The 144179-nt window shown below is 45.9% G+C and overlaps 2 protein-coding genes, 1 long non-coding RNA gene and 3 other non-coding genes across 6 annotated transcripts; 4 read left to right on the forward strand and 2 right to left on the reverse strand.

The window, feature by feature from the left end:
- Positions 1-1215: 1215 nt before the first annotated feature.
- LOC144164106 (uncharacterized) lies at positions 1216-4825 on the reverse strand. The gene is made up of 4 exons (XR_013321056.1): positions 4758-4825; positions 4547-4674; positions 4425-4474; positions 1216-1376 (listed from the first exon to the last, which is right to left on the reverse strand). It is a non-coding gene; the product is annotated as an uncharacterized LOC144164106 (long non-coding RNA).
- Positions 4670-99627, reverse strand: LOC144163898 (uncharacterized). The gene is made up of 6 exons (XM_077694566.1): positions 99563-99627; positions 97904-98722; positions 33256-33525; positions 32818-32952; positions 32452-32721; positions 4670-4674 (listed from the first exon to the last, which is right to left on the reverse strand). The coding sequence occupies exons 1-6, from the start codon at positions 99624-99626 to the stop codon at positions 4670-4672; spliced, it is 1563 nt and encodes a 520-aa protein (XP_077550692.1). The 5' UTR covers position 99627.
- Positions 11171-11243, forward strand: Trnas-gcu (transfer RNA serine (anticodon GCU)). The gene has a single exon. It is a non-coding gene; the product is annotated as a tRNA-Ser (tRNA).
- Positions 13904-13976, forward strand: Trnai-gau (transfer RNA isoleucine (anticodon GAU)). Its single transcript has one exon. It is a non-coding gene; the product is annotated as a tRNA-Ile (tRNA).
- On the forward strand, positions 26703-26774 carry Trnar-ucu (transfer RNA arginine (anticodon UCU)). The gene has a single exon. It is a non-coding gene; the product is annotated as a tRNA-Arg (tRNA).
- Positions 99628-104993: 5366 nt separating the features above from the next.
- On the forward strand, positions 104994-118080 carry LOC144164108 (uncharacterized). The gene is made up of 9 exons (XM_077694660.1): positions 104994-105694; positions 106872-106988; positions 109246-109338; positions 109655-109873; positions 112911-112997; positions 114406-114456; positions 115611-115669; positions 116588-116810; positions 117817-118080. Exons 1-9 carry the CDS (start codon positions 105418-105420, stop codon positions 117927-117929), a joined length of 1239 nt encoding a protein of 412 aa, XP_077550786.1. The 5' UTR covers positions 104994-105417; the 3' UTR covers positions 117930-118080.
- Positions 118081-144179: the final 26099 nt, after the last annotated feature.

Here is a 144179-nt window from a genome sequence, read left to right on the forward strand (position 1 = left end):
CACAGCCGATACTGAGGATGAACTTCAGAATAAAATGAACATAGGGCTAGCTAAAATATCAAACTAATTTTCAACAAACAAATTGACAATCAACACCAAGAAGACTAAATGAATGATTTTTCACTCTCCGAGAAAATTTTTAAATTGCAGTATAATTAAACCGATTATTAACGATAATGCACTTCAACAAATTACTCCCTCAAATATCTAGGTACTATCTTTGACAGCAAGTTAAATTGGAAGAACCAAATTACTCCCGTTTCTTCTAAGATAGCATCCGGATGCTATGCCCTTTTACAAGCACGCGATTGTTTTGACGCAAACATCTTGCTTATACTTTAGCATGCCTTTATCACCAGTCACCTGACATATTTTTTAGAGTCCTGGGGCTGGACCTTCACTACGTACCTTAACCCCATCAGGCGATTGCGAAAACGTGTGATTAAAATTATGAATTTCGCCAAATACAATGAACAGAGTAAGCCTTTGTTTACTCTGCTTCGACTATTACGTTTTGATCACATGCGTGAGGATAAAACAGCTCGAATCACATACATGATACAAAGGAACAATCATCCATTTCCTGTCTCCTTATTTAATAGTCCTTTACGACACAAAAGAAATTTCAGCCTTAACAATTGCATTCTTCCCCTCACTGATAATGTTTATGGTGAGCGACCTATACTATAAGTTTGTGCGAAAGTGTGGAATAAAATTTCTGTTGACCTGAGGAATGATCACAACTTCTGTAAAAACTGAAAAACTATTTTTTGTGGTTATATGACCATGAGTGTCCCCTACAGTAGAAACGTACTTGTTTTTTTTTCCTTTTCGATCGCAACACGATCACTTGCGTACAGTCGCAAAGTTCGCGGCCTTTCTTCTTTTTTTTTCAAATAGTCATCAAGTATTATGTATCACGTTGTATTGGTAGTTACTGTAATCTAACAGCATGTTTATACACTGATTGATTACAATGAGACTGCTTATAACTAAGCATTTCCGAATTTGAACCCACAACAAGCCTTTGGCTAAGGGTCCAAGCACTGTTTGCAAATGTTATGTACCTATGCTTGAAATAAACCAATGACTGATTGATTCATTGATTATTTAGTGCATGACTTTTCCTTCGACACACTGTGTAATTTCTTATGATGCGTTTTGGTGGTATCTAAAGCATAGTTTCTAGTAGTGACTATAAATTATTATTTTTCTTTTATTTCAACATATTTTCTTTTATTTCGACACAGAGTATTTCAGGACTTACATGTGGCCTAATTCATGGCTGACCGAATGAGTCCCACTGAAGCTTCCGGCAATATCCTCGACTATCCCAGCACCACCACTTGTGCGCACCGAGCTTCCTCTAGAAACCCCTAGGAAAGAAAGGAGAATAGTTCAGTACTGAGATAATGCCATTCACACCTACATCAGCCAACACTTTCACAGAAGGCTAGTCGTTGGGCTGAAAATACGAAAAAAGTGTTTTAAACCTCCGAAGACGTCGTCAGGCATTTTGAGTAAATTAAGCATCAGTTACTCGTCGAATTGTAGAAACTCATTGAAGGATTTTAAGGTCGTCTCTCTTATTACATTCAAATTCCTCAAAATATATACCTACAGAGAAGATCGAGGAGCGAAACTATATGCTGCTTTGCTACACAACATTCGCCATTCCGTGAGACAACCACTCGTTTTTCAACTCTGGTGAACAGCTTTCCAAAGATTCCGGAAATTATTTCCCACATACGGGGAAAATGCCCGGTCATTTTGTTAATTGTGTTAAGAAAATCAAGGAAACTCGTAAAAGTTATGCGATTCAAAGGATATCTCACTAGTGATGGAGGGGCAGGACAAAAAACTCTAAGAAAAGTTAAACTCTACAAACGAAAAGACGGGATAATGAAGAAATTCGTGTAGGAATTGCGCTTAGAGTGTCATTGAGGCCGCTACAAAATCCCATTGCTGTGAGAGGTGCCCGATAGCAGACACAGAATATAAATTTTGAAACGTTAACTGTTATGTCTACGCAGAAACACTCTAGATTACTGATGCAACCCCTCTGCTACCGTATTCAAAACGCCACCACTAAGCCTTGAATAGCGGTCATGCCGGAATATGGGGCAGTTCTCTTAAGCGAATATATAGTATTTGCCTAAATATGCAGATAACCAATTCTGGTGTCGACTTTTTTTTTAGGTATGAAGATACAGCAGGAAAACAAATAAAATTCTTGGTTGGCTGGTTTCAGGAAGATCGGTACTTCAGCTTTCTCTTTGATAATTAGGCGATTGACTTCACTGGGTCGTTTGTGTGACTCCATACGTTAGGGCCCTTAATTCTATTATGGCAGCAAGTACCATTCCATTACTCACATTTCAACTCAAGAGTATGCTACTTCATTTTTGTATAGGGAGTAGAAACCAGTAAAAGCTATGGCAGCTTGATAAAACTCCCAATTATGGGATTTCAGATATTTGGTGATATACACTAAGTTGAAAATATTTCCCAAGTAGAGTTCTACTCTAGTAGAGTACCAAGTAGAGTAGAGTTCTACTCTAGGGAAAATTATCATTGCTAAGATCAATACCATTGATTGTTTCAGACGTCGCAATATGTATACATGTGTATACAAGATTCAACTAAACATCCCCGAAACAAGAACTGAATCATCCTCATATATGCTGCACCGGCAATAAGTGAAGCTACGAAGATCAGAACAAATTACTGAAGACAACTTACGGATCGCCAAATTCTCTTTCTTTTCAATGGTATTATGGATCCTATTTTAAGAGAACATATCGAATGATACACTTGAAGATAAAATATCAGAATGCAATGCTCAATATACCAAATTTGTTTCATCCCCTATAATTCGCCTATTACGGACGAACTATAGTTGTTTTCCTGCGCAAGTACAACTAGTGCTTTTCTTGCCGTTGTTTGCGTGTGCTTCGACTATATCCCTCGATATTTAGGATGACGTTGCTAAGTGTGCGCTTATTTTTTTATACAGCGGCCATTTTAGTTTCGCTTTTGTTATATGTGAGCCTTTAAGTAAATCAATTCATACGTATAACAATCTTCGCCACATGTTCTGCTTTTGGAAAGCAATTTTCATGTTTCATTCAGATTGCGGACAGATGTATCTGCATACCAACTGTGCTGGGAGGAATCGCTTCTGTCATGCTATTCTCGTCTTCCCTTCTACCCGCTTTCTGTAAATAAAAATATATAAAACAATTTCAATTAAAATTATATTTATAAAATAGTGGCTGATGGAGGTAAGAAAAGCAGGAGAAGGCTTCATAGAGTTAAGCAGCGGGCTCAACTTCTGCTCTCCATTACCCGAGCAAATGAACGAGTATGGGCTGCGATGATCCATTCTCAGCGAAGCAGCAGGAAATGTGGAGTAATATTTCAGTATTAAAGAAATGGTCGGAGTTGTGATGAAGCTAAATGTGAGGACGAGTGTTAAGCGGGCGGTCGTGTGACCCTTTGTGGGGTATCAAAAAGTGAGGTCATGGCTTCTTAACAATTCTCAACAATGACCTATTATAATGCGAAAACACACACTCATTAGAAAACCTACGAAAACAGGTAAAACAAACAAATGCATAACTGGAAGAGTCTGAGTGATAGTATAAAAAATAAACAGGTGACGTCTATAGGTTCTCCAAATTTTAGCCTTTTCCTCAAGGTTGAGCGTCTCTAGGCCCAGAAGACGTGTCGCGACACAACAAGACTTTATGCGTGGGGACGACCAAGCTGCAGCTGTAGCAGCTCGGAACGGTCGCGGTGGGCGCTCGTGTCTAGTACCGGCCGTATGAACGTCTTGTAGACGACCCGGTTGAGTTCTTTAGTCGCGTTTGGTAGCTTCCGCCCAAGAAAGCAGTGCTTTTGATTTGCTTTGGAGCGGAGATGGTATTTTAAACATGAATACACTACTCAAGAGTATGCGTCACTGTCACCCATAAGTACAGGAAGCGCTGTACCTCATTCAAAGCATATTTCTTATATACAGGGCGCTCAAAGTTAAATCGAAGGTTTTTTTTTAAATTAGGCACCTAAATGTACGTAAAACCCGAACCTACAGTGAGGTTATGCGCTCATGGGGACACAAAATGATGGGCTAATTATAGAGGTCGTTAGAATAATTAAGTGAACTTGAATAAATATTGTTTTACTGGGTGGAGTAGGCAGGCATGTTGGTATTAAAAGTTGGTCGCAATCGTGTTTCTCCGCTGTTTCATTTAGCAAAATTATACTAGTGCAACCGTACTCCGTGATATCGAACTGCTCAGTTTAATTGCCGTTCGCATGATTACGCAATCAAGGCCGTGCTACATTTGCTACATTTTACCTAAGGGCTATTCCCACATTTTAACTGCCGCATATTGATCCTACAGTACAGTTTTACTTACCAAGGGCGCCGTTCTTGTTTCGGCCATGCTCTCTGCTATACATGTCCCGTCTGGAACGAAAATGTAACTAGTAGTAACCAAATATTGCCAGAAAGTGACCAAACTGTAAAGAAAAAGATTACTCTGTAAAGAGAAACACAAAATCCGGCCGGTTCAGCTCTTCATGGCGCTTGCTTACATACGCCCTAAACTTTTTCATGGTTTGTCCGGCGTACATTGACCTTGCGTCACCAACAAGAAATGGTTCATTCTGAAACGGTAAAAGGCCGGGTATAACAAAGTAGGTGTTGCTCTGGGTTTAGTTTTTGTATGTGTGGAAGTAGATAAACTTACTGTTAGGAACTCGACGCCTGCAAGAAGCACTCTAATATTCGGCTCCGTGATCTCCCTCAAACGCAGATTGATCTAAAATTGAAAGTTGCCATTTGTACGATTGCGGCAAGCGCACACAAAATCGAGCAGAATTACGTACGCCAAGTAATTTGTGCCCCGTGACTTTCGAATGGTCTACTAGGAACCTCCCGCATGCCTAGAGGGGTATAACGGACACGCTGGCAGGCGCACGAACAACTGGGCATTCGGACATTATTGCTCCTTATTTAAAAAGACGCGTGCGCAGTTCCTTTCGCACTGGATAAGTGGTGAATATGTGCCTTTGTTTGAGCAGATGAAAATTCTAGGAGGAAGAAGTACAGTGCGGCCAAGCTACCATTGGGAAGCGCGAACAATGCTTCTGTGAAACCCTTGTGCTTACGCGCGGCGTCGGGATAGCCTTTTGTAAGCTTCCAAATGACCAAGTCAATTCTTATGTGTTTGTGTTGAACTGAGCTTTTACTCTTAGAGAAACATTGTTATTTGTATGTGGTCATGTTTTCAAGAAAGTTTGTCCAGAGAGGGCTTGTCTTGTGCTTATTTCGTGTTGGTTTGTTTCTCCCTTTCTTGTTTCTCGTTCATTGTTTTAAAGTACGCGCCAGATTGTAAATTGCGACCCTGAACTGTCCTTCTATTGTCCTATCTGATCTGGAGAATGAAACAAAAACGAGGGTTGAATTAACCTTTTGAAAACACCCACTAAAGACTCTTGGCGAGGTTTTTGTACAGCTTAAAATGAGCCGTTGATACGCCCACAGCCAAATAATCCAACTTACATACTAGAAAGATACCGGTGATAAATATTGTCGGGAATGAAAAGGTTAGTGTTAATTTATTACAACAGCAAGTAGGGAGATCAGATAGAGAATTTGCTGGGCTAGTTGGTTCAAAATGTACCGAAAGTGTGAAATTACCGAAAATATCGTCAAGCAAGATAGCAGAGGTGCGCTCTCACACAATTCCAGTGGAAAATCAGGTAAAATAATGGTTACGGTGACGTTCATAGAATTAATAACAAATTGCTGGAGCTATTGAGCGCTGCGCTGTACTGACCTTTGTGTTTGGAGCATAGGACTCTGCACAGTGCTCCAAATGCATTCAAAATCAAGTTAGTAAACATTTAGAGTGCATGTATAAGCATATATAAAACAACATAGTATGCACCACAGCCCCATGAGGTAGATTCAGAGTTCGAATGACGCCGGTTTGATGATCAGCGAAAAATGTGTTAATTTATCACGCGAAACTCTGTGGACAAAACCGAACCAACAAGACAGAAACGAGCTGTCAGCTTATACAGCATTGCAAAGGACTATACGTGGGCAAAGGCACGTTCGCCATGCACATCAAAATAGCTACCTAGAATACCCTCCGCGTGTGAAAATATGCGTGGTTTTTGTGCCCGATGTGCTGCTAAAACCCCTTGGTTTTGCGGGGCTGTTATCATACTTTCGCAGTTCTCCGCGTATTTAATAGCTTTACCTTGTTGCTGCGTTCTTTAGTAGTGCAAAACACCCACCAACAGGCAGTTAATACACTCAGAAATTTTAATATTGGAATTGGACAGCCTGATTAATACACGAGTTTTAACGGGATGCGTTTTGAAATTTTGGGAAACTGATCAGAATGGAATTGTGAAGGGTTTTAATTGCTCTCGATGGAAAGGAAAACAAAGAACTCCTCAGTTCTTTCATTACATCGCCGTATCAGCTCAATATCCCGTCGGCAATGGCACAGCATTCACATTCATATTTTCTCCTTCACAGCGTTTACTTTCCTATTGCCTGTCGGTGTAATATGATGGTTAGTGTATCTCCGCCAAATTGTGAATGAAAGTGTTTTTCTCTTGTTATGATCCCACACTGAAAAATATTTTGTGAAGTGATTTTGTGCTGTCATAGCCTTTGCTAGGGCTGCCGCTGTGAAGGAAATTCAATGCTTCAACCCTGACATGTGAGCCTAAATGCACGAATTGTGACTGCAAGAGTGACCAAAATTAGTGTCGTTTCTTAAACAGTCGACGAAGTCAAAGTATCATTGGTCGGAATAAAACTCTCACATTCCAGCTAAAGATACCCCTAGGAGAGTTGGCCGCACTACAGCAAGAATATATAGACTGTAAACAATACTTCGAACGCTTCTAAATCTGGGGATTCTTCTATGAGCAATGTAGCTAGCTAAAGGGCCTAGAAATTATAGGGCTGCCACAGAGTTTTCAAGACAGACCGAATAAAATGGTAATTGAAATCGTGCGGGCTTCACTCATACAGCCCGAATAGTAAGACATCGGAATTGCACGAAGAAGAGAAATCAGCAATGCGAAACTGATTTAGGATCTTAATCTAATTGTCCGATTTTGAACAAGGACTACGTGCAACTCTTAAGAAATGTCATCTAAAACACAAGCCTTGCCACTTCATAAATCAGATTTTTTGTACCGGATTGACCCATCTTCCTAAACATACACCAGACGAGAGAAAGGAAAACAGTGCCGGTTCGATGTCGTTGCAACAAAGGAAATTTTAATGAAGGAACGTTGGGCCAGGAAAGTTGTAAGTCCCACTACAATGAACAGCGGAAGTCCTTTTCTTTTTCTATATTCTAGATTGATAGCTCCTTCTGCAGATGTTGTTTAATTTCGGTAGGTCGTTCCTTCATCCTAGGCGCTACTCCTCAATTCCTTCAATTTGTGGCATCTTCATGCTACCTAAGTTTGCCTTCCAGCTGCTAATAGGTCGCCCCGTTTTCAAGCCATCGCTCATTGCCGGCGGTACGCATTGGTTGAACACTATACTTCTAAGGAATGGGGCTAGTTTGGTTTCATAATTTAGTAGTGCTTTCTTAGTACCACCAAGACCGTATGAATAATGCGCTGCAATATTTTCTCGCAGTTCAGATGAGCAATGGCATTTTTTCCCTTTTTCCAGCGTTTTTTTGGCTACGTTGTTTATGCCGAATGGGTCGCTTTCAGTGTATTTATCTTTACCTTAAGTTTCTTCACAGTTATTGTTCTGCGCACGACCAAGCCGTCTCATTTTAGTGCCGCGAACATTTTATCGGGTGTTCTTTACGCTCACTGAGAATGCTATGTTATCTCAAAGCCTTAAAAAACCCAACTACATTCCGTTGATCCGCATGCCTTGGGTTTTCAAGTCAAGCTTCCTGAATACCCTATTTGGACATCTTGTGACTGATTTTGGCTTGATGTCATCTCCCTTTCGTGCTCGATTTCTCATTGGGAACTTTTCGATTTCCTTGTGTTGTAGTGACCGAAAGTCCCTTACATAACTTGTATAACAGTCTAGTGGAGCTGTTTTGTACTATTTGGTATTTTATTGCTTGCAGACCTCCGGTGGTTTCAATTTATTCGAGCAGTTTTTTAAGGTATATGAATTGCATAAAAGCGAGTACTTATTAGTCTGTAGAGGTTTCTAATACATTACTGAAGACCTGAATGTGATACGCCTTTAAGCATCGTTTTCTAAACCCAGTCGGTCCCTAAGTTGTTGAAAGAACAGGCTTTGGCTTAGCAGTTGCATGTCCTACCATAATAAAAGGTGTTTTAAAGTTCTATGGGAATTAACAAATCACTTCATGAAGTCGTCGCGACGCTATTTTCAGGCTGCAGTGCGAATCTTAATCGGTATCTTTTTTATGTATTGTGTACAGGTCTGGTATTAACCTCCGCTAACCTTTGCTGATAAAAACAACAATCTGTATCCCTCGTTAAAACGAAAGCACTGTGGCTCTCCAACGTTTTAAAGCTCTGTTCAGCCGTGAAAGCACGGTAATTGCGTCATCCAAAGCTGCCACCAGAGTCGTCTTCTTATAAAGACCCTTTCAAAAAATTTCAAAGAAAAATGATTGTGCCTATACAAAGTTTTTTAGAATACCCAACTTGTAGAAGGTATTAAACGATTATATGTAACTAGAAATAAACACACCATACGCGCTCTCGCTCTCTATCGATCTCTATCTCTCTATCTTAGTTAACAATATAATATCCAATTCGAAACCCTTTATCATTATTGACACAGTAAATAAGACTGGCTAAAGCAAGGATGTAAAAGATCGACCGAATTAGTTTTTACTGACTGACCATGCATCCGTTTTCATTTATCTTACGTACAAGGAAGGCAAATAGTCTTGACCTGAGGGGAATTCAAAGTTTTCCAGTATACTACGAACTGTAATTCATAAAGGCTTCTTGAAGTATTTAAAAAATACTTTAGAGATTGCAGGCTGCTTTCCTGCAGATAGCTACCTCGCAATTGTAGCCTCAATCAATTAGAGGAGTGGTGGCAAACAACTTGATGTTGTTTGACAAATATCAGTTCGTGCATTGGTTTCCACACCATAGATTCATCAGGGTCTCCAAAAGCTATCTGTCAAACCATCCGCAACAACCTAAGGGCAATAAGGGCTAGCAAAACCTAACAAATGCCTAGTAGTGAACCTACCTATCTTGATCATACCCGCCGCGGTGGCTCAGTGGCTAAGGCGTTGCGCTGCTGAGAACGAGGTCGCGGGTTCGATTCCCGGCCGCGGCGGCCGCTTTTCTGATGGAGGCGAAAAGCAAAAACGCCCGTGTGTACCAGATTTCGGCGCACGATAAAGATCCCCAGGTGGTCAAAATTAATCCGGAGCCCTCCACTACGGCGAGCCTCATCGCCTACGTTGCGTCGGCGCGTTAACCCCACAATCAATCAATCAACCTATCTTGATCATATATATATTTAAATATATACATATATATATATATATATATATATATATATATAAATCTAGAGAAAGATAAACTCACAAAGCGCGCAGACTTATATATATATATATATATATATATATATATATATATATATATATATATATATATATATATATATATTGATATATAGTAAGGGTTGGCAGTTAAGAAAACCTCGGAAAGCAAAGGGGAGATTGTGGTGGGTCATAGAAAGAGATCAAGAATTTTTTGAGTCGAAAAGAAAGTGGTGAAAAAATGCCCGCCAGGTGGGATCTGAACCCACGACCTCCAGAATACCGGTCTGGTGCGATAACCACTACGCTACCGGCGGGGCTGTTTCCCCAGCACTTTCTCGGATATTTATGTTAGGTATTTTTGTTTCCTGCACATGCGAGTGGTAGCCAACGCCACTCGGACTACTCTGGGTGAAGGGGACCTTCTTTTTAACCCCCGGGCCATCACTCGAGTGTCTACGACGTGTCGAGAGTGGTCGACAAGCGTTGAACCCTCTTAAGCTCCCTTTGGCACCAAGACTGCCATAACAGAGGCCCTCGATAAGCATGTAGCGAATCAGAAAATGGGAAATGAGGCGCTCCGTGAAATAAACACAAAGTAAGGGTTGGCAGTCAAGAAAACCTCGGAAAGCAAAGGGGAGGTTCTGGTGGGTCACAGAAAGAGATGAAGAATTTTTTGAGTCGAAAAGAAAGTGGTGAAAAAATGCCCGCCGGGTGGGATCCGAACCAACGACCTCCAGGATACCGGTCTGGTGCGATACCACTACGCTACCGGCGGGGCTGTTTCCCCAGCGCTTTCTCGGGTATTTATGTTAAGGTATTTTAGGTATTTTTGTTTCCTGCACTTGGGGGTGGTAGCCAGCGCCACTCGGACTACTCGGGGTGAAGGGGACCTTCTTTTTAACCCCCGGGCCGTGACTGGAGTGTCTACGACATTTCGAGAGTGGTGGACCAGCGTTGAACCCTCTTAAGCCCCCTTTGGCACCAAGACTGCCATAACAGAGGCCCTCGCTAAGCATGTAGCGAATCAGAAAATGGGAAATAAGGGGCTCCGTGAAATAAACACAAAGTAAGGGTTGGCAGTCAAGAAAACCTCGGAAAGAAAAGGGGAGGTTGTGGTGGGTCATAGAAAGAGATGAAGAACCCGAACCCACGACCTCCAGAATACTGGTCTGGTGCGCAGACCAGTATTCTGAAGGTCGTGGGTTCGGATCCCACCTGGCGGGCATTTTTTCACCACTTTCTTTTCGACTAACAAAATTCTTCATCTCTTTCTATGACCCAAAACAACCTCCCCTTTGCTTTCCGAGGTTTTCTTGACTGTCAACCCTTACTTTGTATTTATTTCACGGAGCCCCTCATTTCCCATTTTTTGATTCGCTACATGCTTAGCGAGGGCCTCTGTTATGGCGGTCTTGGTGCCAAAGGGAGCTTAAGAGGGTTCAACGCTGGTCGACCACTCTCGACATGTCGTAGACACTCGAGTCACGGCCCGGGGGTTAAAAAGAAGGTCCCCTTCAACCCGAGTAGTCCGAGTGGCGCTGGCTACCACCCCCAAGTGCAGGAAACAAAAATACCTTAACATAAATACCCGAGAAAGTGCTGGGAAAACAGCCCCGCCGGTAGCGTAGTGGTTATCGCACCAGACCGCTATTCTGGAGGTCGTGGGTTCGGATCCCACCAGGCGGGCATTTTTTCACCATTTTCTTTTCGACTCAAAAAACTCTTCATCTCTTTCTGTGACCCACCACAACCTTCCATTTGCTTTCCGAGGTTTTCTTGACTGCCAACCCTTACTTTGTGTTTATTTCACGGAGCCCCTCATTTCCCATTTTCTGATTCGCTACATGCTTAGCGAGGGCCTCTGTTATGGCAGTCTTGGTGCCAAAGGGAGCTTAAGAGGGTTCAACGCTGGTCGACTATCTCGACATGTCGTAGACACTCGAGTCACGGCCCGGGGGTTAAAAAGACGGTCCCCTTCACCCCGAGTAGTCCGAGTGGCGCTGGCTACCACCCCCAAGTGCAGGAAACAAAAATACCTTAACATAAATACCCGAGAAAGTGCTGGGGAAACAGCCCCGCCGGTAGTGTAGTCGTTATCGCACCAGACTGGTATTCTGGAGGTCGTGGGTTCGGATCCCACCCGGCGGGCATTTTTTAACTACTTTCTTTTAGACTCAAAAAAAAAATTCTTCATCTCTTTCTATGACCCACCACAACCTCCCCTTTGCTTTCCGAGGTTTTCTTGACTGCCAACCCTTACTTTGTGTTTATTTCACGGAGCCCCTCCTATCCCATTTTCTGATTCGCTACATGCTTAGCGAGAGCCTCTGTTATGGCAGTCTTGGTGCCAAAGGGAGCTTAAGAGGGTTCAACGCTGGTCGACCACTCTCGACATGTCGTAGACACTCGAGTCACGGCCCGGGGGTTAAAAAGATGGTCCCCTTCACCCCGAGTAGTCCGAGTGGCGCTGGCTACCACCCCCAAGAGCAGGAAACAAAAATACCTTAACATAAATACCCGAGAAAGTGCTGGGGAAAAAGCCCCGCCGGTTGCGTAGTCGTTATCGCACCAGACCGGTATTCTGGAGGTCGTGGGTTCGGATCCCACCCGGCGGGCATTTTTTCACAACTTTCTTTTCGACTCAAAGAATTCTTCATCTCTTTCTATGACCCACCACAACCTCCCCTTTGCTTTTCGAGGTTTTCTTGACTGCCAACCCATACTTTGTGTTTATTTCACAGAGCCCCTTATTTCCCATTTTCTGATTCGCTAAATATATATATATATATATATATATATATATATATATATATATATATATATATATATATATATATATATATATATATATATATATATATATATATATAGACTGAAAAGATAAAAACTCACACAGAGCGCGAAAAAAAATAAGGTTAGTAGAGACAGAGACAAACGAGAAAGACTTAGAAAATAAAAATAAGTTTACTGACGTTTCAGGGAGAGGACTCCCTTTCTTCAGAGGGAGTCCTCTCCCTGAAACGTCAGTAAACTTATTTTTATTTTCTAAGTCTTTCTCGTTTGTCTCTGTCTCTACTAACCTTATATATATATATATATATATATGTATATGAATGGCTTCCAACCAGGTAGGGACCACGATTATTGCCAACGTTTCAGCAAAGAAACGTTTGCAACAATTTCGGTCACTACCTGGCGGGAAGTATTCTTTTCCTGTCTTATTGAAAGTTATAATGCTCCCTATATACCTAAATATATATATATATATATATATATATATATATATATATATATATATATATATATATATATATATTCAGAACAAAATGCTGGCAGTCTACAACGCCACAGAAGTCATTGGGGAATAGTTAGGCTATTTTTTTACCTTTATTGACGTTACCTTATGATTTTTATTGTTACGTGAGAAAGAAAGAAAAACACGCGCCCAGAGTGGGGACCGCACCCACGCCTTTCGATTAGATCTCGAATGCCTTACCAATTCGGCTATCTGGGAGACTGTGTGCTCCTTCACTTTCTGTGGTATTTATATTTACTACAACTCTATCTGCCGCTTGAGGGTTGTAGCCAGTGCCACGAGACTACACGGGGAGAAGGGGACTTTCTTTATAACCCCCGAGGGGTGACTCGAGTGTCTACAGAATGTCATAATCGGGTAACTGGCGGGAAACGCTCTCATGCTACCTTGAACTCAAGGCTGCCAGAACCGAGGCCCTCGCGAAGCTTTCGCAAGATAATATGGTTTGGAAATGAGGGGCTCCTTAGGAAATACAGAAAGAAATGCGGGCAGTCTACAACGCCAAAGAAGGCTTAGGAAAATGGTTGGGGTATTTTTTTACCGTTAGTGACATTACCTTATTATATTTTAAAATGACGTGAGAAAGAAAGAAAGAAAAACACACGCCCAAAGTAGGGAAGGAACGCACGCCTTTCGGTGAGATCTCGAATGCCTTACCAATTCGGTTATCTGGGCGACTCTGTTCTCCTTCACTTTCTGGGGTATTTATATTTACTACAACTGTATCTGACGCTTGAGGGCAGTAGCCAGCGTCACTCAGACTACACGGAGAGAAGGATACTTTCTTTTCAACCCCCGGGGCGTGACTCAAATGTCTACAGCTTGTCATAAGCGGGTAACTGGCGGGAAACCCTCTCATGCTACCTTGGCATCAAGGCCGCCAGAACGGGGCCTTCGCTAAGCTTTCGCAAAATAATATGGTTTGGAAATTAGGGGCTCGTTAAGAAAAACAGAAAGAAACGCAGGCAGTCTACAACGCCAATTTGTGTTATTAACATATATACCCCAGAAAGTGGAGAGGAAAATGGCCCCGTCGGTAGCGTAGTGGTTATCGCACCAGACCGATATTCTGGAGGTCGTGGGTTCGGATCCCACCTGGCGGGCTTTTTTTCTCCACTTTCTTTCTTTCTTTCGAAATTCTATATCTGTTTCAATGACCTACTATATCCTCCCCTTTAATTCCAAAGTTTTCTTTACTGCCAATTTATTTCTGTTTTACTTTCGACGAGCCCCTCTTTTCCCATTCTGATTTGCTACACACACACACACACACACACACACATATATATATATATATATATATATATATATATATATATATATTTATATATATATATATAAACCCCCGCTTGAAAGTCGAGAGAGGAGCCGCTGCGGGATAGCATAATTTGTCAGTGCACCGCACGCTGTATGCGGCGATGTTACTTGGACTCCCGCTCCCAGAAAAAACGGTGGATTTTTTTTTCGACTTACATTTTCGCTTATTTATGACTGTATCAAAGAAACATGACAAACACAAGTCATTCGGCACTACTAAAATCTTTCGGAAACAGCCGAATAGCTCTGGCAACGACTACAGCAACCTTGATATGTGACCTTACCGAGTCCCTCGTTTCATATCTGCCTTTTATGTTATATATATATATATATATATATATATATATATATATATATATATATATATATATATATGTATATATATATAAATATATATTTATATATATATATATATATATATATATATATATATATATATATATATATATATATATATATATATATATTGCAGGGCTGATGGTAAGCCAAGGCAGAGCAGTACAGCGCAAACCACTTTATTCGCAGGCCGAGCTAGAAGGCAGCAAGATAGCGGCAGACCAATGTTACCGATGATCATAGTTCGAGAAGGCGAAAGAATCGGCGATGATGAGTATATACAGAGATGAAGAACCCGTGGCCGCAACCGAGAGCCAGTGATGCTTGCAGTTCACTTGGACATTGCATTCAGCGGTCCGAACTTCCACAAACGAAGCTACTACTGGTCTCACACTAATTTTCTCCTGGGGCGGCCGCCTGGCCGCATTTTACTGTGGATTACACCGGTGGAAAGCCTTGAGGCGGGAAACGTGGACTTCCACAAACGGGGGTGGCGCGATCATTCACTGGAGAGGTAGCCTCAAGAACCTTGTAAGGACCAAGGAATCGGTGTAGAAATTTTTTGCAGAGGCCTGGAGAGCGAACCGGTGTCCAGACCAAGACTTTGTCAGCAGGTTGGAAAGACACAGACCGGCGAGCAGCGTCGTAGCGGTCTTGTTGGCTTGCTTTTGTGCATATGCGAGCCAGTCGCCGACAGTGTTCAATCCGAGACACGAATTGTTCCGGGAACGATGCAGAAGCGGACATAGGAGCGGTAAAGAAACAGGTATCAAGCACGTGCCATGGATGACGGCCGTATGCAAGGTAGAAACGTGCGTACCCTGTAGGGCTTTGAACTGCCGTGTTATAAGCAAATGTGACTGAAGGTAATATAGTATCCCACTTTTTGTAATCAGGCCGTATGTTCATTGAAATTATGTCAGAGAGCATGCGGTGAAAACGTTCGGTGAGCCCGTTCGTTTGTTGATGGTAGCTTGATGTCATTTTGTGCGAGCCATTAGAGGCACGAAGCACTTCGACAAGGATCTCAGATAGAAACACCTTGCCGCGGTCACTTAACAGTGCGCGAGGGGCTCCATGTCGTAGCAGGATTTGTCGCAAAAAGAAGGCGGCGACGTCGCCAGCGCTAGCCGTGGGAAGTGGCGCTGCTTCCGCGTAGCGAATCAAGTGATCAACAGCCGTGACGACCCAGCGGTGACCAGTGGATGTCGTCGGTAAGGACACATACAAAAATAATACCGACCGCTTCAAACGGCGTAGTTTGACACGGAGCAGGGTCGAGGAGACCGACGGGGGGTGCTATAGAGCGCTTTCGGTGCGGACGGGGTGAACAAGTTGCGACGTATTTCATGACACTGGTTGAGAGTCCTGGTCAAAAGAAGCGAGCATGAATGTAGTCGTAGGTCTTTTGAAAGCCAAGGTGGACTGCGGTGGCGTCGTCATGAAAATCTTGCAAGACGCGACTCTGGAGAGATTGAGGCACAACAGGGACCTATGTGGCGCCATTTGGGCGGTGGTTTCTGCGATACAGTGCACCGACTATGAGCTGGAACTACCGCAGTTTCCAACGTAGGTAGCTATTCGGTGGACGTGTCGAGCCAGCGAGCCGATCCATCATTTTCCGGCAGTAACTGTCTGCCCGTTTATGATCGACCAAGTCGCGGCACTCGTCAGCCGGTGCTTAGTCGACAGGTGCAACTGATGATGGTGGTGCATGAGAAAGTGACTCCATTTTGTTTGAAGACGGCATCAGCGGGCACCACGAGAGGGCGTCTGCGTCTACATGCTTCAGTACAGACGAGTAGGTAACCGTAAAGTCGTACTCTTGCAATCGCAGAATCCAGCGTCCCAGGCTTCCCGAAAAGTTTTTAATGAAGACAGCTAGCACAGAGCGTGATGGTCTGTGACGACGGTGAAATATCGGCCCTAGAGGTATGCCCGAAACTGTTGCACAGACCACACAACGGCCAGACGCACCTGTACCTTTATGGTATAGTTCTTCTCCGCTCGTCTTAGAGGTCAGCTCGCATAAGCAACAACACTCTCGCTGTGGTGACCATCGCTCTGCAATAGAACGGCGCCAATGCTATGCCCACTAGCGTAGCTGTGGAGGATCGCCGGTCTCGAGTCATCAAAGTCGCATAATGCTGGTTCGGAAGTAAGTGCTTGTTTCAGGTCTTGGAAGGCCTTTTCGCAGCCATCACTCCAGTCGAAGGGGGTATCAGAATTTAATAGCTGATTAGGAGGTGCAGCGAGAGAAGCGAAATTGCGGACTAAACGGCGAAAATAGGACACCAGGCCGAGAAAACTACGTAAGGCTTTTTGTTTCTGAGGTCGAGAAAAATTGGCTACAGCAAAAATTTTGTCTGTGTCCGGGCGTATGCCATCTTTACTGACGACGTGACCTAAAACTTTTATCGATTTGCTAACAAAAGGACATTTCTCGGTGTTCAGAGTTAGACAAGCCGTTGCCAGGCACGTCAACATCTCGTCCAGACGCATCAGATTTTCCGCAAAACTTGACGAAAAGATGACGATGCCGCCAAGGTAACACCGACAAGTTTGTTTTATTTAAGGCCGCGAAGGACTGTATCTATCATGGGCTCAAATGTGGCTGGGGCGTTGCATAAGCCAAAAGGCATTACGTTAAATTCGTACAAGACATCTGGAGTCGCAAACGCCGTTTTCTCTTTGTCATACTCGCGCATGGGGATTTGCCAGTAGCCAGATCGCTGGTCTGGACTACAGAAATATCCAGCCCCTTGAAGACGGTCCAGCGCGTCATCTATGTGCAGCGTCCGATATACATCCTTCCGTGTAATTTTATTCAAAGCCCGATAGTCTACACAAACGCGTACAGAACCGTCTTTTTCCTTACCAGAACAACAGGAGAAGACCACGGGCTCGATGACGGTCGAATAACGTTTCGTTGAAGCATGTCCTCGACGTTTTCGTCTATGACTTTCAGTTCCGACGATCGCACATGGTACGGGCGAGGGCGAACAATGTGGATCTCATCTGTCTCAATACAATGCTCTGCCACAGACGTCTGTCCGAGGTTGGTGGAAATGCAGTCCAATGAGTTTTTTTTGTTTTTGAGCAGCTCAAGTAGGAGTTTCGTTTGCCGTTTTTCCGGGAGCGGGACTCGAACCCACATCTCTTCATAACCGGTGCGGTGCGTTCGCCATTACGCTATCCCCACAGCGGCTTCTCTCTCGACTTTAAAGCGGGGGGTTTATATTTACAAGAGCTCTGAGGCCGGTCAACTAGCGCCGCCCCTCGACTACCGCGGGAGACGTAGAACGTCTTCTTTCCCAGCGGCCGCCACGTAGAACGTGGTCGGAGGTCGGGGTTAGCAATTGGCATATCCGAACTGCTGGAGCCAGTGCCTCGTAATGCATGTAGCAGAACAGAGAGATACGGTTGAATGCGCTGGATGTGGGTTGAATGTGGGTTCAAGTCCCGCTCCCGGAAAAACGGCGGATTTTTTCTCGACTTATATTTTCGCTTATTTATCAATGAATCAAAGAAACGTGACAAGCACACGTCATTCGGCCCTATTAAATATTTCGAAAAAAGCCGAATAGCACTGGCAATGACGACTGCAACGTTGATATGTACCTTTACCGAGTCCCGAGTCCCGTATCTCTCTGTTCTGCTACATGCATTACGAGGCACTGGCTCCAGCAGTTCGGATATGCCAATTGCTAGCCCGACCTCCGACCACGTTCTACGTGGCGGCCGCTGGGAAAGAAGACGTTCTACGTCTCCCGCGGTAGTCGAGGGGCGGCGCTAGTTGACCGGCCTCAGAGCTGTCGTAAATATAAACCCCCCGCTTTAAAGTCGAGAGAGAAGCCGCTGTGGGGATAGCGTAATGGCGAACGCACCGCACCGGTTATGCGGAGATGTGGGTTCGGGTCCCGCTCCCGGAAAAACGGCGGATTTTTTCTCGACCTATATTTTCGCTTATTTATCAATGAATCAAAGAAACGTGAGAAGCACACGTCATTCGGCCCTATTAAATATTTCGAAAAAAGCCGAATAGCACTGGCAATGACGAGTGCAACCTTCATATGTATCTTTACCGAGTCCCTCGACCCGTATCTCTCTGTTCTGCTACATGCATTACAAGGCACTGGCTCCAGCAGTTCGGATATGCCAATTGCTAACCCCGACCTCCGACCACTTTCTACGTGGCGGCCGCTGGGAAAGAAGACGTTCTACGTCTCCCGGGGTAGTCGAGGGGCGGCGCTAGTTGACCGGCCTCAGAGCTCTTGTAAATATAAACCCCCCGCTTTAAAGTCGAGAGAGAAGCCGCTGTGGGGATAGCGCAATGGCGAACGCACCGCACCGGTTATGCGGAGATGTGGGTTCGAGTCCCGCTCCCGAAAAAACGGCGGATTTTTTCTCGACTTATATTTTCGCTTATTTATCAATGAATCAAAGAAACGTGACAAGCACACGTCATTCGGCCCTATTAAATATTTCGAAAAAAGCCGAATAGCACTGGCAATGGCGACTGCAACCTTGATATGTATCTTTACCGAGTCCCTCGTCCCGTATCTCTCTGTCTGTTCTGCAACATGCATTACGAGGCACTGGCTCCAGCAGTTCGGATATGCCAATTGCTAACCCCGACCTCCGACCACGTTCTACGTGGCGGCCGCTGGGAAAGAAGACGTTCTACGTCTCCCGCGGTAGTCGAGGGGCGGCGCTAGTTGACCGGCCTTAGAGCTCTTGTAAATATAAACCCCCCGCTTTAAAGTCGAGGGAGAAGCCGCTGTGGGGATAGCGTAATGGCGAACGCACCGCACCGGTTATGCGGAGATGTGGGTTCAAGTCCCGCTCCCGGAAAAACGTCGGATTTTTTCTCGACCTATATTTTCGCTTATTTATCAATTAATCAAAGAAACGTGACAAGCACACGTCATTCGGCCCTATTAAATATTTCGAAAAAAGCCGAATAGCACTGGCAATGACGACTGCAACCTTGATATGTATCTTTACCGAGTCCCTCGTCCTATATATATATATATATATATATATATATATATAAATTTATTTATATATATTTATATATGTATATATTTATATATAAAAATTCTTATATATATTTATATATATATATATATATGATAGAGAAGTCACATTGAAAAACATACCAATATTTATTCTAACGTTTCGACCAGTGGCCGGTCTCTTTGAAAAAATCTTTGAAAACGACCGGCCCCCGTTCGAATAGATAGAATAAATACTGTGAGGTTTTTTCAATGTTACTTCTCTATCGTACAGGTAACCTTATAGCGAGCAACCTTTTCTCAACTATATATATATATATATATATATATATAGGTACGGGTCGCCCTGATCAGACAGGTATGGCTCGCCCTGATCATCCATGGTCCCCCTCTTTTTTGTCAATTAGGAAATTAATCGACAAGCGTGTTCACTTTGATTTGCATGCTGCTCACTTGGAAACATACGTCAACCAGAACGCTGCACCAAAAGGCCTTCGTCTAGCCTGCACACTATCGATGTGCACATTTAATCCGGAGGAAATCACGAAATGGGAGAAAGTGCTGTCCGATGCTTCGGTGGGTCTCACGGAGATTGTTTCGCAGCACAGACGAAGACGGGCCATGGAGCTTCTAGATGCCGAAATTTTAGAGAGGTCGCAATCGAATTTATCCGACTTAGAATGCAAGGAACTTAAAAACTTTGAGACGACAAAGAGGAAAGAAATATCACAACAAAAAATCAAGAAATTGCAACGCGATAACATTTCCCCACAGTTTATAGTCCACCCCGTGCAACCAACCCATCCCGTAGGCGTCACCCCAGGTCCCGATGCTATATCTCGCCCCGTGAACGCACAACAAATGAACGGGGTAAATCTGTCAAGCAAAACATTATCCCCGGCTCAAGAAAAACTTCTCTCAAAAGGCTTGACATTTTGCCCAGCCTCCGGAAATTTCAATGAGTTCCAACTATATCAAGATCTGGACACATTCGCACGTAATCTGCGTCTCCGGGAATACTTCTATGACCGCCCCAACACAAAAAAACAACTGCCTGGTGCGTCAAGCAAATCCTGGACACCAAAAGACCGACGAGACCAGCACGTAGATATGTATATAGCGGCTGTACAGAAGGATGTAATCCGGGCATATGCACAGCACCAACCCGGGCGCAATAACCTGTCAGTGGAAGAGCGAGCAGCTTTAAATTCCCTTCAAGCGGACACCAGCATAATAATCAAACCAGCGGACAAGGGGGGACTCATTGTTATACTTGACAGGTCTGAATACTTGGAAGAGGGAATGCGACAACTAAGCGACAGACAATTCTATAATGAGCTACCAAATGACCCCACAACATTCTATGAAAGTGAAATTCAAAACACCCTCAAATCTCTCGTCACAGAAGGTAATATAACTGCCGCGATGGTTAAAATTTTGTCACCGGAACATCCTGTCCCTGGTAGATTTTACTTGCTACCTAAAATACATAAGAGCAACCACCTGGGCAGACCCATTGTATCCAGCAACGGGACGGTGACAGAAAAAATTTCAAGCTTCATTAATCACATAATTAAGGACATCCCCCCTATGTTCCCATCTTACATCAAAGATACCAGCCACTTTCTACGGGAAATTGCTTGTATCGTCATCTCCCCAGGGTGTTTTCTGGTGACGCTGGACGTCTGTTCATTGTACACAAATATTCCCCACTCGGAAGGCATCGCAGCGACCGTGGCAGCATTTACTGGCTTAAACAACCCATCAATAGACACAGAGAGCGAAACTCTCGCAATGCTTCTAACCATTGTACTAAATTATAACCACTTCGAATTCAACGAAAAGCACTTCCTTCAGATCAGCGGCACGGCGATGGGAACCAAGATGGCTTTAAATTACGCCAATATTTTTATGGCATCATGGGCAACTCCTTTCATCAAGAAGCCAGAAAAGAAACCACTGTTTTACAGGCGTTTTCGAGATGACATATTCATGATATGGAACCACGACAAAGCGAGCCTTCTCGACTTCATTTCAAAATTTAACTGCCTCCATCAATCAATCAAGTTCACCCATGACATATCTTAAGATAATATCAACTTTTTGGATGTAACCCTTCAGGTACATGGCAACTCCCTCGCGACCACCGTCAACAAAAAACCCACGGATCGCCAACAGTACCTGCATTTTGACAGCAACCACCCACGACATTGCAAAGTTGGAATACCATACTCGCAGGCATACAGATACCGCCGAATCTGTTGTGATGCCCAAGAATTTGACAGAAACTCGCAAAATCTAAAGAACACCCTTCTGAATCAAAATTACCCAGAAAATATAATTGATGACGCAATCAACCGGGCCCGCCAAACAGACCGCCAGTCAGCATTGTCAAAAGCCAATTCACAAAGAACGGAAACACCCCAGACGAACCTGATATTTACATACGGTGCGAACATGCCGCGAGTGAACAACATACTGAGCAAGCATTTCAACATGATCAGACAAAGTGAGCACCTGTCAGCTATCTTCCCCGAACCACCCCGTGTTGTGTATCGTAAAGACAAGAACCTAAGAGATATGCTTGTTAAGGCTAAAATTGGGATCACGAAACAACACTCAGGCTGCCGCCCATGCGGGAAAACGCGCTGCAAAATCTGTCCCCTCATCACCCCAACCGACACGGCAAAATCTAACTTTTCCGAATTTTCCTTCTGAATAAAAGAAAGTCTCGACTGTGATTCCAGTAACGTCGTATACAGACTGCACTGCGAAATGTGTGTCAAGGAGTATATTGTCCAGACCGAGAATGCATTCCGACTCAGATTCAACAACCGCAAATCCCACGTCACCTCACATCCGGATCTACCATTTTCCAAACATATGCGCCTGCCGGACCATTCCATTGAGCATATCAGAATCACTCTCCTGCAGTCCTGCTTCCGCTCTTCCCTCGAACGCGAGAAGAGGGAGTCCTACTTTATACATAAATTCCAGGCATTCACCCATGGCATCAATGAGGACCCGGGCCGCCTCTCATTCTTGCGACAAAAAGCTGCGCCTTAGACGGACCTTGCGGGCAATGGAGGGGGTGAGCGCGGAACGGAGACCGTGCATACAACTTAAAAAAGAAAGCAAGAAGGAAAAAAGGAAACCCCGCTTTAGGGACGAAGTTAAGCAAAAAAAAACGGATAGAACGCCCCCCCCCCCCCTTCCCTGCCCGTTCTGCAACCACCCCCAGACTAATCAGTGACCTTGAACAGCTGTGAGCGCGCCCCGCGGGCCCGCTGACGCACAGCGGCCTGAATTATCACCGCAGCACCACTGACAGAGAAACGGCCGAAGAATGCGCCGCAAATGAAACCAAATCCCAGTGTGACTTGTTCCGCGGCTCGCTGGCCGCGTAGCAAAGCGTGGCTGCACCACTCGGTTTCGTCGAAGTGGCGCCAAGACGAGAGCTTCTGTAGGCTTAACCAGTAGTAAAACAAAACCGAAAATGGGACAGCAAATTCCGAGTATGACGCGGGGACCATGCGTCGACTGGGCGGGCCGTGCATGCATGCGGCCCTGGGAGTTTGACCGAATCGAAGATCCATGCCTGTGGCGCCATCTTATGTCCGTCTCCCTTCATCCCCCCCCCTTTTTTTGCCCCTTTTCTTTTCCCGCTGACTCCTTTAACACCATTTGCGGAGCGCGCAGGACTCACTCTTGTTTTTGATCTTGTGTTTGCTTGTGTGCCTCTTGTTACGTGTTTTCGTGCTGCCTTTCCGTCCGTATTCTTTCCCCTTCCCTCACCTTCAACCTTTCTAGCCAATCGGAATGCCTCACTTGCTCAAACTGTTTGAAACACCCCTCACCCGCGACCTCTCCTGCAGGGATGAGAGAAGTAACCCTCCCTCACCGAAGTTTTTGTATAAAGACGCAATGTGAGAAATTAAAATACAGCCCTGAAGAAGTAGTTTCTAACTCCGAAACTGTTGGCAACAAAAACGGGAAACGTGTCAGTCGACTTCTTTCACTATTTTTATACTGGCCCATCGAACCTCATGATCTCTATATATATGTATATATTTATATATATTTATATAGAGCAGTTTGAGTCCGCTGGATACCACGCCCAAGCGAAAGAAAGAAGAGGGGAAAGAGCCCCGCTGGTAACGTAGAGGTCGTAGAGGCCCGGGGGTTGAAAAGAAGGTCCCCTTCTCCCCGTGTAGTCAGAGTGGCGCTGGCTACCACCCTCAAGCGTCAGATACACTTCTAGTAAATATAAATAACCCAGAAAGTGAAGGAGAACACAGTCGCCCAGATAGCCGAATTGGTAAGGCATTCGAGATCTAATCGAAAGGCGTGGGTTCGGTCCCCACTCTGGGCGCGTGTTTTTCTTTCTTTCTTCCTTATATTTAAAAAAAATCTTAACTTCATTACCCGAAGGACAAAATAGAGCCTAACCACACCCCTATGCCTCCTTTGGCATTGTAGACTGCCAACCTATGTTTCTCTGTTTCCTCAAGGAGCCCCTTATTATCTTACTATATTATTCTGCGAAAGCCTAGCGAGGGTGTCGGTTCTGGCAGCCTTGAAGCCTAGGTAGCATAAGAGGGCTTCCCGCCAGTTACCCGCTCATGACAGGCTGTAGACGTTTGAGTCACGCCCCGGGGGTTGAAAATAAGGTCCCCTTCTCCCCGTGTAGTCAGAGTGGCGCTGGCTACCACCCTCAAGCGTCAGATACACTTCTAGTAAATATAAATAACCCAGAAAGTTAAGGAGAACACAGTCGCCCAGATAGCCGAATTGGTAAGGCATTCGACATGTAATCGAAAGGCGTGGGTTCGGTCCCCACTCTGGGCGCGTGTTTTTCTTTCTTTCTTCCTTATATTTAAAAAAAATCTTAACTTCATTACCCGTAGGACAAAATAGAGCCTAACCACACCCCTATGCCTCCTTTGGCGTTGTAGACTGCCAAACTATGTTTCTGTATTTCTTCAACGAGCCCCTCATTTCCTTACTATATTATTCTGCGAAAGCCTAGCGAGGGTCTCGGTTCTGGCAGCCTTGATGCCTAGGTAGCATAAGAGGGCTTCCCTCCAGTTACCCGCTCATGTCAGGCTGTAGACTTTTGAGTCACGCCCCGGGGGTTGAAAATAAGGTCCCCTTCTCCCCGTGTAGTCAGAGTGGCGCTGGCTACCACCCTCAAGCGTCAGATACACTTCTAGTAAATATAAATAACCCAGAAAGTGAAGGAGAACACAGTCGCCCAGATAGCCGAATTGGTAAGGCATTCGAGATCTAATCGAAAGGCGTGGGTTCGGTCCCCACTCTGGGCGCGTGTTTTTCTTTCTTTCTTCCTTATATTTAAAAAAAATCTTAACTTCATTACCCGTAGGACAAAATAGAGCCTAACCACACCCCTATGCCTCCTTTGGCGTTGTAGACTGCCAAAATATGTTTCTGTATTTCTTCAACGAGCCCCTCATTTCCTTACTATATTATTCTGCGAAAGCCTAGCGAGGGTCTCGGTTCTGGCAGCCTTGAAGCCTAGGTAGCATAAGAGGGCTTCCCGCCAGTTACCCGCTCATGACAGGCTGTAGACGTTTGAGTCACGCCCCGGGGGTTGAAAATAAGGTCCCCTTCTCCCCGTGTAGTCAGAGTGGCGCTGGCCACCACCCTCAAGCGTCAGATACACTTCTAGTAAATATAAATAACCCAGAAAGTGAATGAGAACACAGTCGCCCAGATAGCCGAATTGGTAAGGCATTCGAGATCTAATCGAAAGGCGTGGGTTCGGTCCCCACTCTGGGCGCGTGTTTTTCTTTCTTTCTTCCTTATATTTAAAAAAAAATCTTAACTTCATTACCCGTAGGACAAAATAGAGCCTAACCACACCCCTATGCCTCCTTTGGCGTTGTAGACTGCCAAACTATGTTTCTGTATTTCTTCAACGAGCCCCTCATTTCCTTACTATATTATTCTGCGAAAGCCTAGCGAGGGTCTCGGTTCTGGCAGCCTTGAAGCCTAGGTAGCATAAGAGGGCTTCCCTCCAGTTACCCGCTCATGACAGGCTGTAGACGTTTGAGTCACACCCCGGGGGTTGAAAAGAAGGTGCCCTTCTCCCCTTGTAGTCACAGTGGCGCTGGCTACCACCCTCAAGCGTCAGATACACTTCTAGTAAATATAAGTAACCCAGAAAGTGAAGGAGAACACAGTCGCCCAGATAGCCGAATTGGTAAGGCATTCGAGATCTAATCGAAAGGCGTGGGTTCGGTCCCCACTCTGGGCGCGTGTTTTTCTTTCTTTCTTCCTTATATTTAAAAAAAAATCTTAACTTCATTACCCGTAGGACAAAATAGAGCCTAACCACACCCCTATGCCTCCTTTGGCGTTGTAGACTACCAAACTATGTTTCTGTATTTCTTCAACGAGCCCCTCATTTCTTTACTATATTATTCTGCGAAAGCCTAGCGAGGGTCTCGGTTCTGGCAGCCTTGAAGCCTAGGTAGCATAAGGGGGCTTCCCGCCAGTTACCCGCTCATGTCAGGCTGTAGACGTTTGAGTCACGCCCCGGGGGTTGAAAAGAAGGTCCCCTTCTCCCCGTGTTGTCAGAGTGGCGCTGGCCACCTCCCTCAAGCGTCAGATACACTTCTAGTAAATATAAATAACCCAGAAAGTGAAGGAGAACACAGTCGCCCAGATAGCCGAATTGGTAAGGCATTCGAGATCTAATCGAAAGGCGTGGGTTCGGTCCCCACTCTGGGCGCGTGTTTTTCTTTCTTTCTTCCTTATATTTAAAAAAAATCTTAACTTCATTACCCGTAGGACAAAATAGAGCCTAACCACACCCCTATGCCTCCTTTGGCGTTGTAGACTGCCAAACTATGTTTCTGTATTTCTTCAACGAGCCCCTCATTTCCTTACTATATTATTCTGCGAAAGCCTAGCGAGGGTCTCGGTTCTGGCAGCCTTCATGCCTAGGTAGCATAAGAGGGCTTCCCTCCAGTTACCCGCTCATGTCAGGCTGTAGACGTTTGAGTCACGCCCCGGGGGTTGAAAATAAGGTCCCCTTCTCCCCGTGTAGTCAGAGTGGCGCTGGCTACCACCCTCAAGCGTCAGATACACTTCTAGTAAATATAAATAACCCAGAAAGTGAAGGAGAACACAGTCGCCCAGATAGCCGAATTGGTAAGGCATTCGAGATCTAATCGAAAGGCGTGGGTTCGGTCCCCACTCTGGGCACGTGTTTTTCTTTCTTTCTTCCTTATATTTAAAAAAAAATCTTAACTTCATTACCCGTAGGACAAAATAGAGCCTAACCACACCCCTATGCCTCCTTTGGCGTTGTAGACTGCCAAACTATGTTTCTGTATTTCTTCAACGAGCCCCTCATTTCCTTACTATATTATTCTGCGAAAGCCTAGCGAGGGTCTCGGTTCTGGCAGCCTTGAAGCCTAGGTAGCATAAGGGGGCTTCCCGCCAGTTATCCGCTCATGTCAGGCTGTACACGTTTGAGTCACGCCCCGGGGGTTGAAAAGAAGGTCCCCTTCTCCCCGTGTTGTCAGAGTGGCGCTGGCCACCACCCTCAAGCGTCAGATACACTTCTAGTAAATATAAATAACCCAGAAAGTGAAGGAGAACACAGTCGCCCAGATAGCCGAATTGGTAAGGCATTCGAGATCTAATCGAAAGGCGTGAATTCGGTCCCCACTCTGGGCGCGTGTTTTTCTTTCTTTCTTCCTTATATTTAAAAAAAATCTTAACTTCATTACCCGTAGGACAAAATAGAGCCTAACCACACCCCTATGCCTCCTTTGGTGTTGTAGACTGCCAAACTATGTTTCTGTATTTCTTCAACGAGCCCCTCATTTCCTTACTATATTATTCTGCGAAAGCCTAGCGAGGGTCTCGGTTCTGGCAGCCTTCATGCCTAGGTAGCATAAGAGGGCTTCCCTCCAGTTACCCGCTCATGTCAGGCTGTAGACGTTTGAGTCACGCCCCGGGGGTTGAAAATAAGGTCCCCTTCTCCCCGTGTAGTCAGAGTGGCGCTGGCTACCACCCTCAAGCGTCAGATACACTTCTAGTAAATATAAATAACCCAGAAAGTGAAGGAGAACACAGTCGCCCAGATAGCCGAATTGGTAAGGCATTCGAGATCTAATCGAAAGGCGTGGGTTCGGTCCCCACTCTGGGCGCGTGTTTTTCTTTCTTTCTTCCTTATATTTAAAAAAAATCTTAACTTCATTACCCGTAGGACAAAATAGAGCCTAACCACACCCCTATGCCTCCTTTGGCGTTGTAGACTGCCAAACTATGTTTCTGTATTTCTTCAACGAGCCCCTCATTTCCTTACTATATTATTCTGTGAAAGCTTGCGAGGGTGTCGGTTCTGGCAGCCTCGAAGCCTAGGTAGCATAAGAGGCCTTCCCGCCAGTTACCCGCTCATGACAGGCTGTAGACGTTTGAGTCACGCCCCGGGGGTTGAAAATAAGGTCCCCTTCTCCCCGTGTAGTCAGAGTGGCGCTGGCTACCACCCTCAAGCGTCAGATACACTTCTAGTAAATATAAATATCCCAGAAAGTGAAGGACAACACAGTCGCCCAGATAGCCGAATTGGTAAGGCATCCGAGATGTAATCGAAAGGCGTGGGTTCGGTCCCCACTCTGGGCGCGTGTTTTTCTTTCTTTCTTCCTTATATTTAAAAAAAATCTTAACTTCATTAACCGTAGGACAAAATAGAGCCTAACCACACCCCTATGCCTCCTTTGGCATTGTAGACTGCCAACCTATGTTTCTGTGTTTCCTCAACGAGCCCCTCATTATCTTACTATATTATTCTGCGAAAGCCTAGCGAGGGTGTCGGTTCTGGCAGCCTTGAAGCCTAGGTAGCATAAGAGGGCTTCCCGCCAGTTACCCGCTCATGACAGGCTGTAGACGTTTGAGTCACACCCCGGGGGTTGAAAAGAAGGTGCCCTTCTCCCCTTGTAGTCACAGTGGCGCTGGCTACCACCCTCAAGCGTCAGATACACTTCTAGTAAATATAAGTAACCCAGAAAGTGAAGGAGGACACAGTCGCCCAGATAGCCGAATTGGTAAGGCATTCGAGATCTAATCGAAAGGCGTGGGTTTGGTCCCCACTCTGGGCGCCTGTTTTTCTTTCTTTCTTCCTTATATTTAAAAAAAATCTTAACTTCATTACCCGTAGGACAAAATAGAGCCTAACCACACCGCTATGCCTCCTTTGGCGTTGTAGACTGCCAAACTATGTTTCTGTATTTCTTCAACGAGCCCCTCATTTCCTTACTATATTATTCTGCGAAAGCCTAGCGAGGGTCTCGGTTCTGGCAGCCTTGAAGCCTAGGTAGCATACGAGGGCTTCCCTCCAGTTAGCCGCTCATGACAGGCTGTAGACGTTTGAGTCACACCCTGGGGGGTTGAAAAGAAGGTGCCCTTCTCCCCTTGTAGTCACAGTGGCGCTGGCTACCACCCTCAAGCGTCAGATACACTTCTAGTAAATATAAGTAACCCAGAAAGTGAAGGAGAACACAGTCGCCCAGATAGCCGAATTGGTAAGGCATTCGAGATCTAATCGAAAGGCGTGGGTTTGGTCCCCACTCTGGGCGCGTGTTTTTCTTTCTTTCTTCCTTATATTTAAAAAAAAATCTTAACTTCATTACCCGTAGGACAAAATAGAGCCTAACCACACCGCTATGCCTCCTTTGGCGTTGTAGACTGCCAAACTATGTTTCTGTATTTCTTCAACGAGCCCCTCATTTCCTTACTATATTATTCTGCGAAAGCCTAGCGAGGGTCTCGGTTCTGGCAGCCTTGAAGCCTAGGTAGCATAAGAGGGCTTCCCTCCAGTTACCCGCTCATGACAGGCTGTAGACGTTTGAGTCACACCCCGGGGGTTGAAAAGAAGGTGCCCTTCTCCCCTTGTAGTCACAGTGGCGCTGGCTACCACCCTCAAGCGTCAGATACACTTCTAGTAAATATAAGTAACCCAGAAAGTGAAGGAGAACACAGTTGCCCAGATAGCCGAATTGGTAAGGCATTCGAGATCTAATCGAAAGGCGTGGGTTTGGTCCCCACTCTGGGCGCGTGTTTTTCTTTATTTCTTCCTTATATTTAAAAAAAAAATCTTAACTTCATTACCCGTAGGACAAAATAGAGCCTAACCACACCGCTATGCCTCCTTTGGCGTTGTAGACTGCCAAACTATGTTTCTGTATTTCTTCAACGAGCCCCTCATTTCCTTACTATATTATTCTGCGAAAGCCTAGCGAGGGTCTCGGTTCTGGCAGCCTTGATGCCTAGGTAGCATAAGAGGGCTTCCCTCCAATTACCCGCTCATGTCAGGCTGTAGACGTTTGAGTCACGCCCCGGGGGTTGAAAAGTAGGTCCCCTTCTCCCCGTGTAGTCAGAGTGGCGCTGGCTACCACCCTCAAGCGTCAGATACACTTCTAGTAAATATAAATAACCCAGAAAGTGATGGCGAACACAGTCGCCCAGATAGCCGAATTGGTAAGGCATTCGAGATCTAATCGAAAGGCGTGGGCTCGGTCCCCACTCTGGGCGCGCGTTTTTCTTTCTTTCTTCCTTATATTTAAAAAAAAATCTTAACTTCATTAACCGTAGGACAAAATAGAGCCTAACCAACCCCTATGCCTCCTTTGGCGTTGTAGACTGCCAACCTATGTTTCTGTATTTCCTCAACGAGCCCCTCATTTCCTTACTATATATATATATATATATATATATATATGAGAGAAGAAAAACTTCGAACAAGGTAAAAGCACTATTGTAGCCTACGTTTCAGCAAAGAGAACTTGCTTTCCTCGGGCCCTGAGGAAAGCAAATCTTTCTTCTCTTGTGTTCTCTACCATCTTCAAAGTTCTACTGCTCCCTCTATATATATATATATATATATATATATATATATATATATATATATATCCGACCACGTTCTACGTCTCCCGCGGTAGTCGAGGGGCAGCGCTAGTTGACCGGCCTCAGAGCTCTTGTAAATATAAACCCCCGCTTTAAAGTCGAGAGAGAAGCCGCTGTGGGGATAGCGTAATGGCGAACGCACCGCACCGGTTATGCGGAGATGTGGGTTCCAGTCCCGCTCCCGGAAAAACGGCGGATTTTTTCTCGACCTATATTTTCGCTTATTTATCAATGAATCAAAGAAACGTGAGAAGCACACGTCATTCGGCCCTATTAAATATTTCGAAAAAAGCCGAATAGCACTGGCAATGACGACTGCAACCTTCATATGTATCTTTACCGAGTCCCTCGACCCGTATCTCTCTGCTCTGCTACATGCATTACGAGGCACTGGCTCCAGCAGTTCGGATATGCCAATTGCTAACCCCGACCTCCGACCACGTTCTACGTGGCGGCCGCTGGGAAAGAAGACGTTCTACGTCTCCCGCGGTAGTCGAGGGGCGGCGCTAGTTGACCGGCCTCAGAGCTCTTGTAAATATAAACCCCCGCTTTAAAGTCGAGAGAGAAGCCGCTGTGGGGATAGCGTAATGGCGAACGCACCGCACCGGTTATGCGGAGATGTGGGTTCGAGTCCCGCTCCCGGAAAAACGGCGGATTTTTTTTCTCAACTCATATTTTCGCTTATTTATCAATGAATCAAAGAAACGTGACAAGCACACGTCATTCGGCCCTATTAAATATTTCGAAAAAAGCCGAATAGCACTGGCAATGACGACTGCAACCTTGATATATATATATATATATATATATATATATATATATATATATATATATATATATATATATATATATATATATATATATATATATATATATATATATATATATATATATATATATATATATATATATATATATATATATATATATATTTAAATACATATGTCTATAAATATATATTATAATGAACCAACGTCTGAGTCTCAAAACGCCATGTTTTTTCTCTCTGAACGAGCCTCGCGCTTCTTCTTCCGTTTACAGTCAGCCGCCGTCCCCGTCGCTCTGATGGTGGATTGGTCGGTGACCGGGCTTGCAGCTTTTCTTTCGCAAAGCTTCGGGCCTTTAAACTCGGCCACACTGCGAGGGTGACCACCAACGAGCTCTTAGCTTGGGTCCTTGACTTTGACACCAGTGTCGTTCAAGATCTTTGCTCAGTTGGCGGGTCTCGTGGTTCTGTGGTTCATCTCTTCCTCTTGTTTGTGCAAGGGATATGCTTTCTGTTGTTGCAAAGAATGGCCCGGCGGCTTTCGGAATGATCATGTTCTGCGGGTTCGTCCCGCCGCTGTTATCTTGTTCGGGTTTGTCCATGCTGGGTAAGTCGATCTTTTCTTCTGTGTTCTTACCTTCCGTTTTGTGGCTGTATGCTTCAAAAAAGGGTCTCTGAAAAGTCCTTGTCTCTGACGGTTGCCTCCTTCTGTCCTTCAACCTCGTTATCGATTAAGATGCTTCACGCTATCTCGTCCTTAGCTTCTAGCGGTATGTTTTCAATCTCAGGCTCATCGGACGAAGCTAAAATGATGGCTTGTCCATAACTGGAGGCTTCACAAACGCTTCCGGACGCGCCGCTCGGTGTATCGGTTGTTGTAATGTTCCACAAGTGGTCCGATATGTCTCCGGTTAGTTTACTAGCGGAGATGGGCATGAGAGTCGACACATCCGGCCACTGCTCCGGTGGACATTTGTATGTCGGCAGAAAAAGCGCCGACTTGTTGGTGGCACTGCTCCTCAAGAGTATGACGTGGTTGACCCTCGTGCACGTTCCCTGATGACGCACACGGTAGCCATTTTTGCAGGCGTAGCTGTTGGGGTTCTAGACCTGCTCTGCCTCTACCGGTTTGTTTTGCGCTTCCAGAAGGCAGAGGTTGAGCGCCGGTAGTGATCGGCCCTCCGTCCGGAAAAACTCTCTGACCTTCGGCAGCCGAAGGCGGCTCATCTTTAAGGGAGGCCTCCATCACCACGGAAGAAACGGTCGGCTGGTTACAAGCTTGGTACGGAGACTCAGAACACGTGGCTCCTTCACCGGTAACAATTTGGGTAACATTGGTGGTTGCCACGTCCTCTTGCCACGTGGCCCTGATCCCATTCACGTTGGGATCAGGGCCACGGTACTCCTTCGGGGTCTGCAGCGATGCCTGTAGGCATGGCTCATGTGCCTGCCGGGTTGCTCTCGGTTGCCATTCTACAGCCAGGTCGATAAAATATTGCAGGCTCAAATCAGGTGGCTGCAACGCGAGGATTGCAGCTTGGGGGATCAACAATGCGAACTATGACGTACTGCCTGGCTGCAAGAGACAGCCAAGGGAGCCGCACTCCACTAGCAGGCGGAGCTTGTCATACATGTAGACCTTAATGTCCTCTCCGCAGCCTTGGTGCCGGCGGCGCATTTCCATGAAACAGGCGTCGTCGCTGCCTGAGAAGTCACCAAACGCAGCAAGCAGCGCTCCGATCCAGCTTTCCCAGGTCGAATGTGCGTTTCCCTAGTACATATGCTATACCCGGGCAGCGTCGTGCAGGCGATCTTCAGCGACTGACCTCTTCATGAGTTCGGGCCCGCGTGGCAAGGGGCAATGGTGTCAATAAGCTGTACCCACCGAACAGCGTCGTCCTGATATCCACGGAATACCGGAACGTCTGCGTGGGCACACGATGAGAACGCGCTGCCGCGGACCGAGTATTCCGTGGCAGGAATGACGTCGGCGAGCCGCCGGCACACCTGTGTGAGGGCCTGGATAGCCCAAGAAGTGTGGCCGCCACGCGTAGCACTGGTCGTCATCGGGAGATGTCGAAGCACCGAGTGAACGGTGGAAGCAGCGGCGAGTCCAGAAGACGTAGACCGCTTTGGAAGCCACGACCAATGTTAGGTCGCCTGGATTCTGGGTGTTACCTCCGTTCCGCGCTCCTACTGAGACCGGGGCCCCCTTGATGAACTCGGGCAGCAGGGCTGGAAGACGCGCGAGGCCTTGGGCACTGCTGAGGGCAGTTCCTGCAGCTGGATAGCGGGGAGGTCCGGAGGCTGGGTAGCCTCGGGGCTTGAAAGCGTGTCGGCTGCGCCACTTGTAATTAACCGACGTCCGAGTCTCAAGACGCCATGTTTTTTTTTCTTTGCGAACGACCGTCACGCTTCTTTTTTCTTCTCTTCCATTCGGCCGCCGTCCTTGTCGCTCTGATGGTGCATTGGCTGGTTACTGCGCTTGCAGCTTTTCTTTCGCAAAGCTTCGTGCCTTTACACCGGGGGACACGCGAGAGCAGCTGCGGCCACTGGCGTCGGCGAGCCAAGATCATGACACCCGGAAAGCGAGGAGCAACAAGCGTCCGCGGTGGAAGCTCTTCACCCTTACGTCAGCACAAGTCACTGAAGACGTCGTCGTGAGTGTACGTCACAATGCTGTAACCCTTCGGACAAGCAGGGCTTCAACTGCCGCAATGTTTTCTTTACGCGCTTTCCGCGCTTGCTTGATCTACTCTATTTATATAGCCTCCAAACTTGCTTTGTTTGTTTTCCCTGTCTTGGTTTTCCTGGAATAAACCGATAATTTGTTCTCATGCGCATCGGCTTTATTTCGTCGGTTGGGTTCGGGCTCGCGAACCCATTACGCACGAAGGGGGATCCCTCACTGACCGGATCCATTGGGCGCCCCCCCTTCACGCTCGAAGGTGGATCCCTCACTGGTCGGGTCCCCTGGGCGCCCTCACTGGCGCCCAGGGGATTCGGGCATCTCCAATCATCCCAGATCCCGGTCCTGGGCTAACAGCGGCCAATTTATCTCCGCAAACGTCTCGATCTCATCTGCCCATCTAACTTCCAGCCGTGACTGACACACGTGCTGTCTCTAGAGATCCACTCTGTTACCTCTAATAACCAACGTTTAACTGGCATTAGCATTACATGCCCTTCCCACATCCATTTCTTCTTAATTTCTACTAATATGTCCTTAACACTAGTTTTCTCCTTGACACACTCCGCTCTCTTCTTTTCCTTTAATGTTACACCTGGTATTTTACGCTCCATTGCCCGCTCAGTCGTTCTCAATTTAGGTTGAACGCTTTTATAGAACCTCCATGTTTCTGTCCGTTAGTTGAGTACCGGTAAGATGCAGCTGTCATACACTTTCTTCTTCATGGACAATGGTAGGCCGCCATTCATTATCTGTGAATGCCCTCCACAACAATCTTATCCTTCTAATAATCACTGCCTCATGGTTGCGAACCGCGGTCACTACTTGCCTAAGTAAAGATATCCGCTTACCGTTTCTACTTCCTTCACACCTATCTCAATCCGCCGTGTTCACCCCAGTATATTGACCAATATTTAGTGGTCTGTATAATAATTTTCAGGCCCCCTGTTCTACTCTGCTTTTAAGTGCGGTCAGCGTGCTTTGTAGTTTTGCATGGTTTTGCAGTTAGCATGTTTCGCATGCTTTACCTAACAAGGGAACGTCAGAAGAAAAGCTGAGGTTACTGAGGTGGCCAACCCTTACCCTAACGCCCTACTTTTCGCAATGAAATCGTCGACATATTTCTCGTAAAGTTACTGAGAATTACATTGGAGAGATTGTCTCCTTGTCTGACGCCCTTTGTAGGTAGTATAGCGCCCTCCTTATGGAGGACGATGGTAGCTGTTGACCATTTATAGATATCCTCTAGTATTCTTACATAATGCTCATCTACAGCCTGGTCCCTAATGGATGAATGACTGGTGAGGTTTTGGCTTAGTCAAATGCTTCCTCATTTTCTATGAAGGCTACATATAGGGGCTGAGTATACTCTGCACACTTCTCTACCGCCTGATTGATCTACCATCTGATATATATATATATATATATATATATATATATATTTAGTGGTCAGGACTTTGCCGGTCAGGACGCGTGACAAAATATTTGGCGAGCATGGCGAGCATGCCAGGATACTGGCGCAGTAACTGCTAGTCACGCGTCTTGGCTGCGTGGAAGAATGGATTGGGGAAATTTTCTAACATTAGTTCTAACGCACGGTTTGAACAAGGATCAGGCGTTTAAGATAGTCGAGAAAGAGAGTCGCAGAGAGCAGCAGGCGTTTGAAGCACGAAGGACAATATTGCAGGAAGATATACAACGGCTAGAGTCGATGCTGCGCCTCGTCCAAGAAACTTACAAACCAGCACAAAGAATCGAACTTGCCGCACGTGGAAGGCAAGACACGCGCATCGCATGCAGTGACGAGTGCGCACGAAATAGAGAAGAAAACGAAAAGGGCTTTCTGCAGCTAACTCAGGAGGAAGCCGAGTTTGAAGCGCCAGACATTGAATGTTCTGGTTCTGGTACGGTGGGAGTCCAGCCGCAGGGACATGAACGCTATGAGTATGTCAAGGCAGCAAACCAGCCGCATGGAGGTCACCATGCTGAGAATACATCGAGAGAGGGAATGCTGATGGCCCCCGGAACACCTGACTTCTGCGGTTTAGAAGTATCCAAAATACTCGTTACTGAGACTGAGGTGCCTGCCTCTCCGCATGCCTGCGTGAACAGTACCACGCCACAAGGGTGTAGTAAGGTTCCTTCAGAAGTGCCTACGGCTGCGGAGAGGAACTTTGTCCTTCAGGACAGAGCGACGTCTTTGGACAATCAAGTGGACTTCTCAGGTGCAGAAGTTGTTACAGAGGCCAAACCAGAACAGCAGAGTACCATTTTTTGTACTTAGTAGGGCAGCGCCCTAGGACCGAGTTGTCTAGAGTCGTGCAAGAGCACCGACTTCACGCGTTTGACCGGTATCTAATGCATGGGCCATTGATGCAATGCAAAGAATGCTTGCAAGCACTGAGTAAGCAAGTTCGAAAGCATGGCATTGAACGAAAGGGCCAGCTTTTTTAAACGAGCGAGAAGCTGAAGGAGGCAAAACGGCTCAGGTGTCTTCCGGGTAGAGCACAGAAGCATAGCATTCGAAAAGTACCGGTTAGCAAGTCGATGAAGAAACGGGGACGCATATCGATGAAGAAACGGGGACACATTGTGAAAATCTTAGTGACAGTGTAGCCAAAGGTTCTGAATGGACGCGGCGGAAAAAAGTTATAATGAAACGGGATTCCCATAACAGTAGGCTTCAAACATGGCGACAACTTTTCTGGGAAGACAACTATTGTGTGGTAGTGCACTACTGGTTGTAGTACAATAAGTCAGAGAAGCACTGGTGGATGTATAGAGGGGTAAATTATTCGGTACAGTGGTGTTTACAAAGAAGAGAGTTTCGAAACAGCATACCCTTGTGTCATTCTGAATTTTTGTATATTTAGAGAAGTGTTCATGGGGGTGATCTATTGTCATCGAACGGTGTGACTAACGTGGTGTGAGAGAGACGCTGGTAGGTTGGTTGGGGCATTACTGAACATTGTGTGAACAGAACGGGAATAGTGCGCGACATCAGTGAAGTGCACGGTGATAAAAAAGTCATGGAGAACAATGGTGACGCCGATGGTGAACAGTGAGTGCGTGATTGTCAACAATTGGAGGCAGAACAATGTGACGATGAACAATGACTGCGTGATAAGTGAACGGCGGGGTGGACTTAGTGACTCGTGGTCTTCCCGGGGGAGGTTGGTGAGAAGTTTTTTGGAGAAAAAACTCTTAAAGACGGGGTATAATATTTTGTCACGCGTCCTGACCGGCAAAGAAGAAGGACATGGGTAGGCGACGCAGGCTTTGCAAAACAAACATTTATCGCTAGCACAAAAGCACAGCAAACAGTTCCACATGAACTAATAAACTACCGAACACTCCACAATAAATTATCTACAATGTGAAGACAGATATACCTTCAATATCTGGATGTTTTGATATGACGGTTCATTAGGCACAAGGCGTACCTATGTCATTGGCGCTTACGTGACAGTCAAAGTATTGCAGTAAAGAGCTGTTGCCCCCTTGCGGTCGTAGCGATGTTATGCTACCGACGTACGTGCGACCCGGTTCCTGAAGTTTGCCGTTGTAGGCAATACCTCTGTGTTGTCGTAATGTGGGACTCGATTCCTAGAACGTTGCCCTCGTGGTCTTCTGGATTGATTCTCGGCGTCGCCGTTGTGCGGACCGTCGTTTCGTAGGAGGACGGTGCGATGCCGCTTCCCGAATGCAGGCGCCCGTCGCCGCTGGAGCCGCCAAGGCATGGGTTGACGCAGCGACGGGAGAACGGAGCCGAAGCGTCGTCGGCCCGCTCCCGTCCAAGCTTGTGTGGCGACGTCGGTGCCCTGGGTAGCGTAACCCCAGGCTTCGCTCTTCGGGAGCCCGATGTCTTCTTCCACTCCTACCTGGATCTATTTTTTCCTTCTCTTATTCGACCTTTTTCTCAAGGGCGTCATTGCGGGGTTGACCTCGACTCATGACACTATGTACCTCAACCTCCCGGAAACGACGAACTGAAAACTAATGGGCACTTTAATCGACCCCATGGCTGCTTTGCATACTACTCAGGGTTGCCTTACGGGAAGGTGGGGTAATTTTTCTGGAACCATTTCCACCACTGGCCAAATTTTCGCCAACTTGCATTGCGTTGAAAACACGACGCGCACCCCATATCTTGATGCTATCTTCTTTAGGCGATGAGACATGCAATGAAGGTATGGAATCACCGCTATGTTCTCGCCCTCGGAATCTGCTGCTTTTCCCCTGCTCTGATCGATGCTCCCTGCCCTTTTAACCTCTCGGCGATTCCTCTCGGACGCCTACAGAACACAGTCATCTGGAAACCCGGCCGCTCTTAACCACTCTACCTTAGCGTTGACACTTCGTTCCACCAAATATTCGCAGGATTTCGTTTAACGCAGATCTGAGACAGGAAATGGGGACGCCGTTTTTTTCGATAAGCTATTTTGGATAAGTTACGAATTGGCCCATTCGAAGCTAGTAAGAAACGGCGTCACCACTTCCTTCATCAGATCTGCGTTAACAAAATCCTGCGAACCGAAATTACTTGATCTATTCACTGGAACCAATTCAGAATCCGGCCGCTACAGCCCGTGCTCACTTAATACCACTATTAAGATATCTCTGAACCTCTTCGCCTAGAAATCCGCCGTAAAGTTTATCGACTCCTCCTTTTACATAAACTTTTTATGATTCCCCTTCACAACGAAATACAGTCCTCCTCCCTCCTGCCCGCTCATCGCGTGGCCTCTAACTCGTTAAGTATACAGCGCCTACATGGGTCAGCAAACGCTTTTAGTAAATCTTTTTTACCTACAGTCATAGAAACTTGGAATAACATGCCCGAACCCATAATCAACGAACATGACTTCTCAGTATTCAAACAGTTATTCGTAAATTACAACAGTTGTTGTTATTTTCTTTTTTATTGTTACAGTTACATCTGGTATATTTGTACTTGCAAATGTTGCTGCCCTTTGAGTATGAACCTGCCTCACATGTCTCTACCTTCGACCATCAGCGATGGTGCAATTTTGTACTTCCCTCCCCTTATGTAAAACCCCGCAAGAAGTCCTTAATGGTACAATAAAAGATGAGATGATGATTGCGATGATTATTATGATAAATTATATTCCAAAAGCGGAACGTTTTTCATAAGTATCACTGGCGCCTCGTCGTTTTCGCCTGGGTAAAGTTCAGGCATGCTCCTTTGTAGGAATGAAGGGTTCTTAGACGGAACTTTCGGGCATCACAGGGCTGCTCGATTTATTGAGCTTACCTCGTCTAACACGTAACCTGCTGTTAGATTCAGCTGGGCGACTTCGTTCTAACACCCCGAGATACGCAATCCCACGCTCGGGCGACGTCACGGCCACGTCGAAACCACCTTATACGTAAAAACTACGCCTCGAGACGCGGGAACGCAGTGCCAACTCCACACGTGTGTCGTTTCTTTTTCCGGTAATTGTTTTTCTCTGTCTCAAAATGAGTCCCAAACGTTTTTGGCCATGCGTGCAGTCTCTTGCTAACGTAGTAAATCCGTACTCTTATTTTGGCAGTTCTTGTGTCTTTCGCACATGTCCTCGCACTTTCGCACATGTCCTCGCTCTAGTGTCACAGAGTTATTAAGCGTCCACATCACTCCTGATCTATGCATGACCCATACGTAAAGTGCGGGCACAACCATTGGGCCACCCCCGAAATGACACCAGCTATGTTGTGCATGATGTAGAAGCGAACATTCTACTTCCGTAACCTTCCCCTAATCGCTAACAATCAGGTCACGGCATTGCGCTATCGCCTAGCTGGAGAAATGTCATCGGTTTTCGGAGCGTAGCTTGAGTTATTCTCCTAAGTGTTTGCTAGTAAACACCATTTCCTGGACGGTTCGGTGTTGGTGTTCCTGGCGTGTCTACATTTTCTGCTTATCTCAATTCCTTCCTTTCCAATGTTGCGCATAAGATGAACTGCCTGCAGGAGCGGCGCGTCAAGGGACACCTTTCGGTAGCTCTCTATCTGCAACCACTGTAAGCAACACTTGCGAGTACATTGTTGTGTTTTCGCCTTTGGAGGACGCCGGAACTCAAAACGTTGTATTTATTACGCGAATGCGGGCTCATTAAAAATGGAATGCCGTTGTTTGACACGTATTTAAAGAATTAGTCCTACCACCTTCACGTCTCCTCCAACGTGCCGTTCTCCCCTCGCAGGCACAAATTTGTTTGGTTACGTGCTGCCCTTTTTTCACAAGCTTAGTATCTGCAATACCTTCAAGCTAGTGCTATTTCAGCCGTTTCACCAGATTACTGCAATTTTTCTTTTCGAAATAATGAGGCTCCTCAGTTGCACAATTTTTAGTGCTCCAGAAAAATCCCTGTTGTTAAAAACCACTGTATTCAAACTTCTTCTCTGGAGGACTTACACACGGGGAAATAAATGGCCCGTATAGACGATACAATTTCTTTAGTTTGCAACTTACACTATTTAGCATGGTGCAAAAGTATATGAATGCTTCCGTAATTCCCCCAAACCGCTTCCGGTGGGTTGTGTCCGACATCATGTATGCTTCCAGAAATACGGTTTCAGGCATGGCATCCTGTTTCTCATCATTTGGAATGTCATTATCAGAAGCGCTTCCTTCTGCACATGAAGAAATAGTGATCAGGTACAAGAAAACATGTAAACCCCGTACAATTTCCCGATAGTCGGTTCATTTTGAGATGCCTTTTTTACTACTGTAAACGTGGTCGAATATTACATTTCTATTTTACGTTCATTTCAACCGGTTAAGATATTGCTGGTGATCTCAGTTGCGACACTGGTTTAATTCAGGGCGTCAACCTGAAAAAAAAAACAGTCTGTTCTGGTTCTGGTTCGGCTAACCTACTATTGTTGCAGTTAAGGTTTGGCTCGGCGCACGACACACCAACCCAGATCGCGAAGCCATTCAAAGTAACCATTTTGCAAGTAACTTCACCGGAAGCATAATATTTCTCAGAAATGCTGATTTGCGCCAACAAACGTATTGCAACTGTTCCGTTAAATGTAAACAATTGCCCTTGATATGAGTTGAAACATATACACTAGCCATCATTCACTAGTCCTTTTCCGGCTCACGCACTGTCGCATCACAAGGCATATGGTTATACGACTGGCCACGACACAGGAATGAAACACAAGACACGCATCAGTAAACTAATGGTTGCACGTGGTACTTACCTAGAGTTAACAAACGTCAACACTCTTTTTGTTCTGTCCCATATTACCTAATGGTTAGGTCTAGGAAAATATGTGAATGCTATCAATGCTTCTTATATTATTATTCGTCGAAAGATCTTTGTTCGAGACCGAAGTTTACATAATGAAAAACGTCCGCCCTTTTTCAAATACTACCTATATTTTGAAATCGTGGTGGCTTTAACACCAAATCCAAATGCGTAAGGAGGCCTTTTTTATATGCCATACGGCTTAACCTAACACAATCATAAAGCTATTCGTTCACTCTCGTCTTCCAGAGGGAGGCCAAAATGGATCAATGGTGGAGCCCCCACAGCTGTCGCTGAAGGTCGTGTTCTCGCAGATTTGAAGTTCTGCACCGCAAAGGTGTATACATCTCGCTTCATTAAGGGCACGTCGATAATAGGCGGTAATAAGCGATAAGCGGTAAGGACACGTTGATAGTGGGCGAGTTTTGTCAGTGTCATCGCCAGGAGCTGTAGCGAAGAGGCATTTGTTGGCACACGCAACACGGTATAATGGTAGCCACGTCCGGGTTATCCCAGCTCAGAGAGCACCACACGCATCTACGCATCAAGTCTGCCTTGCGGGTACGTCTCCTGCGGAGCTGGGTTTCTTGCGTTGGGGTAAGAGGGCGTGTGGCAAGCGCAAATCCCCCTTTTGTTGGAAAGATTCTTAGTCTAAATCGGTTGTCAGCAGTGCCAGTGATTGTGGAGCAAATGTGAGATCGCAAAAACTTTTGAGTCGCATCGTGAGTGGCGTGTGTAGTAAGCTGGATGAAAGACAGCTTTAGAGATCGGGGTGTGTGTCAAGTATTTTCAGAACGACTCTCGAGACTGAAAAGTTGTAGGCCACGCAACGTAAATTCGCTGTACTTTCTTTGAAAAGCAAGACAGTGAAACCGCCATTTTCTCAAAAAAATCCGGTGCTCCCACCTGTAGCCCGCCCGGCGTGCGTGTAATTCCACAAACACATACAGCAGGGTAGTGAGTAGTTTAGAGACGCGGGTAGGAGTTGCAGGTGGATAAGCGGGCTTTTACACCGCTGTGGTCAAAATATCGTCTAAGGCCCACGCGTTTCCAGATATCTGCGCAACCTCGAGCTGGTTCTTAGCCACCTGTACTGTAGCAGACCGTTTCTTCGCGCTCCAACATTTCAGACTCGCTGGATATTCCGCACTATCCCAAGGATCCGCCAGTGGTTCCAAGGGAGTAATGCATTTGAACAACGAATATTTCGGACAAAATTAAGCCAAAAGTTCGATTTCCCGGGCAATTTGTTCGAAGACAGAGCCATTCTGCCACTCCAGAACGACGCCGTTTTGAATTCTAAGCCACCCTCATAGCTTCAGTTTGGATGGGGGAGGGATTGACTCCCCACAGGGGGGTAACAAACCTTGATCTTAGAGGCCATAATTTGCTAAGTATGCGGCGGACACGTAACTCAAATCCGGAAACCGGTCGTACGTGTCCACAATTTTTTTCTGACACCAGTTTTCTTTAGGCACCAGGGAACACGTACTATTAGCAACCTCATCGTCAGGCTTTTCCTGGGTCGCCCGTCGTGCACGTTGTCATTTTTGAGACTCCGAAAGTTCGCTTTTGCGGCTCGAAGGTCTTTCGAACTGCTCTTTTATTCGGACTACTTTTTGTTCCCCTGCAGGTCCTTAAAATCGGTCGGCTACTGTACTTGCGTATATACGCGAAATGCGCGTCTGTGTTTCGGGCGACCGAATGTGGAATCGAGTCAGCGGCCGGTTGATCCTCACTTGATCGAGCTGCACAGGACGTCTAGTTTCAAGGCAGGCTGGTGAGGTGGGTAGGGAATGGCCAGTGTATATTGCCAGTGCCACTGCCTGTGTAACAAGTTCAAGTTTGTGCTTACGTTTTCAGTCACGTTGATGTACAAGCTAATTCAGGGTGTTCTGCTGAACCCCAGCTGCAAGAGAAGGTATTAGTTCTGTTTGAGGGAGGCAGGTGATCATGAACATGGCCAATCTGAATTGCTTCAAGACAGGTCCACTCAGCTTGTGTAGGGGGACACAGCAGAAGAATGGCACCAACCACAAACTAGGAACGCCTTGCTCTTCACCATTACAGCTACGTTTCACATATCAAGCGGGATTGCTACCGGCGTGCAGTGCCACAAACAAATATTACGAAAGCCTGCACATAAAGTACGCGCAACCACCCACAGGCAGACAGAGATACACGCACATAGATATTGGCATTCACTGTGCCTATTAGCACAGATTTCTATAGCCGGAATCAAGTAATGTGCACACCTAAATTAGGGAAGTTTCAGTTACTCTAGCAAGTTCTAGAATATAAGGCGGCCTGTAGTAGAATGATCGAGTTCATTGCGACCAGCTACGTTCAGCCAGGTAGAGTAATTCCAGAGACTGCAAAGAGTTTGCATTCGTCCGTAATATGCGGTGCTACCCTGATACAAAGTCACCAAGCTATTGTCATCATAATCATCATCATCATCACTAGCCTATCTACGCCCACTGCAGGGCAAAGGCCTCTCCTATATTCTCCAATTACCGCGGCCCTGCGCTACCTGCGACCAATTTATCCCCGCAAACTTCTTGATTTTATCTGTCCATCTAACATTCAGGCGTCCCCTGCCACGCTTGCCTTCTCTAGGAATCCACTCTGTTACCCTTAATGACAAACGTTTATCTTGCCTTCGCAAAAAATACCCTGCCCATGTCCATTTCTTCTTCTTAATTTCTTCTAATATGTCCATAACACGCGTTTGTTCCATCACCCACTCCGCTCTCTTCTTGTCTCTTAATATTACACCTACCATCTTTCATTGCATTGTGTGCTGAGTCGTCCTCAATTTAAGTTGAACCCCCTTTGTGAGCCTCCAATTTCTGCCCCGTAGGTGAGTACCGGTAAGAAGCAGCTGTCATACACTTTCTTCTGCAGGGACAACGGTAGGCTGTCATTCATTATCTCAGAATATCTGCCGAATCCGCTCCACCCCAAGCTATTGTAAAACCACATAAATGAAAGCCAGAAAAGTCATAGTGAGAGTGCCTGTATATATACGCAAGAACCCCCTGTATACATAATGTGGCTGATGCAGGCAGGCTTTTTGGGCTGGCTCTCTTTTTTACGAATGAACATTTTTGAGAAGGACAAAAAATTGGCTCCAATCCACGCGTGAAGGTGGTTGGAAAGCAAAGCTTTACACGATACCCACAAGGATTGCCCATGTGACGTCCCCTCAATCCACACACGTGGCTCTACAAAAAGTTAAACCAGAGATTCTGCCAGCCGTTACCTGGAATTAGCGGCGGCGGCGTCCTAAACGCAGCAGCAGCGTCTGCCACGGCCGGTATAGGGTGGCGGACGCCGCACCTGTAGCCCGGCCGGGAGTCGGGAGAGAGAAAACGCGTCTTTGGTAAGGTGGCACAGGTGAAGCCAGGCATCAGGATTTGCAACCTTCGGGCTGAACCACCGCGCGACACAAGCGCAGACACCGAAACAATTCGGCATGTGAGCTTAGTGATTCCCATTTATACCGATTTAAACTAGTTAGATTAGTAAGTTTGAGAATTGCCAGAAAGCTGAGGGAACTTTTATAATCACTATTTATCAGAACCAGTCGCTCCTTTCGCCTTTTGTAATACCTCTTAAAACACAACCGAATTGGTGTAAGGAAGATAGAAGACGCCGTCCCATTCCTGGCAAGCAGTGCGCGAAAGCGACCTTTTCTCCAGCGACCAGATGTCTGTATGGGGTTTGTACATTTTGCTTTCCCGCCCTGCAAACCAATCGTTAACGTATGATTGCCGTACCACAACTGAATTCCGTCAGTTGCAGGTTACCCAGAAGGTGCTCTCGCAAAAGGTAATCAAGCCGTGCAAAGGCACAGCGCATTGGACACGAAGCTTCATTAAAACAGGCCCAAAACAATCGCCGCTGAAGCAGACAACAAAGTCGCACCGCCGGCGCCACCACCGGCGAGCACCACAACCGCGCGGGGAACGCTAGGTAAATTCGCGGCGCCATATCTAGTGTGTTCCGTGATTGAAACACCCCGCCTCACCTCCCTCTCCCGCCGCCGCCTCCTGAGGAGTTAAGAGTTTGTTGTCCCGTCCGCCATGGAAGAACCGTTGGCTAGTAGAGCTAGAGACCTTTGCTTTAATAAATAGCATATTTTTACTTGCCAAAGGTATAAAAAAGGCGTTTTGTAGAATATTGTCAAGGAGCGCAAAATCATATCCACGCAGTCTTAACTCGAACTGCATACGTATCACCCTGGGCTAATTGTGCTTCGCTACTGATCGTGACAAAGCCGTGTCCGGTGGAACTGCAAGCAGAAAACTAATTTGGTTTCAGTTATGCTTCCGGAAACAACCTACTTTCTCGCAATGAACTTCCATTGGTCACAGTGTACTTCTGAATTTTTGCGGTTTGTGTAACAACCAACCCTCACCACTAAACCGATTTCAACTTCTACAGCACGGAAACCATTCGAAACTTGTATGTTGCGTCACGGATGTTTTACAAACAATTACCCCCCCTCCCCGAAAAACATATCACCTGCTTCGAACGTCATCTCAGGCAATATGCTTCTTTTTTCACTAGCTACGTCTCACGTAGAGCGAGTGGTCGATCGCGCTATTTTTCTCTTTCAATTATCTCATTGTTGCAATAAGAATTTTCCATATATATGTTCTCCCATTTTGCTGGACATAGAAAGACCGTAGCTAAGACTGCTTATTCAGGCGTAACAACTTCCTGCATTATACAAGAAATGTCTAATATTCCAGGACCACATTTATCAGCTATTGTTGGGAGAAATATTTTACAGCAAGCGCAAGAGTGGATTCCATTTTTTGTGCGCCTAGAAAAGGTATCCCTAGTCAACTGCTGCACGAGTTAGGGAAACCTTTTTGTAGAGTAAAGTAGACCTAACGCTCAGTCGTTGTAATAATGCCTCAACCACTGGTGTGCATTGCAAGATAGCTATAACGGAACCAAAACCGTTACTCCCGATGGCGTAAGCAATTCAAATGCACCCTTCGCGAGTCCCCAGAGCTGCTACCCTTTTTGATAAAAGCCGCGACAATCTCCACGCGTGCTTGCAGCATTTTGAGCATGTGGCGACTGGCCAGGGGTGGCCGCAAGAGCATTGAGCCATCGGCCTCAGTATGTGCTTTTCGGGGGAAGCCCTGACCGTAATTGGCCTAATGGCGGCAGAGTAGTCTCTTGACTACGCCAAGGTCAAGAAAGCGATAGAACAACGGTTTATATTCAGGGCACAAGGGTATCAGAAGGAGCTTCCGAGAGCTCGTGGCGCAAGCGGCGAGACGGGAAGGCAGTTTGCGGCAAGGCTCTCCAGCTACTTCGACCACTGGGTGGAAATGGCCAACATTTCCAAAAAGTATGAAGGACTCCGCGATTTGGTTATTTCGGGAAGTTCCACTGATACTGCCACCTGAAGCTCGTGGTCTTTCTGACAGAATGCGAGTGTGCCACCCAGAGTGTATTGGCCGACGTCACGGACCGTTTCCTGGAGGCGCAAAACATTCTGAACTTAGGGAAGGCTCCGATTGACGCGCAGGAAGTTACGAAGGGTGCAGCCAACACACCAGAAAAGGCAACAAAGACGTACTTTTTATGCGATCGTCCTGGACACCTACCGCAAAACTGTCGCACTGTGATCCAAGAGCACAAAAACTGCACTAAGAGAAACATGCCAGTGCACAGCTCTGACAATTGTCGAAGCGGATCGGGCGACAAAGACAAATTGATCGCATGGGGCATTTACGAGCGTCCAAGTAGAACCTCGAAAACCAAGTCCCACAGAGGCCAGATGCCATACCCTCACTGTACATGTGAGGGCGTCGGCGCCAGTGAAACGGGTACGAGCTGCATAGGATGAACGCTGCCTTGGGAATGTTACTGCCATATTTCCACCGTGGCAAGCAGTGAACACCTCAAGGACATATGCTTAGAGGAGCCCCTACTCATGTCCGCTAACCTCAGCCGGGTAAACCTAGCTCAAGAAGAGCGGGAAGACCCCACATTGAGGTCTTGTTACCGGAAAGTGGGGAAGCAGTCTCGCTCTGCAAGAGGCCACCAGCACAGTTTCCTCGAAAGTGAGGACTTCTTGCATCGCCTACCTCGCCTTTCAACAGGAAAGATGTTCAAGCAAATAGTAATGACGCAGACTCTCAGACAGTCAGTCCTCCGAGAAGCACATGAGAGCGTCATTCGTCGACATGCGGGGTTGCGGAAGACGAGTTATCGAGTTTTAGAGGAACTCTACTGGCCGAATTTTGGGAAGAGATGCGAAGCACCTCATGCAATCCTGCAACGTCTGCAACCGAAAAAGGCCTGGAGTGCCAGTCACAGCGGCATTTAGGCTCAACGCTCCGGGTACCCCGACATGCAAGCAGCACACCGGTAACGTCTATGCAACCTCCCGAGGCCAAAGGAGGTGGTGCAAGAAGGCATGATACACGAGCCAGACTTCGACACCTGGATACGCAACCTTCCTTCTGCTGGCATACTGTGTGCTGCTACCCAATTAGCTGGTTCTAGAAGACTCCAGGGGATTGAAAAGACGTCCAGCAGTATCGCGCTTTGCGTGGGCGTCTGCAACTCAACAGTTACAAAGCGTCGTTCAACATAGTTGTTTTTACTCGACTGCATTCTGTGCGTAGGTGCGCTATGACCCGTGGCCAATTTCGGCTCCTGAATAGGGAATAGTAGAATAATTGTTTGGTCCTCTAACAAATTTGTTTAGTTTGTGCTGATGTGAAGAATGCCAACGCGGATGACTGACCGCGCAATTGAGTCGGCGGGAACTGCAGCGACGACGACAGGGAAGAGGGGCCGCGCGTGAGTGATCGTGGAAGCTCGATCTACGACGGTTAGAAGCCAAGCGACGGAGCAGGGCGCGGCTACGTGGAAACGACCCCGTGGGACGACTGCTCCACGGTCAACCATGAACAAAACCGTTGCTACCATCCGCAATGGCTCGTGAGCGCGTCTGGGCGACGTCGTTGTGCTGCTGCGCCGACTGCTAACGCCACGGGCGGGATGTTGGACGCTGCCGTTCCTGGTGTTGAAGCCGCAAGAAACACATCGTGACGGACTATATTGTGTTCTTTCTAACTGTTGGCTGTGCTTTCTGTGTGAACCAAACTGGTCCTGTCTATAACGTCTCGTCGTCTACTATGCTTAAGTCCTGGGTTTGAACTGTATCCTGTTAAATATAGTCTTCAAAGTGTTAATCAGCGTTCTTCCCAGTCTGTGTGGTCCTTATTCAATTATTAACACCTTGGCTTTTCCTATCGTCGTTAGGAAACCGTGCTATACTCAAGATAACGCACACTTACTTCAATATAGCGCGTACATTCTGCTGCTATTGTGTCCCCGGCCCATCACTGATCACAACCAGGCAACATAATGTATTGAAGGACTGCTCAGAATGGTCAGAAAATCCTAACGCAAATAAAATTTGCAGGTGCCTTGAACTTGCAGTGCAAACTCGAAAATGAAGCCTTCAGTGATGTTTAAATCGTCATTATTTCTTTTCTTCCTTTCTCTCTTTCCTTCTTTCTTTCTTTTTTTTCTTTCTTTCTTTCTTTTTTTATTACTTTCTTTGTTTCATTCTTTCTTTCTGTACACAAAGGGAGCAGAGGCCTGAGGCTTGGAGCCTGACTAGGCCCCTGCTCCGGATGGCTGTTAGCGTGCGGACACAGTATATTATATTGCACACTTGCAGTCGAGTGCACCAAAATACTACAGAGAACACATTAGCAGTCATAGGCCTCGAACGCTAAATGTGCGACTACTTTGCACTAAACAAAAGAATACCGAAATTCGTTTCACACAAGAAATGGTATCACAACACTCCCGTGTTCCTGGTTGTAGTGCAAAGAGTAAACGGACACCTAACTACACACGAAACAGATACTTACTTCAGCTTAGATATCTACAATTTCACGGCAACAATTTATTTCATGCTTTGGTAAAGTTGAGCTGTATGCAATTTATGGGACACTGAAGTGAATTTGTCATGCTCCCGGTTTTGCTTCCACTGCGTAGACTGGCTCAAATTACCACACTTTTGATCGTTTATCCGGTTGATAGGTTGGAAATCATTTATAAAGCGAGAAAGACAAAAAAATACCACGCGCGGTCTGTGGTGGCCGCACCAACTACAGGCTGTGACGTCGGGAGGAGGTGGCACCGTGATTGGACGATGTCCAAGGTTAGCATTCAAAGAAGTTTCGGTTTCGGTTCTGTAATACAACATGCTTGACATCCGACGGCAGCTTTGGATGGGCATTCTCCATATCTCAGCAATCGTCGTACCGCGCTTCTGCCATGTTGTTGGCTTTAATATGCCTAAGACTCCCACGACAACTTGGCATCGTATAAATCACTAGCCGAGGCCTACGCAGTGGATGAAGGCCCTCCGCGTCACCGCAGACGCTCAAATGCCATGCGCTTTTCCCGCATATTCGGAGCTTGCCTCACTCATGCCTGTATTGTAAAAAGCGTGTTCTCAACCGGCCAAGGGTGTGCTGATTCTAGCCTGTGCCCACTGCCCGCAAACAGTCGGTGCTTGTGGCAACAGCACGGCAACGAGAACTGGCTAGCGCGCGGCGTCAGTGTAAGTCTGCGCGCGTTCTGCGAACTCGCTCGTGGAGCAGTGAACGTTACGGCCCAAAAATGGTGAACTCAGATTAGAAAACATCGGCCGCAAACGAAAAAAACCAATCTACAAAAAAAAAGCATGAACCGTCGGGGATTCCAACTTGCTACTTGCAAAACGAAAATCCCTAGCGCTTCAGACAACTCGGCCACGAGCCAGCCCTGCCGTAGAGGGATATATATGAGGTATAAAATGCATAACCAGTTTACACTTTTATTTAGTTTTAGAATTTCAAGTCCGTTAGGTGACTATTTGTTGTATAGCGCTCGTGCAGTAAACGTCCCCCAAACTTCCACAATCTCTCACGTCTAGCAATTGCATTTCTTAGTGGAAAAGCGTTCGCAGATGTGTGTTCGTGCTGCTGACCGCTGTGGTTGTTCACCAAGCGCAAAAACGTGCTTACGGCTCTCTAGTTTTGGGCTGTACGGTAAAAGGTTCAGGGGATTTTATTTCCTTAGTACCTATATTGACCTCGCTGACTCTTCTCCCGCCTTCAAGGGGCATTATATTTTCCTACCAGAGTAAAGTGAGCGAAGCGTTGCATATGTGCACTTGTGCAGTGCTTGCGTGGGGTGACCCGGACTCGGAGCTTGATACAGTGTACAAACTAACAATGTAAAGAAAGGCACATTCTTCCATTCACAAACGTGTTGTGGCGTAGTTTTAACTGAGCGAGCAACTTGCGACGACCAGTCGGCGGCCGGCGGACTAAACGCTGGGCCGGCTGACTCGGTCGGAAGGTCGGCGAGCCGTGCAGTAGCGCAGCCAATTGCCAGCTCATCTCCTCCTGATGTCACACGAAAATGCCACAGAAAATGGGCGAGGGTGGAGAGAGGAGGACAGCATTTTCGAATTGATTTTTGTACAAAACAAATTCCCGTAAACGCGCTCAGAGTGGTCGAAACAAGGCCTAAGGACTCCGAACTACAATTTGCGCTAGTAATCCCGCAATGTTTACCAATAACTTCAGTGTCCCTTTAACTGCTTTAACAGGACATTTTTAATCTGTGTTTTAGAGAACCGTTGACGGAAATTAATTTGGTTCAGAACTTTGTTCAATAAGGAGGGGATTTATTAACCTGTGTGTGCCCGGCTGTAGTTTGTTCTTGTAGACATCATTCGTCGATGTCGTCTACACACGTTATGTTATGTTCCAGTAACAGCGTTGGAAATTGCTGTCCTTAATGTTTTTAGTGATTTGTAGTAGAATATTTGATTTGCCTTGAGAAGTGAGTGCTCTAGAGAGAGTTTATATATAGGTGATATTGTGGTATGCCGTAGTTAATTTCCAATATTCTTAATACCTTGTTCTGCGAAAAAAGCAATTTGTTATAGTTCCGGGTAGTAGTTTTGCCCCACAGTAAAGCATATTGGAGTTTAGTAGCAAGTTCTGGAATGTTTTCAGGGGCGTCGGTGCCATACTTTGTTAAAGCGATATTGCATGTGTCAATTTTTTTTGTCTTTCCTTCTGCGTGCCATTGTCGCCATGCGCATTCGTTGCAGCAACGCGTTACTATCTTGAATCGCGTATTCATGCGAGCACGTCGTATATGTTCGTGGTTTTCGTGGCGTTTCCCTCTTGCCGGGCATATATTAGTTCTGTGTGAACATTTTTCAGGAATAAATGCCGCGGGTGCGGCAAGAATGTTTTGAAAAGTTTTGACCATGCTTGCTTAGGTGTTTGTCGGGCGCATCAAGGTCCGAGGCAACCAGGTAAGGTCCATAGGTGGCTCACATTCGTGGGAGCTATATTCGCGGGAAGCTACGGAGCCATATGGTGGTTTTCTGAGAAACCCAGCCGGCGCTTTGGCGCCACTTGACGGCGGGCGAAGTGGAGGCATCGGGCGTGAGCGCTGCATTCCCGCAGGGGAACAGCAGCTAGCGAGCTGCCTGTGAAATCTTGTAAAATAGGCTATTTATACCACACTTTATTGTGCTGTGTGTGAACGAAATTGTCAAAGAGGATATGTCCAAAGCTGTGAAATACCCGCAAAAATTCATGACCAAGAAAACCGAAGTCGCCACAACTCAGTACCTTATAAGGAAAGTAATGTGGATTCTGGTGATTTAAAATAGCTAAACCAAACAACTGAAGGCATCTCTGAAAGTACGCTATAATTTAAAAGGTACCCTGCAAGATATTTTTCCAATACGTAGGAGTTCACATTTTCAGGTAAGTAAATGTTCTAGTAATCACTTCCGTCGAGAGTTTTGTTAAAGCGGCCAGTATTAGCGGAGGTATTGCAAATTAAAACTTTGCATTTTGGATCGCTCTTCGTTCTACCCTCGCGTCGTATACCTTCTGGCACTGCACGAGCGTGAAGGCCCATGATGCCGCACTTCTCGCTGACTTACGCCAGAACATCCGGTGGCGCGCGTCATCTCCTGCGGTATTCTGCGTCGCACGATGGTTTTGGGATGAAGCCGTGTGACTTTCTGCATTCAGTTTGGGCCGTTTTTTATGATTTCTGACAAAGCAGAAAGATCACGCGAAAGGAAAACGACCCTGCCACTGCGCGTTCGCGGCGACAACATGTCTTGGTACATATTAGAGTCTAAAATATTTCCGCGAATGACTAAAGAATCGCTTCAAGATTTGGTAAAGTGAGAAAGTGCATGCGTTCCGAGCAGACGTCGGTAAAGTTACTGTTTATTTGACCGGTCATTGGCGCCAATGTCGCGGTTGGACGTGTTGTGGGAACGCAATGCGCGCACGTACACAGGCAGCTGTAGTATTTCATTCCGCTATTCTATCGGGTGTAATTTGAAACCCAACAAAAAAGCAGCCGAAGGGTTGCGTGCGGTACGGCACAAGGACTTGCGTTGTGCACTCCCCCACCTCCTTACCTCCCGGGAAACCGCATACCCAGCCTTTGTTTATGAAATACTGGACAAGTACATAGTAACAAAAATTACTAGCGTTATCGGAAGAGTAGTGTGAATTGTGGGGCCGCGCGCGCATGCGTCGTCCTTCGACTATGCAGATAATAACGGAAAACACGTATTCCACCCTCGCTTTTTTCTCTGAAGGTCTGGAGTCCATTTCCTCTCTATAAAGGCTCTTCGTTCATTTCGTACGTGCTTTGTGCTGCCAATTGACATATGTGGATGGTTTGCGTGCCCGCCGCGGCCCTACATGGCAAACCTCAAGCCTACTTTGCGTCTTGTTTAAGTGGATGGGAGGAAACTATGCTCCCTGTATATAAAGGCATACCAACTTTTCTAAGATACAACATCAGTATGTGGTCGCCTGAAAGTACAATTGCCTTTTTACATATAGAAAGCACGAGTTTAACAGTGAACAAATTCTGCCTATGGCTTCTACGGCGCATTGACGCTTCATATGTCAGTTCCACAGTTCAACCAAAAAATTAGGTTTTTGATTCACAAATATGCTTCCCAAACCGTGCCACTTGGAAGGCAAAAAAAATTACACCATCTTCCCGTATGGGAACCCTGGGTAGTATGCAAAGCAGCCATACGGTCGATTCAAATGCCCATTAGTTTTCAGTTCGTCGTTTCCGTTAGTTTGAGGTACGTAGCTACCGTTATATTTACAGTTTGGTTTCCATAGTAAATACCACACTTTTCACTTACCGGAACTACGAAATGGGAAATTGCGTTGAGCCCATGGCTGTTTCGCATACTACTCAGTGTTCCCCTACGGTAAGATGGTGTAATTTTATTCGATGCGACGGGGCTAGGTCCCTCCCTTGTCGTTGTTGCACCGTCCACACCCCCACTGCGCATGCTCGGCTTGCTGAACGCCCGGTGGTGTCTTACCCTTTAATGGCTCCTGGAGCGACGGTGTTATGGGTGTCTTCCTGGGCCGGCCCGAGATGAGTCGAGCATGCGCAGTGGGGGTGTTGACGGCACCACAACAAGGGAGGGACATAGCCCCGACCATGAGATGCTGGAGCGACAGTGTTGCCGGTGTCTTCCTGGGTCGGCACGAGACGAGCAAGCTTCCCCTAAAGGTCTCCTGGAGCGGCAGTGTTGCCGGTGTCTTCCTGGGCCGGTGGATGGACAGACGACGGACTACGGACGACGGAGCCGAAAGGAAGACATGCTTTGCATCTAAAAGAACAGTACGTCGGGTTCCTACCCGCGCATTTCATTGCGCGAGCGCGAGGCGTTAGTCCACTGCGCTACAGCACAACGGCTGGAGCAATGAAATAACCTACGTGATGTACATCATAGCTGATGTCTAGGAACAGCACCGTTTCGGCCGTGGCTGCGGTTTCGCCCGGCGGGAATAGTGCTCACCGCGCTTTCGTTTTACGTTTTCCGCTAAAACTTCGGTCGATATTGATTTCTTATTTCATAATGAGCTTGCAATAACTCTTCTCTTAAGTGAGCTTGTAATAGGGGCGGAGTACCTTAGGACTGCAAAATGTCCGTCCGCGTTTGTGAGCATAGCATTTGCAATCGCAAAAAATCACACAGGCACTGGCAGGATTCGAGCCTGTGTCTGGTACACCAGAAAGAGTTAGCGTGACTCCTTTCACCCATTGGGCTACGACCGTGAGATAGTGTCCGACACTCAAACGGCTTACTCCCTCGCCTGTTACAGTGCGGAGTACAGCAAAACCTCCCAATGTCCGTCACCGTCTGTCCGTGCGCACACCACCATCAAGCTAAAATCAAGCGAAATTCGAGTTGAGCTGGGAGTTGCAGTTACATTTAGGAAATAATCAAGGTGCCACTCACGGCTCAAATTGCTTGACGGTCCGCGCGCCAATCGCATGTCACTGGGCGCGCAACATGGATGTCGTTTCAAGTCGCCGTACTGCGCACCCTCGCCATCATCCACGGAGTGGACATGCTGCCATTTTTTCTACAAGCGCGGCCGATCGCACACGAATGTGCAGTTCGCAACTCCGGGAAACAAATTGTTGCCACTATGAACGGCCGAATCGCTGTAAGCCGAAATAGAGATTACATTAGCGCTAGCGTTGAGTGTCATGAACTTCGTGAATCTTACCATGTGTATTACACTGTAAGAACTAACATAACCTAGCCGCATTCGTTTCAGCATGATTGTTGTCGGGGCGCATGCAGTTTGCGCTTCTCGACCACTTTCCGACGACCGTTCGTCCGATCGGTACTGTCGCCGTCTTCGGGCAGTGAACCAGTCAGACCACGCCAACAAGCTGTTCCAGTAACATTGCACCACGCGGTCGTGGTAACGGCCGACGCTTTCGTGTCACCGTCGGCGTCGTGTGACAAGGTGCTCTGCGTACTTGGAAGTCGGCATCGCCGTCATGTCGTCGTGTAAGCCTAGCCAATGCGCCTTAACGGAAAGCGTGGTAATAAGGTGAAATAGATAAATATGGAAGAACAGGTTATTGTTAGGCGTGCTGCGGGAGGCAGTAATTAACCAAAGGAGCCGCCGCAACCTGTCGACGCTGAGCAGACGGCGTTTATCTTCGCCGGAAGTTAGTGACAAAGCCGACCAATTGCAAGTCTTCTGCCGCATGACGAACATGCGATAATCGCTGACGTACGCAGAAGAAAATAGTGGAGCCAAAAACATGCAGGAAAAGATGGTAGCGTGGCCACAAACTTTGCAACGAAAGTGTGAACTTTCGGCTGCATTTAAAAATGTTTTACTTGGCATAGCTGACGTTTACCCCCCAACCTAACGATTGCGCTAATTGTTTATTCTGCTCAAAACGCCTTCAGGGCCCTTTTGGGCTGCATCTTGAAGCAGTGTCACCAAACGAGTTATGAAAAGCGATCAAGAGCATTAGGTTATCCTTGAATTTAATGACTACTGGAAAGAGCGTAATTGTTGCCCCTAAGCAGCAATAAAAAAAGAAGGAAGTTCACACTAATGCGTACAGATTGACGGTAGCGAAGCTGTGCGCCAATTCCTGACCCTCACAAAGCTGTAAGTTCACGATTGCGCGGATTTCCGTCTTTTTCGCTGCCGCAACGACTTTCACTCGACCGTTGTTGCTATCAGTGTGAGATTCCTTTATTTTTTCGAAGTTATAATTATCGGAAAACATTTTGGGGTGGTCGCACGCTATGACTCGTCCCGATTAAGTGTTACGACGACTGCGGCGAACGATTGAGTCTTTCTGGTTCCGGCAAGTGCTACCATGATTACGGCGGAGGCTCCAGTTCTTTTGTTTGCCAATCTTTGCCAACCTCCCTGAAAGGGTATGCTTGGCGTGACGAACGTGCGCCGGGGACGCTCTGCGGCCGCCGCGAGGCAGGGACATACGCGCGCTCGGTATTTTGCTGGCTTCACACTGCCAAGTGGTCGCCGCAATGTTGGCCAATCTCCCTAATAGGGAACGTTTGCCTTTAAAACGTGTGGCGGAGTACTAGGCGGTGGCCGCGAGGCAAGTACACACGAGAGCTTGTCATTTTTTTTTGTTTTCTTATCGGCTAGGCGGTACCCGCGATGAACGCGCCCACGTGAGCAGGTCTTCTTCTTGCTATTTGTAACTGCGGAGGCGAAAAATAATGATTTGCCAAGCAGGTTCGCTGTCAAAACCTGCCCCTAAATTCATAACTGAACCCGGGTCTAAAAAGATTTGAGAATAAAACACATATACGACCGTTTTTAACAAGGAAAAAAGTCCTTAAACCAAATGTTTACTTTCCTAAAACCAGCATTATATGGCAACGCAGTTGAACGGGACAACGTCAAAACAAGAGAGTCAAATATATATATCGAGTGGACATGCACAAAGTTTTTATTAAGCCACTGTTCGAGGCAAAACTCACCGCTGATGGTTGCCGTCAACATGAGTACGGCAGCCAGAATATGCATGTCTTGCTGGTACAAAAACGTTGGGCACAAAGGAGAATCCTTTCAGAAAACACTCTTTAGGCGAGTAATGTGACCTGTGTTGCACAGCAACTTCTTATAAAGCTGGCTGCTTTTGACGCTTCTTCTATGTGTCTACACCGTAGAACGTGGCGGATGTTCTCACACTTACTTCTGTTGTCGACTCTAGTAGCGAAATACAAACAAAAACACGACCAGAAATGTCACAACATTTTCTTCGACCAAAGGTTCTAGTTCACGTTTCTACGCCTGCAGCAAATCCTAACAGCAGCACGCGCTTTCGTTATCGCAATGATTTCTTACTGACAGTTCTGAAAGTGAATATTTGAAAGATATGTCTGATAAGAACCACATAAACAGCTTATATGAAGGCGAAAGCCGAAAAAGCAGATCGTATAATTTTGAGGAGGGCGTTTATTTTGGATCGTTCTAGTGCTGCCACTCACTCGGAAACGGCTCTCAGCTTGCAAGCGTATGTCGTAGACGAAAATTGCAAGCGGGGTAGTTGAACAAATGAGTACGCGCAAATGCTTATAACGAAGCTGGTGGTTTCTCTTTGGTTTAAATACTTGTTACATTCGTATGCAGAGAGAACATTGAAGCCTAACGGGGTTCGAAGAAAACCAAAATCCAACCTGCAGGAAAATAAAACAATTTGGGGGTATTTAAAACATTTTAGGAATGTGAAGGCGATAACCCCATTGGACGTTCTTTTTGTGGGCTCGAAACATTATCCTCTAGGAATGTGAAGGCGATAACCCAATTGGACGTTCTATTTGTGGGCTCTAAACATTATCCTCAACTTTGCGGCTCCACCTATCACACCTAAGTATCCCTGTCTCCGGGCACTCCTTCCGAGAAGAGCCCATACGACCGCTGCTAAGAGCAGCTAGCGACAACCCCCATCCTCGGCACCCGCGGCACCGGTACACGATAAGCCAGCCGCAAGCCCTACGAAAGGCTCATAAACGTAAAAATCAACCACTGCTTCGTCGCACGCCTCTTGTATGTAGCAGCGAGGGCGAATTGCTTGAATTTTTTTAAACCTTGTTGCCGCGTCCATCAGCTTTCACCACGCCCTGTACACCACGCGGCGAGACTTGTTCCTTGCGCTCGCCATAGCCAGGAGCCTCTCGTTCGCCCTCTCGATACCTTCATGTCTCAACGCAAATCCTCTTGCGCAAGGGACAGTTTACTTTCAACATCTGGCGCAGCTGGTAACTTTCCCGGCACCCCAGACCTTGATCACAGATTGTATACCACGGCCGTTAAACAGGCGAAGAGCAGCAGCCACTCACCTAAACTGACTTAACTACTCATTGCTGAAACTATGGGTCCTCCAGCTGCACCGCGATGTTCAGAAAGCAGAGCGGCACGTCTTGATTAGATGAGGCTTTAAGAGAATGTGTTATAAAGACAGGGCGAGCCGGTGCAGCCACGAGAGCATGCAATAGTGCGTGAGTACCATAATCACAATGATGATGATCAGCATCGTCTGCTACAAGGGTAACCAAGAGGAGGTCACAACTCTCTCCCCTGCCGCCAGACGAGGCTAAGTGGCTTCCAAAGGGATCAGTAGCTGTATGGGGTGCTTGAGTGTAGTGCCGCAGAGGAAACGTACGCTGCTGGACCTGACCACTCCGTCCCGTCCGCCGAACGACTCTTCTGTTCATGTCAAGGTTCACCGATATCTTGGACGCTCGGGTTTGTCGAGTAGCATACATTCTTTCTTCAGTGGCGTCTCTTTTGCTTGGTTGGGCGTGATAACACTGGCATATTCACTGCTCTAACATCAAGCTAGCGTTTTCGCCGCCACCAGTGCTTATACCGTCCAACGTGTTGCACCTTCGGGTCACGCCACGGTGTTTTCAAGCCAGGTTCCCATTGTGAATGTTGGAGCGACAGAGGTTTATGGGCTCCTTGTCTGGACCACCTAATTTTTTCTTGAAGCCTAACTTTGGGCTCGGCATGACGTCTCCTGATTGGTCCTTTCTTTTTGTATTTGTGTGTCTTCGCCCAGGCTCGTATTGGAGACGTTCGCTCACGAAGATTTTCTGTTGCCTTTGTCTCCTCAATGGAGTGCAAGATATTGTGAGGCTGGAACGAAAAGGTATCCAAGCGCTGGTTCTGAAGAAGGCCCGGCACTTTTAGGGCTCCAGGAGGGAAGTATAGGGATTTTTCAGGCGAAATCATTCGTTGTCGAAGGTAGCAACTGCAACAAGGTTGTTGTCGGTATGTTTATGAAGGTTCCCGTAAGCTGCTTGGGAGCTCTCAATGTTCATTTCGATCGCTCCTTCATTAGTGGACTCAGCACCAATGACTTCCGGCGGTCGGGCTGTCGGTGGGGAGCGGTTTTCCAGAGTTCACAGCACCATGACGGAGCCTGCTTGTTTGGACACTAGGTGGGCCGGTGTGAAGTCACGGTCTCAGTGTTGTTTTGACTGCTGTCTGAGGGCACAGTGATTTTGCGTGCCTTCTCGCCCAATTTCTCGCATTTTAACGGGCTGCTGCAGTCGTTGGCCAAGTGGCCCTCTTTGAGGCCACAGAAGCGTCTCCCAGGCTTGGCGAGCATCTGCATTTTGCGTGATAGGCTCAGTTCCTTTGAATCACAGGTTTCGGCAGAGTGCTTTCTAGAATGGCAAAACAACCACTGCTGCCACCTGCTCTTTGTGCCTTGCGAAGCAGAGGTCGTTGAAACATCAGGCGTAAAGATGCGTTTTTGTCAATCTTTTGAGGTTTGATGAATTTTCTGTGCGCAATGTTCAAAAAAAGCCTCCCGACACGTGAGCTGATGGTCGAAGAAATCCAAGAACAGTAGAAGCTTGTGCTCGGGCGGGGCCATTCGACCGGATGAGTAGCCGGGTGGGTTTGATGATGCGCCATATGGGGAAAAATGACGTCGTGCGCCACTCATGCAACCCCAGGACCACGTCTGTGGGTAGGACCCTTAACAGAACATCACGGAGCATGGTGCAATATGTCGTGGAACTCGTACCACTTGCCTAGAGGATTAGGATGTGGACCAGGACCCGATCATAAAGTTGCCTTAGTTGCTTTACGTCAGATAGAGACGCTATCGGCTTCTAGTCAGGTAGGCCTCGCAGATGATCTTGCACAATGATTCGGTCATCTCCGAAACGCTTTTTCAGTATCTCGATGGCGTCCTTGTAGCAGGCATCGGTAGCTTGCAGTCCTCACATGGATGATGCAGGTGCTCCAGTTACGAGGCTGCTCGAGTGTTTCAACTTCTCGGCCGTGCTAAGCTCGTTGTTGTGAACGGCTGCCTAAAGCTACGCCCAGAATTGCTGCTAGGATCTGCTTTTCCTGTCAAATTTTAGGGCCTCTAGATGGGGAGCTTTGGACTTGCCGGGTGGTATTGAATGAACGGTTGCTGGGTGCGCCGCTGAAAACCAGCAATTTTGCAGCTTAAGGCGCTGATTCGCGGTGGTGCTGACATCTTTGTCATGGAAAAAATTGCTACAGTGCGAATCGAAACAAGGACTCAGAAAGACGACAGGACGAGTGCTGTGTCCGTCTGTGTACTTGTTTCGATTCGCGCTGTAACTACTTTTGCAATAAACTACCAACTCACCCAACACTACACTTTGTTAGGCTTGTCATGAAATTGCCCAGCGTTTAACATCTCACTATCCACGAGGTTGTCGGGCGTCCTATTGAAGATGGCTTCATCCACTTCCTCTATCAGGTAATAAAATGCGGCTATTTACTCGAACAGTACTCTCGCCGCTACTGCCGTCGCGTCTCGAGTTGCCTTTATGTGGTCTACTGCTTCCGCTAGAACGCCATCCAGTTGCACCCGTAGGCTGCGTCGTCGTTAAATATGTCGTTTAGTTCGGTCGCAGGCAGCTGAGAACCCGAGCCAAGGTGGGCGGGGGTTCGCAGATGGGCGTGGCGTCGTCTATAAATCCTGGGTTCTCGGCGCCATCTGTTTGTCCTCTGGGCCCTCCAGGTGGGGCAGGATGTTCAGAAAGCGAGGCGACATGTCTTGCTGCTATGAGGCTTTAGTAGAATCTGCTAGAAAGCCCTGGAGAACCGGCAGAACCACGAGAGCAGGCGACAGCTCATGAAGAGCATTATTACAATGATGATGATCAGCGCCGTCTGCTCCAAGGGGTGACAAAGAGGAAGTCACAACAGTCATTACAGGAACGACAGGTGGAGGCTCCGGGCACCCAAAGCAAACTCACGAGTGTATAGCGAGAAGAGAGGGATGGTTCAATTTGATAAGCAGATAATGTGAGCCCTGGTGGCGGCGGTGCAGGCTTCGCCATAAGAGGATGCGTACAATGCCGTTAGGTGAGCGTAGGAGATTGAAAAACCGCATTTGTTGAAGAAGGGAACGCCTACTTGTGCACACGTAAATCCCGAGAGGATGCTCTCCACAACACCGACTGTTCAACTACGCTTTCCCGAAGTAGTATGCGGCAGCTTTCCCTGTCTGTCCCAAATAAGGTACTCTTATGCATGTGCTGCGACACAGTAGGTTTCATAAGAACCACTCTCCACCACTACCTTGTCCGTCTCCCCTCCCTTTTGAAGTTTTATTTTGTGTATCTAGCGCTCAATCCCCGCCAAAAGAGCTTTATATATATTCGGTTATCAAAGGCTAGGCCGGGGGAGCAGCATATATAGATTACCGAGAAACAAGAGCCACCGTCTTTATTGCAGATAACACAATAAACCCTTATTCTGTACAGTTTATATTCATTCGCTTTCTCCATTCATTTTTTGTATTCCGCCAAGGAAACATACGGAGGGTGCTGGTTATTTCAAGACCGAGGTATGGCGTGGGGCGTTCTAAAACAGACGTCCTCGAGGGCATCTTTTTGTGTTTTAAGCAGTTTGTAATTTCAATCGTGACCCACCAGTATAAATTCTACTGGGATGTTCACTTTGCTCTCGAAAAGAGTTCCGGACTTGGGCTCTATCTTGGTGAATCCCCAGTATTGTGGATGAAGCATTTCTTAAATTAGTGCTAATTAACAAATTTTAAAAATGCTACTTTACACACCTGTTCGAGTGTTGCACAGACATAGGATAGAAATCTCTGGCTTTTCACTCGGCAGGAGCAATTATGCTTCGCGAGAAATCCACATTTAACGCGACTGCCCAGCAGATAAAAGCTCTAACTTTATGTCTCCTCTCAAGATGACAACGGTCAGTGCTGAAGAGCAAAAAAGTGGTTGCGTATCGGTTCACTTCGCTGCAAATGTCCCCGAAAAAAAGCCTTCTCCCACCTCTGCCTCGTACATGCCTCTCTTCTCTTCCCTGCCCCCACCACTCATGTTGCCCCTCCCTTTCGATCATCTCAATATAAATGGGGGGGTTTGCAAACGCCTATTCATTTCCCGGCATTCCTCCGCTCCCGCCGTCTACTGGAACTTTGCCTTACAGTTGAACCTCGAACTCGTCTAAGAGATTCAGAATCTCGAGAGCTCTTTTTTGTAGTTTGGGGTTATTATATATATTTCTTCAATGCATATTATTTTCCAATGCACACTTCTTTATTACTCTAATGCAGTATATGTGCAAATGTAACCCCCCTATGTAATACGCCCTCAGTTGGGCCTTTAGGGGTCTTGTGAATACATATATTAAATATTTATATTTGCATCTCATATGGCAAGCACACATTTCTTTCTAATTAAAAAAACAGTGCGATCACCTGCTGTGTTCTGGCGTTTCGCTTGGTACTAGTTTAACGTTTTCTGGCTCAACTTAGATGCCAATTATGAGGTTTGCTTCCAGATTACTTGATTTGGGAATGTGGATTTGAAAACATCAGTTTAATCATTCTTTTCATATCTATGCCGAAGTATCAGTAAAAGGACAAACACACAGACACATCAAATTTTGGGGGTAAAGTAGACAAAGGAGGGTTAGTGTCTTTAGCAAAATTTAATGATGTCTTTAATGTAATGTATATGTCACCTCTATGCTCCCTGGCAAACATCATCAACCTTCACAAAGCGGAAATCGCCGTAGTTATTAAAGATGGCAATCTTTATCGGTTCACGTAAACTAAAATATTTGTCTTTCGTTTGTCTGTCTGTCGGCTTCTGCCTGTCCCTCGATTTTTATGTCCGTCCAAAAGACGAAAGAATAGTTTAACAGGAGGTTTTATATAGGCAAAACTTTGGGAACCACTAACTGTGAAAACCCAGTTCGTACCTAGCAAATTAATTCAGTAAAAAGCAAGTGTTGTGCATCTATGAGGCAAGACATCAACACAGAAGAGGCATTTGCCGTGTTATTGTAATAAATATATAAGGCCACTTGATTTATCAATAGCAAAAAATAGGCTTTGAAAAAAAATGTTTCAAATAAAAAATTTTAAGAGTACATGCGTAGAGGCTAGAGGACGTGGCAACCGAGTGAGTTGAAGAGTAGCGAACATTTCCAATAGATGGGCACAAATAGTGGAACGCGCGATAACTGAACGGCGCGTAGCATATATCCTTTCTGCTTAATATAAGAGGAGCAAAACAGAAGGCGAAGAGCATCAGAGGTCGGCGGGGCAGGAGATAGGCATTAACGTGAAAGGGGCGGCACAAGGCTCTCGTCTTTCGTCAGCTCTTGCGATAAAAGGAGCAGATACGCGCCGTTTCTTTTCGCCTATTTTCTGTAAGTGATAACGCGCGTGCCTCAACCTTCGGTATTATCTAAGGTTTTCTTCTTGAAAAGCAATCCTAGAGAATGAGTACGATGCAGCCAGGCACATGCCGCCTCACGGTCGAAGACTATGCCTCCCCATTGACCTATCGGAAAAAAGCCATATTTGAAGCAAGATGTAAATTCATAATTAAGAGTAACCGCGTTGGTTTGCATATGTATACTCTACATGTTTTTACGGAAGCAGGGGAAAAGCAACCGGTTTTCAAGGTCGTAAATATTCGCGGGGTCTACACGCTTCACCAAGACCAATCTTTTGTCACTGCCATCGGCAAACTGTGAAAAGACGTCTGGAGACGTGATCAGGTTTTTTCACCTAAGAGATGGAATGTCTTGCAATCATATTGCCTTAAAGAAATAAAGCAGCATCACCCGCACCGCCGTCAGTTCTCGCTCACCCTATTCTCATGCATACCATGGCGAAAAGAAAATGAAAATGTGCTTTACGCGTTCGCCTCCAGGTGTTCTAGGTTTTACTAAACTAAGAACATAAGACTTCAGAAAAAATTTAAAACATGAACCTTCATTTTGATCTCGCACTTGCTGGCATATTTGCGAAGAGCGCAAAAAATCGTCGTTTGCGCGCACCGCTTGACACTGCCTCGTTCATCAACCTGCGACGTGACCTGCTAAAACCAGTAAGAGTTAACGTTACAGCGGCAACCACGCACCTAGTGTCCAAGCACCCACGACAGGGAAGTGCTCCAGGCACTGAAAGCGAATGTTTCAGGAGCCTCGCGTGAAAGAAAGGTTGCGGAATGTCGCTTGATGATGGCAACAAAGTTCAAGCGCAAACAAGGGTCCCCTCCAAGCTGGGCGGCTAGCCCCATGGGGATAAACGTTCAAACTTTAGGTGTTCTGACGCGTAAACGTTTGTAGAACGTAAGTAAGTGTTCTTGTCTTTCTGGACTGCTCCTTGACCCGATGGAAGTGTACCATCAGTCCCTAGGTAGTCCGACTGCAGCGAAAATATACAAGGCCAGAAATGAAGGCAGGGCGCATGTTCGCCACGCTTTCGCAAACTAAGGCTGGCGTTTTATTCTGCAACTCGTCCTGTACAACATTAAGAAATTTCCCTTGAAGGGCAAGGAGATAGCCCAACCTAGTATGAAAGCCATGGAAACGCCTTTCGGGCGCAATTCTGCAAAGCGCGTGAAACTCACCCAAAAAACTCGCCACTTGCTCCAAGGTAGTAATTCTCAAAGCAGATCTGCCAAAACGTAACGGCACAACGACCATTTCAGGGCCTACCGGGTACATTTAAATGAACTACAATTAAGTAAATCCTCCAGAAAGCTTAACACCTAAAGATGGGAGATGCGAAGCCACCTAACCCTACCTTCTTCATCGAAGCCCAAAACTACTGACTATTATGCTGTCTAACCTTGTTTGGGGATTCTGGCGGGGTCTAAACTTCCCTCGGCTATTGCACGCCTTCACAACACTGATAAGACAATATTAATGAACTAGAAAATAGAAGACTTTCGGACACAATGCTCTTAGACTGAGCACTATCCTCCAAGAGAGTGTGAAATAAAAACATACTTTCACACCAAGTTGTGGCCCAGGAACTCCTAATGCACCATGTAGTTGTTGGCCGAATCTGCTTGCGTATTCTACCAGTGACGTACACAAATGCCTCCTGCTCCTGCAAAGGTTCACGCAGGTCACATTAGTTGTACCTGCTACCCACCCGCCCTTGCAGAAAAGATACTAGGGCGTTTCTTACGCCGCGTCTCTCGAGGCTCAAGCAATCACTGACGCAATCTTATTCATAGACATTCCTGGTAATACGTTATGTAGAGCGACAGACAGGATGCTCTCCGCTTGTTCTTCGAGCAATTGCTTCTCATCAATATGATGCGTACACTCCACACTAATATGGCCAAACACAGTAGTACTAGGTACGTGCGGGACTGGGTTCCGGGTCACGCTTGCGTTCCGGACAACGAGCTGGTGCATCAGCTCTCCCGTGCTCTGTCCCAACCGGGAGACTCGGAGACGCGCTGGCCAATCCCTTTCCATCCACCCACGCAGGTGCGACAAGTCCATGTTCATCAACGCCAGACTGTGCAAAAATCAGTCAGGGATAGGCATTCTTCCGTCTCAATTTCACCTCTTAACCCTGGCCGAAGCTTTTCTTATCCGCAAGTGCAAACAGACACCCAACCACAAACATGCTACATCGATTAGAAGGCCAACGCAGCCCTCAACGGTGCCCAAAGTGTTGTTGCTTTCCCAATACGCCGCACGTTCTTTGGGACTGTTCTACTTCGCAACCATCACTCGTAATTCATCTTAAATCCCGTTCCCTTCCTCCCTCTTCTATTCAACACTAGCTCAGGCCGCCGGAGGGAACAGACTGAGCAGCCTGCTGGTGAGGTAAGGTGTTTCACGTTTGTCGTGTTCTCCCGTCTATATAGATAATTTGTTTTAGGGCGAAGCACCGTAAGGCCGAGGATTCTCCGCCGTCCGGCGTGTATGCTCACGGCACAGCACAATGTAAATCAAAACATCTGTGAAATACACGTTCACAAAAGCTTAACTAGAACAAAATAAAGGGTTCACAAAAGGTTTTAGAGAGAGAGAGAAAGACGCACGGCAACATAAAATCGAAACATTTGAGAACAAAAAGTTCGCCAAAGGGTAGAGAGAGAGGAAGAGGCGCACAGCACCGTGTGAATCGAAACATCTGTGAACAAAAGGTTCACAAAAGGTTAACAAGAAAAAAAAGGTTCACAGAGGGCTAGAGAGAGAGAGAGAGTGCTCCTGGAGAGCCGTGATGCGCATGCGCGAGGAGCATGTATTGGATTAAATTGCAATGAACTGGATTGAATTGGATTGGAAAAAGATTGAATTGTATGAATTGGATTGGAATGGCAATCGTTTTAGCTGCTGTAAGCAGAGTTACTGGATATAGACAGTTGCGAAACTCCCCATAGGCCCCATGTATCGAAAGCCGGTCTTCGGTTGCCCCCCTGCGCCGGGGCAAGCACGGGGCAAGTTGACTAGCCTGTCGTCTGTCGGCAGGACGTTGAAGCAGTACTCAAGTGCTTGCGGCTGCTGCCGTAAGTCATAGAAAGAAAAGCCGCAAAAACACAAGTAAATTTTACGTAATTATTGTGTTTTAATTTAAAAAGCAATCTTGATTTTACAGAAGAATTTTGAATAATAATAGTTTAGCGAAGTTCCGTTTTTATCTCCTAGGTGCCGCGCGCGTCGACTTGCCCCTCAGCTTCCACGGAGTGGGGGGGCTAGCGCCGCCCGGATTCTGAAGCGGAGTTTCGCAACTGACTATATTGAGTAACTCTGGCTGTAAGCACTCTCACGGGTGATTTACGGTAAGAACGATCACCAGTGCTTCGCTCACTCGTCATGATTCACTTCGTGGAGATGCGTGAATTTTTTTCCTTTCAGAACCCCTTATTTTGGTGGTCTTTTTCTTTGTTTCTATGTGCGAATGAAGTTTATTAACAACAACATCACTTTTAAAGTTTGGCAAATGCAGTAAAATAAACCTTGGCAGTCTTTTTCTCCTGCCAAACGAGTGCTTCTCAAGGTACATAGTGAAAATACATACTCAGAGGGCGCATTATCACGATTTTGGCCCTGATACTGTAACAGGGAAACCCCACGACCGGGCAAATAGTTTCTTTCATGTTGAATCATGTGTAACGTTTCAACCGTCGGGGTGAGTTGTTCACGCAGCACAAGCATCATTCCCTATAATGCGGAGGAAGTGTCTGTCCTCAATGTTTTGCCAGAACAAAGCTGATAGATGCCATCTGGCAACAACCGCGCACATACGCATGCAACAGACAGGTTGACAAGGTTAAAGCTATTTGCGTTTGCTGTGGCTGGAACGATGGTTCACACCTGACTATTTTGGGAGGCACACGGCCTCGCTTACACTTTGCCTATGTGCTATTCGGTTGTATTCACCTTTGCGTCTGCCGTCATCGTTATTTGAGACGGGAAGTGGGAACTATCACAAGGCCGTTCCACTTCCCTGTTCGGACTCTAGTCCAGGCACTAACACATATCACCACTAATCGCAAACATTGTTTCTTCACCTGGATACGCATACTCTTAGAGCTCTACACCAAGTCGCGGCATGGAGTCCCGGGGCCTCGGAAAATGGCGAGGCTTATGCTACCTACATAAACAAATATTACGCTATACTTTCAGTGAAGATTCCTGCGGTTCGTTTCTCCGAAGTCCGGTGTCGATCAGGAACCCAATCGCCAGGACTCCGGTTGATATGGCAGGGGGCTGGCAGGGCGATGGTGTCGAAGTTCTTGGAGACGGCGGTCCAATTGACGAACTCGAGGCGTTGGGGTTCATTACGTGAAACTAACAGTTTATATACAGCTCTTTACAATAGGAAAACTGGGTACATAAGTAATAAAAGGAAAAACTTCAAACTTCAGCTTGACGCTAACTCCAAGTGCGCACATATCACTTGAGCTTCTCAACTTCGTCTAACTCTCCTATCTTTGGAGCGTACACAAACCGCTCGAGAAACGACGGCCGAGACTCTGCCTCGACGCAAGATCCGTCTAGTTGCCCGGTACGGCGCTGTACCCTAAACGTCCGACGCGATCTTAACCTCTAGCCTAGGGGGCTCACAAATCCCAACCTAGCTTTAACTGTCGAGACTCCTTGTACCGCCGGGAACTGCCCAGCTCAGCGCTCAGACAAGAATCATTTCTTACGGCCAAATTCGACCTTATAAAACCTCGATATCACACCCCTCGGGAACGCCCATGTAGCGTTCGTACACGCGTAAGGGAGTGCCCAAATTCACGTAGAAAGCTGTCACTCAGCGCGCTACGGAATATATAATGAGGCCGCGGACGAGCAAGTGCGCACGACCCCCCGGGGCGAGAGCGAAAGGCGGCGACAGGGCACTGTGCCGGCCGGGGCGCGTTAACAATGGGCGCGCTTCGACGCCGCTAATCTCACCGCCTCCGCGGGTCACGTTGACGGTTCTCAAAATCCGGCGGCGCCGTCCGGGCTCTCAATGGGGGATTATACCTGTGGTATTCGGTGGGCCAGACAATCTGTCTCCCGTGCGTGCCGTGACGAATTGCCGACGGCTGCGGAGTATAGTCCACCGTGCTGAGCCCGCAGAAAGAGTGGCGGGTTCTCACGCGCAGCACGGGCGCCTGGCCGCTGATCTCATAAGTGGACCTTACACTTTCTATCACTGCTCTCTGATACAGAGGGCATCGATCCGGTTTACGAATCTCTTGTAGCTGGGATTAGGAAAGCATACTTTTCATTCCTGAAGATACCGGAATTGGGAAAGTACTAATCAAAATAAATACTACAGCAACTCAGGTTAGAAACTGCAACGGTATTTCACAACCTGTTTTTTCAAATGACTGCTATGGTGTCTCGTTACCCGTAAACAAAAATTTGAACCATTGCCTTCCAGCGTGTGGCTGTTAGGACTAGTCATGCCTGATCAAATATATGGAAGGCGTAGGTTTAGACCCTTGTTACAATCCGCGTGGATGCGACATAGGGCATGCTGATGACACCGTTGCTTGGACCTTGGATTAGTCTTTAGAAGGACGAAATAACGTATATCTGCCTTCTTCCGGCCCATCTTTTTGTGGGGTCCTGTCGGCCCCATGGCTTCTGTGTACACGTGGTGGGATCTTGGCAGTCGTGAGCGGCCTTCTTGACGAGCAGGGTGGTCATGGTCGCGCTGGCTATCTGCCTGGCCGCCCGAGGCACGCCGTATCAACACGACTACGTGACTTGCGAATTAGGTTTCTAGTGGAGTACGGAACCTCATTATCCTCCTACAAGCACCCTTTTCCACTGATGAAGCTCTTTCTCACCGAGACACCTTGGGATACACACACCGTATTAATTGAACTGCAGTTGGACACTCAACTCAATTCGATGGCTGGGGCCTATACTGCCCGAGGCCACGATGAAAGATAGTTAAGTGCGGGTCCCAGGAGCTTTACCGAATAAGTGGGGCCCCAGTTTGTTCCGTCAGGAGCAGTCGTGATGTTTGGTGTATTACCTGCATTTAGCAGGCAACAACAGTTTACCTGTGGTTTACAAGAAGTTGTGCTTTCTGAACAAGTAGATTGGTAGTTATGGACGGCTCGATTGCGACTAGCATACACAATGTCTTGATTTGATGGCTTGCAGCCACAAATAGCGTTCAGAACGTACTCAGTTGGTTCTGACAAACCGTTTTCATGACATAGTATCGAGCCCGCTAGCAATGGCATAATTTGAACCTAAACAACGCCGAAAAAGACAGGGTAGCTAATTTAAAACTAAGGGCGTGTATTGCTCATTAAATGTGTCATATGAAAATAAAAATTGCAATAAGTGGTGATGTATTACTCTAAAAGCATGTTTTGACGTCTCCAAGTCTTTAAATCAATTAGGCATAATAGAGCCTACAAGGAAGACATGGCACTCAGGAGCCGTTTGTTTTTGTAGATATTTGTTGGCGGTTGGTGCAATTTTCCAAAAATAAACACCCTCAAAAGCCAGAAGATGGCATCTAGAAAATGTAAAAATTGACCTTATTTATAGACATAAACACAAAGCATTCTTTAACAACTGATGGCCCCGTATATAAAAAAAAGATTGTGTCAGAAAACTAAGTCGGTATAGGAATTGCGTTTATGAGCATTTCTAGTTAATCGTTCGATGCATCATACGCACTGGAACAGTAACATTTACCGCTTTCTTATTTTACAGATCTCGACTACCTATAGGGGCTGTGAGAAATACTGGTCCCGCCCGCTGCAGAAATGAAGTTTACAAAGACAGATTGAAAGTCAATTGCTCGAACCTAAATAATGCGCGCCTCTGGTCTCTTTTATTGGCGAACTTAGGCTCGACCTGATGCACGCACTTTTTTAGGTACAGCAACTAGCGAACCCTGACATCAGGTCTGAGCGCTCTACTGCACCACTAGTCCCGTTTGCTCGTTTTAGTAGCGGCAATATCTTCCGGTCGCTCCTTCCGCGGCCATTTGCATCGTACTTTCCTGGACCTTATTTCATTACTTCTTCTTTGATCGCCCGCCCTACTTGCAAACTGTATTGATGACGCTTTGAAGTGGTAGCGGCACGTACTGGACCCTTCGAAAGAAAGGCAGCTGGCGGTCCCCGCTTTGCAATTTCATGGCCTTGGCAAGGGCGGAGTGTTTCCGGCATCCGTCCAGTCACTCTAGAGCAGCTGTCTCTATCGCTGTCTCCATATATTGTTCGCTTCTTTTTGTGCCTGGCTCTATGAAAAAGCAGTGTGCCTCAACCTCAGAAAAACGCCCGTATGCCGTATCTGTTGTTCACACAATAATTTATTACGCAGTAATAGGTTCATTTATACAACGCTAGAAATTTAAAATATCCCTACTACTCAGGTGAAGTTACCGTTACAGCTGGGTGGATTGCGAAGTTCCCCAAAAAATGCGGTCATAAAGAGAAACAGAAAAGCTGCGGTAGTTTCCTTATGTTCACGAAAATATTTGAGAGTTCAAATAATTCAGGTTAACCAAGCAGGGTTGTCCTCCATGTCTGTAAAAAAATTAGTTGCAATGGCTGGTTGACAAGTCTCAGCTGGGACTCTACATCAACAGATTGATGCGATCCTATTTACACGCTACATCTTGAACTTTCAGAAAGTGTCATAGAAAATATGCACTAGGTGAACAGTTTTTGTATCTTTTTACGGAATAGTCGATCGATATTACCCACAATATATTTTGTCCTGTAACCAGCGTTTCAATATTTTTTCTATATCAATATCTGGTAGTATCTTTTTGTCCTGTGACCGACGTTTCATAGTCACGTTTACAGAAGAAATCTTGCCCGTCCATTGCACCACTGGCTGGACATTTGCGGCTTTACTATTTTGCGTAAAAGAGTGGCAATACAGCGTTTCTTCCTGCCCGGTAGTCGCGTCTTGCGGCTGAAGCACAAAAGCTATTGGACACACCACGCATTGTGATAAGTTTACTAATTATATGTTACCTGTGCCTGACTCGACCATCCTTTCTTATTTTGTGTTTTAACCAAACAACGCTTCATTTATTTCGTAAGTCACAACGGCATTCTTGTTCTGGGAGGAAAGGGGGTCTTTTGCAGCACCTACTGAAATTACTTTTGTTTATGCTAAAATGTTCTCGATGTAGGTCAATGGGTCCAGAAGTGAAAGCGCTCTGCAAAAGTACGTGAAAAACAAGCGCAGTTTTATTAGACTCCGCGGGGAGCAAAATATTATAATACTTTGTTGACTGCTTCCTCGACAAATGTGTTTTTCTCTAGTTTATTTAGGGTGACGAGTTGTTTCAAATAACCGTTCTATCCAGAAGAATATTGCTTTATACTTCATTGAGCGACTATTCAAGGAACTACTAGCGTGATGCTACTTGAACGATGCAGGGAGTGAGCATTTAATATATTCCAGGTATTTTATTTCGCGCCATTCATCAACATAAAAGTTCATAATTAATGTGGTTTTCAACCACGGAATACCATTGAATCTATACAAAATAATTTTTTACTTGATTGAAAAATTCGACGATGGTGCTCAGGCAGGATGCCGTTGTATGGGGTGTAAGTTCAATATTCGCAAGGAAGCGGAATAATCCTAAAGCTCAATATTGTTAAAAGACGCCACAACCAATCTTCCCGTCCTTCCGGCAACCTTGCAATATAAAGCACTTAATAGGCTTCGGAAAACTGTTTGTAACAGTTATGCTGTTTTATCCTCCCTGAGGTTTAAAATTTGGTTTATAGTTTCTAGGGAAGACTCCTATATGTTCACTTCTCTTATTCTGCTTAGCAACAAGCATGGGTGTAGCGAGAAGCTCATTCCAAGTCGGAGTTTTTATTTAGCAGGTGATTTTCTGAAGGTTAGTTTTTAAGCTTCCGGCCAGAGTATGTAAATAAACGGGATTTTCGTAGTTTCCGTTCTCCTTAGTAAGACATCTCTATAAGCGCTTTTTGCCGACACCGTGCTTCGGGCTGATGGGGTTTTAAAATATCATATTCATGTAAAGCGCATGCAAAAGACAAAAGCAGTGGGGCAGGGAGCTGTTGGTTCAATGAATTCAACAAAGCACGTAAATGATTTAACTGCAGCGTGGTTGTCAGCGCCCGATACGCACAGTACGAGTGGAAGGACACTAAAATAACGCAAATATTTGTAGTCTCGGCTGAGTAGTGATTTCGTACCCAGCCAAAGTGAACTGGCCATGTTCGTGGTTTGCTAAAATGGAGATAGCCGCCACCCTTCTTCATAGAACCTCTCTAACACGAAGGCGTCAACACGAGACTAATTTCGTTCTACCATCTGACCACTGATCCTTACGTATGCCGCCTTACCGGTGCGTTGTGCTTTAGGAGAGGGCGCCCTCACACCCCAACCCCCTTTTGTGCTTTAAAAGAGGCTCAGGGAATTTTTGTGATATAAAAATCTATCGTACGGACATATACACGCCTTAGATAAGCACAATCGCGCCATTTCTACATCAAATAAAAATGAATCTCATATTCTTCTCCTGGGACTTTCCACGAGTAAAATGTCATCAATCATAGAATGTTCATCGCACGGGTGCAGAAGGAAGATTTCGCAAGAAATAAACACCAGCATCGTAATGCTAACTCCACATTCTGCTGCTGCAGCGCTGTGATTGTATGCTCTAACGGTCTTATTGTTTGTGTCACAATCGGTCGCATTTGCGCACTGCAAATATCGTGTAACGGCTGTGTTATGCAAGCCATAAAATTCAAGGTGGAAGTTCAGTGTAGTGGCACTCAACTTTTTGGTACCATCATCTATTTCCCCTCGTCAAGCAATAACATCCGTCTACTTTATTATCTGGAGTGTTAAGTTTGAGAAGACACCAGGAAACAAAACAGCAAAGGTATTCTAGAAATGAACATCTCCAGATATAATAAGCACGAATTTCTAGAAGAAGCATTGGATGAACACGCCAGGCAGGGCTTTGAGAACTCCAGATTACCTGTATGCTGGTTCTCCCCAACCAGCCAATGGGGTTTCCTTTTAGATGCGACGCATCTCATTCACCCGCCCTGTCCATGCATGCATGCATCCCTCCATCCATCCGGCGTCGTCGTTGTCCGCACCAGCTGCGCATGCGCTCTCCGCCGCTCTCATCGCAGCGTTATCTGCAGGTTAGCGCTGGCTCCTCGCAATGCCAGCTGTGCGTCGGCGCGCGCTAGCGCTTGGTTAACGCATGCGCATGCACTGCTCTCTCTCATTCCCCTCACCGTTACGCGGAGGTATACAACGGGGTACCTGCGCCGCTCCGCTCCGTCGTTCCAGCGCCGGTGCTCCGATGTCCAACGCTGCATTGAATAGAGACTAACAAGCCTGCTATCGCGATGGTCGGCGCAACCGCAACAAGCACCGGCCAGCCCAATAACAGAACTGCTAGCACCACCGACGATGAGGCTGGAAAGCGACGTGCACGGGATGCGGGAAACCCGTAGTAGACAGAAATGCAGCGTACGCGTTCATGGCACGTTTCACACGATGGGAGAATCAACCCAACGGAAACGCCGAGGGAAACCCACGATGCGTCGCATATACACAGGGTTCCCGCGAGGGGAGGCGGGCGAAATTTTTTTACTGACAGATAAATACCCATTTACAATAATCTGAAGGGCACAAACTGCCCTATGTTTCGTTTACCTATAAGAGTTGTTGGCTATCTGGTATCACCTGTCTTCTTCTGCACTTTGTCCTCCCCCTAACAAAAAGTTACTTTTCATGTTGCGGCCTTCGTCACATCTACTGACTGCTTCAAAACGCACTCGGTATATTAATATTATGCAGCTCTGAATAATAGTTATCTTAAAATAAACAAAGTATTCTCTGTCAGTGTAGCTCAGATATAATAAACCATAACGGACGAGATTCACGAACATGACCCGAAGGGTCACAAACAGGCGAGGAATACTGAAACAAGACGACGCGCTCATGCTGGTCCAGGCATTTTTTAAGTCGCTTATCGTATGCGCGGTGCCGTAGCTACAGTTACTGAAGAAAGACAAAGATCAACTGTACGCGATCCTACGCAAAGCAACGAAGGCGGCGCTTAATATCCCGTGCCACTCATCCACCGAGAAGCTGCTAGGCATGGCCACACACAATACGGTGGACAAGTCGGTAGAAGCCCAACTGCGTACCCAGAGAGTGCGGCTCAGTCATACCTCGGCGGGCCGAATAGTGCTGGCCAAGCTGGGCTGGCAAGACGCGGACCACAAAGGACACGGGACCTTTACCCAAGCTTTGGGCTCAGAAAACCGAAAGCAAACCCCTGCCCCAAAACATGAGTCCGGGTCGCAACGACGGGCGCAGAGCGGCTATGGTCAAGGCCCTCATCGAAACGCTAAGACAAGCGGAAGAACAAGACGCAATGGGGTCACCCTCTACACAGACGCCTCTCTGCCCAAGTTTTCGACGTGAGCCGCAATATCGGACACGACACAAGAAGCGCTGATGACATGTGCCTCTGTCAAAACGGTGTTTCTAGAATAACCGGAAGAGTCGCCAATAGCCTTGGCGCTCACACTGCTTAACGTCAGCGAAAGAATCACGGGCTCGCAGAAAGCGTATGGTAAGTATAGAAAAGGGCAGGTGTCCCTGACGGCAATCAGAATTCTACATGCAGGAAACGCCGCATATCCGAGCGGAAAGTCGAACTGATATGACGCCGGCTCAGTCAGGGCTGAAGGGCACGGAAGCCGCCCACCAGCTCACCCGAGAACTTGAACACTGGGCAGATATGCACGACACTCAGGCCATAACGACTTACAAGGAGATCACGAGCCACTACAGGGAAGGCTGATGGTGGTACCCTGAACCGCACAAATCCCTCAGCAGAGCGCAGCAAACAATCAATAGGCACATACAAACGGGATCCTTCCCGCACCCCTATCTCCAAAACAGAATTTACCCGGAGAGATACGAGAAAGGGTGTAACTTCTGTGGGCAATTGGGCCCTCTCCGGCCCGTCATCGAAAGTGCGATTTCACCATGAACATACCCTCACCCCTTACGCACCCCTCCGCCACCCTTCCCACACCCTTTATCGAGCGATGGGAGACCTTGCTAACCAGCTTCGCCTTGGAAGATCAGCTCGTCCTTATCTCCAGGGGCCAGACGGCCGCCGCGTGAAGAGGGAACCACCCCATCCATCACGTAGTCGGCGCAATTTTGTTTTGGCTCAATTAGGTTATTCTCTCTTTCTCTCTCCCTGATCTAATCAAGCCGCTTTTCAACCGGTTTGAAGGTTCTCGGATTTCAAAACATGGAAATACTTACAAACTTTTCAACTGTGTATATATGGTGAAAAAAAAAATACTGTAACATACTTTTTTCTACGGCCTCATTACACTATCAAACTGCTTTTTTCTACAGAGGGCATCTGTTGGCTAATGCTGCTAGGGATTTAAATCCATTATTAAAAGTCAGCTGTAACGATATCTACAAAATTTGCTCTAGAGCCCTTGTTTTCACAGTGTGCTGTCACTCCCTACGATACTTTTGTGGTGCAGGCTTGGCTCTCTTGCCTATCTCACACTCAGTGTGCTGTCACTCAACTGTGCTGGATGCTCCGAAAGACCAACACAAGCCAATTCCCCCTATACCATTTGTTTTGACTATCCTCACTTTCAATCCGCAATTGGTACTCAAATATGTTTTCAACACGAAGTAAAATGTTTTAGCCAAGTTATTTCAACAAATTCTTGTTTCTTCTGGTGTTGGGCAAATTATAAGGATTTTATCAGCAATGACCCTCAAAAATTGTATTAGGAGTAACTCAGCTGAGTGGCTATATTTATACTCATCTTGTTATTTGCAATGCTTTGCATGGTACCAGCAAAACGACATCAAGCCATATACATACTTTTAAAGCTTGTATAGCGTGCAGCGAAGGTTATTTCTGGCGCAGAATATTGAAAAATGTAGCGTTATACGTTTGTGAGTCCCAATGGAAACATCCATCACTGCTATTTTAATTGCACAGGAAGAGCACCCTATGCGAAATTAGAGCACCTGCTCTTACAGCAATATTTTCGCCCAAAAGTTCTCAAGGATATTGTTTGGGCTTGCGAATGCTCTCGTTATGCTGTTTTCAATGTTGTCTGGCAAGCACAGCGGCAGATGGCTGTTGTGACTTTCACCGTTGAGTAAATAAAAAGTTATGTTTGCGGGTTCGTGAAGCAATAAAGTCCGCTCTGGCCGAGCTTAGAACTTTCACTGCAGTTCAATTTTTACAGTTGCAGTAGCATCGAGTTCTACTAACCCGAAAGCGTCAGAGTCCTTTGTCGTCAGAGGGTCAATTGTGCCACGTGGTCAAGAAAGATGCAAGGTGTATCGGTTAAACAAATTTTATGGGGGAAACGTCGCTGGCGCAAAAAACAAGTACTGAACACTTGCCATGCGGAAGTGAAAAACAAAGCGACAAGCTCAGAAAAGCATCGAATTACTGTATCCCGGGACGACTCCCCTTCGAACATTCGTCTCTAAAATTTATTACTACTGGAACCATAAAAAAATGGAGAACCCACAGGATCAAAGAAGAACATTCATTCTTGTCTAATGAGAATAGGGTGCCATACTCTCTGAATAAAACTACCTTGTGCTACATACGAATGAAAGTGAAGGAACCACGAGCTTTGTTTAGCACCGACACGATAGACATGCGCGACAAGACACAGCAAATAAAATATCACTAAGCAACAAAGGACGCTTCATTGCTGCAATAGACTCTCTCTTGAGGTGCTCTCGCAATGGTAAAATCAAGTGCTAGTGCAAACAATAAAGAGCGTGTTTGGCAATTTAAAGCTTGAGACCAACCACGTGGACTACTTCCGATTGCGTTCGTCATAATGCGGCGCAGTCACCGTCGGGGTGAAAATCATAGATAAGTCGGCTAACACGTCGTTCAATTCTGTAGTATCTCAGATACCACTTCTTCATCGAATTTTACTCCCAACCTACCCAACATCGCCTGTGTGATACTCAGCATCTCGGCTACGAAGGTTGTAGCGTGCGGAGTTCATGAGGGTCTTGCCTGTTGTACGCATTGAAGCAGCTGCCGGGCTTCTTCAGCACGCTGTTGATATCTTTGGACGTGTGGCAGCATACGGTGGAGCATTGTAGTCAGATCTTCTGCCAACCATGGTAATGTTGTCTGCTGCGTGCTTCCCTAGAAACCGGAGTTGTACGCAAACGTGACATTAGGGAGAACTTGCTGCCACATCTTATGTTCGAAGATGGAGTACATACCGGCATATCAGGGATAGTCTTAATGAAGCGTTGGGTTATACCATCCACCTGAGGGTGGTACGTTGACTTCTGCCGACGTATCACCATGTTCCTGCTGCGTAAGACACCTTGCATTAGCTCTCGAGCGAATGCGATTCCGCAGTCCATGATTAATAATTCAGGAGCACTATTCTACGGCTAAGCTTGGGGGGTTATATGTTTAATTACTTCTGATGCACTTCTCCTGGGATTACCAGTGGTTAGTGCAAAGTGCTTCGTGCTGCCTGTGGCTCCAACACTTCACCTGTTCTGGGATTTTTGTGTTCGGAACAGGACTAGGGAGTATATGCCAATGTATCTGAACGGCTACGCTGGTAAAACGCTGGCCAGCAGAACTCAGCCAGTTCAAGTGGGCGATGCTTCACGCCGCTGGCAATCCCGTCAGTTTCGGACGTAGTGGGTGATGTCGGTTGTTAGGAGGGTACAGTAGCGTTTCTTCTCAATCTTTCCGAGCGCACGCTCCGCGCCGAGGTGGCCTAATGATGGGTTTTGGGGGGGACGCTTCTAAGATGTTGTTGCGCAGGAAGTGGTGATAACCAGAAGGCAGTGGTTCTCGTTGCAAGATCAAAGTTTTTTTCTAAGCACCTAATTCATCAGCACAATAACGGATCGTTTCCATTTAAACCCTAAGGCGCGGCGACGTTGCATCCTCTGAAGTACTGACTGATTCATTGTATGGTTTAACGCGCCGACAGTACACAGTCGATGAGGCGCGTCGTAGTAGAGGGGTCCGGAATAATTTTGACCACCTGGGGATCTTTAATCCCGCGCCGAAATCTCGAACAAAAGAGTGTTTTTGCTGTTTGCCTCTATCAGAAAAGCTGCCAGCGCGACCTGGAATCAAACCCGCATTCTTGTGCTAAGCAGCACAAAACGCCATAGTTACTAAGCCACCGCGGTGGGTCATCTTTTGATGTTGTCAATCATAATGTCATTGAGTGCACTTTGGAATCAATACGCTGCAGGGCGGCTCAATAAATGGCAGTCAGCAGGTCACCCCCCCTAAAGGGGCGCATGATGGGCAGTCCGCATCCGAATGTTTTTCGCCGGATCTCTACTCGATGATGACGTCGAAGTTCTGCATGTGCGCGCTTGATCCCCCACGACGCCCAATAGTGCTCTTCAAAAATGTGGCCAACACCACGCAGTGTATTCTATTGAAGCCTTGAACGGCCTCACTTAAGTATGCCACCAAATTTTTAAAAAGCGAAATTATTACTGTGTGCAGTCTTTCAGACATCGAATCATTTATATCTTCTTATAATAAAGGTCACCGGCGTGAGTGAATACTTTTTGCAGCCGACCGGGTTTTGGGCGAGGAATGCACCCAAGCCTGCGACATTTGCGTCGGCGCGCATTTCTTTCGCAGCGTACTGTTCTCAATGTTTGAGCACAGCCACTCACTGTAGGCAATTTTAAAGCTGGCAGACAGTGTTCTGCTGCGCTTTCTCCCAGAACAGCTGAACGTGGTCCTCAGTCAAGGACGTAAGGAGATCGGTGATTTTTGGAAAATTTTTGACGAAGTGCCAGTACAATTGCCACAGTACAAGAAATCTTCGCACGCCTTTCTTGTCCTTCCGCTGGACAATTGTGGCGCTGGCAAGAGTTTTCACGGGGTCCAGCTGGACTACATCGGCGGTGACGAAGTACTCATGTGCGTATTGTCTCGAGTCCCGACGCGAATCTCGCGAAATGTTTGTCAGGGCTCCTTGAATATATGCCAACATTATAGAGGTGGACGAGGCAGCACTGACGAGGCAGCACTGGAGAAGGACGAGGCTTTAGGCTTCGGGCAACGCACAGTATATTGACGGAACAAAATGGCAAATGCACAAATAGAAGCAAAACTAATCTTTGCGGTAGAGTCCCTATAATAAAAAGCCATACACACAAAAAAATTCGGGCTGGCGTGCGACAACGATGCCTTCCGTGCTGTGGCTTGTTGAAATGGGCGTTGGCGCTGTCGTGGCCGTAGAGATGAGACGCTGCTGCCGCAGCACCCGCTGGTCTCGGAAGAAGGCTGTAGTGTGGACATCGCAGAGACGGCGTTTAAGGTCTACAATGCCAGGAGGGAAATGTGGCTCGGCTCTGAGTCTCCTAAATGACCGCGCACTTCAGAGAAGTCGCCGAGGTCCGCTCTCCCACTACCTCCCGGTTTTCACCTCTTTTGCTTCTTTTCCTCTCCCTTCTTTTCACCGCGTGCTCCTACCGACATGGCACCGGCACTTTGTCCTCTTCAGTTCTTTGAAACCTCAAAAAGCATCTCCTCACACGTACCCCCATTAGAAGAAGTGTTTTCAGGAAAAAAAGAAAATAGTAGAATAAACAACATACCCTAAATCACGTATTACACAACATAACTACCCAAAGAAACACTGACTAATAGAACAAAAGTATTCCGACCTAACATAAAAATAGCACCTATTTTAAACAATACTAAACAATAAAAAAATACCACTGCGCAGAACCATCCAGCACTGTACACGTGTGGCCTTCGTTCAATGCGGCTCAAGAAGCTTGCACACAAGCTTCTTGAGCACTGGACAGCCATTAAACCTAACATACCTAAATGTACCAGTTTTCTTTATTAAACTAATTTTTTTTAATTTGTTCCTTTTCCTTAGGCATCCGATTTATTGCCCAGTTGAATTGGTGTCTTCAATCTGGATGGTTGACATGTAACTTCATCTTCATTTTATTTTGATGCGCCCATTGGGCTCTTTTGCCTATGTGGTCCGTGTGACTTCTGCAAGTCATTCTGTTAATCGCAAGGGTGCAGAATGATGACTCTCTGACGGCATATCGAAAGACCTGTACCGTTTGATTGCAACCGCGGTTTTACGAAAGTGCGCCCTCCTCGGCCCCGTTACTTGAGCTCTCATAAATTGCGGCGCAACTTCAGTTCGGTCACGTGCAGGAAATTCCTCGGGAGACAACCCGCGCTTCTGTTGGAAACAATGTGTCAAAGCTGGGCCACTATGGGCTTGCATCAGCTTTTTGGCCAGGACCACGAGCTTTTGCAGGGCATCCCTGCCCGATTAATTTATTCGTGCTTGGCGTCCGACGGCGAAGCATTCCGACTGAGAGTGCGTTCCAAACTGTTCGGATAGTTTGTCACATGCTGCGCACTGGTGACCTAACTCGGCGCATTTACAGCAGAAGTACCAGGACGCGGCTCGTCTGCGTGTGTTCCACACTAAGCACGTGCAACTTCTCGTGCCTTCAACACGGCTTCGATGTCTGCGGCTGCCCGTTAAAAATCCATCTCCTTGTCTTCTTTTTTCTGCGTGTTTTCCTCGCAGACTGCGACCCACCAGATTTTTTTATCACGTGCTAGAGTTCCACCTTCTCTTCGTATATTTTTTCTCTGAGGCGGATTTCCAGATCTAGATCTGGAAATGCCTGGTAGGAATGTTTCTTCTCCGCGAGCCGTAGCTCGCAATCAAGAACGTAAATTCGAGGTCGAGAATCCGAGCTTGGAATGTCTTACAATTTCCCTTCCTTGTCTCACGGCATCAGCCTCTTCCTCTACCCACTCCCACCGCTCATTACCACCAAGATACAGCTATTCGCCAACCGCTAATAATTCCACCCTCTCCATGTCCGACACTAAGCACTCTCCTCCCGGCAAAAAGTTGCCTCCTGAAGTCCGTGATAATTTATTAGAGAATCCTGCCATGGACGCACTTTTTGTGAGCAAGTTGTTTTTGCCACGAGGATGTTCTAATCTCACCCGCCGGAGAAGGACCACGTGGTAGGCTTAGTGTAGGGACACAGTATATTGAGGGTACAAAACGGGAGTTACGCAAATAGAAATTAAATTAATCTTTTAGTTAGAGTCCCTAAATTAAAAAGTCCTATCTACAAAACATTTCGAAGGAAAGTTTGATATCCACTTCGATGCAAACGTACGGCTACAAAGGAAAGCTTTACACCTTCTATGAAACTTCACAGTTGAAGAAAAATTTGTCCTGGTCCAGAATTCGAACCACGCAGCACTGCTTAACCGTAGCAGTCGCCTACCAACTGAGAAAACCAGGAGGCTAGTCGTAGCAAGAGAGCGAATTTATCAACAACTTGAAGTGATGGACAGGTCCTAGCCGACCAGATTTAGGGATAATCCCCAAGGTTGAGTAAGTTTATTTGAAGGAAAGTTTGACATTGTCCTCAGTGCAGCCGTAGGGCTACAAAGGAAATCTATACAGCTTTCTCGGAAACTTCGCACTTGAAAAAAATTCGTCCTGGTGCAGGATTCGAATCCGCCACCACTGCTTCAGCAGACCAGTCGCTCTACCAACGGAGCTAACTAAGAGGATAGTCGTTTGTAGTGCGAGAGCGAATTGATCAACAAGTAAAAGTGACGGGCAGGTGTTAATCGACCAGATTTAGGGGAAATCTCCATGGTGAAGTAAGTTTCTTCGAAGGAAAGTTTGACATCCACCTCAATGCAGTAGTACGGCCACAAAGGCAAGCTATATAGCTTTCCCAGAACCTTCCAAGTTGAAGAAAAAATTGCCTTCTTCCAGGATTTGAACCCGGCACCACTGCTTAACGCTTGCAGTCGCTCTACCTACTCAGTAATTAGGAGCATAGTCATTTGTAGCGCAAGAGCGAATTGTTCAACAATTCAAAGTGATGGACAGGCGTGAATCCACCAGATTTCGGGAAATCCCCAAGCTGGAGTATGTTTCTTCGAAGGATACTTTGACACCCACCTCAATGCAGCCGTACGGCTACAAAAGGAAAGCTATACAGCTGTCTCAGCAACTTCTCAGTTGAAAAAATTCGTCCTGGTCCAAGATTGGAACACGGGACTACCGCTTAACCAGAGCAGTCGCTATAATACCTGAACTAACCAGGCGTCTAGTCGTTTGTAGCGCGACAGCGAATTGATCAACAATTCGAAGTTATGCACAGGTGCTAACCAACCATATCTAGGAAAACACCCAAAGGTGGAGTATGTTTCTTCGAAGGAATAATTGACATCCACCTCAATGAAGCCATACGGCCACAAAAGAAAGCTATGCAGAGCCGCCGGAAACCTATTGCAGGATGTGAGGTAAGACTCGCGAGAAGTTTGCACTATACGGTGGTGAGCTACATATTTTGGTCACCGCCCACTGTCCGGTGTACCGTTTAGATAAAATATATTAAATATCATCAAATTTATTTAAGGTCATCCGTGGGCTACCAGAGCGACTGGGGTAGCTTGCCATTGCTTGACATCTCAATTCTAAGTGATTGACAGAGCGAGCGGGCTGTTAACAAACAAATTTAGGCATATCTGGATTTAGTAGCAGAGCCGCCGCCCATGAGTGTGACAGCATTCGATGTGCAAAATATTGAGGCCAAATGTCTTCGCGCGCCTTTAGCTCGTAGGTATTTGCGTTGACATATGACCACTTTACGCAAAAGGCAATAAAATCCAATTAAAACAGTCATAGGTTGTGTGACGTCTCTCCTGGGTCAAAGGCAGTGACACTGCAATCGTGCAATTACCCCCATATCTATTGTTTTTTAACAAGAAAACAGACGCATGATACACAGTCGTTCGAACAAAAGGCCCAGGAAAGAGCACAGGAAGGTTCTGACACATGAGCCCATAGAAAAAGCTGCACATCACGTTATACAGCAGCGAAAAATGGCAATGGCGAAGATGATCGATCTCAATCAAGGAATGCAATTAATACAGTTTGCAAAGCTGATTGCTGTGTATACGTTACAATGCTAGCCGGCATAGGATTCTACTCGTTTACAGACAAACAAGGGGAGAGTATTGGTGTTTCCTTGTGCGACAAAATATAGCTTCTATCTTATCATCGTGGTCAATGCGTGCGTAAGTGTAGGAAGCAAGGTGAATGAACATACGGCGAAACGGCCAGTCACTGTGATATAATTTGTGTAAAAAGTATAGCTCCTAGCGCCCTCCCGCCCCCCCCCCGCAAATTTGACCTCGTGCCACTCAGAGCCCAACGGTCAGAATGCAGTGCAAGGATGAGCAAAAGGTATAAATTTTTTATTTCAACAAGGTGAAATTGCAACTCTCCCAAAATATCTCTAAGCTGAAGTTTTTACTTTCATTCGTAACATCGGCGAGCTATGGGACATTTTGCGCACCCCTCTGCCCAGCCCCTTTGACACGGTTTTATTACAAAGTCGGATGTAGAATGCGTCTTTTGTTTGACGAAAGTCGTCATAATAGTGCATGGTTCGATTAAAACGGTGAAATAAAAACCAAAGCTGCAACGGCAGAATATTCAGTCGACTCTGGAACATCTTTGCCTTCCTCACCGTTTACGTATGAAGATTGGTTTGAGCATGTCTCGCTCTACGGTGGTACAAAACTTCGACCGTTCACGACTAAGCATTAGAGAAGAATTTAGGACATTCATTCAACACGCGGGCAGTGGTTGGTTGGTGCAAACGGACTTTGATCGTGTAGTACGACTCTTCGATAACGCTGGCTTCAGTGCCACGGCTCTCCTACGACGACAACTGCTACATAAGACATGCACGTCAAGTAAGTACCCCACACTACATCGAGTCATTCTATGCCCACCACGGTATCCTATAAACAAGTCTTATTTGCGCAACTTTCGAACATATTACCCCCATATCCAATCACTCAGTCTTCGGTTTAGTTCAAGAACACAAGAAGCATGGCGGATAGTTTTGACTAAGTATAATGGTCTTCTACATATTATTGTCGCTGGATAGATTTGGAATAAACGTGAACTCGAGGTAGAACGGTGAGCAAATACGCCTACACTTTGCACTGCCATTTTAACTCAGTCGCATATTATTGGGGACACATTTATTAATATTTTGTTTAGTAATATCGCAAAACCAACACATGAACAATTTCATACTTACTTGTTTAACCGATAAGCAAGCAGCCTAACACTTCAGCCGAGTGACTAAGGGCCCTATCATTGATAGTATGTAGTTTGCACGTGCACAAAACACATTTAGGGTTTATTCACAAATAGACGCATTAGTCAACATAGACTGCCTAAAAGTCATTTACGCAAGCTGCGAATAGCGTGGCGATGCGTGGAAAATGCAATATATTCGGTTTCTGGACGCGCCTCAAATGAAGAAGGTGAAGAGTGGTGTCTGAACTTCTGAATATGCGCCCTTAGCATTTAGTTGAGGTACAGTGCAGTAGGTGTGTCAGTAAAGTATGTTGCTGTTTAGCATAGTCGGATGCACTGATACGGACAGGTGTGCGCAGGGCTCTCGACTGAGGTGGTGAAGTCTCACCGCAGCGCAACCCTCCCCCCCTCCCATATTCCGACCTCTTGCCACTGAGAGCTTAACGGTCACAACGCAGTGCAAATACGAGGAATGGTTATAAAATTTCTATTTCAATCAGGTGAAATTGCACCGCATAAAAAATATTTCTAAGCAGAAGTTTTTACGTACGGGACAAATTTGCCCCCCCCCCCCCCTCCGAAGATTAGGGACCGGCCCCGCCAACCCCCTGTGCATTTTGAAACCTTCAGAAAGCGCAACACTGAAAAAACGCGAGACGAAGAAAGGGAACACAGAAAGAACGCTTACTCGCAACTAAAGTTTAATCAGAAAAGACGAGGAACATATACCCTCCCAGTCATCAGATCACGCATGCGTCTCCTATAATCAGAAGGGAACGAACTAAAAACCACGAAAAACAATAAAAACACACACAACTAAAATCAAACACATACGTCATCCACTGCCACAGGGTGTGCAACTCAACGGCAACCAAGATCTGCAATCTATTTCTCGTGTAAAGCAACAGATGCCTGACTAACACAATCATCCCCTCTCTGGGTTGTCTCGAACGCTTCAGCTACTTGCCTCGTCAACTGCCGCACACGCCTGAACACAATCCTTGTACCCCCGAAAAGTGGCCTGCAACCACCACGATGCCGGCATTCACTGCAATCTTCCGCAAGATGTCACGATAAAGCCCTTTTCAGGAAAATTTATGCGCTCTGAGGCGCACGTCTACGCATCTGTCCGTTTGACCGACGTATTCCTTACCGCAACTCTGTGGAAGTACGCAAACACAACCAACATTGCAGTGGACATGCGGCGTTTCACGTTTCACATTGCATTCATTCCTGTCTGCGCGATAGTCACCGGACAAGCTTTTTTCAACCGAAGAACAAACCCTCCAAATTTCTTTCGTGCTGTAAAGAGAACCTTCGCATTGTACCTTGAACCAACTTTATTCAACGCATTCGACATCATGTGCAGATAGGGAAGTACTTCCGGCCTCTTATTCATACCGCCCAAAACTGCCACCGTACCAACATCATCCTTCCTTCGTTTTAGCTCTCAAATCATTTTTTCATACACTGACCTCAACACATTGCTTGAGAAACCGGCATCACGAAGATGACGCACTTGACCAAAAAAAGCCTGTTCAGAGCAGTGCACAGATGGCCTATCCAAAGCAGCACAAATTGCAAAGTCTGCGTTGGGTGCTGCTTTGTATAGGTCATTTGTGCATTGCAGAAACTTTACCACCTAGCCCAACTCGCCATTCTGCTGCAGCATAAACCCCCTGTGTGCACGCCCAAGTTGATACGTTATGAGCTTTATGTATTTCCCCGGCCGGCTCAGTGATGGGAACCTTTCTATAACAGGCACGGCTAAGTTCGAAGTTAGAAGCGGATTGTCTCTTTTGCTCTACGAAAGTCTTCAGAATACTGCATGATTTGATTAAAATTCGAAACCGATTGCCACTGCTGCTCTACGCGTTCCTCAAGGGTTTTTAGGACCACAGCTGGAGGACTAGCAGGCAACTATTTGAAAAACGTCAGGTAGCTGATGCATAGACGTTGCTGAGGTTTAGCCGTAGTTGTGGCGGACAAGCAGCTAAATATCGAGTTAACCACTCAAAACTTTCGATTTAAAACAAGACGGTTCGAAAAATACGGTGTAACCGCATCCTTATCTGCGATTTACGTCACACGTCTCCGCAGAGTGTCGCATGCGCTCCCTAGGAACCGTTTTTGTGCTCGTCAGATTTTCCGAATGTAATAAATACGGGCTACAGGTTCGTTTCTTGTGCTCTGGAAAGTACTAGAGACCGAAACTTTATGCACGGAAAATCCAGGCTGTAGGCGCCTATAATAGGCACTGAGAAGTACCCTTTAGGCATATATAGGCTTCAAATACTCTCGATTACGCATATATAGGCTCAATCCCTTTTTTCTTCAGAAGAATGTTTTAGCACAAATTTTTCACTTGCATTCAAACCGCGAACATATAATGTACAGCGGGAAAGTAGCTTTACATTCTTCCGGAAAATAAGCAGCACGAAAGATCATATTTTAATATTTTCGCGAAATTTACGGTGATTCAACACCAAAAGAAAAGATTGAAAGCCAAGGAAAACCATACCAATTTCAATGGTGGGCTGCTTGAAGTCGTTCCCCCTTTCAGTCGATACGTGTGTGCGAAAAATAACGCTCAACGTCCATTGAAGTTGGAGGAAATTTTTTGTACTTCGGGACGCTCCATGATCTAATTCCATCTGGTATATCACAATTTTAGCTGCTCAGAACATTCGGAGGTTATTTAAGCACGTTGAATCCAGAAAGAATTTGTGGGGAAGATTTCATCAACTGGTCCTTCGGTTCGGGGATGGTGGCAGATCGGTCCTGGACCTCTCAAGTGAACTTAGCATTCTTAGAGTGGCGCAAACGCTCTCTGCTGCTGAAATTCGTCAGCTAAGATTGCGAAATAAGCTCACGAATGTGCCCTGTGACGTTGAGCTTTAGCGTTGGGCAAATACTTTGGGCTGCGACGCTTTTCTCCTTTGCAAAGCCATTGATAAAAACCGCAGTGTTTTCGGTGTAATTTTCTGCCCTGTGTAACAACAAGCTCTGGTGGGAGAAGCACGAACGGTAACTGCCCCTTGGGGACATAACTGTGCGTCAAAGAAATATCTTCACTGCAACGTATTATTCATTGAAGGAGCAGAGCGACCTCCTAAGCTTTTCACAACACCGATTAATCCCAGGGATAATACAGAGAAGTGCAATAATTCTTTACAAACTACTGAGCTATTCTGTTCTGCAGAAACGGATGACTAGTGAAGCTGCCGGAATAACACTATTCAGTAAGTATGTATTATACACAGATTATCAATATTAGGCAGCGCGCAAGATTCTTGAGAAGTAATTCTTGCAATACTAGGTTTCTGCATGCCCTTAAAGTTTACGCGGCCGTGGCAGAGGACGGCTGTCACGACTAGACTACGTGTAAATTGCTGAGATCCCCATTCATAAGCTCCCTTTCTCGTTCCTTATTCGTTGTACGCGTACTGCATCTTGCAGCCGGCGGTAAACCCATTATCGGCGGCTCAGAGTGCAGGTGTTCGTGGCATCACCTTAAAACATTGGTGTCTCAGATTTGCAAGTGCGTTCCCCAGCAGGCGTCTTTGAGCTTCAGCGGCAGATACGCGGCTGTGTCCCGTTCATTTTTTGTTTGCTGTATTTTTATTCTGTTAGCTTTAGATATGCCACGTGGGCAGACTTTTCCTGGTTAGTACGTGGACACTGCACGGCAAGAGGACATAGAACAAAAGAGTTCGCGCGGACCGGGATGTCGTCGGTGAGCTTGGCTCCGGGGTCACTGCACACGGGTTTCTGGCGGCTCGGACGGGGTGGCAAGTTCCAGGTGGTGGTGGCTTCAGCACGGTTTGGGTTATTTCCGTGTTTGGCACGGCTCGTGGATTTTTCTCCCAAACAGCGTCAAGCAAACACGCCGTTGCGGGATGCTCAAGCGAGAACAGTCTCTGCATTACATCGACTTAAAAAATCTAAAAAAGGCATATATAACACAAAAAAGGCATTTTTAGGCTCCAAAAAGCCCATGTAGTCCAAATACGCACGAAAACGCCCTATAGTCAAAATAGTCACTATAGGCACAAAAAACTATTGCTTAAAATGCTCCCCTTCCATTAGTTCGTGCTTATAGGCTAAATAGGCTTCATACGGACTGAAGGAAAAACTAGGCTTTTCGCCTAAAGTTCCGGTCTCTAAGTATAACCGCACAAAGTTTATGCGCATTCAACTCCCTTTCTAAGACGTCGCGGAAACGACTAGCCAGGCATAGGGCTCAAACGAGGGTTTGTATCGTGTGAATGCTGCTTACCATTTTTGCCGCAACTTTTCGTGGGTCAGCAACGGCTCCATAACGAAGTGTTTGTTGATGAGAAATAGAAAAGTTGTTTTCTTAATGCGCTGGTTTTCGGCATCGCCAGATCTCGGAAAGACCGAGATCTGACGTCACTGGCACAGAGTTCGCATACAATGTGCTGAAAAGACTCGGCAGTCCCCAGTCCCCAAAATGTACACAAAAGGAGGGTGATCGGGTTTGAAAGTAAGCTTGGTAAATGCTGGGAGGCGAAAGATTCAAACTGCAGCTCTTGGGACTGGTAAACGAGCAGGCACTCGAAGACCCGTAGCGACAGGGATATTTACTTAACTAAACGTAGATCTAATAAATACCTGGGGTCATGGACTTAAAACATTTGTTGGATACACGTACGCAGGCTACATGTGTATGTCCAGCAGGCTTACTATAGAGGAATCATCGACGTGTCGGTTTAGTGGTGATGTAACAAGGATATTCCCACTCAGTGTAATGGAGAGGTAAAACTCAAAGGGATTAGACTAGAGGTTCGAGTAGTGTGGGCGTGGCCACTTCGGCCATATGAACATGCGTTAAACGCATAACCCCAGGCCCGAGCAAGTAATTGAGGCCGGCTGAATACAACTGTTTTAAATCAGCAGTAAAGACGTCTGTCCCTAATACATGACCCTTTTCTTGTAGCTTTCGAAACCCGTATAAATGCGGTCAATTAACACAGATAAGGATGATTGCCAAAATGAGAAGGGAAGACGACAATAATGAGAGAAAGCGTTCGGCAATACAACATACATAATTTCACAATCACTCTAACGGTATTCGTGTATAGGTGTACTCCTAAGTATTGGCGGTGAGCGCGACTACGGGCGGGGCTGCGAACCGCGTCTCCGTGACGTCGGCATAGGCATTCTCTCATTTGTCGTATGCTTGGCTCAGGCTTGCTCTCCCTGCTGTTTCTTTGCGCTCGGATGACGTCTGATGCTTTGCCGCACCAGGTTTTGCGTGTACGCAACTTTTCTTCATAATGATAGGCTTAAAACTGCTTACACTAGCTCAAGGCATGAGTAAAAAAATAGTTTCAGATACCCCTACGGAACAAACATTCCCGGCGTTGCCCCATTCCTTGCAAAGGCGGTCCTGTGCGGAGGGCGAAGAGCCGGGGCTAGGCGTCCGCTTCTGTATTAAGCAATCTTTCGAACAAAGCGAACAGCCAGCTGCTAGTAACCGGAAACAGTAAAAATACAAGCCCAAAACAAATTCTAGGCCTTCGGGGCTGTCGGCTCTGGCAGAAAGCTTACTATTCCCAGTAATCATATGTAAGATAAGACAGTTTTTGCAACCTTGCCGAATGCTCTAAAGTACTGTATTCTATCACTTTACGTTGTTAAGGCACGAAAGTATCCTGGCATGCACTATGGGCTTCAAAAACTGCAGGTTGAGTTATAAATAACCCACTGTGTGTCTAGGCGCATGGTGGTTTTATACCAAGCTTCTAACTATTATGGAGATTTGTTGAGCAAAACAATTCAGGTCTACATAAACATACAGTAACACCATGTTTGTTCATACCTGGCCGGTTATTGCAGTAGCTTTCCAACAGCCATATCTTCGGAATATTCAAATATGCGTGATAGGAAAACTGCACTGAAGAGGAGCAGAGGAGGAGGTGGGGAAAGCTTTATTTAACTGTAACATCGAGCTGATTAGTGGGCCCGGTCATCAGTCCAGGACAAGACAGTAGGAGTTATTTTCTTTAGTTCATAAAACAGCATCCAGAGTAGAGAATCATTTGTTCTTTACGCCTTGAAGGGCTCGAAAACAATAACGAGCTGCTGGTAAATACTGCTCGGTTTCGATAGTTGTAATATATGAACGTATACTATTTATTGCATTCGTTAGAGAGTAGATCAAGCCTTCAACACCGTAATCATGTCATAATTGTTCGGGTTGACTCAGTTCGTTATAAGAACGATAGTTACGATAGAAATTCGGAACACAAAAGCCGCCTTCGAGTACTCTGGACAACGCTGTTTGGGGCGTGATCGCGGTGGCGTATCACAAACATTCTCATTGTATTTGCATCTAAATGATCAACGCACACTGCGGATATGCACCTTCTAGCATGGAGCCATAACAAAAGCCAATTTGTGAAGACGGGAATGATACGCCATGCAGCAAAATATCCACACGATCTGTGCGAGCCTCCCAAACTTCCGCAAAGCTACTATAAGACATTTTAGATAATGCAGAAAATCTAATACATGGACACACACACAGAGACACACACACATCCACCCCCCCACACACACAAAACATTCATCTGATACATGTTAAGAGCAACAAAAGAAATAGAAGAGTGCCGCTTTATTTCCTGCTGTGCGATACATGTGTAAGGGCCACTGCTTGGTGTGTATCATTAGATTGTTGAGTCTTCATAAGAACATCTCAAAAACACTGTAGGGAAGACTGCGCACTTTGAACACTTATCCAGGAGATCTGAGCGAGCGCTGCACCGTGCGAATAAGCTAGAAAAGATGAGTTACACACGATCTTCTGACCTATTCTCTGAAGAAAGTTCTCTCTCTCTTTGTGTGTTGCAAACTTGTGGGGGATACAGCTTGAGATTATTCAGATCTTTTGGAAGCCGGAAAAAAACACTGAATTATTAGAAACACGCTTTTTAATGCACGACAGCATCAAAGCGGATGATTTCTAGCACAGGCACAGCTCCCCGTCACAAGCGGAGTGTAGCAGACGACAGTGGAGCGAGTCCCTAAGCCGACGTCACAGCCAGGTGGCGCCACTAAAACATTTCGCGGCCAATAAAAAAGTATAAAAATATTTTACAAGATTTCTTCGACTCTCAGGCGTTGTCAATCATTCTCAAATACATATATTTACCATAGGTGTAACAAAAATACAGTTTTACCGATCACCTGTTAGAGCAACACTGAGGCCGAGGTATTTGTAATTTCTAACGAATTTTATAATTTACGGCTAATTCAGCACAACGACGTTCAAATTCGAGAATTTTTTGAAAACTGCCATTGCTATTTCAAACAAGTGGGGTTTCCAGACAGTCAATACAAATTACTGACTGGGAGACTAACGAATTTTATAATTTACTGCTAATTCAGGACAACGACGTTCAAATTCCAGAATTTTTTGAAAACTGGCGTTGCTATTTAAAACAAGTGGGGTTTCCAGAGAGTTAATACAAATTACTGACTGGGACAACGTATTTATAGGATACCCTGACACATCCAAAGCTAACGTGTATAGTCGGAAATGTGGTAAATATTTATTCAAAGTGTGCTTTTAATGGCATACCTCAATTTTGTGTGGAAGAGCGGGCACAACATAAATAATTGGACGTGGAGTAATATATCACATCCTAACTATGAATACATATGACTATATCGGACGCGTTTCTCAAATTATAAACACTGCTAACCATATCCTATATTGAAATTGTCAGACGCGGGCTTTTGAACGAGGAAGTATTCCTGGTGGCACCATTGCACCCATGACATTTAGGCTTCTGAAACTGAATTTTTCGTATTTTAATACCACTAGATATTTTGTAACCAGTAAAATATAAATGGGCTCGTAAATACCCAATAAAGGTTTACGTGTGTTTTATTAAGGAAGTATAGAAGTATATAAAGGAAGTATACATTGCTCAACCCTTAGCAGAATTGCTCAACCCTTACCAGGTGGCATTATTATTAGCTTTGGGCAGGTATCATTCGAAGAAATTTATTTTTTGTGGCCTGAATGTGATGAACAGTGGCTTGCGCATCTTGTCAGACTGGAATCACAAACTATGACAGGAAAACAAACAGTATGTCCAGTACCTCCCGGCCCCTGCCAAATCTGCTGACACAACTGAGCTGTGGTGCTCTCGGGTTGGGTGGAACGTTTACGAGCACGAGAGCGATGACGCAGTGCAGTCACCGAGCAAATAAGGCGGTTCGACAATAATCTGCGGCTAAAAAATAATGGCGGGAGGTTCCCTCTCCTATTCATCCCTAAGCCGGCGGGGGCATACCTCGGCAAAGTTGGCGCGGCTCATTAAAACTCACTCACATTTTTTTTTCTAATCACTGCTCACTCAAACTCAGACTCAATGCTAAGCAGCACGTTTGACTCACTCAAACTAGCGGCTCTCTCAAACTCACTAACAATTTTTTTTCGAATCACCACTCACTGCTGAGCAGCGCGTCTGCTGAGCAGCGCGTCTGCGCACACTCAAACTCAAACTCACAGTAAGCACAAAACTGAGAACTCGCTCGGACTCAAAACTCAAAATTTACTCAGAAGTGAAAACTTACTCAAACTCAAAATGTACTCAAACACAATATGTACTCAGACTCAAAATGTACTCAGTCCTCAAAATGTACTCAGTACCCAGTCGAAAAACACAACAGGAATTTCTGTCGCACAACAGAAATTTCTGTCGCACAACAGAAATTTCTGTCGCACAACAGAAATTTCTGTTGGGACTACAGGATAGTCTGTCGTGCGACAGGAATTTCTGTAGTACAACTACAGAAAATCTGTCGTAAGACAGGCATTTCTGTCGCACGACAGGAATTTCTGTAGTACAACTACAGAAAATCTGTCGTACGACAGGCATTTCGGTCGGGACTACAGGATGGTCGGTCGTGCGACAGGAATTTCTGTAGTACAACTACAGAAAATCTGTCGTACGGCAGGCATTTCTGTCGCACAACAGGAATTTCTGTTGGGAATGCAGGATGCATGGTCTGTTGTGAGACAGGAATCTCTGTAGTATGATGACAGAATGTCTGTCGTAGGACAGAAATTTATGTAGTACAACAGACATATCTATCAAGCGACAGACATTCTGTAGTCCTACTACAAAAACCTTTGTAGTAGAACTACAAAATGTCTGTCGCATGAGACATTTCTGTTGTACTACAGAAATTTCTGTTGTGCAACACCCTGTAGGCACTACGCAAATTTCTGTTGCACCACAGACTGTCCTTCAGCCACCACATTCAGCATTCCGTAATTACTATTATTATCTGCCATTTATGCGACAGAGCATTTTGTACTCCCTTTTTTGTAGTGTGAAAGAGAATTTTAGGATATTGCAGAAGTGTCACATGACAGACCGTTCAGTATTGCTACAAAATCTCTGCTTATACGTACAGTTGTTACTACAGAAATTTATCGTTCCACAGAAAGTATATACAGAAACCTACACATTAAAGAATTATAGCTCTTTTCTGAGGGGTTATTCTTGAGCATTAATCACCACAGACATATGCCTTGTAAAGACATATACCTTGTACTCTGCAAGAAACTACAGGCCGGCAAGCAGATGTTCTGCCAATAAGACAGCTGCAGTAAAGCCTGTTTGAAAATGGTAGCTACAAAATTCATCACCCAGGGCCCTATTCTCAACGCACTAAATTCACCGTGAACGGTGAATTTGCCAGAAGTATTTTCTAGCTTGCAATTTCGGTCACGTGTTTCCGGTTGACAAAGCGGTTGTGGGTACTGAAAGTGTATAATTCTTGGCCCAGCAATGAAAAACTAGACTAAATACAACGGACCTGTTTTTTGCTATTCAACAAAATACGGCTTGTACGTGACCTCTCTGTGAGTGGCTGAAAAGATGTGACATAATTTGAACAGTTGGCAAGAACGTTTACGGCACACATGGGCAACTTCAGCCTGTGTAAAAGTGACACGAGGTTACGTAAAAGCTTGAAAATGGCGGCTGCTGTTGCCGTAAAATAGGGAAATTTTACCGACCTTCAGCGCTGTGAAAACCCCGTGAATTTGCAGCAGGCGCAGTTTCGCATGACGTGCGGTTGAAAGCTGTTTCCTACCAAAAGAAATTATAGTTCTGACCATTTCCAAGTCAGCACGATCATGGAGCATACAAATAACGTGCCATATTTTGTTTTTATGTTTGCCAACAAAATAAAAATTATTTTTTTGGTGTAACAGCAACATAAGAGGGCAGTACAAGCCTCTCCATGACAAAAAGAACCCAATGCATGACATTTGTCCATACTCGATCCTCCCAGTAAATTGCCATAATATAAATCAAGAGAAAAATAGCACTTTTGAAAACTGACTGTTTTATTCATTACTGTGCTGATTGAAGTCGAGCTTGATGAATGAGTGAATCGTTGGCATTTGTATGCTCAGCAGTTATTCAGCGTAGCGCTTCGCTGCCCTTACCACGTCATACAACCAATGGTCACGGCCGTCTTTTTGTGTGATCACACCATAAACATGGAACACAGCAGCAGACGATAGCGTGGCGGTGATAACGCAACAAAGCTTGCATTGAAGCAGAGAGCTCAACTACATTACTAAAAGCAATTGAAAGAAAGAAATATATACGGTAAAAAAGATTGTCTCTAGCTCAACAAATTTTGCTACCTTTTGTACCGTTACTTCATCGCTTTGCGGTGTTGATGCCAATTTTAACCTGAAGAAATGTTTCCCTTACCAGCCTGAGTTTGTGCGGTGTTGATGCCAATTTTAACCTGAAGAAATGTTTCCCTTACCAGCCTGAGTTTGTTTTTATATCTTTTGTGTATAGTACCTTGGTTGTGATCTTTGAGTGAAGATTCAAATTTCACTACATGTTGTCATTGCTATACGTGCATTATGTCACTGATTGCTTAGGTTGTGCTCCTACAAAAACATGGCGAATTCACTGTGAATTTGTGCAGTCGAGAATAGGGCCTCCAGTTGCACTCTGGAACCAGTTTTCAGTCTGTTGTTTGATAGACAATATTTTGGTTGTGATCCCAAAAGAGGCTGAAAAATAGTTTGCGAGGTTCTCTGGCAGCAACCTGAAAAATAGGTAGCTGTACGTATTTGCAAGAGAAAATACCACAGCTTCATGGCGTCTTGCTTTATAAATACTCAAGTTGGCCATATTTGAGTGAAGCATACTTTTGGGACCACTATACTTTTTTAAATTAGGGAACTAAATTTTGTATAAAAACGAATGTATACAAAAAAGCACACAGTACCCAAACGAGTACCAGTGACAAAAAGTGTGTTATTTGCCCAATTTGTTTCTTTCTAGAAATAATGTACGTAGAAACACTTTTTACGAGTGTACTTAATCACCTTATTTTGGCTGTTTACTCCTCAAATGCTCCACTCAAAATTACAACCTACCGTCAAAGAAACACCACAAAGCAAAGGAGGATAGAGTTTATTTTGATTGCAAGAAAATAAGCTGTATTCACATGATCGATGACAAGACTTGCAATACGCTTGGCTAAAATTATGCACATAAACAAAACAAATATCAGCCCATTAATAAAACCAGGAGGGAAAGTAGACCACATGAATGTCACATACATCAACAATTACGTCACAAAAGTTCACTTACAGAACCAAGCACAATACTAGTGCTTGAAATTGCCGGCATTTGGCTAAGCAAAGGAAAAACACAAAATAACTTTGGTCCCAAGTTCCTTTAAAAAAAGCTCATCAGTTGCAGCCATTTCAAAATAGTCGCACTGGGGCTAAACAGTAGAGGACTATAAAACTGCTCACAAACATTTTGTTGCGCAGGCTGTTTGTCTGCTTTAAAGGTACGCGGAAGACATGCTGCAACTTCCTTCCACTGACGAGATTATCACAACGGAATAACATCACATTGGCAGACTTCAATCAACTAAGTAATACACTCGGGCATACAGAAGAAAGGGTGGCCATCCACTAATTACTTCTCACCACTTATGATGTGATGCCTCTCTACTTGGTAATACTCAAGATGAACCGAAGGCAAACAGAATGAGCAGCTAGCTTTACTGCTATTCCACTTGGAGTGCTGAACTGTTGCCAGAAAACTTGCCTATTGCTATGGCTCCTGTTTGTTGCCAAGGTCCCAAATGATATTTAACAATCCTTGACTCAAACCTTAAGTGTTGCCAGAAAACCTCGTAACCGAGAGGTTCAGCCTATTTCTTAAAGTTCTTCCTGTCCCCTGAAATGTTCTGTTCACAAAAAAAGGCAGAGCAAACATACCTCCCATTAGCAACACATCTCACTGGAAAAAAGTGCACACAAAAAATGTAATCTGAAAGGGGGCATCAAGGCAAAATACAAGTTTGTTTCATTAAAACGACTGCCTCCTCTTGATTTACAAAAAAAGTGATTTATCACAAACTACAACCACATTTATCGCAAACTTCAAACGATGAAGATACTAAAGAAAAAATATAACCCCCCCCTCCCCCCCCCCCACAGCCACTTTCCGACAATTTTAATATCACAGTTTTGTTCGTGTGACTAGCGATCACGGAACTTAGCCTTTACCTTACAAAGCACGTTATTTTGCACACACAGCACCAGGCTACCCTCCTCTGGCGTGCCCTGCATCGCTCTCTCTCAAAGCTCTTCTCCAACACCACTGTTTATTGGAGCGTGATCCTCTGCTCGCGCTGATTTTTAACAGCGGAACTGTTGTTACTGGGCGTAAGTTCACCACTGCAGGAAAGAATGGCCTGTTCAGATGCAGGGGACCTGCCCTACCTTGTGGCACCTCCTGCAGCATGAACTAATTTTCTAGTCAATTCTAAAATTGTGAGGTACATCACTTACATAAGAGACATCTGCTTCCTGTATATAAAAACACACAGCAGACACCTCACCGGTTGAGTACAGACAAAGATTTTTTCCTGGAGGTGGTCGGTTACACTTGTGTATGTACTTGACATGTGGGAAGCCAGACTCGGAGATAATGAGCTCCTCACAAATGAACACCACCATTCGCACATCCAGCAAGGCAGAGCATATATGGGTCACCAGGCAGTACTTCCCATCATTTACTTTGACACAAGACGTGCACGTTTTTACTGGTCTTGCATAGTGGTTTGTGTGAACATTGATGCCATTTAAACAAGCACGGGCATAGAACGTTATGCTCGGAAGCAGCCCGTACTTATCAACAAAAAGTTGTTGCACTAGGCTGTCAACACGCACTGACAACAATGGTGCACCTAGAACTAGAACTTTCTCTGGACTGAACTTACGGGCACTCACAATTTTATTCTTCCTGCCTTCTAAGAATGCACTCAGCGTAACAAACTTTGCCGCTGTGGCCAACCAGGATTTCATCACACATCTTTCTGCTATTTGCAGAGGAACACCTTGGGCAGCTTTCACATGCTTAAGAAGTTCCCCATTCGCACTTTCAAAAGGAAATGTGGAGGTTCCCCATAGAGGCCCAACCATTTCAACACTCTTCGACAGGTGAAGGAGCTGGTGAACGTTGTAAGTAGCTCCACTTGGGCCATACAACGTGTACATTCTAGAGACAAAACACACAAGCAACTTCTCAGCCTCTGCTATATCCCTATCATCAACGGATTCCTGCATAAGAAGAAAAACTGCCTGACAAAGCAGAGCAAAGTGCGTCAAAAAAACAACTGGCAAAACACCCTTGAGGCATGGCAGCGAGTAAAAAAGAAGCCAGTAAAACCACTCAGATGCTTTCCACTGAGCTCGCTCCTTAACAGGCCGTGGAAGGCGGCAGAACGTGTTAGGGGGCTTCAGCGAAACAATGCGCTTGTCTAGGACTTTCTCATGCTGCCCAATGTACCAAGTATTCCCTGTTGCAGTCATCCATAAATCTAGCAACTGCTGCGTGACACCTTCAAGAACACAGTGCATCACATCTGGGGGCATGCAACACACCATGTTGAATCCCTTGAGCTTCATTAGCGGTGATGGGCCCCTCATCCCACGCACATCACGCTCCTGGCTGTTGAATGCTGCTTGCATGTCCTGCACCATGCTCCTATGCGTGCGTAGTGGAGCTGCTTGTCTGGAAGGAATCCACCGAATCGTGCCTGGAAAAATACACATCGCAATTAGGCTGGTAACATTTACAGTTTAAAACTCTCATAGCACATAAATGTGTAATTTGTGCCCATGCAAAAAATATATTTGCTGTAAATACATACACACACACACACAGACGTGCACGTGCATGCATGCACACACACACATACACACGCACACACACGGTAGAAATACATGCATGCAGTAATAAGCATAGACTCCAAACGGCCAAGTTTGCCGGGAAAATGTGTTAGAAGTGGAGGACCTGCACAACTTCAGAACGGCCGAGCCACGCCGCCGCCTTAAGCGTTGGTGACCGCTATTTTGCAAAGGTGAGTGGCATAACCTCACTTACACACATATCTGCTAATAGAACAACAATAGCAGACACAAATGTCATTTTAAGAATCCTCTAACAAAACCACGTGCTGAAGCCAGCATATCGCCCTTGCTTATGAATACAGTACGGTGGCACAACTACAAAGGGTGTCGCCAAAGCTGTGCATTGTTTTGTAACTTTTTTTTTTTATTTAAGAAACTCATACCGGGCGAGCGTATTTTTATGCTGATGTGAAATGCAAGCAGGCTGTTAGCTGGCTATTCTCCGTGTTTGGTCGGTTTAGCAGATTGCTGTAAGATACACATACCGGGGGAGCAATGCAGTATGCTGGACTGTACAATATTTGGCAGGACTTATGAAACAAAGGTTGGGCCATGCAGCAGTGATAACCAAGATTTACGTTAATGGACTGCTGCACATGGCTTCACTTTAGGCAAATGAAATAACGGCTGATGAGCAATTACCTAAACACGTGTAATTCAACCATTAATGAAAATTTTGAACTTACGGTCTACGGGAGTCCCCTCTTCAAGGCACCACGGGCAGCCGTAGTAGGCGTTGTATTTCATCATGTTCAACATCAATGCTCTTGCAGGTGAGTCGACACAGCAGCATGTTACAAAGAAGTTTGACTTCACAGGAGTTCCCTCATACTTCCACACTAATGTTCCAATCCGGTTGAAGGCTTCGACGAAAGCTTTCAAGAAGAGCGACGCTGGAGGGTGCTCCTTTGCAAACCAAAGCCCTCCGATAAACACTTCTCTGAAACGAAGGTTAAACTCCAGCTCGTTCATCATCATCAAAATGGGCCACACACTTGCCCTGGCCCACTTAAAGACAGGTGCACCATCTGTATTGAGGGTAAGTGTAATGTCACTCCACCTCATCTGCAGCTGCTTCCTGATGCTGAGATAGATGCGTCCATGGGTAATGTCTCGGTATACTCCACCCACAGGTGATGCAGCATTCTTCAGCCTGTCGTAGAGGTGGCAAGTGTGGCGTGATATGACGTCATACAGCTGCCTTCTGAGGTCAAAAATAAGAAAAAAACTTCCCTTCTTCATTAGCTCTTGGTCAGCGCTTGATGTCCGGCATATAATGCAGTTGAGATCCTCAGACCTGTTCGGATTCTTTTCACCAAGGTACGCTAGGCACGTTTTGCAGTAGAAGTGAATACCAATGGATTTCATGCGATCTTTCCACAGTTTCCGGAAAAGAAACTTCGAATCAGGGACTACAGTGCAGCCGCAGAGAGTGTTAACGAGCTTCAATAGCCCCTCCACTTGAGACCAGGACAGCCCTGCGTAGACAACATATGACAGGATGAGTAGAAGGGCCTGAGCCTTTGATATTCTCTGATTCGGCAAGGTTTCCTTTGAGCACTCCTCCAAATAGCTGCGAACATCTTCGTCGTTGAGGTCCTCACTGCACTCTTCAGCAGGTTGTTCACAGCCTTCCGAGTCGTCTCCGTCAATCCAGGAACCATCTTCAGCATGTGCAGGTTGTTCACAGGCTTCCGAGTCGTCTCCGTCATTCCTGGAACCAGCGTCATCCACACCACGAGCTGCACAATCACCGTCTGAAGCACCGACAGAAGCTCCGGCAGTGCACCCTTGGCTACCGCTGGACGCCTGCATCTGTTGCTGCTGCTCACCGTTCGTGCTGCCACCATCGCAGTTGTCAGCGCTGTCATCTTGTCCTCGCTGTTTAGAACGCTGGTTATGGAGCGTCTGCCTGGGAACCTCACGCGGCTGACCGGGCTCCAAGTAACGGCGGTACCGCTTTCTCGGTGCTGCGCTCATTCCTTCAAAGTTCAGCTGCGTGCCCGAAAAAGGACTGATGCGCACTTGCCTTCAAAGAAGCGACGAACAGAAAACAGGGGTTGGGAACGGAGTGATTACTGTAGTGCCTTAATCCAGTCTCAGGCAGCGTAATTACAGTTGTTCACAACGCTCAGCAAGCAGGAACGCAAAAACAAAGCACCGCAAGAAGTACACCATGGCGGAAACAGAACCTCACTCCAAACGAAGCACACCACAAGTTCAACTCGGCTCACAAGCCATTCTGAGTAAATGTGAAACAGTAAAACAATAATTACGTTCGAAACAAATCCTACGTTGTATGGGTACAAGATAGAACGCGCGCACGCACAATTCAGATCGCCAACACGGTTGAGATCGGGGTGGGGTGGTCCGCAGTCAAGGCATAGCCTCAAAACAAGAAAAAAAAAGGGATAGTGCGCCAGTTGTTGTTAAGCATATTGATGTAAAATTCAAAAAAAAAATTTGCAGCAAAGTATTAGTATCAAAGTACGCATTTACACATTTTAATAAAACACTTTCTTTAAATATAGTTTTTAAACAACCAACCGCCGTGTCGGCTATGGTATATTTGGATAAATTACATGCAGTTTCTTCCACTTCATGGGACCGAATGTCACTAGTTCGAATCGAGATCCTATTTCGATTTTTTTTTTTTTTTAGTGGCTTGAAGCCGGTATTGCCGAAGTTCAACCATCGCCTCAATGCAGGAGACGATGCTTCAACCCGAGAAATAGAGCCAAAGCAACTTGATAACGCTGAATTTGTCTTTGTGTGAAAAGTTGGTGGCCGCTGTTATCAGCCCAGAGACCTCGTTTTCTTTTTTTCTTTTCTACCGACGAGGCTTCCTGTCGTGGTGTGCCGGTGCTTCTCTCTGCTTCACCGGCCAACTTATTTACACACGATGCAATGGTGTACCAGTGCTTTTTGGGGTGCCGGGCCAACGACGGTTGGATGGGCCCACAATAATATAGTGTGGCTGCCATGTTTGACGACTTTCTCTGTTGGAGTTGCTAAGCAGCTGCCCAACATACGGTAGCAATTTTTCAACTAAAAAGGTTTACACGAAAAGGGTGCGGGCCACAGCCACACACGCGCTACTTAGAGAGGCCCAAATTTCTGGGATATGGAGTCACGGGTAAAAAAAAAAAAAAAGATCGAAGGTGGTCCTCGTGTAAAAATACACGGTTCGTTTAAGTGAAGCAGAAGTGTCCTGCATAGCTGGCTCTCGTAGCTCGTCCATGCATGATGAAAAATTAATGAGCGACGACGATCAAGCGTAGTTCAGGTAGGAATTGCACAACTTTTACCTCTTGCGTCACATGAAAAACGTGGCACATAGCTTAAATGACAACCTGCACTTTGCATTACGTCTGCACCATGCGGCCTTCCTGGTCCTCCAGGGTTTTTTTTTTTTTTCGCCCTCGCTTGAATGAATTACCTTCATTAGTTCATTTTTGTTGATATGTAGGTAGTACCGCTCACACGTCTTGTCCACATTCACCTATTCATCAAGGAAAACACCCTTTACGCCGGTGCATTTGTGCCTGGCAAGTACAAGTAACTTCATTCGTTTCCAAGTGCTGAAGTACGTACGTCCACCAATCGTTCGTCAAACGCAGAAGGGTGTATGAATGGCTGAATGGCTTGTTGGTACACTGTAACTCCAAGAAAACAGCTCAGACGTTGGGATTAAGCAAGAAACTCACAACACAGGTGCTGTGTTGCGTGTTTCTTGCTTAGTCCCATCGTCTGTGCTGTGTTCTTGAAGTTCCTCAAACAGTTTCTTTAGCCCTTCCATTCCTCTACCTTTTTATACGTGACACAGGCCAATTAGTGGCACAGGGCAAGACAGGGCAAAACACCGTCTCACAAGTAGGCTGCCGGGACAGCGGGACCACAGCCGCAAAACCGGGACTGGTCCCGCCTAAATAGGGACGTCTGGTTTACTGCAATCGATACGGTATGATGGAAATGAGTGAAATTGTACGCCTACGTAACCTGGAACAACGTGTTCTTAGAGTGCGTGTGTAGAGAACGAACGAGTGATTAACCTGAACACTGCTGTCTGTTTAGATATGGATACAAATCGGACATGTACGTCTCTAACCCTGGCTACATCACGTCCGTGACGTCCGTGCGGCATGTTCGGCCGATTAATTCTACAAGTGTGACAATTTCTTTTCAGGTGCTTGCACGTCGTAGCCACAGATTGACGAGCTTGAAGGAAAAAAAAAACATACAAGGCTTTCATATGTTTAAATGCTTTGAAAAGTTATGTTCTTGGGTTGCAAAGTAATTAATTGAAGACTTGCTTCAAGCTTGATGATCTCATGTTGGGAGGAAGACGGACTTAAACATTTTCCGATCGTTTATTCAAGCTGCAGTGTTATTATGCGTGTAATAAGGCAGGATAATTTCATTCCGTGGTGTTTTTTTCAAAAAATGAAAGGGGCAAAAAACTATACGTTATTGAAAGATAACCTAGCGCAAATTTTAATTTGGGTGAGTAACAATGTGCACACAATGCCTACATGCAACGAACGGCAAGGTGCGACGGTGCCTACAAGTAAATCTCTAGGATGTATCACTCCTCCGGACAGCGCAGCAAATATTCCTGCACCATGATTATTTTGTGTTATCTATACGCGTAAGCATTTGATATTATAATGAAATTACATCAGAAACACCTTGTAGTGCCCCAGTTTATTTTTATTCAAGAAAACTACAATTCCCAGCGAACTACTTTCCACGCAGCGGAAGAACAAACTGTGTGGGGGCAAAGGGGAGCGTGTGTGTGTGTGCGTATGTGCGTGGTGTGTGGTGTATTGTGTCTGTGTTGTTCGCGGGTTAGTCGTGGTTAGTCGGTTTCTCGACACGCAGCCATGTATCTCGCGATACAATATGAGGGCGAGTCCGAGGAACACGTGGTAAAGCATGACACCGTCAGTAATTTTGAACCGACTGACATTGACGACTACGACAAAGCCAAGTTCTACGAGGCGTTTTGGGAGGGGGACGAAAAGACGCAATGCGGGTATTACCGCTGCAGGATTTTGTACATGGCAGGTGAGTTGATTTTCGTTGGCGTTACTTCAGCTTCAAAGCAAGTGTTTTACTTTGCATGCAAGTGGATCCTTGTAGCCCATGTACCACTTTTTTTGCACTTTTGAAGGTGCCAGACTAATTGCAGTGAATGAGCCTATAATTACCGTTTTGAATAAATTATTGGCTGGCGCAAACGTCGAAATCACCCGCCCCTCTTGTACCTAAGGCTGGGGCACTTCGATTTGCAGTCGCGGACTTACGCAGACTCCGCGAGAAGCAGTCCGGCGTTCGATTTTCCCATGTATCCTTATGGCTTCGGGGAATCCTCGGTCTACACGCGGCCCGGCTGCCGCCGTCGTGGTATGCGTGCCGTACTCTTGAAGCTCGCCTACAAAATCGCGTCGGGAAATTGCTCGCTCGTTGGCGCGCGTACCGTCTCGCGGCCCTAACTCACGCCCTCCGCCGCGGTTCTATATTTCATCCTGGAACAGTTCCCTGCTCTTTAGAGTAAAGTTCATGGCGTAAGTCATTGTCCGTCAACGATAAATGGAAGTGCATTGCTCAGTCCACCCCTATTTCTTATGGCGGCTGAAGCAAAATACGTGTTCATCAGTCAGCTGGACTCGGCCAGAAAGGCTGTTTCTGTTAGAGTTCGCCGGCTTTTTTTTTTTTTCGTTCAGTCTGTGCAGCTTGGCTATCCTTTTCTAAATGTGTCTTACGCATGCAGCTACAGTTTAAAAACTGACGATAAAGATGGGCCACGTTTGAAAAGGCGGCTTGCTTTCTAAAGTATTGTTTTTTAAGCAGAAGGTCGACTTCCTACGAAAAATGCGTCTGCGGAACATGTACTAAAGAGATGAACTTTCAATATTGTGAAGCAAAAATTGCCTTGCACTGTGCCTTCAATGTCATTGTTCATCTTTATCACAGACACCACACGCGAAGTTGAGCTGTGGATTGAGAACCGCGGCAAGAGCCGCAAGCGTGTAGGACAGGGTCCACTGCCAGCGACGAAAAAGGTGAGGTCACCGTAGCTGCCATGTTTGTGACCCACAAGCAGGGCGAAAGGCTGCCCACTTATCTGGTGCTCTTATCTTTCGGAGCACTTAAAAAGCTGAAAGTGGGTTGCAAGAAAGAGTCGTGATGATGTCATGTGTAAGCTATGTATAGTCACAGAGGTGGGCCTTAGTGCTGGCAACGTTTCAGTCTTTTTTATGGGGCCATATACATAGTGTTTGTGTGACATAACCTCTGTTGCTATTGCACTTTTACTAATCCCTGGGTACCTAAGCATGCCCGTCACGTGGTTCACGCACTGCAGCTCATGCTGGTGTGCTGTGCAAAAGAGATGCTCTATAAGAACTCTGATCTTGTAGACAGCCATTTCCTGCAGCCAGGGCTCCAAATCATACATATAGCATTATCCAAAGTAAAACTAGAAAATGGGCCTTGTGTGGATGTTACAAGTCTCCCTGTCTGCATTATTCATTAATAGATGCGCCGAGACAGACAAGAAGGAAACAGATTGCTGAAGCATCTGAGAGCAGAGGCAGCACATGAAAATGAGGGAGACCTCATGTTTGGAGCAGACCTGCAAAATGAGCCGGACCAAACGGAAGACCCTGACCAAGAAGTAAAACTACTGCGGGAAGCGGTGCAGGAGCTGCCAAAGCTCAAAAGGGACCTCGAACAAGCACGGGAGGAGGTGGACACGTTGCGCAAGTTGAACAGAGATCTGCAGCAATTGCTCTGCGAAAAACTTTTTCACCATGGTACGCAAGCGATATCTGGCCTAATGTTTGTTTTTGTGCATACTGTGATTTTCTTCATCTATGTACTGAACTGGCTAGTGCTGGCTTCTAAGTAGATTTCGCTGTTGTCTACGAGAGCACTAAGTTCGTTACTTGCGTTGCTTTTCATTCTAAATAATACAGACTGTTCAGGCCTTTTAGATGCGACGCTGAGAGGAGCATCTCTTGCCGGCGGCCCTGTCCTGCGTCTGTTGTCGTCGTCCGCGTCCGCACAGCTGCGTCTCTTCTCCGCTCACCCACTCTCCTCTCGCCGTGATAGCGCGCCCTCTCCCCAACATCTTTGGCGCGCGCAGTGTGGCGCGCTCTCTCACTCCGCCGATGGGTGGCGCTGCGCGCGGCGCAAGCGCGCTGTGTGCATGTGCAGCGCCCTCTCTTTCCGCGGTCTCCTCTCCTTCGGGCGCGCTGCGCATACAAGCAGAGTGCCGCGCTCCGGCCGGTCTCTGTCGACGGTCGTCCGCACTACGCTCTCTCTCTCGCATTACCCGACGATTGCTCACGCAATTCGAGTAATCGACCCAATGGAAACGCACAATGGAACCCCCTTCAGCGTCGCATCACACCAGGGTTCCCGCGAGGGGAGGTGGGCGTAATTTTTTTTACAATTAGCTGTTGGGAATGTGTGAAGAGTTTCAATGTATGTTAGTGTCGCTGCATTAATATTTTATCAGCACTCTGGCGTGTGACACATGGGCTTGAAATTAAAGAAAAGCATGAGGGGGAATTTCAAGTTTGGGTTTTACGTATTGAGGCTATTTTGGGCTGTAAGGTTCATGTATCATAGTGCAGGCCTGTAAAGTACTTTGGACAACATGCCTCAGGTTCTTCACAGAGTGCTGAAATCTTCCACACTACCGTCCTGGTTCTTGCCACCAACAGAAAAAAAACAAGTCGCTTTAGCTGGCAATGAACCACCATTATTTGTTCTGCTGTGCCTTTTGCTGGTGCACCTGGTTATGATCAGAGACGGAATGATGAAGGTATTATGAAATAAGCATACAAGGATTGAGAGTCTGCAAAAGTTCATTGTTTGGTTTGGATTGGACATTGTGATAGCTGTGCATTTCAGAGAAACTGCAGAGTACAATCTGCTCAAGCAGTATTGTACACTGACATTGCCCATGCTCCTGCTATGCTGCAGTGCGCACTATTACCTTCGACGAACCGGCACGTGTCACTGCAAACTCGAGCACCTCTGGCTGCGTGTCAACCCGGCCGAAGGAACCCACCAGCAGCACGGCACCTTCTGCACTGACCGGTAAGGTTGCAAATGCGACTTTCTGTTTTTGGTCAGGGGGAATTTGTTGCCTTGATATCTGAGAATGTAATTTGAACCTAACAAGATTTTGAGTGTGTTTGTTCAGTCTAAGTACAGAAAGGCATTTTTAAAATGGCCACAAAGACAGAAAAAAAGTTAGTTCATTAAAAAGTGTTTTATCCCAATAACAATGATGCCACTCTTATCGCAAACTTCAAACAAATAACCTAGATTTCGGTAAAATATATGCAGAAGTTTCAACTCCCCATGTGGCGTCACAGAAAATTGTTTGTTATTGGCAGCTGCCGACCTAAGCCTCTGCTAGATGTGCAAAATATGAATTTTGAAATGCAGAAATGAAAACGAAACCGATGTAAACTTTGTGAATGGTCCCGTTGCAACATGGCCTAGAACGATGTGCTATGGCAGCTAAACGGCCTAAAGTCAAAACCTAACTTTGCAAACGGGCGCTACTTAATATTTTTAACCAAATTTACTAAACATTACTGGCGCAGAGCAACCTGTCTCCCAGTTCAATATTGGTGCCATGATAACTGAAATGAGACGTGTATTTGTGAGCAGCACAAATTATTCTCCAGTAGCAGTGACGTGCGATGACCACTCACCATTTGCTCACACAGTTCATGCAAGTTAGTCCCAGAAATTACATTTCTGTTTGATAAATGAAAACGAAACGTTTTTTAAAAATTCATTTTTTAAGCTAGCTCAAATAGCTTTACCTGTTACAGAAACGCCATGAACAGTATGAAAAAGGGCGCCAAAATTGTCGTTTAAATGGAACGGTTTTTCATAGCCGCAGTAATTAACGAGTGAAAGCTGGGCGTTTTCGCTCAGTAAATAAACCTATATGACAGTGCAGCTCTGAAAAAGGTGACCAGCAACTTGAGATGCGAAACGACGGAGAGAATTGCTTTATTTCTTTGAAAGCTCTTCATTTTAAACTTCAGTAATGCGAATACATGGATAATTAAAACTGTACAATTTGGTCCGGCCAAGTCTCCATAGAAGTCTATGCATAAGGAAGCCTGTTAATTTGAACACAGGCAGGTTCTGCCACGGGTAATTGGAAGTACGGGCCATGGTGTCAGCGACTTGGCATCTGACACATGGCAGGGAAATGCACTCGCTGCCTATGCACAAGACTGTGCCCCCTAGTATTGTAATTAAGGAAGAAGGAAGAGAGAAGATGAAATGGGAAAAAACAGATTTTCCAGGTAAAATTGGGTAAAATTCTAGTCTTCATTGCTGATGACATGGCTGTGGACAGAGTGCGCTGGTGTGGTGTGTTGACAGATGACATAATTGCTCAGGTCAGAAGCACCTTCTGCCGCCACTGTATATTTATTTGCTTGTTAGATCACAAAGTGCTGGATGTCACCTTCAAGGGCAAAAGGCAGACACCAATTACGGACCTAAAGGAGCACCAACACGAAATTTCAAAGCTTAGATAACTACTTAAAAATGCTTCCTCTTTATCAGGAGATATCTCCCAGCAAGTTTCAGCAGCAACCGTTCGGCATAACATATTTTAAATCCACTTTAATCTTCGCCCGCACAAGAAAGCCCAGAGCGCCCGGGCTGACATGACATCATCTGCTACTTGCCCCATACTGTCGATGTCAAGGCTCCCGTGACGAAGCCGACGTGCTGGCTGTGGTTGGTGCGCACTGCTCCGGCGTGTGTACACGTCATGGTTTTGGGACTGGCGTCATGCTGCCCGGGCATGTGGGGACGGTGAAGACCTCGGCTGGTCTGGGTGCACGCGTGCGCTCGCATGCGCGTCCAGAGCGGCAGCGGTATGGCAAGAATGGTGGCCGCTCGGTGTCCGTTTTGTTGAAACCGAAACTGACACGAATAAATGACGCCGTTCATGAATGCTTCTGCTGCGCTCGACCGTCTAATGTGTCAGTATATGATTAGTGGTCTGGTAGGCGAAAAAACTTAATACCAAAATTTCGTGTTGGTACTCCATTAACCAAGAAATTATTTGCCTTTCTGCTTCACAGTTGCAGTTGGTTGTATTCAAACTTTGACGGCTTCCCTTTACATTTGAATGAACAAGCTTTCACTGTGTAAGCGATTGTGTACGTGCATTTCAAAATTGGAACCGAGAGTATGTAATGAACGCGAAATAGTGCAAGGTCACTACAAATTGATAGCTGCAGCTTACACCTGCCGTACTTTACAGTGTGAGCATTGTCCGTGTGCTTCTGCTAAAGTGTGTGAAAATTTTCAGGCACATCTGCTGCAAATGATCGTGGAAAAGGTGAAAGCGCAAGTACACCGGCAGAGGCAACATCAAAGAGAGCAGCATCACTCTCACAGTTTGGTAAGATTATGAATCCGAAATTTTTTTTTTCTAAAAAATGAAATTCCCCTTATATCCGATGCGCCTGCTTGAACCCAACAAAGTAGGTTCTATCCAGCTCCACGAAAGGTGCGCTCGTATAGAAACACTTCAGTAGACGTTGGCTGTTGTGCTTGTTTTATTTTTTAGTGAACAATCGGGGCAGGAGGAAACCGGACTGGTTGATTCTAGAAATACTGACATTTGCAGCTTGAAAATGTAGTTTTTCGTGGGAAGGTTGGAGGGGAAGGCATTGCAAGTCTGGAATGGTTGAAGTGATCATGTGCAATTTTTGCAGCATTTTCTGCACGTGCCACTGGAACGGGGGCCGGATTGAGCCGGAATGTGCCACCACCCGCTGTGCCACCACCAGCTGTGCCACCACCGGCTGTGGCACCACCGGCTGTGGCACCACCTGCTGTGCCACCACCTGCTGTGCCACCACCGGCTGTGCCACCACCGGCTGTGGCACCACCGGCTGTGCCACGCAGTGATGAAACAGTGCCTACACCATCTGGTAACATCATTGCTTTGTCTTAGTGCACCTGTGCTGCTTTTCTAGAAACTATTGTACCGAATGCTCAAAGCCAATTAATATCAGTGTTTTTTTCTATTGTCACAAAATGGATAAGGGGAAATGTCGAACAGAACTAAGTCAATAGTGCCATTCGCAATCTGTGCTTGTGGCTTTGTATTTTTAGTTAAGGGTGACGTCAGAGTTGGTGGCTGCCTAGCTGTTTCAATGCTTTGACCTAATTAGCTTTGACCTTACCTCTAAGTAAAATAACTGCTCAAATTCCATTTCACCGTTACATTGAGGCTCGTTAGGTAACCCCTTTTCAGCATGCATTAAGCACCATGAACCTCACCTCAATCTCTCTTCACTGCTGTCTTTACCCCTAACTTGACCTCACCTCATCCTCCAGCACCAAATTGGTTTTCTCCCTGCAAAAACTCAAAACGCGCCCCGCAAGCCACAGGCGCGCTGACGCAGCCGCGGAGACCACCCGCGCTATGCGGGTAGCTCCAGCGACCACTTCTAACCTCTCGCTGAAACGCAACTCGAGGGGCATATGAGAGGGGCATGCGAGAAAAAAAGCGGATAACGTGGGCGAAAATTTCGTTGTAAAACGTGACGCGCTGCTTACGAAAGCGCCCAACAAATATCCTCCGTGGTTGTAAGCCTAATCGCCTCTGGCGTTGCCGCCGCCGCCGCCGCCGCAAGCCGCCGCTTTGCACTTCGTTCGAGTTCGCTCATGCTTGTTGGGTTTCGTCGTCCCAGCAAGCATTTGTGAATCTTTATGAGCCTTGCACGCGCGTTTTTTTTCACACCGGCGTCCGCGATTGCGTGCCGGCGGCGGGAAGTGACTCGCGCTGCGTGCGGCAGCCTGACCAGTTTCGTCATGGTTTCGCCAATGGGGAGGCGCGAACCCTATGGCGGGAGCTTCGAAGCGCTCGGGGATGCCGGCTGGCTAGACGATAAGGCCGCCGCTAAGGATATTTGATGGGCGCTCTCGTAAGCGGCGCGTATGACGGTTTACATTGAAAATTTAATGCTTTCCTGCTCACCTCATGCTGTTCCGCTCCCGTCGCACTCCTCCCATGATAAACACACTAGAGGTTTGCTCAAGTCAACGTAAATTTACCACGGCACCAGGCCGGATGCCTCAATGCCAGCACTGCCGTACAGCAGAGACACGCGTGGATCAAGGCGCCCTACTTCAAACGTTTCCCTTTACCCTCGTGCATTCCAAGCGAAACATGGAACCTTTCATAACTGTTGCCATTTGATTTCTTAAAATGCTACCAGAAGCTATAGTGGCAGGGGCGACAGCAGGAGATGGAGTGAATTTATAAAGGAACACTGTAAATATCACTTATGTATTAATTTTTTGCCTCATATTTGCATGTGTTCTTGTTCAACAATGTTGACAAGTACAAACATTGCCACCGGACTTACACATTAAGTTTTGGCTGTGGGTATGTAAATCTATTGCACAGCTTCTTTTTCATTTTGGCCGGCTGGCTGAATCGAGTCATAGGCAGACAGGCAGACCAAAATTTCTGCGTTTTTGGTAGCCCAAGAAAGACTATTGTCTTTGCATAATTCAAAGCTTTCTTGAATGACAATCTGACACTGGCATATGGAAGTGGGAAAGGACCCATCATATTCCCCCCCCCCCCCTTCCTTTTGAACTGTTTGCTAAAGGGGATGGCTTCGTGACAAAAAAAAAATATGTGTGGCCTTTAGGCCCTAGTCAGCTATATATAGGGTTGTTCGTTTTCGGGTAAAACCCGATTTTACCCGATTCTTGCACCCCGAACAAGTTTCAGGAGAATCGGGTTAAACCCGATTTCTCCCCGAATAAACCTCCCTGTAGCGATCTGCACAATCGTGAGTTGCTGCTAACTCGTGTTGATGCTCTTCCCCTTCTCTTCTCACCACTACCTGTCTCCTTTGTCACCCCTTTCTCCTTTCTCCAAGAGTGCAGCGCCACAAAATGGCGCTGCACTCTTGGACGGAACGTCTCAGAAAAAGAGGAAAACCAGCTAACTTTGTGGAAGTTGGGAGCCGTCCTTGATCCGTTTCAGAAGCGTCTGCTGGGGCAGTCATTTGAGGACTACCGACCTCTGTTCATGTCCGTAACCGACAATGTAGATTCCCTTAATGACGAGTTCAACCAGTATTTGCTGGAAGTGAGCCCCACAAACCCAGCTGTCGAACTAATCGAGTATTGGCATGACTCTACTTCTCGCTACCCAAGGCTTGCAAAAGCTGCACTGACATTGTTGTGCCTAGCTAATGGTAGCTGTGATGTGGAGAGAACTTTCTCCCAGCTGAGATATGTTCAACGACCGGACAGATCTCGAATGGAGACTGACATGTTGCGCATGCAGATGATAATGTATGTCAACAAGGACGTGTAAAAAATCGATGACCAGATTTTCGAGAATAAAATGTATAATTTCTAAGAGTCAATGTTTACTGATTCATTCATTTTCAAACACCACTGATTCATTTTCAAACAAACACAAAATTTCGGGTAGTATACTGTATTTGCTATAATACTCTGGTGTCTGTCCCAATTACCAGCTTGAAACACCAAATTTAACGAGTTATACTTAAAAAGCCCGTGATACGTTTTGAAAAGCTCAGTGTAAGTTCTGATAAGTACAACCGTATATTTAACCCGAAAAAACCCGAAGGAATGGTTTCGCAAAAAAAAACGATTTTTCCCCGAATATCAGTTTGAAAAATACCGCCCGATTTTTACCCCCCGAATTTGAAAAAATATAAAACCCGAAAACGAACAACCCTAGCTATATATGACAAAATGCGACATCTCAGCCTACGAAAAGTAGTCCTGGAGCATTCCGGATTTTCAACGACTGCAGTGTTCTTTAAACTGAGCCGTGCGGGTGCCAGCGTAAATAGCTTAAAAATGCCCCAGTCAACACCATGACGGAAAAGGGCTTTTATTATTGCACAGTCAGTTTTACTGTTTTCACTAGAGATGTCTGCACTTATCACAGCATTTATGTTATTTTCTCAGGATCAGCACTGGCTGCTTCATCCAGCTGCACAGTGAGCCCTGCTCCCACAGCAGGAAATGTGGCGGCAACAGCCTCGGCTTCAATTGGTAAGATCTAAAAGCCTACTTGGAGGAAAAGTGCTTGGAATGTTCTATATTCAAGCCTGCGTCGTATTATTCAAAAATGATCATGGCGTGCATTATAAATATAGTATTTGCAGCAAAAGTTTATTGTTTAAAATGGTCTAACGTTTTGATTCTTTGGTACAAACTTTTTGCGGTGCGGAAATTTTACCCACTTTCTGGCCATTCCTGTCCTCAACTATTTTGCCAGTTTCTAGCGTCGCAAAGGAAAACAAGGAAAACTTATAGGAAATCTATTTTTTCTCTTGCATTCTGCTTGCAACTCTTTTACCGTTGTTTGAGCTGCATGTGAAACCGCTAGAAGCATTCTCCTGGGTGCAGGTTTTTTGCAGAAACCTCCAGGGTTTCTGCAGGTTTTGGAGAAAAACAGTCCCTCATGCCTCCTTTTGTTTTTCTATCGCTACAAACAGCACAGTCCTTGCTGCTTCAGCCTAGGAGCTTGTAGATGAAATGGCACGTCCCATCTAGCCTTTTCTCGCACGTCATACATGCACATGGGCCCCGCGTTTGGCTCAAACCCTCAGATCACCCAGCAGCTGCCAATTCAGGCTGCGGCAATACTGCAAGTTTCGCTGCTCTTTCTCGCCATGATTCTGCAGCTTTGTGTGCCTCCAAATAAAGCTGTTGACAATCAAAACCTCTAGATGACAGGAAAAATGGTTCTATTACATTTTATTGTCCCTCTACTAGATGCATAACTCGCAGAGTAACGATCCGCATAGGGCTGTCTCCCACCACCATCACAGGTCTTCGTTGCATGCTTTTGTCGAATAACTCGCCACTAACTGATAATGGCACGCAATTCTCTCCCTCGTAGAAGTCATTGTCGCCTTTACTAAGTGCACCCCTGTAGAATGCACGCAACGAGAAAGTGGCCATGCTTTTCAGTGAACAGCGCACATTTGAAAGCGCTCTAAAATCCAAAAGGCCCGTTCTGAACATTGTGCTGCACTCTAGTGTGAAAAGAAGAAATCTTCAACAAATGTCACATATCCCTCAAGAGATGGCACATCATGTATATAAAGAATGCAGGCACATCACAGCGAGAAAAACCGTGAAGCTTAATCTTTAACGCCCAAGCCAGATGTGGCCCGACAGCGGACCGCTACGGCCGTAATGCGTTCTCGGGCAGGACCTGACAACAAACTACAAAGGGTTAAGGACCATCTATTTCTGTTATAAACTTTTCAGTGATGGGGCTGTACTTGAACTTGGATGTGGTTTTGTTGTTGCTTTTGTGCTGCACGTACTTCAAAAAAATGTGCACCCATAATAAATTCTTATGGGTCGTCGTTTTAGCATCTTCAAGGCCGCATGTTATTTAGTATCTCAAATGTAATTTGTTCTACTTCCCCACCCCCATCTTTTGAAGGACTTGGCACTGGACTGAAGGCCCCTTTGCTGTCAAAGAAAAAACAAACAGGTATGGGCAGCACATATTCTTTGTAGAAAACCCCACTTTTCATTGAGGTATACACACATAGGTAATTGGCAAGGTTAGTGGACTGCTTGCAGCCTGGGTGGCTGAGTTCAGTACCTTCCCATCTGTATATGTGCCCAGAATGCTTTTTGCGGCTCAAACTCTTTCTGTTCATTTGTTTACGTAGCTTTGCTACGAAAAAAACTTTTTTTTTGTGAAAGACGGTGCCACATTTTAACTAAAAAAGCATGGAGCAGTAGTGCGTTATGCTCAATCAGCCGTGCTGTTGCCTTTGAGGCTTCCTTCTTCCTTTATGCTGCCTATTTTAAGCAGCCTGATCTGCATATTGAAGATCACTGAATGTTTTGTTTTGACGTACATGTGAAAGTTTCCATTTTCATGCCTTATGGTGGCATGGGGGCAGAAAACTCTTGAACAGAGTGTTCGTAATGCCGTTGGTTTGTGCACACAGATAGCTGGGCTACACAATTTTTTATCACTTCTGCTGCTTCACAGCGTGATAAAGCGCTCACATGTAGTTTGGCCGGTGCTTGTGGGTTACTGCTGAATATTGGTGGGCTGTACGGCCCTTGATTTTTAAATAATATCATGTGAGCACCAACCGGCAGGTGATCAGTGCCTTATCACGGTGAGCAGCAGTGAAATGAGTGAGAGTATTTCGCGTGTACTTAACGATCCCGCCAGTGCATCAGTCGTCTGCTAGGCTGCTCCCACAAGCATAACACAACCCCTTTCTGCTGGTACTCAGGTGGCTGTGTTCATCATTATGAATAAAGTTCACGCATTTCGAAATCGTAGTCATCGCATAGCAATGAAGATAGTTGACTAATTATGACCGCCGAAGCATTGAATGGCAACCTACACATTGAAAGTCTTTATGCCTGCCATTGCTTTCACTCCCAACCTTCTTTGTTATTCACCTGGTTTAGTTACTGCATAATATTGTATATATAACCTGCTGTATATGATTTGTGCCGTGAGGGTTTGTTACTAGAAACTCAAAAGTCTGAAATTTTCATTTTGTACTTCTGTTCCCTACAAAACAGATTTCTTTCTTTTGTGGTCTGCTAGCAGCTACGTTGTGTTAGAAATGCCTCTGTGTATCATGCTAACAGTTGCTGTTTTTCACTTTGCAGCTTTGGGAATTCCTGATGACATCGACAGCACTTGTGGGCAAGTGAACGAGGCTGGTGATGTAAGTGTATTGTTGGTTGTTCCGATGTGTTTCCGTTGTTTGAAATGTATCAAAGTACCAATTAAAATTTTAATGGCTGCTATGCTATACCTGACTGCTTATGCGAGCATCTAGTGAAGTGTGTTGGCATGGACGGGCTTCAAACGGGTGGTGCTAGGAAAATTTACTATTTTTTTCTAAACTATTTTATTCATAAATTCAAGGGTGGTGTGGGATATTAGGGTGTTTTTATTCTGCTGGCCCATATGATGTCACTCCTGCCCATAGAACGTCACTTAGATGCGAAATATAAGTGTGTTAACACTCCTCCCATATTTTCAGTTAAGTGCCGTACTTGGTTTGAATGGAGGTGGGTGAGGTACTGGAGCCTAGTTCTTTTAAATTAAGCGAAGTTGTATTTTGCTTTTATGGTCCCTATAACTTGTAGCTAGGGTTCGCAGTGCTTACGAATAGTTATGCCTGACTTGGTACGTCTTTGTTTTTGCAGTGGATTTGTTTCATTCTTGTGACAATCGTGTGCACCGCAGTTTCAATTCATTTATGGCATCCTTAAAGCCCTGAGGGCATTATATAAGTTCCAGATTACTATATGTGATCATACCCGCCGCGATGGCTCGGTGGCTAAGGCGTTGCGCTGCTCAGCACGAGGTCGCGGGTTCGATTCCCAGCCGCGGCGGCCGCTTTTCTGATGGAGGCTAAAAGCAAAAACGCCTGCGTGTACGAGATTTCGGCGCACGTTAAGGATCCCAGGTGGTCGAAATTAATCCGGAGCCCTCCACTACGGCGCGCCTCATCGCCGGCGTTGCGTCGGCGCATTAAACCCTACTATCAATCAATCAACTATTTGTGATCATGCGTTGACAGCTGCCTGCAGGTTTGGAATTCCTTTGCACATATTGAGCCACTCCTTGTTTGCAGGTACACCTGGGGCACGGGGTCTACATCGGCCACTCAACGTGGGTCAGCCTTATGTCCACACCAGCGGACAGTACGTTTTGTAAACGGCTTGCAGTGGCTCTTTGGGGACCAGAGGTCCTCGCAAAGAGGAGCCTGACGGGCAGCGCGTCAAACAAAGCGGTGTCCAAAGGCAACAAAACCACTTTCAAAGCCCTCTCGCCGCTGAAGCTGGCTGGGATGTCATGTAGGTGTATACAATTTTATTTGTGTTAAAAATATCAATGTTCGCGCTGTGTCTATGTGCACCCATAGCATGCACCAATTCTGAACTTAGCACCAATTAAAAATATAAAATAACTATTGTTTTGGGCATTGAGCCAAGTCATGCTGGCTTTGTTTCTTGCTTACCAGCACTTAAACAGTGAATATTGCATGTGCATGTTTGACGGGTATTTGAATAATTTTTCTTGTGTCTTGTGCTTACATTGACTATGTTGGGATGGTTTTATTGTGCCCCTAATTGTAAAGCACAGTTAAGTAGAAAAATTAAAAAAAAAATTTGACGCTGATTCTGTGGCGTGTGTGCAAAGCATTACACCGTGCACCTGGCAGAAGATATCTTACTTGATGCACGCAATTGTACCAGCAAAAATTCTTCGTCCTTCATAAACTTTCTTATCTAGCTCCTGCTGGAATTAAATATTCAGTGCCTTGACCTTCATAGTTTTGAATGCGAGGGGCCGTTGGTTCATTCTCTGCTTATTCGTGAATACTACGTGGAAGTGTTCGTGCTCTCAACAATGTTTATGCTAAGGGCCAGTGAAACCTTGCGTGAAAATATAGGTCTGCTTTATTTACGCAAATCACGTACCCATGTCTTCGGAACATGCACTGACAAAGATCTGCTCTATATGCAGTTGTACCTGTGGAAGTATAACCACTGAAATGGGGGGGTGGGGCAATTACAGTAGAACACGTGGAACAATTGGCTAAGGTATGTCCAGAAGGAATGGGCATATCAAAATTTATTCCAGGATGTATATGGATTGTTTTGGATTAGGTAAAGTTGGATTTCGGGAGGAGTTCGTTTCATAGCAATGCTGCTGGTTGCTTTGGAGCCAGCTTCGGTGTGGCGCCCAATAGTAATGCACGCACAAACTTGAAGGCTACATTTAGGAAAAGAGGTGCGCATTAGAATCATGCAAATGCAGTACATAGCTGGCGCTCTGTTTTTTGCTTGCCTTTTTCAGCGGCTTTCTGGACCTACCTGGAGGAACAAAATTGCCCCACCGAGGAGCGCTTCAAGCGGCACAAGCTTCTGAGCCGGTATCTGGCTCAGAAGTGCTCGGACCTGCGCCGCTAAGTTGGTAAGGAATGCTAATGCCCATGGTGTTTCTTTTACCAAAAGTGCTTTAACATAAACTGTTATGGCGGGGAAGCTTTATGCGTTTTAATGTTTCTTGGTTTCACTTTGTATTGATTGTATTGCTCGTCTTTTTTTTAAGTAGCACATAGTGGGGCAGTGTAGTTGCAGAAAGCGGCCCTTGAATGAGCCGCTTTTTGCTCAAAAACCGTGTAGCACTGAAAGTCATTTTGCACACCTTTATGGTTAAAACGCTTGTTTGTTTTTTAAATGCAGGGTTCATGGTTCAAAACTGTGCTCGACAAGTGAAGCCATGGCAGTGCCCAGAAACTGTTGTAAAGAGTGGAAAATAAAATGAATAAGTACCGCAAACTGCTTTTTTTTTCGGACTGTGATCAGGCATGTGCAGTCTGCGTAACATCAAACTTTTGGATTGCATGCGTGAATGTACCACTTTTTGCATTGCTTACATTGCCTTTTGGTACAGCTTCCTGAAATCAGTTATTCACTGAAAACAATTTTAAGCTTCTACCAGAAAGGCGAGAATGCCCACAAATGCTTGTTTCTTGGACATATTTTTATTGAAATTGTTACGCATATCCTGCATACTTCAGGTACCTAATAGAAAAAGCATCATGGGAAGTAAATTTCTTATGCGAAACAAGTTGAAATTCGAGACATGACAAGATTTACTACAAAAACAGACATGACAGGATTTACTACAGGACAGGATTTACTACAGACTACAGGACAGGGTTTACTACAGACTACAGGACAGGATTTACTACAGACTACAGGACAGGGTTTACTACAGACTACAGGACAGGATTTACTACAGACTACAGGACAGGATTTACTACAGACTACAGGACAGGATTTACTACAGACTACAGGACAGGATTTACTACAGACTACAGGACAGGGTTTACTACAGACTACAGAACGTCCCATTCCCTCACAGGATTATTGTGTCGTATTTTTCTGTTGCGTTTTTCGACTGGGTACTCAAAATGTACTCAAAACTCAAAAGATACTCAAACTCAAAATGTACTCAAACTCAAAATGTACACTCAAAATGTACTTAAACTCAAAATGTACAGAAAACTCAGAGTGTACTCAAACTTAAAATGTACTCATAAGTCAAAATGTATGCCAACTCAAAACCTACTCAGAACTCAAAATGTACTCAAACTGAAACTGTACTCAGTACTAAAACTGTAATCAGAACTCAGAATATACTGAGTACTCAAAGTGTACTCAAACTCAAAATGTACTCCGTACTCAAAATGTACTCAAACCTCAGAATGTGCACAAACTTAAAATGTACTCAGAGCTCAAAATGTACTCAAACTCAAAATGTACTCAAAACTCAAAATGTACTCAAACTCAAAATGTACTCAAAATTCCAAATGAACTCAGAACTGATAATGGACTGAATACTCAAAATGAATTCAGAACTCAAATGGGCTCAGAACTCTCTCGTGCAGAAGTTTTCGGCGTTTCAGATGGATTGCTTTCATTACCATTCAAAGTTTTATATTCACGCGTGGAAAAAGTATTACGGGTGCTAATTGGTGAACTCAAACTCTTACGTCACACCCTAACTCCTGTGAGGTAGGAAACAATTTTCGTTGCAGATATTATACAGCTATACTAGTGGCCATGATGATTAGCGTAGGTTTCAAGCAATTGAACGTATATATTGGACACCAAACTCTTGATGTAGGCTCCGTGTGCGTGTTGATGATAGAGGCGGTCCAGACTCGATGGTGTGCTGTTGCCCTGGGGCGAAAGAAACAAGATTGGGCGAGGGGACCTGGGCTGACTGCTCCGTTCATTTACGTCGAAGCTGTTTAGGGTTATGGTTCCGTGTATTCTTTTTCTGCATCGAGAAAAAACGCCTTGTGTCAAAGCGATCTGTCCACGCGAATCTCTGAAGCTCGATGAGTTCATGATATGCCTTTGCTTCTTTAATGCGTAGCATTTTTGCCGAGAACCCCCCTGCCTGCCCCCCCTCGGCCAGCATCGTGTATTCCCCTGCATTTCCACAAAAATGCAGACATCACAAAGTTCAACCTGTTCTCATCATAAAAGCGTAAATGTATATAATTCATCAAACAAATTTTTTAAAATTAAAAAAAAAATAACAAAAAAGTATCGAAAATGGTGAACCGTGTAACACGGGAGTCATGAATAGCCGCAGACTGGGTTAAAATTCAAAGTGATGTGCTGCTGGGGCTTGTGGGATATCAAATTGAAGGTCTCGGGGAGGGAAACCACATAGGACAAACAAAAACTGCTTCGTAATCGCATTCATGACTTAGTTATCATGTGTCATATTAAAGGTTGGACTTCATAATGATGACCCACATGTGTATGGGGTCTCAAAACAAATCTCTCGATTAGGAAAATAACTTTGAACAAATACGAAATACATCCTGGTAGTAATAATGACATAGTCAGGGTGAATCGTACAACGATTTAAAATTCATTAGGATGTCGCAAGTGCGTCCCCCACACTGAATTGAAGATCTCGGTGCGGGGATTCGCGTGGGGCAAAAAATGCTTCCTGGTTATAATCGTGAAATAGTCATGGTGAGTCATACATACTGTTAACATTTAAAGTGATTTTGCCGCAAGGTATGGGCTATCAAATTGAAATTCTTGATGAGGGGAACTCCTCGGGACAAATAAGAGATGCTTCCTCGTTATCCCTATGCGATAGTCATTGTAATTCATAAATTAGGTTAAAATTCAAAGTAATTCAGGCAGAGTGTGTGCAATATCAAATTAAAGGTTTCGATGAATAAAATCATGTGGGGCTGATAAAAAGGGCATCCCGCTGATCAGTACCAGTTAGGAGTAAACTGTGCAAATGCATCGCAGATGCTAGAACGGTAGCATGAAAGCAACTGTGGCGTCAAAGGGAAGGGTTTAGGAAGAATATATGAACCGGGCAATTAACGCATCGTTAGATCATTATGTGCACTCATTTCATAAGTAAACATTCGGAGTGTTGTCGTAAGCTCATTGGGGCTGTACAATTATTGGTTTCCGTGTCGTGATTAGCGTGTAGCTAAAGCAAACACATGCTACTTGTAATGTCAAGTTCAGTTTTGAAGGACGCCAAATTTCAAGTGCAAAGCTCCGAAGCGTGAACAGTAATTTATTTCTCTTGCACATTATGCCCATCATCAAACACTTCGAGGAACACTTCGTCCTCTTCTGGACTAACCATCCTCATCGTGGTTTTCTGGACCGGTGTTCGCAGACGGCTGTGTCGTAGAATAAGCGTCCTACTTCACCAAGTACCCAAGACCCTTACAATTCAAAACATCATCTGGTGCTTCAGAGGGATCAATCGTGCTTCCGTTAATGGCAGGGGTGTTTTCATGATGATTATGATGAATGGCGCCTACCCAGCTGTAGATTTAACACAGTCCCATACCCGAGATATTCGGTGGATGCTTATTAAACCCATAATCCAAACATTTCGTTTTTTTCTCTCCATAAGGTCAATCCTTGCGACGGGGTCGGGGAATTCTATCCCATCTTTCGCCTCCACCAGTGCTTCCGACATTCTGCAGACAGCACGATACCAAGGGCCGCCAATGTAATGCGGACGACAACCAGACCGTAAGTCTAGCTGCCGCAGGAGGTCGCTGTCCTTTAGCCGTGCAGTTATGTCGATGTTTTGCTAGTCCTAATATTTTGGTGAAACCGTAGCTGTTGTGCAGGGAGTCCAGTGCTGTTCTCATGCCGGCTTTGTGCTTCCCTTCCGGTTGTTGTTCCTATCCTTACGAGATCGTTTTCCTGCTCCTTGTCAGCTCAATGTACGGTTCCGGTGGTTCTCCACGGGGTCTTGCTGCCTCCTTCAATTGGGCAGACGTGACGCAACTGGGTTTCTCGGCTTTCCCAACCTCGCTGAAATGGAACACCTCAGACTCGTGCCTGGCTTCAACCTGCAGCAATGCTTTGTTGGTAAACATTCGTCGGCTTTATATTACTTCCAGTAAGCGTTTGCTCTTCAATTTATCTGAAAGGAAGATACACTCGATCTCACATGGTGGTGGCACTTCCTTCTCTTTCTCCTCCTTGAAATCTCGAGGGTTTTCGTTGTCTGTGTGGACGGCAGCCTCTGAGTCGTCCTTGTATGCGCATCTAAAACAACAGCGGTTTTTTGAAAGGCGCCGTCGCTTCTATTCGACCGTTACGACAGATCGGCATTCTTTTGCCTTGTGGGCCTGAATATCACACAAGAAACACATTAGCGGTCTTCCCGACGGCAGATCCGTTGACCTGGATGCATACCCGGCCGCCAAGGATGAAGTTCTCGGCGGCTGTCGATCTGGCGACATTTCGAATCAGAATTTGACCGCAAAGCTCGACTCTCCTCCTTGCTCTCCACCTAGACCTTTAATAACGCCATGATGGCCTTGACTTGCTGCTCTCGAGGCGTTGGGTCGGCGATGGCGTCCCTGCCTGCCTCCTTCATGCGCTGACGGTACTCAACGGCCAGGTATTCTGGCAGCGAGCTCCTCAGGACTCGGTTCAGGATCACCGCGTACACGGAAGCTGGAATGCCATGGCTCTCGAGACCGCCAGTCCTGAATTGTAGCTGCTCGTATAGGACTCCTAGGCGTGCCACTTGCGTCGACGACTGAATCGGTGCGATGGCGAGTAGGCTATCTACGTAGTCGTCCACGAGAAGTTCTGTGCGTCCAAACCGCTCGGTGAGGATCTTCACAGCCTGACAGTAATTGGCGTCATTTAGGCGAATTTAATCAACGGTGCGTCTTGCGTCTCGTGTAAGGTAAGACCTTAAATACTTGAATTTCTGTATTTCGGGTAGGACCAGGTGGTTATGAATGGTCGCCTCAAAATTGTCCCAAAAGCCTTCCATTCGCGCGGCTCGCCAGAAAAGTGGGGGACGTGCAGCGTTGGCAGCACAACACGCCATGACATTGGACGAAAGCCGACGTGCGACGTCAGGTTCAGATGGGATGCAGGGCGAACGCCTTCGAGCACCGTGCTCTGTGGTTGAACTAGTTGTGGTTCCACTGCAGTTTCTCCGCCGGAAGCTATCATGCCAAGCGCCCGCAGCTCATTCAAGGCCGAGCACAGCCAAATGATCGCATGGCCTAGTTTTCTTAGTATTCTATCACCTCAGCAATATCCTGGTCGAACTGATCGACCAGGCCATCTTTAAAACGTAGCTTGCTTGACATACTGCGGCTCACAATGTCTGGAAAACACCCGCGTAGCCACCAAAACAACGCGGTTGAACAGCCACAGGGGCAAGATGGAAATGAAAATAGGGAAAACGTTTTAAATGTCGGGATGGGTCAACATCTGCAGCCAACAGCTGCTCACTGTACCCCGATTTAATAACTTGATTAGACTAGATTTTTCTGGGTACGCCATTTTCTAACGATCGAGGCACCACCTGGCAGGAATTTTCTGGGGACTGCGGGGTGAGCAGACGACGTCGCAGTCTCACGCTGTTGCTCCGTGCCGCGAGCGAATATCAGACGTCCAGGCGGCATTGAAAATCAGTGTAATTTATTCGGTACGTCAGTACGACAAGTTCAACGGGGCTTTAAATGGGAACGTTCAAAGCGTCCGAGAGCTGTCAGATTTTCCCATAAATTTTGTCCCCAACCTGCTAAGGCGGCGGGGCTACCCCACAAGCGCTTTGTTCTGACAGATGTTGCCTGTGAGGCTACGTTTACCCGTGCAAGCAGGAAGCTCGACTTTTCATCCCCAATTGATGTTTATTTTCTTAATTGGGGGAAGGTTGCCATCATTGCCTTTACTTGGCAATGTGCAGGAACTACTCGTCCGGACGGGATTACGCCATTGTTGGCTGCACCAACAATCAGCGTTGGGGCAAAGGACTCGTGAAACAAACGTGTGAAGTGCACCATGACAAAAGAAATGCCTGCCTGTGCGGAATCTATTCGCTGCACAAATAAACTGCGCCCCTTGAGTGCCGCCGCGAATTGGTCGCGGTGCTGAGTCGGAAAGACTTCGAAACAAGCAAATTTGCCAGAATACGTGCGGTCGTAGGCTGCTTCCTGAAGCACTGTTTGTTCACCCTTATGTTCAATCCCTATCGCACGTTTTTGTTCTATGGAGGTATGTTCTTTTAATCTCATCGTAGGGAAGCCGACAAAAATCATCCGAACACCTATGCTGCAGCACGGGTATGCGGAAGAGTTGAGCCGAACGCGAAATAAAAGCGTCGCGGTGGCGGAGAACGCCCGGTCGTGTCAGGAAAGAGCTGTTCGCGGGTCCCACCCACCGCTGAAACGCTCAAGTTCTTCTGAGCAAGCAAACGGCCGGGAAATCTTGGTGTATCAAATAAGATGTCCCTGTTTCGCAGCAGGAAATAGTGTCATGAGGCGGCAAATATTTTACTTTTATGAGCATGCACGTCCACGACCTGCACAGTTAAAGGAGTATTTCATGTCGTTGTTTAACAACCAACTCAGTGTGAGGCATGGGAGCGCGTATTCAATGTCAACACGTTTACGCACCAACAGCAGCGAGCCATGCTTCCAAATTTGCACTAAAGCGCGCGCGATCGAAGGCATTCGCTGATTGCGCCAACCCACGTACTTCTTAGCGTATACGTAAGAGGCATGTCAGCCCAATAGTTCCTAAGCTGTTTCGTGGGGACGCATGCTTGTTGACGAATATTGAGTGCTGCAATATGTCGAAACAACCACGCTTTCAAAATGGCGTGCCAACAATTAACTAGCACAATTATATCTATCGGGTACTGAATAAGACTTTTCACTTAACTGGTCATTATTCATTGCCGTGATTTTCGATGGTTCCTTCCGATCCACCTTTCTTCACAGAGACAATGCGTTGATACCCTACACGCCCTATCGGCATCACTTTGAATTGTAACCCAATCACTTACTAGCCGTGACCATATCATGATGATAAGGAGGACGCATTTCTTTATTTATTCCAAGCAATTCCCCTCATCGAGACTTTTAACTTGATACCCAACAAGCCCTATTGGCATCACTCTAAATTTTGACTATCTCATAACTATAACCAGAAAGCATTTCTATATTTGTCCCACGTTATTCCCTTCAACGAGACATTTAATTTGATACGCCACGCACCCTAGCAAAATTATTTGGAATTTTAATCAAATCTGACTAACCATCAGACTCATGACATTAAGCAGGACGCATTATTTATATGCCCCACGTGAGTCCCCTCGTTGCAACCTTGAACTTGATACCCTATTTGCTTTAGCACCCTCACCTTGAATGTTACCCAATGTATAACTCAACGTGACTATGTCATGATTAGAATCACAAAGCCTTTTTTATTCCTCTCACGTGATTCCCCTCATCAAGATCGCCAATTTGATACCATACACACCCGAGCGGGGTCACGTCGAATTTTAGCCCAATGTAAGACTCGCAATAACTATCTCATGACTATGACCAGGAAGCATTTTGGTATTTATCCTACATGATTCCCTTCATCGGGACCATTAATTTGATACCAAACACATCCTAGTGGCATACATTAGAATGCTAACCCATACAGTTATTAACCATGGCTGTCTCATGATATTGTCACGTGGCAAGACACGAATATTTGCAGCTGTTAGAATAAGCAGGGAAGCACTGAATTGAGCAGCAGCGTGAGTACGGTAGCCAAGCGTCGTCGTACTCGTCGTCTTCCATCAGCGCCACAGAGGCCACCACATGTTTGGCTCGAACAGGGTCCCCATCACATGACCACCGGCGGAAGAGGCACTGTCTCGGTGCTGTCTAAGCAGAACCGAACGGCGGGTGCTGATATGGCTTAAGGCACGCGACGTAGACAATACTCGTAGCCGGGACAGTATACGACGAGGCCCAAGTAGAGAGGGTAGGAGCAACCTCATATGTCACAACTGTGACGCGACGCAACACTTTGTATATCTGAGAATACGGTTGGAGCAGCTTTTCGGACAGGCCAACACGACGCAGGAGACCGGAGCAGGACGAGGGAGCCCGGAGTAAAGTGGACCGTGCGGTGACGTTCGTCGTAGCGCTTGTTGTTAAAACTTTCACACCTAAACCTTGACGCACACGTATTCGCAAGGATTTCCAACTTTCTAACCAACCGACAGCAGTTCGTATACGCAAACAATAACTCTTCCTCTCTGTCCCCTGTCCTCTCCGGTGTTCCCCAAGGTACCGTTCTCGGACCTTTACTTTTTCTCATATATATAAACGATTTACCAGTTGACATTTCTTCGTGCATTCGATTATTCGCAGACGACTGCGTCATTTATCGCCCCATTGTTGACCGCACCGACAACTCAGTGCTCCAACAAGACCTACGTAAGATTGAGAGAATGGTGTAGAAAATGGCTAATGGTCATTAACGTTAACAAAACATTTGTTATTTCATTCCATAGTCGCCAGTCTTATCGCACATACAACTACTCCTTAAATGACTCTGTCATCTCTTCTGTATCCTCCACTAAATATCTAGGCATTCACATTTCCCGTAACATTTCATGGTCATCCCACATAAACCGCATTACAAATGACTCGAATCGTACGCTCGGCTATCTACGACGTAACCTGAACTTGGCTCCACCCTCCGTGAAACTACTAGCCTACGAAACACTTGTCCGGCCTAAACTAGATTTTGCGTGCGCTGTCTGGGATTCACCACTAGCTAACTTATGTACCATCCTCGAATCAGTCCAGAACCGTGCAGCCAGGTTCATCTTCTCTGATTATTCTTATCGTTCTAGCGTAACACATTTAAAATGTAAAGCTAACTTGCCCTCCCTTAAAAGTAGACGTAAAGTTGCGAGACTTCGCCTATTTCACAAATTTTACAACACGTTATCATGTGGCAGCTTGTTCATAAAAACCGCTGACCACTCATCGAATCGCATAAACCATTCCAAAGCAGTTTACCCCCCCCCCCACGCACGCACATCTGCATACCTTCATTCATTTTTCGTGCTGACAGCCATCGACTGGAACGGCTTCCCCGAAAACATCATTGCGCTCACGAATCCGGCTCGCTTCAAAGCGGCCATTGAAGAATATTTGTACTAATTTTGCCATGTTTTTCACTCTGTATTGTGCACTCTTTTTTAAGCATTTCTACCGAAACCATTCGTACTTGTATTTTGTAACCTTGTAAACTTGCTTACTTGTAACCTGTACCTATGCTTGTAACCTTTTGTTTTCATCCACCCGTCTTGTAAAACCCCGCCCACTGGGGTCTTTGAGGTATTTGTAAATAAATAAATAAATATACCGTGTCTTTTGTGAGACTTGCGAAGCAACGAGGGGGTCGCGAGCCAGTTGACGAGCTTGATGGGCGCGAGTGATAGCATCGCGAGCGTATTCAGAGGAGCAGGCAGGAAGGAGCGCGTCCAAAGGCAAAGCCGGTTCACGGCCAAACAATAGATAAAATGGGGAGAAACCGGAAGTGTCATGGCGAGAGGTGCTGTACGCGAAAGTGACGAATGGTAATGCTAGGTCTCAGTCTCGGTGGTCAGAAGACACGTACGTAGAGAGAATGTCGGTCAGCGTCCGGTTCAAGCGTTTGTTGAGGCCATTCGGTTGCGGGTGATAGGTCTTGGCAAGCTTGTATTTCGTCGAGAAGGAGCGGAAGATGTTGTCGATAACTATGGACAAATCGTTTTTGCAACGGTCAGTTGGAAGGTGGCGGGGAGCGCCGTGGTGCAGAAGGACGTCTTAGAGAAGTCAGCGACGTCAGTCGCGCAGCTGGTTGTAATGGCGCGGGTGATGGCGTACCGCGTCGTTTAATCTGTCGCAACGGCGACCCACCGGTTTCCAACGGACGACAGTTGGAACGGACAAAGTAAATCGAGGCCGACCCGTAAGAACGGATCATGGGGAATGTCGATGGGTTGATGTTCTCCAGAGGGAAGTCAGGAAGGCTTTTTCTGACGCTGGCAGCTGTCACACGAGGCATAATAGGGGCGCACTGATCGGTAAAGGACAGGCCAGAAGAACCTACGCCGCACTCGATCATAAGTTCTCGTTATCCCTAGGTGGCCTGTGGCGGGTACGTCGTGTAGCTGGTACAGGACGGTCGAAAGCAGGTGGCTCGGCACAACGAGGAGGAAGTCTTGACCCTCAGAAGGGACGTTATGGCGGTATAAGATGCCATTTCGTAGGGTGACGTTGCGCGTGGAATGGTCGGGTGACGTAGAGGTCAGGCTTTGAATGAGGGAATGGAGCGACGGGTCACGGCGCTGCTCGTCACTGATGTGAAGAAAGTCGGATATTGCGAACACGCAAGCGACATCAGCAAGTGGGGTGGTCTCAGAAGAGTCAACAGGATGACGTGAGAGGCTGTCAGTGTCTTTATGCAAGCGACCCGATTTATAGGCTAAGGAAAACTTATATTCTTGCAGACGTAATGCCCAGCGACCAAGCCGACCGGTTGGGTATTTCAAGTTGGTAAACCAGTACAGCGCATGGTGATCTCTGATGACTGTAAAATGTCTGTCGTACAAGTAGGGCGAAATTTTGGGAGCGCCCAGACAAGAGCAAGGCACTCGTGCTCTGTAATTCAATAATTGCGCTCGGGCTTTGACACCAAACGGCTGGCGTACACAATCACGCGGTTGTAACCGGCTTGCGATGGGGACAATATGGCATTGATCCCGGGGCCGCTTGCGTCGGTACGTACTTCGGTAGGAGTGGAAGCTTCGAATTGACCCATATTGGCGATGAATTTAGGAGGGAAGTCATAGTGCTGAACGCTTGTGCTTGATCGGGAACCCACCTAAAGGTGGCACTGTTCTTCAGAAGGTCCGTGAGAGGACGAGCTGCGTGGGCAAAAGTTTCTATAAAACGGCGAAAAGAGGAGCAAAGTCCGATAAATCTGCGGGCATCGTGTGTCGAGGACGCCATGGGGAAATCGTTGATGGCTCGAACTTTTTGGGGTCGGGCTGAACTCCAGAGGCGTTGACAAGGTGCCCATGAATTGTTACCTGACGGTGGCCAAAGCGACACTTCTTTGAATTTAGTTGGAGGCCCGCGCGTCGAACCATTTCAAGGATACGCAACAGGCGCGCCAGGTGTGTTTCAAATGTAGTTGAGAATAAGATGACATCGTCTAGATAACATTCGCATGTGGTCTGCTTAAAACGGCTGAAAAAAGAGTGCATCATTCTCTCGAATGTGGCCGGAGCATTGCAGAGAACAAATTGCACAACGTGGAATTGCTAAAGGCCATCAGGGGTCACGAATGCAGTCTTTTCGCGGTCTTTCTCATCAACGGCTACGTGCCAGGAACCAGATCTGAGGTCACTCGAAGAAACGTATCCGGCACCATGCAGGCTGTCGAGAGCATCGTCAATGCACGGAAGGGGATAGACATCGTTTCTCATGATCTTCTTTAAATGCCGATAATCCGCGCAAAAACGCCACGTACCGTCTTCTTGACTAAAACGACAGGAGATCGCCACGGACTAGAAGACGCTCATTGATTTCCTTGCTGAGCGTTTTCTCGATCTCTTGTTGGATCACGAGGCATTCGACATGATATACGCGATATGGCCGTCGGCGCACAGGTGCTGCGCCAACAGTGATTATGTGGCGCGGCACAGAGTGTGTTGTACTCAGTGGATGTCTGCCCAAATCAAAGATGTCTTTATAGGACGTAAAGAAATCATCGTCATCATCGTCAAAGAAATCAGCGAATATCATCGGCGCCGGCATGCAGAAGATCGGGTTCGATCATCGCTGCGACTTCATTCGCTGGGAGTGATGATTGCACGGCGGGACCCAAACAAGGCGTCACGGGCTCTGACGGGGTAGTTGCGGTATGGGCTTCCAAAGGGCACCTTGTTGAAAGTGCCATTCCTACCGGCAAAACTTGTGGGAAGGAACCGAAGTTGAGGAACGGGAGACAGGTCATGTTGTCAACAATAGTTACTATAGTATGAGGCATAGTGACATTGTGTGTCAAAAGTACATCGAGAATAGGTGAAACGACGTAGTCGCCGTTTGCAACAGGGGAGGACGGGGATAAGCTAACAGCGTTTGGTGGCAAACGAACGTGTTCGGTGTTGCAAGAGCGCAGCTGGGGTGCGTCAGAAAAAGGAGGGAAAGAAAATTGGAGGCGTAGGAGTCCAGTTGAACAGTCAAAGAGAGCGCCATGCTCAGAGAGACAATCATGGCCCAGAATGAGGTAATGAGGACAGTGTTCGAGTACGGTAAACATAACCGCTGTTTCTTGGTCAGCGATGCGTATGCGAGCTGTGCACATTCCGACGACCGGAGGCGTGCTGCCATCGGCGACTCGAGCTACACGGGACGTGCGTGGCGTAAGAACTTTGTGGGGACGGCGGTGAAGGCATGAACGCATGACGGAAATCTGGGAACCGGTGTCAATAGGAGCGCGCTCTACAACACCAACGACAAGGACTTCAAGTAAATTGTGCATAGTCGGCAAAGTCAGCAGAAGATTTACGGGCGGCGTCATTGATGCAGCGTCATCCCATAAGCTGCATGACTTAGTTTTCCGAAGGTGGTCCAGAGTTGTCGGTCATGGGGAGGGCGCCGAGGCTGCGGGGATCGGTACTGGTGGCGTTGCGGCGACGGCGATCGGTTGAATCTGGTGTTGGGACGGTTATAGTTGGGCGGGTTGAGGTCAATGCGGGAAGAGGAGTTCTGCCGATCATTGGAGTACCAAAGGGTGGTCGAGGATTGTTGTCAGCGTACCCGTTGCCGAAGGACGGGATCCTACGATTGTGACAATACCAGGCAATGTGGCCCACTCCAGATCAACTAAAACAGATAGTTTGTCTTCCGGGGTACGCCACTCAGTGGGGTTCAGATGGAGGTAGCGCGGAGGAGGATGGTCGATGTGGGGACCGGGACACCAAAACTGTTGACGAAAAGTAGAGCCAATTGCGCACATAGAGTGAAGGCCCACGTGTGCTATTTTGTCGCGGACAATGGCTTGAATGACAGAAACGGTGTGGAGCTCATTCCGATCCGGCGCGTATGGCACCGCAGTAGTAGGGCTGTAGCCTGCAGTTCTCGGCGCATGATTTTCGTTATATCGGCTGACGGCAGAGCGGGGCCTTATAGCCGTGAAACACTGGATGCTGGACTTGTATCTTCACATGAAGATGTGGCTTCTGTGTGCGGAAGTCTTGTGAAGTTGTGGTTGATACGGCGTCCTTTGGCCTCTTCGAATCGGCGACATTCCTTAATGATGGACTCCACAGTGGCACAGTGCCCTTCAATTTGTGGAAAATGTTATCGGCCTCCACCATGGTGTTTTCAGCTTTCCAGCAAAGGGCCAATACGTCCTAAATATAGGAGACTTAACATTCGGTCGACGTCTGGGCGCGCGATGACAGCTCATTTCGGGAGCAAGCTGATGGCCAAGAGGCTTTCCGAATACTTCTCGCCGCTTCGTTTTGAACAACTCCCAACTGGTCATTTCAGTGTCGTGCGTGTCAAACCACTTGCGTGCGGGACTTTCCTCTTTCAGGTAGAAGATCGCATTCGCCAGCATGATGGTAGGATCCCACCTGTTATGAGTGCTGACAGCTCAAAGAGACTGAGCCAGTCGTCAACATCAACGTCGTTTTGCGGTAAACAGGAGAGGCCCCCGGGCTTGAGCCACGATGACGAGGGATGTCGTCGACGCGGTCGCTCCATCAGTCGGCATGGTTACACGAGGGATGGAGCGTCCACTACGAAGCTCTGTGGTGATGAAGCATGCCCGGGCGAGGGTACGGTATTAGTTGTTGACTCCAAATCCGCAACCTCTACCAAGGATGTTATGTGGCAAAGACGCGTATATTTGCAGCTCTTTAAAAGTTAGAATAAGTTCGGAAGGGCTGGATTAGGCAGCAGCGTGAGTCTGGTGCCAAGCGTCGTTTTACTCGTCGTCTTCCATCAGTGGCACAGCGCCCACTGCATGTTTTGCTCGAACAGAGATTGCCCCGTCACAATACAGCCATATCGCATTTTTGTCCGATGTCATTTCCCTCCTCACAACCTTCAATTTGAGGCCCTGCACACCCTAGTGGCATTACTTTGAAATTTACCCCAATTTATGGCCTAAGCATTTCTGCATTTGTCAGACGTGATTCCCCTCATCGAGAACTTTAAATTCATACGTCGCATGCCCTAGAGCTATGAATTTGAATTTTAACCCAATCTATGACTAGCCATGAGTAGGTCATAATATAACCATTATGCATTTTTTCCCACGTGATTCCCCTCATCTAGGCCTTGAATATGATTTCCACATGCCCTCGTGTCATCATTTTGAATTTTAACCCAAAATATGACTTATTATTACTGCCTTATTACTATACACATGAAGCATTTTTTAATTTACCTCGCGTGTTTCCGGTAATCGGGACCTTTAACCAATATCTTACTCGCCTTAGCGACATCTGTTTGAATTTTTACACATTCTATCTCATAATGCGGTCATTATTCTATCTAAACGGGCGTTGTGCAGCCAGTTCAGTTGACAACTCATTTAAAACAGTGGAGGGGACAGCCCCCGGCCCTTCCGCCCGGTGCTCACCTCTTCTTTTTTGACCCTATAAAATAACCGTTAACAGAAGCAGGCTAACACCCAGCAAGAAAGCGCTGCCGTGTGCCTTCCCAGCACCCTCTCCCCCCTTCTTAGCGGATCCATGAAGAGGAAAAGGTGCGACAACCCTTTTTATGACCTCACCCGTCGATTAATATTCACACGCCCAGCTGCTAAATTAGACACCCCCCCTACTCCCCACCAACCGATCATGCGCATCGCGAATACGGCCGTACCCGCCACTAACCTAAATTGCGAGCCCAAAGCGGCACATGAAACTTAACCACCAAACATAACTGCCCCCTAGACTACTCATATGTACTCAGAAATCAAAATGTACTCAGTACACTAAATGTAAACTCAAAATGTACTCCGAACTCAAAAAGGTACTCAAACTCAAAATGTACTCAGCACTCAAAAGGTACTCAAAATGAAAATGCACTCAAAACTCAAAATGTACTCAATCTCCAAATGTACTCAGTAGTCAAAGTGAACTGAAACTCTAAGTGTTCTGAATACTCAAAATGTAGTCGAACTCAAAATGTACTCAGTACTCTAATTGTACTAAATATCAAAATGTACTCAAACCTCGAAATGTACTCAAACTCAAAATGTCCTCATTACTCAAAGTGTACTCGAAGCTAAAAATGTACACAAGCTCAAAAAGTATTCAGTACTCAAATTGCACTCAAACTCAAGATGTACTCAAAACTCAAAATGTTCTCAAAACTCGAAATAGACTGAACTCACTCGGTCTTAGGCGTACCTAAACTCAGTTGGGCTCAAACTCACTCAAGCTCAAACTCACCATGCTACACTAGCCTCGCCCTAACTCAAACTCAAACTCACGTGTGAGTTTGAGTCCAAATGAGTCTGAGTGAGTGGACTCGTGAGTGAGTTCGCCGACCTCTGCGTGGGGGACAGTATTGCGCCCCTGCGAGACGACCCCGCGCTCTATCATTGGGTGTGTGATCCGCTTTCTGGGGGCCGCCGGATTAAGAGGGATGAAAAGGCTCGACCTACAAGAGCTCCGCTGGTATTACTTCCCCAGAGACTGCTGGTGGCAGTGGTTCCGCAGTGCGGGGTGACTGTAAACTGCGTAAACAATATTGCCAGATTTTTGACGCATGGTCAATATGCGAAGCAGTAAAAACTGAATCTGCAGTTTTACAGGCGTGTACAATTGGAGGGGCAATAGCGTTCAAAAGCAATAAAAAACGCACGTTTCGAAAAGCAGAGCGCGTGCTTCCACTTTTAAAACTTGCGCTGCCCTATATATGCTTAAAAACGGCGTCGTCAAGGCTCTCGGTGTCCGTTTGTTCAGTTTGCCCCCCCCCCCCCCCCCCAGGAAAATGCTGAAAAACGCGAAGACTGGACAAAAGAAATTTATTTGAATTATTGGATGTCCTATGACCATGGACGTTAAATTAGAGATGGGCGCTGTAGCCGTAAAATTGACGTAATTGGTGAAGGTAACGAACCAGAGAGATAGCAGAAACGGGACAATTTGCACAAAGCGCAGCCTGTGTGAAATACTACCTTCATAAAAAATTTGTTCACACTGCCAATAATGGCACTATCGTCTTGTCTTGTACGAAGGTGGTGCCGAAACATATCTTTAAAGATCGCAAATAGCTGCAGGCCAGGGCAAATTCCTAAGACAATTTGAAGGAACACAGTTGTATTTCAAACTATTGTCGCCAGAAAATATATATATTCGCTCTTTTGCAGACCTTTCAAGAATAGCAAAATCACATAGGACTGTCCACTGCAAAATATACTTTGTATGCGTAGTACCGTCATTGACAAGTTTTACAAACACATGGCCTCAACAAATGCACTCACAACGTCTACAAAGGAGAAGAAAGAACCAATACAATCACATTCAATTTTGCGCTAATACGGCTGCCTCTGATGACCATTTCGCGAATGAAAGAGCCTTATTTCTAGAAATAATGTAAAAGCTTTGGAGATCATGTATCCTAAAGGCACATCGGAAGAAAGATTATTTATTCTAGAATGATGAGTACAATTCTCAAAGCATGTCTACCCCCCCCACACACACACACAGGTATGTCATATGGAGTTGTACCCACCAAGTAATTTATACTGCTTCTATTGATTCAGTCACGAAAATATCACGCCGTACATCACGAGAAGCCGAAGCAATATTTAATGAGTATTCTGAAGACTTCATCAACTAGTTTCATTTACTGCATTTTTCTGGACAACAGTTTGCATGCCGAAATCACTGGCAAAAGTTAGTGCACAAAACAGGAAGAAGCTTTTCTGAACGTGGCAAACTTCCCGATGTAATGCCTAATTACCGTCTTTATGAGAAACCAAATGGCTGTATCAAACTTCTCGCTGCGGGAGGAATGACGAATAGAAAGATAACGCTAAAATTCAACATCTTTCAAGAAACTGCCCCTCACGATAGATCCTAAATTAACGGGAAATAATTTTGTGGATCCGGCACAATTCACTATGTTGCAGTTCCGCTTTTCTTACGTGTGTACAGCAAACTGTATCATTTATTTAGCTTATTTGTTAGTTTAAACACTCTCTCACCCAGCGGCATTTCAGAGAGATGTGGTGGTGCAAGCTGAGCAAGAGAACGTTAGAGATAGTCATGACGGCAAGCATAAATAAACACAATTTAAGTGTTTCTAAATATTAACTACCCCAGGAAATGGCGGTCACAGGAACCCTTGGTATTTTCCAAAATCCTGCTTTAATTTTCATACTTAAGGGCATGATGAATTGATAAAGCATACCCTGTGTTGCGTTGTTGGCTGAACCGCTTGTGAGCCAAATATTTCGAAAAAATGCGTGTTGCGCTTCGCGCATACGTTTTTGTCAGTTTCAATGTTGAATAGTTGATTATATTTTCCAAGCTAACCCTTCGGTTTACTGGAGAAAACGGTTGAGGGTGGACTGAATTTCATGTAATAGTTTTCCTTCCCGTTGTGTTAGGAGCAAACAATACAGACATATATTACTAATTAAAAGCAATAGGACTATTGGTACGTAGTTTAGGCACAGCCAAATCAGTGTCTCAAAAGATAGAATTTGGCCTAATGTATCCCGAATAGAAGTAACATTTCTGGAATACATTTGAACATAACACTACAAGCTGAGGCGGCTTAGATATAAATGGGAAAACATGTTCGCACATAAACAGTGCTATTTTTTAAGCTACATATAACTACCCAAGCTTTTTTTCCAATTGAAATCTTTCAATCGGTCATTTCACAAAATCTAAATAACTGCGGTTACTGCTCTTTTGCCATTTTTTGTGGAATTTTACGAATAACAGTGAGCGTATGATTAAAAAAATTGTTAGAAGGCAGAAGGGACGCTCGGCTGTTAAGTAATGCAAAAATTCCCAATGTCTTATAAGAACTGCTGGACACTCTGGGAATAATTATGGGAAGATCAATGTACACTGGCCTAAGTAGTAAGATATTGCAATCGCTTTAAAACGAATCGTCGTCAGCAGGTTATGAGTAAGTTTCTGTTGGGTTGGCTTCTAAAGAGGAGACTGTTTGTGCGCCATGTCAAGATCTTTCTAAATATTTTAAATAAAAAATTTAAATCACGATTGCGATACTCCGTAATAGAAAATTTGTGCGCAGGACGAACTGCATTCTTCTAGCTAATGGCGCGTGCCTTCTGCGTTTCACGAAATAGGCGGCGCACCTGTGAAACGCAAAAACGCGCGCGATATACTATGCCGTTGTCTCGTAGCGCGTTGCCGCAGAGCACCACGCCTCGCGCTCTTTACCACTTTCATCTTTCGCTTTCCTGCTTGTTCTATGTTCAGTAGCCTCTTCGTCCTCTCAGTTATCTGTTAGCACGTCGCGGAAATGATGTTTCGCGCCTTGCCGGTATATAAGCCTCCCCCTAACAATTTTTCATTACTTTACTCCTCCGCCTTTCTGCTGGTTCTATCGCATTTGCGTGCGGTGTCCTCTTCGTTCGGTTTGTTAGAACACGCGACGAAGACGCCGTAAAACTAGATGAGCGAGCGTTTAGCGCTGCGCACCAGAATGCAACTGATTTTAAAAGTGGGTACTGTCGCCGCGAAATACGTGAACAAACCGAAAAGGTTGCCCGATCAAGATTTTCAAAATCCTTGTGAAATCGACGCGACAGAAAAGTCATACTCAAAGGGTTCCAGTTTTCGGGATAATTTGCTTTCCGACCATTTCAGCAAGCTGTTCTTGGTGAAGCTGAAGGTGCAACTAGGCGCAATTGTGTATCAATTTAAATGCTTTGTAAGGATTTATTTTAATTGCAGAGAGGAACCGCTTTGCATAATTTTGGCGGAACACAAGGTGTAAAATGGTTTGATGATTGTAAAAGTCTTGTTTGCGTATTAGTCAGAAGTAAACCCTAACATTTACAGAAACTATGCGACGTATACGGAACGAATACTATCAACATCATCATGGACCAGGCTGAAGTTGGTGATGGCATTATTTGCTGTTAGCCATATAGTATTGTTATGTCATTGCAGAAGACATGAGACAAACCATGGTTGATGCTGAATTGATCTGTTTACAAAGATATGGTACCGTCGTACTTACAATATGCACTACATTGTGGTCACGACAGAGCCCGCGTCGCTTGAGCGTTACCGATAACTGCATTTTTACCGGCGGTTGGGCTCACAATGTGTTTTGGCATGTCACATACCTGTGTCCAATCAGAATACGAGATTTGCGCGTAATCCCGATATTTGTGTTGAAGCAATATCATTAAATGCATTTCAGCCGATACTAGCTTAGTAAGATTTAGACCCACTGTCCACTACACCGGCCACTGATAAAATCTCAAACATATGAGCAAAATTTGCATCAGAATTCTTTGGATTTCACGCTGATCGAAGACGTGAAAGGCATCACTAGTATGTGGGGCCTAATGAAATAAATATTTGGACTCTCTTTTAGCCAATGGGCGTGAGTTGGTGGTACTGTGTGGATATATCGATGCCACGCTGTGTGAGTGCAATAACTCAAAACAACACAAATCAGCAATCTTTGATTGTGGCATGTGAGACACAAGTGTACGTAGTGTGTGCTTGTACTGCATAAATGACACAGTGCTCTTTATCTTGCAGTTTCAGGGAGTGAAATACCAACAACTGCCGCCATGTCTTGCGATATGGTGGTAAAAGACCATGGTACCTCTGTGCCAGCACACAGTCACATTAACGCGGAGCAACCCGCATGTGCAGAATGTTTATTGATCTAAATGAAAAACAAATATATGAATAACGCTATGTTTACAGGAATTCGGTTTGCACTTCTAAGAGATGCATTCGGCCCCTCATGGCTCTTGAGGTGGGGTCTAGGGAGCTAAATAATTTGCATTGATAACTGACTGCGTGCGCCCTATAGAAATTGTAGTCTTAACGGAAACCATCAAACATCCCCATAGCAGATTATCGTAATGGCATTTATTATGGCATGACGGCAGGTGACGGCATGCTGGTATACGACGGCCTGTTGGTAGATGATGGCATATTAATAACGACAGCGTCGATAATGGCAGGTTGGATGGTGGTACGACACCAGACATACGAGAAATTGCACACAAATGTTCACGGCATGAAAAGAAAACATGGTACGCAATACTAAGTTACAACTGCTTTCATTTCTTGTCAAAAAAAATATAAAACAAGATTTGCAGCAAATAAGTTAGCTCAGAGTCAGGACTTTCGTTTTGCTCTGCGCATTTTTGTAGTGATCATTTTTCTGCTATTCTGCCTTAATGCTCGGAAAATTCATCAAGTATATATTTCATGCAAGTGGCTTAGAGGTGTGCGCTGAGGTGCTTGAAGTACTACAGGAAGCAAACTTGTTTTTACATGGCCTATATTGCTGTGAAATAGACATAAATTATAATGATTATTTCCAAAAACGTGGGCACCTAAAAGAAAACAAATATAACATTAAGCTATACCCCAACGCTTCCACAGCGCAGTATCGCTCAAACCAGAGGTATACTTACTATGCGCACCCTTTCGTAAACATGCTGACGCGGGTTGGCTTTTAGACAAGCCGGCAGACTTTCCACCAAGGCCTCTGAGAAATCAGCGAGTCTCGTCCCCTGCTCACCTTTCAATGACATTCTTTTTCACCTCGTTAACCGCAGCTTACTAAAACGGAACAAGTGATACCCTGGACCCTTCAGAGAAACAGCTTTCATCACCTAAATTGGCTACATCAGATGTACCCCACTCAGTACCCTGCGAAATGTAAATTGTGCCCTAACCCATGCACCCTCATACACGTGATCTTGGGGTGTGCACATGACCCAGCTCTCTGACCTTTACCCTCTTCCCTCCCCCTCCCTGTGATCTGGGAGAACCCGACAACCAGCGCCGGCTTGGATGCGCAGCAACTCCTGGTGTTCAGAGCTGAGAAAGCATGGTCGTCTCATGGTCTCCTGGACTGAGGGACCCCTCCCACATCACAAGGCTCGCAATGAAGTTTTCCTCCTCCTGCTCCTGATCCTAGTTTCGATGTGGTTCCTTGCTTCTGACCGATTAGCTTCCCGCTGTTCATCTTTTCTATAAAAACAGAAATTCGGAAAATAAAATATTTTCTCCAGTTTAAGTGGAATTCATCGTGCTGTGACTCCCTTCAGGCCATGGCACGTGTGCAGGCCATGTCACAGGGCTCTTGGCTGTGACTGCTCTTGGAGGCATCCCATGTTGGCAATGTCTTTCCCTAAAAAAGATTTTATAAAAAGATTACTAAAAAATGATCCAGTTATGTTTCTTGTACTTCCAGTTTCACTCCTCTGAAGAAATTTGCCTTTGACAAAATGCTTCTCTGCGTAATTTTATCTGCTTGAACCACCTTTTAGAATATAAATACAAACACTTTCACAATTCATTACTACTAAAAAGAAAGAGACGCCTTTTAAATAATATTTTCTTTGTGAAACTGAAGTGACCATGGGATGCTGTCAGTAGGCAGCACAACTAGCGCAATATCATATTAATCGCCACAAAAAGATTGCTATCTGTGTGACCAGTGACGCAATCAATTCAGCTGTCTGGCAACTATATTCCGACGTACTTGCTATTTGCAGCTTTCCTAGTTGTGTTTGTGCTCAGTTTCGAAGTCTCTTCAGAATTTTACCTTTCCAATATCCGATGCCACAAAGCCACTCAAGCAAAAAAATATAAACACCAAAATCGAACCTGCGGCCTCTGGGTCGGCATAAATATCTCAGCCGCTCGACTACAACTGGGAAAAGCGTACGACTCCACAAATTGCTGCATAAAAGCACATTTGTATTTCTATGCTTTGACTTTTGTCTTAGGAGCACCGGCAAGTTTGGAAGTTGGTAAGGAGACGTAGGACTGAAACCGAAGAACACAAATGGCAAAGAGGACAACTAAACCGAACGAGCGCTTACCATCCTCCACAGAAGTTTCGTGAAGGATAGAATTGGGAACGCTTCCGAAGAGGAAGCGGCAGCTTCCTTTGGTGGCAAGGTCTTAGTTTTTGGGGACTGCCAGGTTCGCAATCGTTTCCTTGACATTCTCCAGCGTGGGCCAAAGTTCTGCATTAATCCTGATCACACGCCGTTTGGCAAAGGCCCCGTGACCCGCTCTGGTTAGCGCCTAGACCCGGAATTGGATTTTACTCAATTTCAAAGGGTGTGTGCGAAAATGATTGCCAGCGCGGAGGGTAGCCCACAACAATTTGAAAAGGCGGGACTGAAGGTGAATTGTTTTGCGATTAGCGGCTTGAAGGCACTTGTGTCTGCCCAAGTTTCTCGTGTTGCCTTCGAGAACGTTTTCTCACTAAGCCAGTTCTGCTAGAGAGAACAATTTGGCGGCAGTTACTCTTAACCCTGAGGCTGTAAAACGGCAAGCCCTTGAAATCCCGAACAGGCTCAACTTTCTAGGCTTAGCAGCTCCTGTAGAGAAAGCCAAAAGAGTGCAGCTGGGTGTCTTCTTCACAGTCAAGTCCCACAAACCAGGCACCCCGTTCAGGGACATTGTGTCTCAACGCCCGTCTTGGCGGCATGAAGTAGGGGGGTCTGACATATGCATTTGAAGTTGCTGAGCCTTACTGACGCATCTCTCTTGTCCTCTTCTTAGCAGCTGATTGAATGTTTGGTAACAAAAAACCAGGTTCTGTACTCTGCATTCCGTGTTGATGTGGTTGATTTGTACTATTTGTACTAGGCTGCATGCTCAGCCTATGCAATACGTGAGACTGTACTACAGTGTGTGCGTGTGTGATTGTGTGCGTGTGCGTGTGTGTGAGTGTGTATGCGTGTGAGAGAGAGAGAGAGAGAGAGTGTGTGTGTGTGTGTGTGTGCGTGCGCGTTTGAAGCGCCGAATTGTGCGCTATGTCGAAATTTTCGGCTTTTGGGTTCCAATAAAACTTCGTTGCGAGTACGCACTCGTACTCTGCAGTTCCTGTCTTTGTCATGCGGTTTTATATGCTTTCAGTCTATATGACATTGGTCTTCTTTTTAAAATTTCTACTACCACCAGAGTTTTAGCTACCAACTATTGTTGCACTATTCTACTGCCAGCCATAGGCTAGCATATCAAGTTTAGTAAAAATCACGGCAATTTGTATTGCAGGAAAGCAATCTACGTCGGTGCATGAGATTCTTCTGCCTCATTTTTACCCTTTCCGAAGACAGATAAATTGATGTAATTTGACAAAATCGCATCTAAAAAACAACCACAAGAACAATACACGCCGAAACACGACAACGACGAATACGCAATGGACGCGGCGCCAAATTTATTGGCCCGGCTACGGCGGCGAGACCTCAAGACCATCGAACTAGCTGCGCCGTCCGAAGGCCAATCGGAAGCAGCCAGGGACAGTGGCCGGGGAAGAGAAACTAGCCCATGAAAGAACAGTTAGAGTCCAAAGGTGGAGCGTGACCGGGATGAACGGTAGTTGATTGGGCGAAGAGATCTGTGCTGTGCCTAAATATGTCTCCCAGAATTGCAACCTCCAGATATCTACGGAAACGATTCGGGGGGGCGGACGTCGGTAGGAGACAGCGACGCCCCAACAGAACTGCGTTCGCCACGACTGTGCAACGGGATCTCGGTTCGCGATTACCACCGCTGCTATGACATGACACCAACTGGACATCTCAGTGCTTCTTCTGACCTGTGCCGGTAACATCCTCGTACTGTCTTATTCCTTCTTTCCCCGACGGTGATTTCCGTTGTTGGAACTAATAGACCGACATATATACCACGGTCTTGCCATTCCACCTTGTATATTAGTTACCCTTTGTTCTGCATTTAATGGTTCTGTACATGGTTCTGTGTACATTTTTTGGGTTTCAAATTATATAAACTGGTCTTGTTTGCAATTTAAAGTTGTATTTATTATTGTAGTACAAATCATCGGTGTTGTTGTTTATTTCCGAACCCCTGAAGATCCATTAAACAATGTGTTCGAGTAGTGAATTCCACATTTTACGCCGTGAGTCGTTTATCTTGCGAAGTCCGGAAGTTGGCGCCAGTCAACTTGGATGCCAGCTATAGCAAGATATTGGCTAGAAGTACGAATGTCTGCATAAAATATCATTTAAAATTCGTCAATACAGTAGTGCTGAAGTACCGTAACATGGTTATACAAGAATGAAAAAATTGATCACGAGCAACGCCAAACAGACAAGCTAGCTACGTGCAAATGTACTTATAAAAATACCACTGCAGGTGGGGCCAAGAAAATATTAAAATTTCCATCCGTCCTAATGAAGCCAGATGTTTCAAAAGAAAAGGGGCTTTAACAGCACCTTGATGTTCAGCAGGCTTGTTCAGTTAAATCCTTCAACAAAGAAATGGTGATGATCTGGCAAAGTGACTTTCCAAACTGAGTCAACAGGCCAGAATGGCCATTAGCCAACAAATCAGAATTTTTCGTTTGCGAAGTTTTCTCCACCGTGGGTTTGAGTGCTTTATTTCTCGTTGTTGGGAAGGACTTTCCCGGCATATTCTTGTAGCTACATCTGACATATACCTTCTACTGCAATTACAACTGCGCGTGGTTTCCGCCATTTTTTATTCATCGTTATGTCTGTGTTTTCGTCAAGCAAAGCGCAATTCCAACCTTCACACCAAGCATGTTAGAGAATGGGAAGAATAGGTGCAGTGCATTAATATTGTAACTCAAATTCATTGCAGAACCTGAAAACGCAATATTATTACATGGGCAGTATTCAACACCTGGTCTCACTTTTTTTTGTTTTGACTATCATCTTAAATTTAGTTTTTACTGGTGCAACCTTGCAAGCTGATAAGATTTCAATTGTCATGGAGCCCAGTATTTTCTCTCGGTTGCTGCGTACACCTGTGTAAATAATTATTTTAAGGGAAATAGAGCCATTCAGAGTGGAGCTGTTTGGAGATTTCATCTGATGTGTGTTTAAATTGGAGAATGTTCTAATGTTTGCGTACGTATTCGTGATGCGATGCTGTTATGTGTAAACTGTGGAAGCACTGTCAATAGCGGGAAAGGTTCTCACTCAAATTCAGCGTTCAGATTCGTTATCATTATACATATCTAGATAATGGTAGTACCTTTCCTATCATAAAAAACCACTGCTATACAAAAATCCCGGATCGCAATTCAGCCTGACCACTCCACAACTTCAGGTTCCTAAAGCATGTCAGCTTTAGGATACAAGTAAAAGGTTGCGTAGATATATGTTCATCCCAACAATAGAATTTTCTTAATTTGAGTTTTGTTGCTCATTGTTCTCTCCTCTCCTTTTCCATTTTAGCCTCCTTGCGGGCTCATTCGCTCAAATATCGGCATCTAGCACTGCACACCACTAATATGTAACACTACTTTATGGTGCAACAGTGAATAGCTGTAATTTTAGGCTGTCTACCCTGACTATCACTCTTTTATCCCAACCCCTTACGAGTGGGTTTCGAAAATGGCTAAATGCTATCAGTATTGGAAAGCTATACTGTGACAAGTCGGAACAGGTGGCAGGCATTTTTAAAACGTAGCATTCCTGGTCTAGCAACCGGCTGAGTACATATGCGCTCAGAACACGCTGCACCTCTGTGGACCACAATGCGTAACTGGTCAGTGCAATGTTGCACCAGGTAGCTGTTCTCAAGGTATTGGATCGTGCGAGTGCACACGACACATTGCCTTTAATCTTTGAATTGAACATTTCGGTAATCCTGAACAGGAGTTTGGAATGCGTCTCCTAGTATCTCAGTTTAACGTGTTCATGTCATGTGTGGCAAACAAATGTCGATTCTTGCTCGGGGTAGTTCTTTTTTTACTGATAAATGAGGCCTTTTCGCTCTTGTTTGTTTAGTCCAATTTACAATGGCAGCAAACGTGCAGGCTAAACGCAACATCACGGTATTATACTGAATACCCTCCTTAGACACCGTGTGCAATATATTCCACATTCAGATTTAGGCGTTTTATAAACAATACAAGCTGCAAATGAAACCTAAACCATGTTTCCAAGCTAGAGAAGAGACCGGTGGTGCCTCCAGTTGGTTTCTTGTGCAACCGTATTTCCTAGGTGGCGCTCATACTAACAAACAAAATTGGCTTTTTTCAGTCCGGAGGTTTTCTGCCGAAGCCAACAAGGAAAACCGTTCTCATGTATTTAGAA

The sequence above is a fragment of the Haemaphysalis longicornis genome, unplaced genomic scaffold (genome assembly GCF_048455015.1).
Source record: "Haemaphysalis longicornis isolate Haplotype H1 unplaced genomic scaffold, Haemaphysalis longicornis Haplotype H1 scaffold_13, whole genome shotgun sequence".
NCBI classification, from domain to species: Eukaryota; Metazoa; Arthropoda; class Arachnida; order Ixodida; family Ixodidae; genus Haemaphysalis; species Haemaphysalis longicornis.

Excerpts from the sequence above, each read along its gene's own strand:
- LOC144163898 (XM_077694566.1), bottom strand. The coding sequence starts at position 99,626 with ATGATGAAATACAACGCCTACTACGGCTGCCCGTGGTGCCTTGAAGAG. Across the intron at positions 98,723-99,562 it reads AGAGGGGACTCCCGTAGACC|GCACGATTCGGTGGATTCCT; the intron begins GTAAGTTCAAAA and ends GTATTTTTCCAG. Across the intron at positions 33,526-97,903 it reads GAATAAAATTGTGAGTGCCC|GAACTGCCCTCAGCAGTGCC; the intron begins GTAAGTTCAGTC and ends ATCCAGCTGCAG.
- LOC144164108 (XM_077694660.1), top strand. The coding sequence starts at position 105,418 with ATGCGCCGAGACAGACAAGAAGGAAACAGATTGCTGAAGCATCTGAGA. Across the intron at positions 109,339-109,654 it reads AGCATCACTCTCACAGTTTG|CATTTTCTGCACGTGCCACT; the intron begins GTAAGATTATGA and ends CAATTTTTGCAG. Across the intron at positions 112,998-114,405 it reads AACAGCCTCGGCTTCAATTG|GACTTGGCACTGGACTGAAG; the intron begins GTAAGATCTAAA and ends CATCTTTTGAAG.